The sequence below is a fragment of the Cucurbita pepo genome, chromosome 12 (genome assembly GCF_057944985.1).
Source record: "Cucurbita pepo subsp. pepo isolate OVF chromosome 12, ASM5794498v1, whole genome shotgun sequence".
Lineage (NCBI taxonomy): Eukaryota > Viridiplantae > Streptophyta > Magnoliopsida > Cucurbitales > Cucurbitaceae > Cucurbita > Cucurbita pepo.
Genome location: NC_141809.1, coordinates 3,646,565 through 3,790,048, shown reverse-complemented (window position 1 = coordinate 3,790,048; position 143,484 = coordinate 3,646,565). Strand labels below are relative to the sequence as shown.

Below are 143,484 nucleotides of genomic sequence, written 5' to 3'. Positions count from 1 at the left end.
TTATTTGTTTTTTTTTTTTTTTTTGGAAAACATCTTATTGTACTTTTTTTTCTTTAAGAGTTGGTGTTCGAGTGCATGCTCATTTCTCAAAGAATAACAATTCTAGAAGATAATTGAAGACCACTTGAGCTAAGCCAACGAGAGGGACTTAAACTCAGCTTATCTCTACCACATTACGGAGACATCTTCAAATAATTTTAATCAAATCGGAAGAAATTAATAAAAAAAGTATTTTATGCTTTCAAATAATCTTAATATTATAATTCATTAAAACTAAAACATGATATCAAATTTTAAAGAAAAAAAAAAATATGCATATCGATTTATTATAATATCATAATCAACCTTTCAATTCATGGATATATCAGTTCTTTATATTCATTTAGACGGCCATACGTAGCAAATATTATACAATTTGGCTTTATAGTTGAACAAACAGGTACCTTTTTCTCCCACAAGTCAAAAACACATTGTATTGTTGCATCTAGTTCTATCTCTATCATCCTTGTAGATATCAAAGTAATGCGACGAGTTAGGCCATTGGAAGCTACAATAAAACTGTGATGTGCCCCAGAAGTTTGGTCGAAAATTGAAAGCGTAGCTGACAAAAGGTGGTAGCTGGTGAACTCCCAAGTCATCATCGGCAGATTTGCAGTGAACGGTGAGCTAATTGTGACTTTTTAAAACATTTGTTAAGTTTACGGTAACTTTTGAATTTTGGAAGATTGATCCGTCGATGGTAGTAAATAGGGTAGCGAAGAATAATGAAATTAGGAGAGACAATGCAAGTGTTGAAAATGAATCCATTTTGTAAATATGAGAATTTTGTGTTTGGTTCAATTGTCAACTACTCTCATGGATCAGATCGATTATATTGGGATGTCGATTGTTTTATTCATTGTTAATAGTATTTTAGTTATTTTAAAAAACAACTGTAAAGCATATTTTAGAGTACAATGTGATGGACCGGTAACGGATGAACAAGAGTGACATTTAGATATTTTGTATTCTTGTCATAAATTTCTATAGACCCGTTAGGTAACACGTTCTCATTTACAAAACAAATATATATATATATATATATATATATATATATATATATATATATAACAATGCAAAGACATATACATAACCAAAATACAAAATAAATAAAAGTAAGACTTGGATCTACGGGTCCACTATAGCGAAACACTCCTGAACGTTCTCACAATCAATCTCATGGATCATGTTCTATCTAAAAAAGAAAAGTAACATAAGTGAGTTGAAAAATACTCAGTAAGTAGTCAAAGTCGATCCCAACAAGGTTGGTGTTTCAATGGTATATTAAGACTTATTTGAAGTGCAGTTAAAATATCCCATTAGTTTGGAAATAATATATCAAACGCTATTTTTATTAGTTAAATTATGTTTGGTTGATTCAGCAGAAACAATACTTTCATATGCTTTCGTATTGAATTTTACTTATGTAACGACCCTAAATTTTCAAATTAACCTAAGGTCGCTACTATACACATATTATGAACATGTAATGTATAAATAAATGATTTGAAACTTTATACTAAAATTAATCTTAGTCTTACATGCTTTGTTTAATGCTTTTGAAATAAAACGAAAAAGAATACAAAATGAAATGTCTTATACTAACCCATATGCTATGAGAATGCAATTAACCTATACTAACTTGTAGTCTACTAAAAATTAAATACGAAACTATCCTAAGCATGTGCCACGTCTCATAGTTGCGATGCCACTATCAGCCAAACAGAGGAGCATTGCCTTTACCTCAAAAGTAAAGTAGCACATAACTAGCATTTAAAAAATACTCAGTAAGCAACCCTTGTTAGGGTTAAAATGTAAAAACACACCTTTACATGTATAGGACCTCAGGGTTAAAATGTAAAAACACACATTTACATGTATAGGACCTCATGGTTAAAATGTAAAAACACACCTTTACATGCATAGGACCTATCATAATAGTCTATTTTTCTACTGCGGTTATCCTAGTGGGCAACTTGGTTGTGTAAATAGTTTCCCTACACACGGTCCACACATGCGAGTATGGACCCACCAGTCGGTTCGCACACCTCTTGGGCCCCTTTCTGGTCGAGCTAGCATTTGCTGGTAGTTGTTGATGCCAGACATCCATTAGGAGTAGTGGCCGTTGTGACAACACTATGTAAAACATAATGAACGATTTCTTGCCTAGTAGTGTACGCATCTGTAGTATCGTGAAGGAATAGGAGTATTCCCCGATGCTTGAGCACAATAATGCATGAGGTCTCAATATTTTTTCATTTTAATTATCACTAATACAACCCCGCTAGCATCTTCATCATACTATACCATTTTCATATCAATTCTCATAACGTTTATCATAATTTTCATACATATGTTAGGGTTGTATTTCATGTCCGTTCGTCGTTTTACATGTCAATCATAGTATATAATTCATGTATCATATCAATCATATCATAATGTTTTCCATGCTTTTAAACATATTAATCCATAACATGCACCTATCATATCATGCATGTAATAGCCAAAAAAAAAAATAATAATAATATTAATAATAAATAAACAAATAAAAATAATTATAAAAAAAAATATACATCAAAATAATAAAAATAATAATAATTCATAATTAAATAACTTAAAAAGGATTACTTAAAAATAAAAAATAAATATAAAATTTACCCACCTCTCTCCACTAACCTAGTCCCAACAGCATCCTCTTTCCTCAACCCCACCATATCACAGTTCATCAAAAAAATAAACAGAAAAAAATGTTAGATTTGGGAAAAAGTAAAATGGTGTTTCAACAAGCATATGATGCATATCTGATTTTGGTCTGTTATTACGGTAAAATCCTAACTCATTTCCTTTTTCCTTTTGGTTATAAGAAATCAATTTTGGATCCAATCTTCCTTCATATTTTACTAGATCATGTAATAATAAGATCCCATATTCAATTAATTAGATTTTTTTTGTTAGCACGAAGTTATAGGAAATAAGGTTAGAATGAATAAAATTTTAGTTGGCAGATCCATAAATTGGTAACATAGTAGCCCAGATTAAAATTAACCAAATATATGTTTACGAAATAAATATAGAATTAGAGTAACATCTTATTTACAGAATTGAAAAGGTTTACAAAAATCTATTTACAGAAGTAAAATGATTACAAAGAGTGAGAAGGGAAGATGTGTTTATCATAATTTAAAAATAAAACACTAACAGGAAATATCAGAATTTTAACACGTAAATTAGAGAAATAATTGTATAGAGTTCAAACTTGAAACTGATGTCATAGGCTCACATAGGTTGACTTGAATTTCAAAGGACGGAATAGAACTTTTATTAAGGATATATACGTGACAACGACTTAAAAGCTAACCAGGTAAGTGGCTCACCCATCGTAGGTTACGCGTTAATTGCTGTTTGTTGGCACGTGCCCGTGAATTCGCACGTGTCATTAAATTGTATGCTAGTTGGTTGTGCTTAAGTACGTAATCATGTGAACGTGAATGTATGCTATGTATGCTGCTTAGTTTGATGCGATATGTTATGCATGTGACGATATATTATTCTTGAATGATTATGGCATGATTGTATGGAACATTTGAATGTAAACAGCATGAATTGTATGACATGAAATATGGTAAACTGCATGGAAACATAACCCCGTTAGGAATATGTATGATACGTAAAGAAATGAAAATGAGAATGACATGTAAGCATGAAACGTGACAAGGGGTTATGTTCATTAATGATAAATGTAGGACTAGTGGGGACCTCATGCATTTTGTGTGTTCATGCATTTGAGGGGATACCCCTATCCCATCATGAGGGTACGGACGCATACATCCAATGGCAGGACAACAATCGTTATGCTTTGCATAGCGCTGCCGTGACGGTTATTAGTTTTAACGGGTCCCGGCATAAGGGACTCCTAGAGTATGCCCACCGGATAAGGAAAGTGGCCCAGCGGTGTGCGAACTAGCTGGTGAGCCCATACTCGCACGTATGGGCTGTGTGTAGAGTATATGGGACACGTCCAAGATTACCCGTTAGGACAGCACCGTAGCAAAAACGAAACGAAACGATACGTCCCATCATTTCATTGCGTGTGATTGTTGCATAACCCCAATAGGGGATCACTTACTGAGTATTCTAGAAATACTCAAGCCTCATGCTACTTTACTTTTTCAGATAAGGGCAAGGCACCCATGTGACATCGACGGCGGCATCGTACACCCCGAGACCGTGGCACATGCATAGGATAGTTTTTTTTTTTTTTTTTTTCCATTTCATAGTCTAGGTTGAACTCGGTTTGTAACATTAGTATAGGTTAGTATAGGTTGAATTGTATTTGCATAATAAACCATAGGGTAGTATAAGACATTCATTTCGGTTTTATTCCTTTTCCTTTATTTCAATAATGTTCTTTTCCCTTCTTTCCCTTGTAATCATTTTCTCTTTCACGAGTTAATAAAAGGAGAGTGTAAGTCGCATTTATGAACAGGGCCCATTTAATGTATATTTCGCATTTCAAGGTATAGCAATGACCTTATTTTAAATAGGTAAAATTTAGGGTCGTTACAATGCACATATCATATCATGTATCATAACAGTCATAATAACAATCCCAAGCATGTCAGCAACATAACATATTATAACACAACATATCATAAAGCATATCAGTTCATCAAACAGAGCATAACAATCGCATCGCATAGCATTCACGTATTGTCTCATAAAAGTCTACATATATGGCCTATGACATGTGCGAAACAAAGGGCACAAACATAATCGTGACACTAGGCAGGGTGTTTCTAGCACTAAGGGCGCACTGTAGGAGATAGAAGGCGAAGACTCTGGTAACACCGTTCACACTAATATTAGGCCTGTTAAGCATTCTTAGTTGTTTGTGTCGTGGAGGTTTACTAGGTTCTTAGGGACGTCAAGTTTGTTTATTTCTTACCTCATATTTCCAGGATACTCAAGACTAGCACCTTGGGGTTAATTCAACTTGTTGGAGCACTCAAGTCCAAGCCTTTGATTGTCGCTTACGATCCTAGAGTCCTCGATCTATTGAAAATGTATTAACCTAGGTTAACGTAAAAATTGCTCTAGCTCTAGCACCTTAATCTTAACTTGGTTCTCTTGCAATCAAGGAGAAGAAAACATCCCTCAAATAATCCAAAGCGCATATCATAATATCTCATCCTCCTTTCTAGCATAGTAGAAAGGAATAAATTAGTATCCATCTCAAATTCTCATTGTAGAGGTATTTTTGTAATTTTTTATAACAGACACTATACACTTATCCAAATTTTTCCTTCTAAAGTTCATGCATAATCTATCTAACTAAGGCAAGATATGCTCGCATGCTAGCGCGTTCTAGTGATTCCTACAATTATTAAGTTTGAATGGCTACTTGCTTGGATGACCCGTGTCTTCATGAGCTAGCTTATCTGCTTGTTGGGAGCTTGAAATTACTCTATAAGTCTTATTTCAAGTTAAGTTATAGTTAGTATCGAAATCAGGATGGAAAATAGTCGATTGGAGGTCAAACAAACAAAAAAAGAGCTCACCATGCATCTGACCCACCGAGAAGAAACGTTGTCTACGGATATCGCGATTAAGAATTTCCAACCTCTTCTCTAAATTTACATTGATTTGGACACATAGTTTCCTAGAAATATTCATAAGAATTTTCTATATTGTTATGATTAGGTTTATATCCTTAGAGTAACTATGACATAATATTTACGATAACATGAATAAAATATTAAGAATATATGTTCACGCTTCATAGGAAATTTACGTCATGAAAGGTATGGAAGTACTATGTACATCATTATGTTAAACGATGATTTTTAAAGTAGGACCTCATACATGTTGTATCTCACACGAGCATCGATTACTTCTCCAGTATATTACATACAGATGCATACACTATGATATTATATGTGTTTCTTTCTTTTCATTGGTTTTTGGTAGCGTGAACGTGCGTTAGCCCCATAGTCTGCCCTAAATGGTACCCGTACAAGTCTCTTAATAGGTTCACACTTGTGCGCATAAACCCACTAAACAGACTTGTATATTTCATGTTTTCAGTATTTTTGAAATATAGTTCAATATGTGTTTGATGTTGTATTTATAAACCATAAAATAGTTGTAGTTACTATGTTAATATAAATCCCGATTATTAATCAATGAACAAACATATGTAATCTATAATTATATTTTACATATTTTAATTTAAAAAAAAAAAAGATTTTATAACATAAAGGCTTATAATATAATTCACGTGAATCTTGAATTTCAAATAAAAAATTTAAATTAAAAACCAACTCACTAAAATAAGTACAATGTTGTAAATTATTATGATTTTGTCTTGAATTATTTAATTTAAGAAAAATCATATATGATCTAACATCATCATATATTATAAAAATCAAATCAAGTGGATCTAATTTTAGATTTAAAATTGGAAAATTATTATTATTATTTTAAATAAAAGGCTCAAAAGAAGGTACTTTAGAAGCTCTAATAATGAAATGCTTTAATTTGTATTCTTTTAATACAATAAATTATAATGATTGACAATATGAAATTTCATTAAAAATTATTATTATTTTAGAACTTGTAATAATTGTTCATACTGTCACAGATTTTTGTCCTAAAAAATATATTATTAATTTTATATATTTGATTATTTAATTACATCAATTTGCTCTAAGTTCTTACTCACAAATCTTATTTTAGCTTATATTTTAAGATCAGTTGGATCAAATTATTTTATATTTTATATTTACATTGAAAATTAAATCATAATCACATGAATTAAAACCTAGTTGTTATTAATATAATATTGTTATTATTATTATTATAATTATTATTATCACACCTGTGTTTATTATTATTATTATTATTATTATTATTATTATTATTATTATTATTATTATTATTATTATTATTATTAAGTGCTCTGGAAAGGAAAGGAAAGGACGTACATTAACAAATTATATGAAAAAATATTTTTGTTTAATCATTATTTCGTTCCAATATTTTAATCCTAAATCTTTAAAATTATTTTATTTTGCTCTATGACCTCTTTTTGTTATCTTTATTTTAGTTGTTAAAATTTTTTTATTTTATTTTATTTTAATTTAAGAACTTTTAAAAAAAGTATTTTAGCCCCGAAACATTTTTTAAAAGAAAATTAATGTTTTCCGTAATACACTAATAGTTATTTTCTCAACCAACTAATCCATTCCTAGTATCACACGAAAGTCACTCATGTTGACTATCTAGAATCTGATCTGATACTTATACTTGATCCGTCTTTCACTCTATCACTAACTACCAAGTTATCCCGTGTTGGGATATTAACAGACAATGCATATATTAGTGATTCTAATTTAATCATTTTCTAACTAATAAATGATACATAAATGAATAAATGAGTATATCCTAAATGATAAATGTTAGGGCAAGGTGCCAAAAAAATGAACAAACTACCTGCCACTACAGCATTAGGATAATAGGCATCCCTAGAGACGTATGCTTTCACTTGAGAGCGGGTTTAAGGAGGTATACCAACACCACCGGAGCTTGACAAGTTGGCAACACACTTCTACAAATTCTCTTCTATAAGCACTAATAGGATGTCTATTTTGGAGAAAGTTAGTGAACTTTGGTTGTTTATGAAACTAGGCCACATTCGATTAATTTCGAATGTTGTTATGAACTCTAGCCATGTAATCATACCTAAGACGGGACAGAGGACCTCATGCATGCCATTGTATGTGTGCATCATTGTGTAGCATGAATGATGTGCATGACACCTTCTGATCATCAGGGAAGTTCATCAAATGGAAGGTCGTCGCCACAGAGTTTATCCATGTTTTATGTTTTATGATATGCTTATGAAATTTTTGTGATGCATGCACTTCTCGTATATTGATCCATGTATGCTTTGCAACTATGTTCACATTATACCCACGGAAGCATTCCACGATATCATAATTAGAATATCTCAAGAATTAAATTTCTTTACTCCTCTCATTAATCCAAAGTGGCTCAAAATATTTTAAATTACCTAAACAGCCATAAACAAATGAATAAAAAAAATGGCTCCAAAATGGTAAGACGAAGTCAAACCAAACAAAGGGTTTTAAGCTGAGCCGAGGAGAGTCGACTAAAAGTACCATGCTGAGTCGAGCCAAATTCATATCTAAAAGAAGTTGACAAGAAATGCCAATATGCTAATGTACGGTGCTAAGGATCTGATCCTTACAGGGTACACTGACTCAGATTTTCAGACCGATGTAGATTCGAGGAAATCGACATCAGGATCTGTCTTCACTCTGAACGGAGGAGCAATAATATGGAGAAGCATAAAGCAAGGTTGCATTGCTGATTCCACCATGGAGGCTGAGTATGTTGCTGCTTGTGAAGCAGCGAAAGAATCTGTATGGCTTAGGAAGTTCTTAACTGATTTAGAAGTTGTTCCAAATATGCATCTTCCCGTTACTCTTTATTGTGATAACAGTGGAGCAGTTGCAAATTCAAAAGAACCAAGAAGCCATAAGCGAGGAAAACATATTGAGTGCAAATATCATCTCATAAGGGAGATTGTGCAATGAGGAGATGTGATCGTCACACAGATAGCTTCAGAGCACAACATTGCTGATCCATTTACAAAGCTCCTCATGGCTAAAGTGTTTGAAGGGCACCTAGTGAGTCTAAGACTACGAGTTATGTAATCTAGGGCAAGTGGGAGAAATGACATGAGTATGTGACGCCCTAGTTTATTGTATTTCTCTCTACTCAACGTTATAAAACCTCACTAGAGTTTTAGTCCAAGTGGGAGTTTGTTGGGTTTTATGTCCTAAAACTCATAGTTTGTAAACAAAAACATATTCTATTTTCAATAAAGTTATTATTGTTGTTTATTCAGTAAAGATTGTTATTGAATAAAGTGAACTTTACGATCATTAATCTAAATCCAATAAACTAAGAACACTTTGGCTATAGTATGATTACTTGAACTATATGTAGAGACATAAGAGTGGATCAAGTTCAAGTATATAGTCAAAATGATCTATAGTATAAGGATAAGGCTGAGTACCTTATTCTGGGGACACTATGAATGCGGCCCACTTTTGTATATGATATAAACAATGTGATCACTAAATTGTACATGTGGAGACATGTGAGTGGGGGCGTCCTATGCAATGAGTATTGCATAAGATCGAACCATGAAGAAAACCACTCTCACTTTATAATGTCGTTTACTGTTGAGACTAATTTTCTTTTCATTCGATAACCTAGGTAACTCGGTTTTAATCCTGAGGTAACCATGAACTCCTGTTTATTCGGAATTATCCTTAGATTTGCATGGGTGAGAGTGGCTCTAGTTCGCCGACTCAATAGGCCTCCCATTTCAGGGGTAAGACTGGGTGAATGGCTTGGGACGTGGGGTGCAAGATGGAATTCACTCCTACCCACTTTTAGGGATAGAAGAAAGGTAGTTCCCTTAAGCACTTACTTCAGGTCTTGAACAAGGGGCCCCACCCTCTCATTTACCTGACAGGGATTCGGTTTACTGGTTGGACCACAAACCAATTGTTCATTAGAGGATCAGTGAGATATAAGGAACAAGAAGTAACTTTAGGGGTAAAACGGTAAATTGACCCAGCTCTAGTTACGAACAACCTGTGAAGGATCGACTTACTAATCATGGTTATATCAAATGGACAAAAATATATCTATAGTGAGGGGAGTGCAACTACTAGGCTATAGTGGAGTGTCCTAGTAGTTAACGAATGTTGGTTAACAAGGTTAATGAGTTTAGCCGGTTAATCTTGAATCGTTGGAGCCCATGATTTATAGGTCCATTAGGTCCCTCTGCTAGCTCATATCGGACTAAACCATAGAACAGTGTGACGAGTGAGTTCGAAGTGTTCGAATTCAAATTCGTAAAGGAGAGAATCTGAGATATTTAAATAAGATTTAAATATCTTAATCAATTATGTGTCGGAATTGATTGGGATTGGCATTTGAATTAATATTAAATATTAATTAAATAGTTTAATTAATCATTTAATGTTACTTTAATTTGAAATTAATTATTCAAATTAATTGTTGAATTAAAATGAAGAAAGTCAAAATGTTGACTTCATTTAATGGAAAAATTCATGTTAGTGGAATTTTGAGGTGTCAAAATTTGGTTTAACTAAACTTGCATGCTTGCCAAATAAACCCCACAAGTTTTAGTGGAATTTTGAGTGTCAAAATTTGGTTAACTCAAACATGCATGCTTGCCACATAATCCAAAACATTTGAGTGGAATTTTGAATGTCAAAATTTGGTGATCTCAAATTTGCATGAACATGCAAACTTGACTCTTTAAACAGAGTGATCATGGTACATGGAAGGTCTTCTTCTTGGTGAAAAACCTTGAGAAAAACCTCTCCTCTTCTTCTTGGTGAAAAACCTTGAGAAAAACCTCTCGCAAACACTCTCTTCACATATACAAAATCCCTCCCAAGTTTAGTCACTCACCGGATTCCACAATCCCGTTCCGAGTGGGACCGCATGTGTTATATTAACACCATCAAAACGTCTCATAAATGACCCTACTTTTGAAATTGAAAAATTCAAACATGAATGATGTAGTTCATTCTGAGTGGGACCTAAAACTATAGCCTTGGACTCGAGTTCTTTCTTATGTTTGGGATGTACATCAATTTAATGTACCTAGTTTCGTACACATACAACCCACTAGGCTCACATCACTTTCATCCTCCCTCGGCCTCATTGAATATGCACCACTTTCATACTTCAGTGGTCTCAATTTTATATACCGACCCTGAACTGAATGCTTTAATGCAAGTAGGGACATAAAAGAGTCATAATTTTGAATGAATGATTATCATCATAATCATTCCTTTTATATAATAATGTTCTCATCATTTGCATAGCTAGTATATATACATCATTAAAGTCATAGCTAACATTTATACTAGATTAATATCATGTTTCATATTAAGATCTTACCGGGCGTAACATATCTCAAATAATCCTTTAACCAAGTATATAACATTTCAACAATAAGATAAGACATCTTACCACGATTAACCAATTCCAAAAGTTTTAAAGGCTTACTCTCAACAGAGTTCAATATCACAAGCCATTATCACTATACACATGTACAACTCTCGTAACTCATGTATCCTACGAGAAAGGTTTGAAAAGCTTTTAAACCAACTCAACACAAGGAAAAGTCACTAAATTGACCCATACCTTAACCAGGCTGAACGAAATTGATTTGGACCTCAACCAAGCTGAACCAACACAAAATAATATAATCGATGTTGAATTGGTGAGAACTTAACCTGAACCGATACGAAATGCATTTGAACTAGGCAAAAAAAAGTTGTTGAACAAAGAAAAACTAGACAGAATTGAACCTTAACCAATCTCAAACTCTTTGGTCAAACTTGGATGGAATTGTTGTGAATCTAACTCCAATTGGTTGGGTTGGACCACTTCTTCAATCTCGAATGTGTTTGGAACAGGATGTCACGTTAGATCTCGATTGTTTCATAGCCAAAACTATTGAAACGTTGCACACTACCGCTCGTGAAGCTCACTAGAGAGGGAGCCAATTGCTTTCGAAATATCTGATGAAAAATGTTGGATATGGCCCACGAACGAAATATACCGAAACAAATAAAAGAAGCAAAAAGAACAACTTAAAAAATTTTCTTAGAACATAAGCACCTTAAGCACTTATGCTTTTCTTTTCTCTTTGTAGTGAGTAGAAGAGTAAGAACCATGAGTTAAGGACTCAAACTGAGAATTTTGCTCGGGTATCAAGTAACGTTAAAATAACCTACTACTGCCTATACAATTTTAAAGTTGAGAATACTCTAATACGATAAAGTTATTTATGAAATTTGGGGATGTATATGACCATAATACCCCTAAACTGTGACACTTACTGTTCATGACCTTAATGACCTCGTATGATTTGAACCATTACACTTGGCCTTAAATCATCCCTATCAAAGAACTAGTAAATTTTCAGTAGAAAAATTAATGTATTACTCCTATCGACTATTACTTAAAATTTTAAGCATTTGAGTACGTTTTCTAAGACCACCTTACCAAATAATTTATGGCATGAGATAGATCTAGGAATGTTTAAGGCTACCTTAGGGTATAACATGAATTTCAAGTAAATCTAGGGTTATTAATGAACAATGCACCAAGAGCATACCCTAGAGTCGTTCAAGACCATACCCACCCCAAAAATAAATAAATAAATAAAAGAAATTTTAAGTTGCTAGGTACTATGTCCTAAGGTGATCATTATCTCGAGGCCCTAATTCCTCTTTTAGGTGGGATGCCTTGCACCATGTTTCATGAACAAAACGTCATGATGTGTCTCCTATTTTCCCTCACCTAGATGAGATGCCCTGCAGTAGGTACTATTAGCAAGATGTCATGATCAAGTTGCACCATCCATGTGACCATGCTCATCTTTCATGGGGAGTGATTTAAAGGCTACTTTAGGAGAAGTTTTTCAAGTTGATCATGTGATATGAACCAAGATGAGTTTTATATACTAAGTCGATGGATACTCTATAAGTTATAGTATATTGGCTTGAGTATGCATTTAAGAGCCTACCAGTAGGTCACTTACTAAGTCTCTGTACTCACTCCATGTTTTCTACATCCTTTAAGTAACTAGAAGCTGGTCGAGGATGAAAAAGGTAAGACACTCATATACAAATGACTGAGTTATTATAAAGGTCATGGATATAAAGTTGAGCTAGTTGTATTTTGCATTTAAGTTGTAGCCCTTAGATTAGATAACATTTACAGTAAAATGTTTTAAAGGATTTTTCACACTTAGTAGTCAAGGCATGCACGCAGTGACAACCTTATATATAAATGGAGAAGGAGGGTCGTTATAGTTTGCATCCAGGTCACCGAATGATCAAACACCTTTCCCCTGTATTCAATGCTTTCAAGGCTATGTGTTTTAAAGGCTATGAGTTATATCTAGTCCAGTTAGCCAATTTTATTTCTTCGTCTAACCCTATCAAGCTCATACTAACAACGTCACTCCTAGTCACCCATCAAAGTTACTTGGAGTTCTAGGTGAACTTAGCTAGTTGAATTCTAATATCCTTGGTTTGTCTAAATCAATATGTGATTAGTGTATTCGTCATGGGTGCCCTCATCAAGCCTCCGACTCTTGGTGGGTATAACAGGCACGAATCAAGTCTCCTTATTAGTAAACTCTTTATGGTCTCCCTAATATCTGCATACGTGTCTACCAGTGAACATTAATTGAAAGCTTCCTCAGTCACACCTAACTGACTCCTTATTTTATGTCATTTCAAGCTCTAAATAGTACGTAGCAAGCTCCCCTTCAATCACAAATGGAGCTCTAACAATAGCACTCTCTAATGTGCCAGAGACCTTAAATGAATGAAGTCAATTCTTTTATACTAAGTAGACCGTCACTAATCAAGGGTTACACCCTAACTGTCTTTACATAGCACTAGGCAACTCAATAATTTTTCTTTAGGGTTACGCCCTAACTGTCACAAGTGAGGGCGTGAGGGCATTACAGTAAGTTCACATGCTCTCATCCATATTAAGCTTCTAAATTTCTAATCGGCATATTATAGCCACCTAAGGCAAGATATGTTTGAATGCTAGGTATTACTCAAAGAATGCTTAATGATTGCTTGGGTGTGCATGCTTTCAACTGCTTATTTTTCTACTTGTTAGGAGCTCTAAATTTTCTAAAAATTTTATGATAAGACCTAATTTAAGTTAAATTATGTTTAGCATTGAATAAGGTGAAAAAACAGACAAACACGAGACGGTTCAGGCAAAAGCTCACTCTACACATGCTCTGTGCTCCATGCGCCTCCACGCACAAGTAATTTCGACCACTACGAGTGTGAGTTTGAAGTAAAAATGAAGTAGCGGGTTCTTTTTTTCATGATTAATGTCCAATTACCATGTGCCCCTTGCTCGTGCAATGCACACATCCCTTCGAATCTTACCTAACAAGTCTGCATTCGTTTTCCACTCGATTTAGTAGCTTTTTCCATAATCAAATGTTTTTCGCAATTTTTTTAATTTCTTCGACTCCATATATTTTCTTTTTTCTAATTAACATGATTCAACTCAGTTCCTTCGCCTAGATTCCTAATAAAACTAACTTTATTCAATTTTGTTAACTATGAAAAGAAATAAACGACTTCAAAGTTGGCTAAGAACTCGTAACTTACCATTCTTGAGGTTCAATTGGAGCTCTGTCTTTTGATCAGTTTTTCCTCCGAATTACTTCTGTGAAACTTGTGTGAAATTATACATTTATCTCTATATTTCATTTTTCTTCTTTCTTTTTAAGGGTGTTGAAATGACCAAAATATCCCTTTAAAATTGACTTTGACTTCCTTTTATTTTTTCACTATTATTTTAAATATTTTTTTTTAGATTTTTACGTTCTCTTAACATTTCATTTGTGAAACTCTAAAAAAAAAAAAAAAAAATCCTAAAGTTTAAACTTTTTTTAAAAGAGGGTCGAGAAATTCATTCACTTTAGGGGTCGAATGATATAAAATTGAAATCTTTTAATTGAACTAGATTGGTTGAAATGAACCAAACGATAGCTTTTACCGGCTGTAGTAGCACATGAGCATCTTCGTAGTTTTGTCTCCAACAAAGCTTGTTCCCTAAAGTAAAGATCTACATAATACTCGAGCAAGTTCAACGATGTAAGCAGTTACCACGTAATAATCGACGATAAATGAAAAAGTAAGTGATCAATCAAAAAAAGGAGAAAAAAAACCCAAAACCGTACAACAACTTTGAGCGAGCAATAACAATGCAAACTGCAGAAATAAACCAAAATCAAAGGCCACGAGCTGATTGTACAACTTCAATTGTAGTAAAATCACAAAGAGGGAAGTGAAATTTGTTCGAATAAGTCGTAATTCGAAGGAAAAAATATTTGATCAATGTTGGTTTTCCTTTGAATGTTCGGGATTGTTTAGCGTCTGAAGTTTTAACACGTGGTTGAGGATAGAATTAATGAAGACAATTCTTATTCACCGAGCAAAAGCAGCTAATTAGCTATTATTATTTTTATTATCTATTAAAAAAAACAAATTATTTTGAAATAAAAAATTGGGATTTCAAAATAAAAAATCTTGAAATTTGTAATTAATCTAAAATCTAATATTTTAAAATTGACTCCCAACTTGAACCATTTTTATCTAAAAACAACCATTACGTCTCTTCTCAGTCTTCTCCCCATTGAAGGCAATTTCGCTGCTCGATCATAGTCAAGATTCTGCTGGGGCTTCCAAATTTCTGGTTCAATTTCCGGAATCTTTCATCTTAATTCATCAATTTCAGAGAGCTTGCGATCATGGCTTTGTCGCAGAAGCTCCACGAGGCCTTCAAAGGAACTGTTGAGAGGATCACAGGGCCTCGAACCGTCTCCGCCTTCAAAGAGAAAGGCGTTCTCAGTGTCTCTGAGTTCATCATCGCCGGTGATAATCTCGTCTCCAAGTGTCCCACCTGGTCTTGGTATTTTCATGTGATTTCTCTCAATTTCGATGATCGAATTTGTTGATTCGTTATTCTGCGATGTTCCAAATTGTTGGAAGATTTTATATGCTCACCAATTTATATCGATTCTCTTTTCTGAATCCTGTCAATTTTGTTGATTCTGTTTTCGAAAACAGTGGATGGAGGTCGTTCATGGTTGTTCAAAGGACATTAAGGTCAATTGGTCTGTGTTGGACTGTAAGCCTTTCATTGTAGACTTTGATGAAGAAGTATAGTTATCTCTGTTTTAGTGGATGGTAGAGCTTTGGAATAGTTCGGAAAAAACCTTAATGTCCTTTGAATCAGGAGTTTTTCAGAGAGCTTAAGAGGAGAGGGGTAAATAGGGGTACGTATAAGGGACATTAAATCATTGGTTTTTCTTATGTTTCTGAAATTATTTCTACGACCTTCTTTGAGAAGCAAGTTGGTGATTTGTTTTGAAGTATAATATCTATTGGGACAAAATTAGAGTAGAAACAATAGCTTCTGGTCGACTTACTTTCAGGTTCTTCATAGCTTTGAAGGACAGTTAGGATTGTTGGTTGGGAGTCCCACATTGGCTAATTTAAGAAATGATCATGGGTTTATAAGTAAGGAATACATCTCCATTGGTATGAAGCCTTTTGGGAAAGCCCAAAGCAAAACCATGAGAACTTATGCTCAAAGTAGGCAATATCATACCATTGTGGAGAGGCGTTATTCCTAACAGTCTTTCTCCCAAAATTTGATTATCCAATGTATACTACGTTCCGTCCTATCCCTTTTTTTCAGCAAAGGACAATGTGGGTCTGTCCACAATCCCATGAAAACTGATATTAGTGGCTCACTTGTAAAATTGTACCTTTTATTTTCTTGCCTCCTCTACTCATTTTATTCCTTAAGTTTTGGGAGTGTTTTCAATTCGTCTATTATGTGTTAAAATGCATTTTCCTTCATGATTTTAGGGAGTCAGGTGATATAAACAAGAGGAAATCTTACTTGCCTCCTGATAAGCAGTTCTTGATTACCAGAAACGGTATAACAGCACCATCATTAACGTCATTGTTTTATTGTAATTCTTGGCGTAATAGACATCAACTTTGTTGAGCCATTATCGAAACTAAGGATGATTGTTCACTTTGTTTCCAGTTCCTTGCCTGCGTCGGGCTGCCTCTGTAGAAGAGGAGTATGAAGCTGCAGGTGGTGAAGTTCTTCTTGATAATGAAGATGGTGATGGCTGGCTGGCGACGCACGGGAAACCAAAGGGTACCTTTATCTTTCAGTTTGAAACTAGGAATTTACATTTGGTAAATAACATGTGCTCTTTCATGCAGAGGAAAAAAGTGATGAAGAGGAAAATTTGCCTTCCCTGGAAACTCTTGAAATCAGCAGGCCCAAGGTTGTTAAGTCAATTCCAAACTATTTTGGTGGTGAAGATGAAGAGGATATTCCTGACCTGGCTGATATTGAAGATACTGACAACGTTATTGGAACTGATGCAGTACGTAAATTTTATGATTTGCAAGTTTATGAGCATATGTGGCTTGAAAGTAGAGATGTCCACGGGGTGGGGACGGGGAACTATCCCCACCACCAGTTTCAATTCTCATTTCTGTGAAACTCTCCATTTATTTTTGCAGGGATCGGGTTTTCCGGGGGAAAATTTTCTCCATTTTTTAATTTATTCATTTGAAAAGATCTTTTTAATGGATAATTTCCATTTTTCAATATAATTTCTATTAAAAAAATGTAAAACATTCTAATAAATTCAATAATATTTCATATGCAAAAATATGATATATTGTTCTAACACTAAAAAAAAAAATCTTCCCGTTTAGCTTAGAGTAAGAAATCTCTCCTCCTTTTTCCATTCTCCGTGGTTAAATAGACATCTCTACTTGAAAGTATTGAGCTTTATAAAAGACACACCCTCCACACAAAAACAAAAGTTTCAGCTTTACTCAACTGTTGCAAGTTTGAGTTAAAAATCCATGCTCTCTTATTTTGCAAGGCATGGAATGGGGGCAATAATCTGGATCCTTTCTGTGGTATCTCATTTTGAAAAATATCTCTTGGTTTTCATAAAGAAAGTTCTTGGTTCATTTTTATCATACACATAATAACCATTTGGGATTAAAAAAATCCTTATGCTCACATCCATCACAGTTGTATTTTGATGAGGTATTCATGTTTACATTTACTTCTTCATTGTAGGCCACTCTGCCATTGACCTACCAAATTGCCCATGAACCTGACAACGATAATATCCTACGAACACGAACTTATGATGTCAGCATCACGTAAGGCGACTTCTTCTGTTGTTCTTCTTGCTTTATATATATATATATATTTTGTATTTTTAATTTTATATACATATATATATAATTCTTAAAAACAATAATGTATAATGTATTGAATAAAAATATATCAAAGTTCATGGGTTGGTAGGAAAGAATCCTTGTGTCCAGCCAAACAAGCAAGTTATGAAAAAAAAAAAAATGCAATTGGAGTAAGCAACACTAGAGGGTGGTTAAAAATTTCTTAGGAATGGACACCCCAATATGAAACTTGAATTGTAGTACAATTCGAGATCTCCCGAAAAAATTCCTGTCTATGAATTGCTCCACATTTTTCTACTCCCAAATCTCCGAAGTACTGCAAGGACTATAGTAATCCAAAGAATCTTTTCTTGGGAGGAGGAGGAGGAGGAGGAGGGGGGCGGGGGGATGAGTTCAGACAGCCTAAATGCAGGTTACTTTCTGTTTGCTTTTTGTAGAAAAGGTAGTTATTATTAAGATTTTTGGTATAATTATTAGGTTCATTATTTGGAGCATTTGGGGCATTACTTAGGGAATCAAGTCCTTGCCATTTTTCTCGAGTAGAAAATTATCATAGATGCACCTGACTCTTACGGATTAGGAAGTGCGCAGATTTATGGCCTAGGATCGTAAGGGCAACCAATTCCATCGTTTAGTGTTCTTCTAGAGTCCCAATCTTCTCGATTTTCTGGTTATAACAGCTTGTCATATTTGTGATAACTCTTAAGGGTTAGGTATATAAGTAAATGTTTGTGGCTTAACCTTTGTGGTCCTCTTAAAATCTTCAAAATTAGGCATACTGGTAGTGATCTTGGCTTCAACCTGAGTGGTCTTGGCTATAAAGTCCTTTGGGGTTATGGTAAATCTCAGATTAAATTTAAAACCTACCGAGTATCAAGGACTCGAGAATTCTTGTTGTCGAAAGAAGTTTTAGCTTTCCATCAGACTTTTCCTGATGATTACTGTAGTTCATTAGGTTTTACCAATATCATATGAAAGAACTTTATTAATACAAGTAGGGAATAGCCATAGAAAAAGAATATACTAAAATTATATTTGTTATAGCTAATTGTATGGTACCATGTATTTTTGGGAGGAAAACTTGTGTTGTGTCGTGTGATCTAAAATAAGGAGGTTCGTTTATGTTCTATAAGTACGCTTTTTAGACTGTCAGAAGAAGTTAACTAAAAGTTTGACAATTATGCTATTTTTCTCTCATATCAGGTATGATAAATATTATCAGACACCACGCGTTTGGCTTACAGGATATGACGAGGTTTGTGTTTGTATTCTTCTTCAATTCTTAGTTTCTGGGGGAACTTTGGATCTTATACATCAAATCACTATGCATTCATTTACTAAGACGTTTGAATTAAGGACAGTATCTTAAGTTTGGGTGTCTATTTTTCTAGTAATGAATGGCATATCAACCAACAATCCATGTTGTAAGATACCTTCTGTATAAACAGACTTCCTTTATCTCTTCAGATTTATTCTTTTATCTTGTTCCTTAATTATTTATGTGTCTGTCTCCTGGTATTGAAGTATTGATATACTGTACTGCTCCTATGATCAACTCTACATTGCTGACACTGCTTCGATTTCTTAGAGTTTTCTTGCTATGTAAACAATAGAATATAACTTTTTTACAATGGGCAGCAATTTTTTTTTTTTTTTTTTTTTCTCTATTACTATGCAACTTCTTTTAATGCTTGTTTACTCAACTTCTATTAGCACACGCATATTTAAATCATTGTGTACTATTTCAGTCAAGGATGCTCTTACAGCCAGAACTTGTACTTGAAGATGTTAGTCAAGATCATGCACGAAAAACGGTATGTTGTGAATATGTAATAATGTAGTTGTGCCATCTGCAATAGATTGATCCTGTTATGAGGTCCATCATTTATTCTATATTATTTTCAGTTGAACCGTATGCTTAGGATTGATTTGTTGTACCTTTTGTTATGCCACGCTGTTCAAAGAAAAGAGGTAAAAGAACATTAAAAATCGAGAATTAGCTCTTACGTCCAAATTCGAGACTATGAAATCTGAGAACTTGAACATAACAAACACACACAAAAGGAAGAAGGAAAGCAAGAGGTAAAAACTTCTTTGTTAGCACTAAGCTTTGCCTTTGCCCTCTTTATACAAATTCCTCAACTTCATCTTCGTTATCCTATGAAACCTATCTCAAGTTCTGCAGCTAAAAAATCAAAATGATGACGACTGTAAACAACAGTAACTCACATCATATCCAGAAAGGAAGGCTCGGCAATTAAAACATAATATTTTCACGATACTTTTTAGGTGAAGTGAGAGTTCGAAAGAATAACTAACACCCAACGCCCAATCTATAACCCAATTGTATGGTTGGATTAGGTTCATCAACCAAATCGTCATTTTAAGTTCAAGTTCTCATAATTTATGAATTGTCAAATTTGGATCCTTGTGGTTACGATAATACATAATTTTCATGCTTAAGATGACGAACAAGAATCTCTTTTAGATGTCGTATGCTGAACTCATATCGGGGAGTCTGGAGGACCCATGCATTTGTTTTGTTGTCTACAAATTTGTTCATCCAAAAGTGTCATGTGGAACTTGATTTTCCAATTATGTTTTAAATTCAATCTCTGGGATACAGGTGACCATTGAGGACCATCCCCACCTACCTGGAAAGCATGCGTCTGTACATCCCTGCAGACATGGGGCTGTGATGAAAAAGATCATTGATGTGTTAATGTCCCGAGGCGTAGAACCTGAAGTTCACAAGTAAGTACGTTAAACTTTATTTAAAACAGCAGATCTAGTTTTGGAGACCAGCTATACCAAGCATCTCAAGCTCTTCTACTTATTAATTTATTTCTTCCATTTTTTTTGTAGGTATCTTTTCTTGTTCTTAAAATTTGTTGCATCTGTTATTCCAACTATCGAATATGATTACACTATGGACTTCGATCTTGGCGGCCCTAGCAGTCGATAACTGGGATTGATAAGCATTGTGAGCACATCCGGGTCACAGCTTCCAGCATCCATCTTAAATTCATGCTTGTGTACATCAAAATTGCTGCGGATTCTTCATTTTAGCATTATTTATTGGAGCTTTATTTTGGGTCAAGGAAATTGCATGTACAGATTATGTAGTCTCTTTTCTTAGTACTATTTTCCATCTTGCCTACATTGGTTTTAGACTGTAAATTTGTTCATTTTTTAGCTATTTCCTCTCGTAGAGACTCTGAATTGTTTGCACTCCTTGACTATGTTCTTGCTAATGATAAAGATAATTCGTGTATTAGTAGCACTACTATGAGTAGGAACATTTTGATACATGACTCATTGATATAGCATGCTCTTATAAGTTTCCATTCTATGAACGTCGATAATAGACTGCCATTTCCGTACTGCTCTGATTTTCGTTACTCGAATCCAGCCTGACGTTTTGAACATGTTTGAGCGATGCAGATCGGATTGTACGTACGTGTGGAAGTGTACATACACAACCTGGGGTCTAAACGGTACCTCTCTGGATATATATTGTCTTTTGGAAGTGCAAGTCTTGCCATTGCTTTCTGTCAGTCATAGTTTGGGCACAAGGATTCTTTGTGGTTCGCTTTTAACTTAACATGAAGCTGTCAGTCGATGGTAATTTGTTTGCTACTGAACTATATAGCAGCAGAAATTCATTCCTCTTATTGGGAAAGAGTAACTAAAGAGTTGGTCGAGGTCACGAGCGGACTTTAGAGCAAGTGTCATAGGTAAGCTACATCCACCATCTCCAACACTTGATTGTTTTAATAATTTTGTATTCATTTTTTATTTTTATATTTAAAGCTACTTATTTATTAATTATATTTTCAAATTTATTTGTTTTTATTCGTGAAAATTTTGACCAAATTTTTACACCATCGAGTGAACCCCAATCACGATATGTATTTCGGGCAAGCTTAGAAATTGGGTCGTGTCAAAAAACAACCTTCAAATGCTCGTCACGTGCCCCCTCACACCCATCCCGCATTCGAGACTCAATGAGTGTAAAGATTTTTGTTGATTTCTGTGATTTTTTTTTTCGTGGGCAACTCGGAAGCGACATAGCCCCACCGAAGGCATCTCTGTTATTATTTTTCTAATGATTTTCATATTTTTTATAAACGATTTGTGAAATCGTCCTTTTTTTCAATTTTCATATCGTTTTCTACCTAACTCTAGTTGGCACTTAAATTGGACCAAAACTTAAAAACTTCAAATTCATATGAAAAACAGAGATTTTCTTTTTACTTAGTATAGTAAAAGATTACACATCAATTAAAATTGGTTGCAACAAGTTGGAACCATTGACTTTGAGTGTCTTGAAGGCAGTTTGGCTCGCCATTCGTGCAAATACAAGGATTGGTCACAATTTTTGAAGAACTAGAGCTTTCAACCTGCAAACAAAGGTTCTTCCCATCTTGAGTGACCGTGGCCAAATGAAGATTAGTATTAGAAATAGTTCTCCAAACACTCTGTTGACTCAGACAATCACTTGAAAGGGATACTCCAAGGCCTTCTCCATTAGCCTTCAAACACAAACCCGTGGTTGCCATCTTGATTGAATTGCTACCATCACCGTGACTCCAACGACTAGAGGTGGAGCAATTGCTCAAAAAGATTTCAGTATCGTTATTCGAAGTTTGGGCACATTGGCCACTTTGCAGATGATACAAAATATAAGAAAACGATGCATTGGAGTTCGGATCTGCATGCCATGAAAGTGTTAAGCTAAGTATATATTAAGCGGCTTTAGAAAATGGTAATGATCATCGAATATAAGTACCTTGTAACATGCTCTGCAAGAGATGGAACTTCTTGCTAAAATTAGGGTTTTGAATTTGAGTCCAATTGGAGTTCAGAACTCCAAATACTTCAGGTGGCTCGGCTTGACCTTCTCTATAATAATAGCTACCTTGCCAAGTCCATAGTGCCCAATCCAAATCCTTTTGAGCAAGATGAGATGTGAAACAACTCATGAATCGGTTTTCAGCGTCATTGCTCTCCCTTTGATCGTACCCATATTCGCTAACAAACAAAGGAAATAGATTTGGTCCGTCCATTACAAACCCTGCATGGTCTACAAATCCATTTATGATATTTGCGCAAATATTGTTCAGTGGTTGTTGCACAAATTTGCTCTCGGGATCTCCACTAAAAGAATACAAATGTACCTCGAAAACTAACTTATTGTCTAAATTTGTTACGTTCAATGGCTTCTCCTTTAAGCATCGAAGATCGTTGTCAAAATTTAATCCGGAAACGATCACTAAAATATCTGGATTTGTATTGTGAACTATCGTTACTCCTTGAGTTACGTAGTTGTTCCAATCATTTGCATTTTCCCTCGTTCCTCGTATCTCATTTCGTAGGCTCATTGCTATCATCTATAAACCATGAGATATTATTATAGCTTATAGTATTCATATGCTAGGGTTTAGTTTAAAAAATATGAAGAAAAAAAAATCTTTTAAAGTTACATACCGCTGGTTTGTTGATAAAACGTCGAGCGACTAATTGAAGACCTTGTAACCATTCTTGAGGGTCAAAATAACGGTCTCCAAAGAATCCATTACCATCGTCAAGAGAACAACACCATCTAGGTTGGCTAATATGGTTGTCAGCAATAACCATTAAACCACTCTCTCCAAGTACATCAACAACAGCTTCAAAGGCTTCAACGATGGTCTTGTTCAATACAAACGGGTTATACTGAACCAATCCAGCTTTGGCCGGTTTCAAATCTAGAAGGTCAAAATTCTCTTCAATTGTCCTATTAGCATAACGAGTGAACATATGAGTTGCATACGTTAGACGCACACAATTGAACTTCAACTTGATCGCCTCATCGGCAAGTTCCTTTAGTGGCCTATGATTTAGGCCTTCTATTAACATGCTTTGGGTATGAGCAGGCCAATTGACACATACAAGCTTCACTCGAAGTCCTGTTTTAGAATCAATTATCCATCTTCCTCGAGTTGACAAAGGTAAAGAATAAGTTGAAAGAGACGAAAATATAAAGACCAAAGCTAAACAAACAATGGCTTGCAATGTTCTTCTCATTGTAGGCCCTTGGGAATTGGTAGCTTTTGTTTCTTCTTTCTAAGTGTCGGGATGAAAAAGATAGCCAAATTATTCTTTATATACACTCTCTTACGACATTCATTGTTCTTCTAAATCGAGAATGTTAATAATGGGATATTGTTTAACAATGGATAAACGCTATTAGTTAAGTAGATAAGTCGAACATATCTTAACCTTAGCTCAAATTAATTTATACTTCTTAGTTAAGAGTATATATCTTAACTATAGCTTAAATTGACGATTCAGGTTTATATATTACAAATCACTATATAAGAGTTTTACCTTGTAGATTACTTAATGTAAACAGTGTGTACTAAAAAAAGTTTATTCGAATGGATAAGAATGTCTATGATGGGAAGAAATTGGAGTAATATGCCTTTTGGAGATGCCTAAATTATTAAGCTTCCTCTTCATGGTCTTTAACAATTGGTAACTTGGGTTGGATGACTATAATTACACCCTCATTAGAAAATTAAAGAACTATCGTGTTAAGAGCTGCGCTCTACTAACTGAGCTAGACGGGCAGCTATTTTTGTAATATTTCACATCTGTTGGAGAGAGAAACAAACGAAACATTTTTTTATAAGAGTGTGGAAATCTCTTCTTAGTAGATGCGTTTTAAAACCGTGAGGCTGATGGGGATATGTAATGAGTCGAAGTGGATAATATCTACTAGCGAGGAATTGAGTTATTAAGCCACGGGGCGGTGTGCAAGCAAGGATGTTTGGGGGTGGATTATGAGATCTCATATTGGTTAGATAGAAGGAATGAATTATTCCTTGTAAGGGTGTGGAAACTTCACCCTCTCTAGTAGACACGTTTTAAAAACTTGAGGCTGACGATGATACGTAACAGGCTAAAACAGATAATATCTGCTAACAGTGGACTTGGTTTGTTACAAATGGTATCAAAGCCAGACATCGGACGGTGTGCCAGTGACATAAGGCCCTCAAGAAAGATGGATTGTGAGATCCCACATTGGTTGGAGAGGGAAACGAAACATTCCTAGTAAGGGTGTGGAAACTCTCCCTAATAGACGCATTGTAAAATTATGAGGCTAATACGATACATAACGGGCCAAAGCGGACAATATTTGCTAGTGGTTGGTTTTAGCTGTTATAAATGGTATTAGAGCCAGTCACTGTAACGACCCTAAAAGACGCTACTACGTCTCATGCTCATCTCTAATGTGGAAATATAACTCTTACATGAACATCATTTATAACTTAAACTTCGAAAAATGCTTAAAACAACTGCAAAAGAACCTATTCTAAATTAATATTAGGAATTTAAATATGAGTCTACCCTATGCACGTGACATAGTCTTTGCTCGTGATGTCGCCGTCCTCCGTACAAGTGTGTCTTGCCTTTACCTGAAAAATGATGTGGCACACGGCCTGAGTATTTCAAAGAATACTCAGTAAGTGACCCCGCTATAGGGGGTCATACAAATGCAAACACATGCAATCATGATTTAGGGATCTATCTCTAAACATCATAAGGGTGGCCTTCAATCTCGGACAAATTGGATGTGTAGTACTTCCCTGCACACAACTCACACGTGCGAGTGTGAATCCCCAGGGCGCTCGCACACCCCCTGGACCCTCTGGTCAAGCTAATCTGTAGCGACGTCCGGAGGTTTAGCAAAACCCCATAGAGTCATGCGCCTCATGAACACCCTCATCTGTGTGCATTCACGCTCAGTGCGCGTCCGTACTCATCATCTAGGGGAAGTAGTTGTATGCTTATGAACATACAATATGTATGAGGTCCCTCCAAATCCAATTATACGTCTCTTTCGACACAACTCTCTAATCTCATCTCTTTGTTACACTATATAACACGTGCTCATGGATATTTACATTAATATCATTTTCTTACTCTTAGGGTTGTGTCCTATGTCGATCTACGACATGATACTATATGGCACACATCATAAGGCATGTTTCACGTGGAAAACATCATCACGTTAATACATTGTCTTGCATACATCATACTCATCATAGAAGTCATTAAGTGCATCACATATAACATGTACGTCATGCATCGAAACATAAATAACATACATTTAACATACATCACAGCACGTCATACTCATACATCATCATAATTCAAACAATCTTTAAATCCTATGGTAAGCCCACTTACCTAATTAGCTTATATTGGTGTCACCAATTTATCCTCGATGAAAGTTCGATTTTATATTTTATTTATATTAAGATTTCATTTTCTATTTTTATTTGGAGTGACTACTTTCTTTGTGTTCTGATATTCTTTCCATACTCTCCTTCGTCTTTGAATTTTTGTTCAGAGATATTTTTGGCCAATTTTTAATGGATTCTTACCTAGTCATATTATTGGTCAATTCCAATCCATTCTTACCCCACTCTTCCTTTTATTTTTCTATTGTATTTTTTTCTTTTGATTTTGTATTTTGGGTTGTTCTCTGTATTTCCTTTTTTAGTTCTTTCCTATCTCTTTATTTTTTTTCTTCTTATCTGTATTCTTCTTTTCTTTCTTTTGATTTTGTTAACTATATTATGGTCTCTAATCTTCTTTGTATTTTCTCTTCTATGTTGTTAAGTATTCTAATTAATTCTCCTTCCAAATCTTTCCTCACTGTTATCTGTATTTTCCTTTTTCTTTATTTGAATCGGCTTTCCAAATCTTCTTCTCTTTCTTATCTATCTATACATTTAAATTTAGGTGAGAGTATTTGGCCAATTTTAATTGACTCTCTAGGTAGATTTACTCATTTCTATTTCAGATCTAAATAATTGCAACAGATTAATATTGTTAAAAGAGAGGAAAATGTAACTATGACTACTAACCTTTTTAAATGCAATCTCTCTTCTATTATCTGTCTAACTATCTCTCCATTAAATACCTTTCTTCTTCCCATAAAATATTTTCTTTTTGCTTCTGTTTTGTTTGCTTAGAAAATATTTTCTTTGTGCTTTTATTTTGTTTGCGGAACTATTGATACCTAATACCTAATGAGAGAGGTATTTTAAGGAAGGGGCAAATAGATTAAAGGAGAGGTCGTCAGTTTTTTTTTTTTTTTTTCCTTATTTTATTATATATATATATATATATATATATATATATATATATTAAACCTAATGGAGGCATTACAGGGCGGCGTGCGAACGAGGACGTTGGGCTCTGAAGAAGGGTAGATTGTGAGATTCCACATTGGTTGGAGAGGAAAATGAACGGAACATTCCTTGCAAGGGTGTCGAAATATCTCTCTAGCAGACATGTTTTAAAAACCATGAAGCGACGATGATACGTAATGGGTCAAAGCGAATAATATCAGCTAGCGGTGGGCTTGGACAGTTATACTTCTTCTGCTATCTTTAAACTTTTAAACGCTCCTATTAAACTTTTAACCTTTAGTGTGTAGATATGTTGAAATATGTATAGAAGTGTTCGAAACTTTTAATTTTGTAATATGTTCTCAAAATTTATGATCCAAATTTATAATTTAGCATTTGAAATTATGAAAAAAAAAACACATTATTATGCTTTTTTTTTTCTTTTCATTAAAGTAGTTATGATAGAAGTAATTGTGATGAACAATAATAGTTCTGGTAGAGGAAGCCCTAAAGACACCCCTACGTTATGTAATAATAACTAAGTTTCTTTTTCCCTATTTTCAACCATCAAAATTAATCCCTATCATTTTAATAAATCTTTAAATACTTTATTATTAGTTTAACGTTCTCAAGATCACCCCTAACAAATATTCTCCTCTTTGAGTTTTTCCTTTCGGGTTTCCCCTCAAGTTTTTAAAAATGTGTCTGATAGGAAAAGGTTCGTTCTACTCTCCAACCGACGTGGGATCTCACAATCCACCCCCCCCCCCCTTCGAGGCACAACGTCCTCACTAGCACTCATTCCTTTCTCCAATCGATGTGGGACCCTCAATCCACTCCCTTTGGAACCAAGCGTCCTTGTTGACACACCGCCTCGTGTTCACCCACTTTTGAGGCTCAGCCTCCTCACTGGCACATCACCTCGTGTACACTCCCTTCGAGGCTCAGCCTCCTCGCTGGTATATCGCCTCGTGTCCACTCCTTTCAAGGCTCAACCTACTCGCTAGTACATCTCCCGGTGTCTGGCTCTTATACCATTTGTATAGTTCAAGTCCACCACTAGCAGATATTGTCATCTTTAGGCTTTCTCTATCAAGCTTCCCCTCAACGTTTTTAAAACGCATCTCCTATGGAGAGGTTTCCACACCGTTTGTAAAAAACGTTTCGTTCTCCTCCCTAACCTATGTGCGATTTCACATTATCTCTATAAACTTTTAAAAAATACTTATATTGAAAACTTAGTCACCAAATGAATCTGTCTTTTTGAAAGTTGTACCTATCCTGTTATACAGAAAAAAGTAGCTATCATGCCCTTTTCTGACGAAGCATAGAGTCCTACGGTTTCATCGACTAATAAGGTTATCAAATGAATTGTAATGACAGTTGAAATGACCGAAAAAGATATATGAGTTAATATATGCTCTAAAGTTGAAAATATCATAAAAAAAATTTAAAAAGGTCCCTCAATTCAATTATTTGAATTAATATCGGGGACGTGAATTAATTATATTATAGAACTTGTTTTATAATATAAAATGGCATGCCGCTACTCGGACTCGAACCGAGATGCTCTAGCACTGCTTCCTAAGAGCAGCGTGTCTGCAGGTCTTAGCAAAAAAGGATTAAGTTATTTCGGTAAATACATTCAACCAACTCCAATCCTTTTACCCATTAACATCTTAGAAGATTTCACAAAACCCTTATCACTTAGTTTTCGACTTTTCGGAAATATATTAGCTGATGAATTAGTAGTTGTTGTTCTTGTTTCTTTAGTACCTTTAGTACAGGAGAGGAAAAGAAAGAAGGTTCATGAGTTTACAAGAGAGGAGAGGAAAAGAAGAAGCATCATTAATAGGAGAGTGAAGATTCAGGTTACGCAGGCAGGAAAAGGATGAAGACAGCAAGCAGGAAGAATGAACAGAAAGAACAGGCAAGGCAGAGAGAGAGAGAGCAGTTAAGCCAACAAAGCAAGCAGGAGAACAAACAAGCCAGCAAAGAAACCAACCAAGCAGGAGCAGGCGGAGAGAGCAGTTATAAGCAGGACAGGAGAACAGGCGGAGCAGTTTTAAGCCAGCAGGAGAAGAAAGAAAGGCAGTTAACCCAGCAAGCAGGAAGGAAGGAAGGAGCAGTTACGCCAGAACAGTTAAGCAGGAGAAGAAAGAGCAGTTCCGTTACGCCAGTTAAGTTTCATTGATTGATTCTAACTAAACAAACACATTGAAGCAGCCAGACAGAAAGGTTAGCTTGACTTACCTCCAACAATCAGGGAATATCGTCAACAAAGAAATGGGCAATCATAGATCGAACTGCCGAATCGGAAAAATGGAGTACTATCATATAGCTTTGTATCGGCTAAGTTCACGAGTTGGAGATAAGCGGACTCGAACCGCTGACATCCGCCACAGGGTAAACCACCGCCTCTCAGGCCCCCGACTGATTCTACCATAGAGGCCAACGATAGACAATAACTCCCCCCCGAACACAGCTTACAACTTTCATCGTACTGTGCTCTCCAAAGAGCAACTCTTCTCAAAATCTCAAAAGGTACTGAGTTGGAATCCCATTCTAACTAAGGATTCTTGTGGTTCCGGAGAATCCAGCTACAGGAGAACCAGGAACAGAGAGCTTTCCCCCCTTTTCCGCCCGCCTCTTTGGTCTTAAGAATGCTGGTTTTAAGAATGAGTGATTGCCCTTCTCCGACCCTTACTGCCCAACCGGTTGGTGAGCCCCGCCAGGTAGTAGACTTCTTGGCCTTCATCAGTTGAGCAACTTCTTGATTGATCACTTCGTTCCGTTCAGGGGTAAATCTTCTCTTCTTCTCTTTCCTCGGTTTCATCCGAATGAGTTCAATGAATCCCTAATTCGTTACACTCATTTCCCTATTGATTCCCTACGTCTTCTCTTTTCTTTTCGCTCTTCTTCGTCCATTGACATGCCTAGGTAATTCGTCAGAAGCAGAAGGACAATGACACTAGCTAACCAGAGAGTCAAATAGATAGATAGATTCATTAGTTGCTAAAGGAAAGAAGTGGAATCAGACTCCGTTTCAGTTCATCACAGGGATTCGGAAGTAGCAGTTTCAGTAGCCGTATTTGATGATGTTGATGTTTCAAAGTCACTTCAGGAATTTAGCATTGAAGATAAGGACAGAAGAAGATAGGTAGCTTTCCGCCCTAACTAAAAGATATAAATCTTAATAGGATACAGCTCGTCCCGATCTGTCTCCGGTCGTAACTAAGATAGATCGATTAATCTCCAAGAGAAAGCGGAAGTCATCTATTGAGGACAGGACTGGGCGGAGGTCTAGGAGCTTGAATAGCTTACTGAATTAGCTCAGTAAGGCCTACTCTCTTGAGTCTATAGGAGTTCAGTCGGGAAGATCAGGGCGGCCCCGGAAAGCAAGAAATCCCTCCAACTAACTACCATTCCGATCTTAAGAAAAGTCGTCCACAATGATCACTTCAACCAAATCCGATATATTTTACCAACGAAGTTCTTGTCTAGCCCAAGGATGAAGACCATTCGGAAAACCTTACAAATATAACTAGGCAGAATGCAATCAGAATAGTGGCTTTCTTATATAAGTGGTGTTAGGAATCACGACTCTCCACAATGGTATGATATTGTTCACTTTGAACATAAGCTCTCATGATTTTGTTTTGGACTTCCCCAAAAGGCCTCATACCAATGGAGATAGTATTCCTCACTTATAAACCAGTGATCTTCCACTAAATTAACCAATGTGGGATTCACTCCCAATAATCCTAGAGGTGAGGGGTGAGGGGAATGGGGAATGGGAAGCAAAGCAAGATGCTTTATATTTATTAATTTGGCTGAAAATGTGAATCTGATACAACAATCAAAGCAATTTCCTATACATACAAACCTTTTGTTTAACCCCAACAAACTACAGGAAATGGGAAAAGGATCAGAGTACGAAAATTCAAGATATTTACAGATTAATAAAATTACCCAAATTCTATTACTTACTTACGAATAATGATGATATCAGAGCCTCCTTCCAATCCCTCCACCCTTCTTCCAACTCCTCCGTTCTTTCTGCAACAAAAAAAAGAAAGACCACAAGGGGGAAAGTAGTGTGCCTATTTGATAGAGTAAGAGTGAGTACAAACAGACTCGAGCGCCTCCATGAACAACGCCGAGAAGCTGGTCAGGGCCTGGAACACCCCAGGCAATCCAGTTTGGAGATTGTTAAGTGTCACTGCTCTTGTCATTTCTACTGCTTTGGAATGCTTTATCTTCTCTTCTTCAACCCGTCTTTGGCAAGCGACGAGCTCGAGTTTTTTCTCCGCTAAAGGATCCCGAGCATCTAATATATGCCCATTGTCAGTCCCTGTGTCTGGAAGTCCTATGCCAACCATGGAGTAAGAGTTGTAAAACTTCTTCTCCAAGTTCATGATTGATGCTGATTTTTTCTCGAACTCCTTCGACGTTGATTCGGTCCGTTTCTTAATCTTCATCTCTTCGGTCTGTTTTTCGGATATCCCCTGAACAACAGTGATGAAACTTTTGATTGCCACGGAAGCAACCGTGTCAGGGACTCGATCTAGAGCAAGCTTCCACTGATCACAAAATATCTCAGAAGGTTCTTTGTTGTCAGGTAACTTGTCATTGTTGACTGGAAGAAAGGAGAGTTTAAGCCAGCCGTGGAGGGATTGGATAAATTCACGTTGGAACTTAATCAAACGACAGAAGCTTGAGTGCCAAGCTGTGACCATGGACTCGAGATCACGAGTCGCCTGGCGGTGCAATTCAGAAGTCGAGTCACCATGAGTTGTTTGGTTAACAAGGCCTTGAACCTGTTGCACAATGTTGTTCTGGATGTCATGGTATTGGTGCATTGATCTCCACATGTACATAAGCCTGTATCACATGATTATCAGAATTCTTATCGTGAAGATCGAGTAGGTCAATTCAAATTAAATGTATTGAAAACGATCAATTAAGTCCAATAACATCGCTCAAACGTCTACTTAACAGTATCCCATGGCAGGATTTCTGTTTCCACAAACAATGCAGATCTTGTCTTTCAAGCGAAAATCATAATAGTAAATAATAAAAAGAGGAAGATCCAACAGTCAAGTTTTATTACATATATCAAGAGAAAACTGTTCATACATCTCATGAAAGATACAAAGAAGGTTTTATCATTTTCTGCAACAAAATAGACGACGTCCAAAGTACTTCAATCCTTGATACCTCCTACACATCTCATTAGTGCAGATTCTAGGTTTCAAATGGCAACATATTCACTAATCATCAGACAGTTTGTGTGAGATCCCACCTCGGTTGGAGAGGAGAATGAAGCATTCTTTATAAGGGTGTGGAAACCTCTCCCTAGCAGAGGCGTTTTAGAACCTTGAAAGGAAGAAAGGGAAAGCCCAAAGAGGACAATATATGCTAGCGGTGGGCTTAAGCTGTTACAAATGGTATCAGAGCTAGACACCGGGCAATGTGCTAGTAAGGAGATTGAGCTCCGAAGGGAAGTGGACACGAGGCGGTGTGCCAGCAAAGACGCGGCCCCAAAGGGGAGTGGATTGGGGGGTTCCACATTGATTGGAGAAGGGAACGAGTGCCAACGAGGACGCTAGGCCCCGAAGGAGGGTGGATTGTGAGATCCCACCTCGGTTGGGGAGGAGAACGAAACAGTTTTTATAAGAGTGTGAAAACCTCTCCCTAGAAAATGCGTTTTAAAACCTTGAGGGGAAGGCCGAAAGGAAAAGCCTAAAGAGGACAATATCTGCTAGGCACAATTCCAAGTCTAAATTTGAGATGACTGCAAAATGTGACACTCTAGCAGGCACAATTCCAAGTCTAAATTTGAGATGACTGCAAAATGTGACACTCAGATTCCTTCAACTCTGTGCTATCGCTGTAGAAGACAAAACCACCGATCAGTCCTTCACTCCACGGACTTTATCTAACTACAAGCTGTAGTATGAAAATGTCGCTTGGACAACTATTTCTCGGTCTATATCCCAATGGTGCCGAAAGATCCAAGGTCTAAATGTCTAACCTCCAGCTAATGAATATGAATATCACCATCCAAAAGGTACTACATGAGACAGGTGTATGAATCTACGCCCCATAAAACCATCTTGAGAGAAGATAACAAAGAATTGACCCCATCCCAGGCGTATTACGATGTTGCAACTCGTCGAGTATCTCGAATGAGTCTCAAACATTATCCTTTTATAAAATTTGAATTATTTTCTATAATCTAGGTTTCCATATATGATTGTTTTTTGGGTTCTCAATTCAAGTAGATCCACGTTATCCTTTTATAAAAACCACTTTATGCTAATTGTTAACACTAAACCAATCCTACCAGTTCGAATCCTCTAACCATATCGGTACCCACTTTCTCTCTTGACTTTCCTTCAGGTAGACTAGACACCGGGATGCTATCTTGTGAAAGTCTAATCTCGCAAGAGGAAAGAGCATTTCTCGGACAATGAGATCTCTCGCTTTCCTGGATCAGTTGCTCAATCAGAGAGATGAGACCATATTAAGACTCAAGTCCAAAGAAAACTACTCACAATGCAAAAGCAAGACACAAAACATTCCAGGAGTACTTCAGCCGTTGCATCTCATACATGCTTAGGGTGGAGGCATTACAGTTAAATTGACTTTTTTTTTTTTCTTTTTTTTTTTTGCAGAAGATCCAGCTGACAAAATCCAGTCACTAGACAGGCATTACATTCCTTGACATTTTTAGACAGGGTCCACCACAAAATAGAAGCTATTGGATTCAAAGAACAGTTAATCCTATTGCACAGCTTGAAACATATTACACTGTCCCTAAAGTCAATAGCTCAAATGAAATATCAATAGAAGTCGTATTATGGGGATAGGGGCCACTGGCATTATGTTAAGATCCCAAACACAAACAGAACACAGTATAAATATGGTAGAATTAAAGTTTAATCTTCAACCTTTGAAGTTAATGTCTATTTGATCCCTGAACTTTCAAAAGTGTCTAATAGGTTCCTAGACTTTCGAAGTTTAATCTTCAACCTTTGAAGTTAATGTCTATTTGATCCCTGAACTTTTAAAAGTGTCTAATAGGTTCCTAGACTTTCGTTTGTGTCAAATAAATCTTTCAACTTCCAATTACTTGTCTAATAGCCCCTAAAATATTTAAAATTTTTAAAAATCAATTGATCTATGGGACATAAATTTGAACTTTATGTCTAATAGAATCCTAAACCTTGAATTGTGTTGAGTAGATGCATGAATTTTTAAAAATTTGTTAGCTCCATTGGGATCAAATAGATACAAATCTCAAAATTTTAATTTAACCTAGAATAAGTTGTAATATCAAAATATGACCTACCTAAAAACCCTCTCTCCCTATTCATAACAAAGTTCCACCAAGCTAATTACCAAAATGTCCTTACTAATATTCCCACTAGATCTCCCGTTAGTACTCACATGTTATCGGTAAACATCAAGTAAATCATTATGACACACTTAGCACAGGCAATAATAGTTCAGGGATAAACGTGTGGAAGTCATTGACTCATGCAAGGAAAAAGTCTCTTCTAAATGGTGCAATTCAAGCTAATAGGACTAGTTTCTAAACCAGTAAAACCTTGAAGCGTCAAAATCATAAGACCAGCCTGTTTTACTGAATCGCATAAACATTTTAAATTAAAAAGGCATGGTTATCTAGGAATATGACTGTTACCATCAAATTTGAAATTCAGAATTCAGAGAATGGAGGGATGTGTGAGCAGCATTCTCTGTTAATGATTGTTGGGAAGGCGTTCCACATCGACTAATTAAGGAGTTGATCATGGGTTTATAAGTAAAGTAAGGAATATCATCTCTATTGGCACAAGCCTTTTGGGGAAGTCCAAAGCAAAGTCATGAAAGCTTATGCTCAAAGTGGACAATATCATACCACTGTGGAGGTCCGTGATTCCTAACATGGTATCAAAATGTCCTTAACTTAGTCATGTCAATAGAATCCTCAAGTGTCAAACAAAAAAGTTGTGAGCCTCGAAGGTGTAGTCAAAAGTGACTCAAGTGACGAACAAATGTGTACTTTGTTCGAGGGCTCCAGAAAAAAGAGTCGAGCATCGATTAAGGGGCAATTGTTGGAGGGCTCCATAGGCCTCAGGAGAGGCTCTATGGTGTACTTTGTTCGAGGAGAGGATTGTTGAGAAGGCATCCCACATTGGCTAATTAAAGGGTTGATCATGGGTTTATAAGTAAGAAATACCATCTCCATTGGCATGAGGCCTTTTGGGGAAGCCCAAAGCAAAGCCACGAAAGCTTATGCTCAAAGTGGAGCATATAATAGTGGAGAATCATGATTCCTAATATTCCCTTGTCAATACTATTGCTGCACAGTGTTCATCTAATAATTTGCACCAAAACAATTGTCACAAAAAACATACTGAAGAGAGTGGAGTTACCCATGGCATAGTTCAACAAGCTGAGGAATAAGATCTGAATCTCTTAGACCAACGATGGCAGTAGAAGTTGTATTGACAGCCTGAGACGTGACAATAATCAACGACTGCAGTCTAGTTATAGCTGCCTTCGTCTTATCGAGCTTGCTTTCGTCCTCGCCCTTGTACTCCTGACTCTGCAATGAGGACAACTTCTTTTCGTGTTCAATTTTTACACCTTCTCTAGCCTGAAAATAATTTTTATACAAAACATCAGCCATCAGAAACATCAAATATATAGTTTCTTTACATAATTAAAAGGCTATACAAAGGATTACAAGCCTGTAATATTCGAGGGTGACTTTGAATGAATAACAAAAGGATAACACTACCCTTTTCTATCACATATTAATATATATATACAAACATAGAGATCACAAAAACAAATAAACTACACCTATTCTGGAATTCTTTGTGTTTCAAAGTTCTAGAAACCCACTATACCATACATTCCACAGGGTACCAAATAGTTAGACACTATCACAGCCTTAACCGGTTCAACTCTGTCCCGGCTTTCCCCTTATTCGTGACACTATACTACAAAAGGGAAAAAAAAAAATACGCTCCAATCTGATGAGTGCTTAATGTTGAGGATCATTGGGAGGGAGTCCCACATTCGTTAATTTAGGGAATGATCATGGGTTTATAAATAAGGAAAGCATCTCCCTTGGTATGAGACCTTTTGGGGAAGCCTATGGAGGCATAAGAGTATTCAATATCATACTATTGTAGAGGTTCGTGGTTCTTTAACACTTAAATTAGATGCCGCTTACCATACATGAAGCAAAATAAAACGAGAAGAAAGTTTGGCATGTAACAATAAAATGTAGTTTTTAAGATCATTGCATCACAAACAAAATCTCTTTAATTAAAGAAATCCAGTTAGTGCAGCCTACAAATACTTTCAAATATAATAACATATTGACGGATTAAACTTGAGCATAGTTTAATGGCTACCCACACAGTCTTAAAAGTAAAGTAATATATTGAGGTAGAACCATAAATATAAATATATATAGATATAGATATAATCAAGCAATCCCCAGGGTATGTAAAATTCAAGGATTGCTTAGGAACAGTGAATTAGGCAGACCCATTTGTCAATAAGACAAATATCAAGGGGTAATACGGTCATTAACATAATTGCACCGAAAAATGTTTGTCATTCAGACAAGATGATATCGAAAATCACGAAAATGCCACACCTCCATAGTCAAAAGGCGTTGCCATGGAGGGCAGTATCGTCATAAAAGCAAAGACCCAGTGGCATTTACGTCATTTTGGTATCTCTGCTGTGGACTCACGCTAACATGTAGCAGAGACATTGCTGAGTCATATTTCTAAAAACACCTTTTTGAAAAATAAAATACTTTTTCACAATAAAAAATAAAAAAAAAAAAAAAAAAGGAAATTTAGAAATTTGTGATGAAAAAGTCTCTACCCAATATTTCTTTTTCTTACCTTTACTTCCTGGTAAAGCTTCTTCTCCCAAGCCAAAAGCCGGTCCAATGTCGTGCAGAGGCTCTTTGAACCGCCCGATTGATCGAGCGAACCGGTGTCGAGCCGGTACTTGACCGACAATGGCGGTTTCGAGGTCCAGGTCGAGCTCAAGGTGCTCAACACGCTGCTCGAATGGTACACCGTCTCTGCCAATTGTGAAAATCAAATTTCAATTCTTATGATGGAAGAGAGAATCAAATTTCAAATTAAGGATTTCAGAGAAATGAAGAAATTAGGTTTCGCGTTTGGTTCATGAGGAATTGCGAGAAAAATTGGGAGCGATGAGCTTCCGATTCACATGAAAATCTTCGTCAATATGATCGGAAATCGATAAATTGATCTATGAGAAGTCGTTCGATTCAACATTTGAACCAGAATTGCAGCAATGTGATCCTCGAATTCGAAATTCCTAAGTAATTAAAGAGATGGAAAATGAAGATAACTTTGTTCTTACTTACTTTTTAGCTGTCGAAAGCTCTTATCCAACTCTGCTTTCCCAATTTCTAGCATCTTCGATACTGGATCTCCTGCAGCAGCCGCCTTCTCGAAGTTTTCTTTGAGAGAATCCACAATCTCCTTCAAATCTTTGTGCCTCACAACAATTCTCAGGTCCGAGAGCTCACCGGTCCGGTAGCTTCCAGCGAAGGAACCTGCGTCATCGGATTTCTCCATCCGCGTCGCGTAGTTGCCTGGTGGAGGAGGAGTAACAGGTTCGGGCGCTACTGACTCCGTTCGGATCGAGGATTCGAAATTCGACTGAGTGTCAGTCTCTGATCTCAAATCGGCGTCTGTACAGTCTATCTCATCGATGTCTGATGAGCTCGTTGTGCTGTAGTGATCTCCCCAATCGCTGCATTGAACTTCTTCTCTTTCTGTTTCTGTGTCGTCGAGATGGTGCTTCTGTTGCTGGAATTGATGACCGTCGTCCTTTTTGCTCTCCGATTTCCTGTTAAAGAAGGTGTAATCCGATTGTTCAGTTTCGTCATCGTAATCATGGTAGTGGTTGTTTGGATGAGGCTTCGGTGGTATCTGATCTTGAGATCGACTCTGGAAGAATTCGGAGGAAGGAGGAGATGGAGGACAGAAATTATCCCAGTTCCAGACAGAGGAAGCTTGAGAAGGAGTACTGGAGTAAGTGGAATTAGGATAAGCAGTGGAAAACGAAGCAGAAAAGCTAGATTTCTCACTCCTTGGAGAGGACGAAGGATCCGATTCCGAGAGAATATGAGGGAGCTTCGGCGTCTGTTTACGGCGGCGATGTTGCCGGTGCGGAACGGAAGACGAAATACTCGACGCTGAGAGAATACGCGGAAGCTTGGAACTCGCTATGGTGTGCGACGGAGATGTAGAAAACGACGGCGGCGCCGGAGGAGGATGGAGAGAAGGCGACGGCGACGGAACTCTCGGCGGGACGGAATTCGTACCAAAAACTCCTCGCCTAGGCGGCAACGGTGGCGGCGTATGTGGCTGGGGAGGGTTTTGGGCGTTGTGAATAAAGACAGAGGGGGTTTGGTCGGAGACGGAGAGAGGTTCGCCAGCGGCAAAGGCACAGAGGGCGGAACCGGTGAGGCGAAGAGAGCGGCAGTAGTCAGCATGTGCGGCGGCCAAATGGTGGCGAGAACGGACGGCGTGTTTCATGAGACGGCGGCGGTCCTTGCACCGTCGGACAGTGTCTTCCTGGTCGAGCTTTGAAGCTGTACAGCCCATTGTGGGCGTGGGCGTGGGCGTGGGCGTGGGTGGTGGGAGGAGAGTTGAGTGTAGCGTTGGTGGAGAGTGGAGAGTGGAGAGTGGAGAGTGGAGAGTGGGGGAAGCGAATGAATCTACGGGACTAATTTCGGGCCTCTCTCTGTGTCCCCTCCCTTCCTTTTATCTCTTAAAACAGATCAAATTTGGACCATTTTGTTTTGCATTTCTGGGGACAACATCTTATAATATAAATAATATCTCTATTTTTAAATTTCATTATAATATTATCTAATCTCAATACTCCTTTAAATAATCATATTTAAAATTCTATCACCGACGGGCGCTACACTCTTGAAACAACTCTTCTAGTCGATTACAACTACACCTCCAACGTTCATAATTTTTATGTTCAAAACGCTTAAGAATTCTATTAATATGAGTATGTTAAAGTAAATGAATGTCTCTGGGGACTGTAACTCAACTAAAATAATAAATAAAATTATTAACTCTTATTTTAAATCAGCCCTCCTCCAAACTTCTCCTACCTTCTTTCAATTATCTCTCTTCCACCACCCTATCACAATTCCTTCAAAACAAAAAAAAAACAAAAAAAAAAATGTCTTTACTGGTTTATGCAGATTGAAAAACAAAAATGACATGTTACCAGTTACTTAGATTTAATTGGAGAATCAGATCTACCTGAACAGAATTGTTGTCCGTTTGTTGCCTTTTATCCTAATTTCATTTTTAGTAAATAACAGACTCCCATATGTGAGATTATTCTTATTATTGTTGCAATTACTTGGAATTAAAAATTATATGCAATAATTTTATATGAGTTCTGTAAATCATAAAAAAAAAAATAGAGTTAAGGAGGTAAAAATAGATTAAAAAATTTGGCCAATAACATAATTAAAAATAATAATAAAACAGAGTAAATATCATAGGAAAAGAAAATCCATCAAATTTTAGTAAATACATAGTAGATACGGAATTAAAAGAATTAAAATATAAAATAGAGTAATTATGAAACTCCAAAAACTACGTCAAATTCTTTCCTATAATAATAACAATATATTCCATAAAATAGTAATTATAGAAAATAAGATTTTTAATAAAAAAAAAAATTATATATATATATAACATTCAAAGAATCTATTCATCTATTATGCTCGTGTGAAGTTTAATACATGGATATCACGAGTTCATATACATTGACTTTATTAAAAAAAAAAAAAAAAAAAAAAAACTTTTATTGGGAATAAATTAGTGACACCGGCCTATGCGAATAAGGTACGGAAATAACAATGTTACTGACCACAGTGAATCAAATCAAATAACAATGGATACTATTATTCCAACTGTTAGACCTTTCTTGAATATAAAATTTCTATTTTGAATTTTTATGGTACAGAAACGAAAAGACGGGAAAGAATGGACAAGAGATGAAAATCCCTCTACCGATCAATGATACATGAATGATAGAAAAATTTTCGAATCAAAACCTTACTTTCCATCAGTCTCTTTACTTGACTTCGGTGAAGGGGAGGACGAAATTGTCCGAACCTTTATTTTTCAGTTAGGTTTAAGTCTGACGAGAATAATATCTACTATCCTTTTCTACTTTTCTTTCCTCTCATTCTTTCTCCTTCTCTATCGATTTTTTCCGACCTCTCCCTCATTGAACCTCATTTTTGTTGATGTCGATCACCCAAACTAATGATTCAAGGATAGAACGATCTCATCATTTCCTTACCATGGGTACCTCGGTTTTTTCTTTTCTTTTCTTTTTTAGACAACGTCTATTTTATTGTTAATTGTTGTGGGCGGGCGAGTTTTTTTTTTTTTTTTTCAAAAAATTAATAAATTATGTAGCAAATGAAAATAAAAAATGTGAATGAATTTTTAAATTAAATCATCTAAATGAAAATTAATAGAACAAAATCATCATTTTATTGTAAAAAGAAAGAAAGAACATCATCATTTTCCACATTATCCTTCTTTAATTAACCTTTTGAATTGGAATCAAGTTGTTCACTAACAAAATGATGTCGTTTTCGGATATTCTTTAAAAAAAAAAAAAAAAAAAGTTGAAAAAGCTAAAGATATTGGGAGGGAAAAATTAAAGCAACCTTTCAAAATCCAAAAATTCAAACCTCTTTTGTTTTTTTTTTTTTTTTTTTTTTTTCTCTTTTTGTTCTATTTCTTTCAACTAAATTTTTAAAAGTGTTCGAAAGTTGGATTGGGTGTGTCGGGTTATTGCTAAAAACATTTAACCCCAACAACTTTTATTATGTAATGAACCCACCCGAACTCAACTCAATCCAACCATAATTCTTTTGTGTTAGGTTGGTCCAGTTGTTCCGATCATTTATTTAAAATTTTATTTTTAATATAAAAAATGTTAATTGGCAACATTTATTTATTTATTTTCAACCTTTGATGAAAATTTGAAACTCAATTTAAATATATATTTGGTAAAATTATCTTCAAAAAAATTAAAAAATAATAAATAAAAAAAATAGTATGAAATTAAATAAAATTAAAATAAAGGTATGTATATGTAATTGTATGGTAAGGAGAGGTCCATAACTTCTATTCATGAAATTTATGTATCTGCGAACTATTTAACGGATTGCTTCTGTTACTATATGTACATGTTTAAATGTTACTATCGTTCTATTAAAATGATTAACGGCCAAAAGTATCTATTCAACATTAGATCCCGACAACATATCTTTTTTTCCTTTTTAATTTATATATCATTTTTATATTCGGTTGTGCTTTTTTACCAGTCATGTTCACTCATTTTGTTGAAAAACAATCTCGATACCCTAAAAATAATATGAAAGAGGTAACTTTTTGATAGATAAGAACAAGAGGCCACAAAGTGAAATGGTTTTGCTTCATGAAAAATTGACGCTAACACGTAGTCGCTTCATCACAATGCTACTTTATTGTTCGCCTTTATCTTGACACGTTTGATTACAAGTGGTTGTGAATGTTTTATCTTCTCAGCTCAATCTCACTATTTTTCGTGCCCCTTTGTTCGTTGTTTTCACTATGTCGATCGTGATTCTGCATCTGGCCACTTCTCTATAGTTGATCTTATCTCCTTCACCTTCAGTCACAATATCATCGCACAAATCAGTCATAACTTTTCTTTTCGATTGATTTGGCTATTCATGTCCAATTTGATTCGGTTTTTCACCCGTTTGGGTTGGTTCGAGTCTAAATCAGTAGGTCTTTCTCTGATTTTCAGTTTGGCTTGAGGGTTCTTCAACCTATGTTTTTTCTTTGATATTGATTTTTCTTCTGTTCTGTTTTTGAATAAGATTCCCGTATGCACGTATTGAATGACATGTATAATTTATGAAAATATTTTTGTGGCAATTACACATCAATTTCATGACATCTTACATCAAAGTGGCTAAAGCTCTATTGACTAATTGTCAGTCTCCATTGAGCAAAGCTCGTCAAGATTCCAAGATATGTACCATTAGAGAGTAGACATTGTCGGTTAGTAGGTTAATTGACACTTGGTCACCAATATTTTGACATATCATATTTGGGGCCCCCACATGTACTTGCATGTTCTCGTTTCAGTATGCATATCCAAACTCCCAACAAGGAGGTTAGTCATTTGTATTTTTAGTACTCGATCTTTCAAGTAAGGGTAAGGACAATGACGTATAAGGCATCTGATAAGTTCATTGTTCATTGTTGCATTGAATTCATGCCGTTATGCTTTACTTTCATAGTATTTTTTATTTATGTGATCACGAATTTATAAATGTTAATTTTGAAAGTTAGATCGAGAATTTGTTTGATGTTGGTTTATTTTATGATATGTTATCTTCGAATAATGTTTTGATATTATGTCGGGAATGTTTATGTTTTAAAAATTTTGTGTTTAAAGGTTTTCTTACATTTTCGTCGATGAATAAATATATATTTTAACTAAAACATTTATTTATATATTTATTTTTGCAATAAATAAATAATAATAATAAATAAAATATTGAAGTGTACCCTACCAAACATGCCTCAAACAAATAGTGAACACATGAATGATTCCACATTGGATTTAGAGCACCAACCAGATAATAGAGATTATAGGAGTGCCCCAAACTTTTGGATATGTTCTTACAAATTGTAAATGTAACATTTTCTTCAAACAACACAATAATTATATGTTCATATTTTTAGTGTAAAAATATGTTGTGTTCAAAAAAATATTACATAATGATAACAAATATGTTTGATTCTGAGTGTACAATGATGATTCATATAACCAAACATAACAATAATAGTTACAAACTTTCCTTCCATGGGGCATTAAGAAAAATAATAATAATTCATTTTGTTCCATCCAGCCATTTAGGGTCGTTTTAGAACCGTATTTTTTTATGAAAATAAGGCTAAAAAAGGTCCATATGACTACTGTTTTGGACAATTAACAATAACGAGTACTCATTATGAACAATTTGAAGAGGTTTAAGCTAAATTGGCCCACGAGTAGGCTCTAAACTCAATTTTTTGAACAGATGGAATACATAGATACTATTAGGTCAAGTGAAATTGGATCTAGGAATGTTCGGCCAAAGCTAGCTTAGGAGCACTAAATAGAGTTTGAAATGTAAGTGAACTTACACACTTCTTCGAGTACCAAGGACTCATAAGAAATCCTTAAAAAGATTTAATTGATTGAAAATTTTCAATATCATTATTTGAATAAAGTTTTGTGGTAAAAAAAAAAAGATTTATTACATTTTATTATGAAACAAATAGATCCAAAATAAAAATCTTTTTCACAAAAAAAAAAGTAAATAAAACGATAAAAATACATGATAACAAGACATACATATCCGCATTTTCTGCCTAGTTTATTCAAGTTAAGAGACTCAATTCAATAATGTTCGGTTGGAATGCCTACGGACTAGTTGGATAAAATTTTATGTTGCATGAACAACACGTCTTGTGGTGTTATCATATTGATATAACTATAATGACCGTCCTGAATTGAAATATGTTATAGGTGCATCCTAAATGTTATGGTTATATATGTTAGCCCCGAAGAGAATATACGTTGTGTTAACATGGAAGTAATGTATGCATCATCCGAGGGAGCCACGTGTGTTGTGTATATATTGAACATACATTACTTTTCCTCATATATTTGTATGGACATGTAATATCTTTCATAGTTTAACGACACGAGAGTATGTAAGCCTTTATACAAACCTAGAGTTTACAAAAACAGGGTATTTTTTTAGTAGGTCCACGTACATGTACATGGATTATGTGTAGAAAAATACAATACATCCAAACCCATCACAGCATGAAATTTGAACATAAAGCTATAGACATAATTTTTAGATCTCATCAATCACATTTTCTAACCCTATCAATGGAATCGCTTATTGAAATACTCTTATTATTAACTATTCTTCAAGTAAAGGCAAGAGTCCCACGTACCGATAAGCCATAGTATAAAACTAACCAAATTCACCTAATAAAACAATCCATTTGGGTAATTCAATACAAACTTTTCTTTGCCATTTACCAAATTTTACCAAAATCTTGCTTGTATCAAATCACACACTATTTATGAATCTAACAATAAGCATCCAAAGTAGACTTTTATACAAAGCTTTATAGACTTAAAAAAGTAGAACATATAAAAATATAGGCATAATTGAGCACATAAAGTGTGAGTTTGTAGCATAATTTCTTTGATCCAATCCCAACAAACTAAAAAGAGACGAGAAAAAGAGAAGTGGAGCAATAAAGCGCAGAGGGCAACAATGGCGCATTATGTTTGGCACATGCCACAGTCCCCACAAGTCAAAATAGCCATTAATTACTACATGCTTCAACTCAAGGGACCCACTATGTTCCACTTTCCAAACATCTGGAACAACTCAATCAAGAACAACAAGAGGGAAAAAGAAAAGATTTATTCAATCAATATTAAACTCCCAGCAGCTCAAACAAATGAATATCAACATACTTATACAGAGATATAAGTCCTCCAGAAGATACCTTAAATTCTTCAACAAATCTTGGTAGAGTCAATCAGAGCATTGCCGGCAGCTGCAGTAGCCAGAAGGAAGCTCTTTATATCTCATGCTGGTGAGGGAGGGTCAAGCGCGTTCGGGTCTCGGGGAAAGCCAAAATTCCCAAAAAGCCCCTGGGGTCATAAAGGAAAGCAACATAGAGTTATAAGACAGTGTCCTTCAAACGGGAAAAGAAAGAGAAGTAAATGAAATGGAGACAAGAAGACACAAATATCTAGCTAAGTCCCACATCGACTAATTTAGAGAATGATCGTGGGTTTATAATTAAAGAATGCTATCTCCATTGGTATGAGGCCTTTTGGGGAAGCCCAAAGCAAGACCATGAGAGCTTATGCTCAAAGTGAACAATATCATACCATTGTGGAGAGTCGTGTTGATCTACAATTCAAATTGTCCATTACGTGCCAGTTCATTACACATATGTCAAGTTTCATCATTCAATAATCAAAGTGATCGTGTTAACAGTTGCATGAAAAATGAAATAATAAAGCCATTTTGAACATTTTCTTCATTTTGACATGGAGTGCTCATGACAAACAGATTCATGATAAAGCCAGTTCATAACATATGTAAAGGAAAAAGTGACCACACAAGAGAATCAAAGTCTAAAAAGCTAGTGAAAATGGGTCACAAAAGGAAGCAACTTATGAGCCAGTATGAATGATGATATAAAGAACAAACTTTCCACCCTGTAATGCCGTTATCCATCAAGGAATTTTCAATATCTTTTGTAAAATATTTGCATTGAAATGATTAAATATGTCTAATACCAGAGCATTATGAGACAAAATCAAATTTTTGTGGCAAGATCATTACAGTACACAAAGTATTGCCATAAATTAGTCTAGAACATGGAGTCGCTTAATAAGGAATCATAAAAGAAAATGTAAAGCAAATATGGTCACGAAATAGACTCACCAGGGGATCATTGATTGCATAGGCCACGCAGTAATGCTCCTGGAAACCATCCAATGAAACTCACAATAAGTTAAGGAAAAATCTCCAATCTCAACAGTTTGAGCAGGGAACATACAAGAAAAGAAGGGGAATTCAAACGCTCATGCCTTTTCTCATTAAAACAATAGGTTATAAACTTGCCTGCATCATGTACCACTCCTCAAATTCATCAAATAACTCCAGCCGTTCAATTCTGAAGAACAAAAGTGTCAAACATGAAAATCTTCCCTGTTATACATCTCGAAAAAATTGGAAAAATCAAAGAGGAAAAAAGGAAAATCATATGAAAGAAAAGAAGACATCAATAAACCTTCAAAAAGGCACATGCTGAATGCACGATGGTTGTTAACTAATTAGATTATTGATGAAGCTATATCAGAACGGAGTCCATGTCTTTATATGAAGCCCAAATATCAAAGGCATTAGAACCAATTATAAGGTAAAATAATTTCAACCTAAGGTAACTAGAAAGCTTACAGAAACAAATAAAATAAACAAAGAAAATAATTACAAGTGAAAAGCTACATTAGTTTGAGACTAAGAAGCACGTACACTTTACTCTGGCTAGCATGTCCATGTCCAACACGTGTCCAATACTTAGTTGAACACGTATTGAACACTTGTTAGTGTATAGATGTGTTAGATTCATCGAACAGTTGTTAAGTATACTAAATAAACATATATATGACAAAAATAATAAATTTTGAGAGTGAAATACATCAAACTAACTTTTTAAGCATATAAATGTATAAAACCATGTGTCGCCATGTCGGTGTCGTATCTAGTGTCTTGTATCCATATTCATTATCTTAGATTTGAGACACAACTTTATCAATATATTAAGCAAAATCCCCTTCTATCTCACTAGATATAATTACAAATGTATCTAAAATGAAGTTTGGTGTTGAACTTTTTTTCTTTTCTTTTCTTTTCTTTTTTTATCACTCATATTTCAACTATTTGATTCTTTTTCTTCCACAAGAAAGTTTACCAATGCATCAAACATCATAGGAATGAACCACTAAACAAACCATGGCATCAGATTGACAACAATAGATAAACAAAGGAGGGAGGATGGCTAAAACCACTCTAAAACAAACCTTCGCCTTTCTTGAGCTTCGATCAAGTTATTATACACTTTCAGCATGTCCCATGCTGCAGCTGTCTATCAACCAAAAGAGACAATATTCAAATAGACTTCAATAAATAATTAAACCAAAAACAGATTAAATAAATATATAGGAATGTAGAACGTACTGTCACTAAAGAGAACATCACAGGGTACTCACACATCACAATCTTGAACTACAACAATATGAAAAGCTAACAACCACAGGAGAAAAAACACAGCTTCACAACCACTTGTAGACCATTGTAGCTCTGGAATATGTATTAGATAATACGGTTCTATTTGGTTTTAGTTAAAAGGAAAAAAAGTGGGGGAATTTGATCCAATGATGGGTTTGTTAGGTATCCAAACACAAGAAAACAAAAGATAGTAATATATTGCAGTATCAAAGAAAAATTACAACATAACAATAGCCCTTCGAGTAGGGGTCTACATTGAACCCGGCAACTCGAACCGACTCAACCCGAATTATACAGGTTGGGTTGGATTACCATTTCGAGTTGGGTTAATTTTCTTAACCCGAATAGATTCGGTTTGAGTTTTGGGTTCATTGTACAAAATTTCGAGTTGACCCGAACCGAACAAAAATCTTATAAAATATATCAATATGTTTTGCATATTTATAGGTGTGCCGGAGTGGTAAAACGGCGGAACTATTGTTCCTCCCCGTGCGGGTTTGATTCCAGCCATAGACACGTCTTTTTATTATTTTGTTTAGAATATGGTTGATGATAGATTCGTTGATTATAATTTTAAATACTAAACTTGATCAAAAGTCGCCCAAAATGTTTTTGACCATTCTAGTGTCAACGGTAGCAGTATAAAATAAGTTTATTAGATTTTTTTATTTTGATCTAAAACTGAGATAGATAATAATAAGCTCTAACCTATTTATTATCTATTTGTCGCAATAGTGTACATTGTTGATAATTTAGGGCATCGGGCATCCAACTTCATCAATTTCATCAACGTCATGAGTAAGTCTCTGTAAAATTGGATTTTTTTTTTTTTTTTTTTTTTTGTTATGCATAGATTTTTAAAAAAACATTTTAACCATATTTTGAATGATTATAGATTAATCTATCGAATAATTATGAATTGCGGATAGATAAAAAATTTTAAAATTAATTTTTTTTAAACAATCCAACAACCCAAATCCGAACTTTCGGGTCGGGTCGGGTTGTAAAAAATTTTGGGTTGGATTGGATTACTAATCCAACAAACCCAAACTTTTTGGTTGATCCAAAAACTTCCCTCAACCCAACCCAACCTAGGTATACCCCTATCTTCCATAAGGTTATTTATCTCCTCAAATCCCACACATGGACAACCCACCGAAATGACCCCTCCCTCAATCCTAATTACCTACATTTATAATTAAAACACCCTTATCTAATTACTCTTACGCCTCTACTACTTTCCAAGTAATGTTACCAATACTATCTCCTACTGATTTTGTCACGACCCTAGTTTTCTACCGACCTAAAGTCGGTACCGTATGCATGAAGCTACTGATTTTGTCACGACCCTAGTTTTCTACCGACCTAAAGTCGCTACCGTATGCATGACGTAGCTTCTTATACGGAAACATTTATTTAAAAACGTCTTCATCAAACAATGTCATGAACTTACATGTTTAAGAAAAATATCTCAAGACAATACAAAAGGATAATAAAATAAACTAAAGTCTAACAATGTCATATGCTAACCTAAGACATAATATCATAACATAATATCATCATATCATATCAAAATGCATCATCATGTAAACATACATGACACGTGCAAGGGCCACTAGGCACATGTCATCATATATATATATGACAAGTCTTCTGACCAAGCTGATAATAAGGTCACTTACCTGATTAGCTTAATTTGTTGTCACTAATTTATCCTTAATGAAAGTTTGATTTTGTCCTTTAAAATCTAAGTCAACATGGTGAACTGAACCCATGACATCAATTTCAAGTTCAAATTTCTATATAGCAATTTGCTAAATTTTACGATGGTCATGTGTTGGACTTCATGTGAACATTAGACACTTTGCATGATTAGAGTCTTTGGATTGTTTATATATAATATTATTTTCATACAAACAATTTAACAATTTTCAGATCTTTCCTTTTCTTTCTCTCTCTTTGTTCTTTGTTTTTCTCTCCGTGTTTCTTTTCTCTATGTTTCTTTTTTTTTAATTCTGTTCACTAGTACTTTTGGCCAATTTTAATTGATTATCTAGAATTAACTACCGATCATGACATGATTTCCTCGTAAATTGTTCTTGGTATTTAATTTCTAACTAAAATCTAAATAATTGTAACGAAGTAAGGATAAAAGAAAAAGAAAATTTAAGATATAACTTACTTTGATTTCCTAAAACATATGTATTATTTTGATATTTCTTCTCTAGCACAATTCAAGAGATTTGTAACGAAATTGATGAAATTCTGACGAAAATGAATTTAAAAATTGACTTATTGAAATGTCCTCAACATTGCTTCTTATGAGCTTGAATCTCTGCAATACTGAAGGATGAATAGTGTACCTTTCGTAGGAGGTTTTGGAAAAACTCTCCTTTTTGTAAAAAAAAAGAACTACAGTAGAAAAATCGGAGAAGGAATTCTTTTTTTTATTATTATTTTATTATCATCATCTTTTTTAGTTGTTACATTACATACCTGTAGACAAATCGGAGGAGGAATTCTTTTTATTATTATTATTATTATTATTATCTTTTTTAGTTGTTACATTATATACCTCTAAAAAGAACTTTTGTCTTCGAAAGTGTTTAAATCGTGAATCGATATTTCTCTCTCATCCCATCCTTTTGTCCTCATGTGGCTTCTTCTCCTTGGTGGTTTTTGCCACTGTACCTTAATGAAGGCTATTGCCCGATTACATAGGGCATTCATTACAAGGGCTAAGATTCTCACTAACCTTTCCTTTATATGTCCTAGAATGTCGAAAGGCTCGTTGAAGCGTGAACTTAATTTGTCATTTCATCCAAACTTTAGAACATCTTTAATCAAGGTCAACTTCAAGCATGCAATGTTGCCTACCTCAAACTCCAAGTTTCTATGCTTCACGTTGTTGTGAATCTTTTTACTCTAAGTCATATGCATTCTTGCCTTAATCTTTTCTAGACCTCATTGGTGGCTTGGACAACTACAAAATGTTCCTATTTAAAATGGTTCAGTAGACCACATTCTATAACATTCAGTGTCTAGAAACATTTTGTACATCCAAAACTCATACTCTAATAGCTTTATGTAAGGCTCAGTAACAACCAAAAAAGATTTTTAAAAACTAATAATAATAAAAAGAAAAGAAAAAAAAGGCCTGCAACCTACCTCAATCCTACAAAACGTACACTGTTCATCTCTTGGTAATGCACAGATTCAACCCCACAAGGAGTAATGTTATCGTTTCGAGGCCATTTCGATAAATCAATTATTAAATTCACTTTTCGTCAGAATTTATCAATTTTATTATAAATCTCTTGAAATGTGCTAGAAAAGAAATAACCAAAATGATACATATATTCTAAGAAATCACACTAAATTATATCTTAAATTTTCATTTTCTTTAATACTAATTTTGCTCCAATTATTTAGATTTTAGTTAGAAATTAAATACTAAGAACAATTTATGTATTTCAGGAAGTCATATCATGATCAATAACCATTTTTAAAAAATCGATTAAAACTGGCAAGAGTACGGGTGAGCATAATTAAAATAAATAATAAATAATAATAATAATAATAATAATAAAATAGGGAGAAAGAGAAAAAATTGTTAAACTGTTTTAAATTGTTTGTATGAAAATAATATTATAATAAACATATATAAACATACCAAGACTAATCGTGCAAAGTGTCTAATGTACTTCAAGTCTAATGTACTTCAATGTCTGATCATGTAAAATTTAATGAAATAATTTTGCAAAAATTTGAACATGAAATTGATGTCATGGGCTCATATAGGTTGACTTAGATTTCAAAAGGCAAAATCGAACTTTCCTTAAAGATAAATTGGTGACAACAGCTTAAGTCAGTCAAGCAAGTGACATTATTATCGGTTCTGTCGGAAGGCTTGTCTTATGTATGATGACATGTGCCCAGTGGCCCTTGCATGTCATGTATGTTTATGTAATATTATGATGTGTTATGATGAAGCGATTCGATATGATATGATGATGTATTATTATGATGCCATTTATGGATACCGTTTGTTTTTGGCACGCTCCTATTTTAAGGGGTTCTTGGTGGTTCATTAGTTCAACCATAGCTCTTATTGTTGATCGTATTCAAATACGGATTGGAAATGGTTTTCTTACGGGTTGCTGACGTGACTCTTGGCTTAATGGGGAAATTATTATCAATACCTTTCCAAACTTGTAGCATTTAACTATTCAATTGCTTCTATGTGGAATTCTTCTCAACAAGCTATTGATTTATACGACTGGAGGACTTAAATGAGTTTGAAAATACGGAATGGGCTATCTTCTCCAATCTTTTATCTTCAATTGCATAGGAGACTACAAATGACTCTTGGCATAGGCCTCTTAATCTTTCTTTTAAACTTTCACGGTTTGCTCTTTGATGGAGGATTTGATTCACTCAAATGGACGAACTACTAATAAACTTTATTTCGTGATTTGGAAGAATGTTTACCCAAAAAATATCGAAGTTTTCTAATGGGAACTTAGTCATATGGGGGAATAATAAAGTTGATCGTCTTCAACGTTGAATGCCTTACTTCTCTCGCCCTCCTGGTTAGGCATGTGTGGTTCAAGTGTTGAATGTGCGGGCCATTTATTTGCATTATGCCCATTTGCATATCGCTATTGGATATACATGTTGGATGCTTTTGGTGGTCATTTGTCATGCCTTGTACACCTTATGAGATTCTTGCTTCTGTTTTTGTGGGCCATCCGCTTCATGGTCCTAAGAAGATTTTTGGCTTGTGTTTAACGGGTGTTCTTCTAGACTCTTTGGAGGGTGCGGAATGGAAGAATTTTCAAGGACATTTCTTCTACTTTTGATGATTTCCTAAATTTGGTTATTTTTAATGTTCCTCTTTAATTTCCAATGGGTGAGTTACACTTGGTATTTGGTAGCTATTAACTCACGTTACTTCATTTATCGATGAAATTGTTACCCCTCAGAAAAAAACCCAAATGGTCAAATATCCACTGTACAGTTCAGTTCAATTACACGTCATCAATAGCAGCACTAGTTGCTCCCTATGTAATATCAATAAATGGCCAAGAAAATAATTTCAAACAATATTATCCAAGGGGAAGCATTTGTTCAAGGCTTTAACGAAGTGTAAGCCCTTGTGAACATCTATTTTTACTTCAGAAAAAATGGTTCAAGACATCAAATTTGTCTACGGTAAAAGCTTTGCAAATTCACCATTACCATGAGAATGGCGTGTAATGATCTAAGTGTAAGGAATACCATAAGGAAATTAAATATTATTAGGGGTACTGAGGGTATATCAGTCGGAATTAGTTATAAAGAGAGGGAAGGGAAGGAGATGACGCCAAGGAATAGTCTGGTTGGTTTAGGCATTGAGTGGGAATACTCAAGTGAGGAGGTTACAAGAACCTTGAATACTTGGGGAATCAGTTCTATCTTTTTAACTTTCAATATTAATTCAGTTGTTTGGTTTGCCAAGGAGAAGGGAATTTTCCAAGGAGAACGGAAACATGCAGTATTTCAGCCTCATTTTATTGCAAAGAAAATTTCAAAAAGAAAAATTACCTGCCATCCTTGGTCAAGAAAAAGCTTTTTCTTTGCAACTAATGTTGGTGTAGCATTGATACCCAACAAAGCACAGCCTCGACTCTGAAACAATCAATAATGTTCACAGATATATTAAATTCTTTCATATAAATGAGTAGATCGCACAATCTTGGAACCATAACCGAAAAACACATACCTATAGACTACAGTGAAAATATCTATATAACCTTTTTTTTAGAAAGCAGGAGTTTACATACACATGTAGCTATCTGTTGCTCTTTAAAATTCTATACAATCAGAAAGCTTGATATGGAATCCAAAAGTTAATAATCTGGATGCAACTTTATAGAACCCAAACAACTAAAATAGTATTTAACTATAAAAGATAACATAGTACAATATAACCTCAAGTATGAAAGTACTTGGTATCACAACCAACCATACTAAAAAAACGAGTAGAATGTGACCCTCACATAGAGACAGACAAGACGGCGACCCTCAAGTAGCGCCCATCCGACCACGTGATGACCAAGACAAACAAGTGTCATGATGCAACTAAGGAGGACGTTGCATCATCTAACACACCATATAAAGTTTGCATTGAAGCCAAGATGAGGCATAGGCACAATGGAAGCAACAAGTAGACAAGAAGGACAAAGATAGGCATGATAAAAGGTTGGGTAGGGTCTCAGGCCTTAACCTCAAAAATAGGGGTTTAGAAAAGAATTTGGGCATGTGGCTCCAGAGTTAAGTCCGTCCATATGAAATATGAATGCTCGCTAAATTTGGTATCGACCGAACATCGGATGGACTCTCCACGAGACCATACAATTGTCACCAAAATCATGTTTCCTCCTACCATACCAAAAATGCCTCAAAATGTACCTTAGGAGGAGGCATGGTGTTAGCTCTCCACCACCCCTGGGTCCTATGACCTAAGCGAGCTACCTTGTTGCACATACGTGTGACACGGTGTGATACCCTATACTTTTTGAAACTTTTTGAAAAGAAATATAAAGGGAGGGAAACCTTGGTGATGGAGGACAGGTGTTAAAAAAATAATAAAATATAAAGGGGGAAGAATAAGCGTATTGCAGACACCCGCTGACGGCCACATTGGTACGATGTCTCTGTCGTGCCCAGAGGAGAAGTCGAAGTCGGATTACAAGGGATTTGGGGGTCGTAAAGGTGGCCAAAACAAGTGGGAGGCGATTGGAGAAGGAATGTTTGGGATGTCTCGATATGAACGACACATGGGTCCATTCTCGATGAACATGACCGAGTAAGTTTCAATGGCCGATGACACCACTGGACTTGGAATGGTATCAAGACATGTGGACCATGTTAACTGAGAGCCAAGATGAGAATACGAGATGCAGACGTTGCATGTGAAAAATTTTAGCCTCGAGTAGAGGCAAGGTCGAGCCGAACAACTTGACCTAGTGTGTAAAGGCAAGTCAGATAGAGTCACAGACGATTGAACATGCACGCAAGGGGGCATGTGTGGCCGAACAAGCTGAGATTCCACATGAGTTGTGTTCAGTTGGCGAAGGCAAACCCCGTCCAAGTTCTGACGAAGCCACAAAGTTTGGCAAAAAATGTGAATGAGGCTTGAGTTCCTCTTAAGGCTTGTCATGAGCATGCTAGGATCAGATAGAGTCACAGACGATTGAACATGCACGCAAGGGGGCATGTGTGGCCGAACAAGCTGAGATTCCACATGAGTTGTGTTCAGTTGGCGAAGGCAAACCCCGTCCAAGTTCTGACGAAGCCACAAAGTTTGGCAAAAAATGTGAATGAGGCTTGAGTTCCTCTTAAGGCTTGTCATGAGCATGCTAGGATCTTGACACCGCACGATTAAAAAATGTACGACCTAACACTTGGCACCTCCCATCGTTGAGTATTCACACTCAAGGGTTTTGAACCATCAACTTCTTTGCTATAATTGGACATTGTTGGCTATATCTTATCTACTATACCGAAACGGTTTTGAACCCTCAACTTCTTTGTATCTTATCCAAGGATAGTAACATCAAAATTTTCCTATCATCTATACCATTCACCATGCATAAAAACCTTTATTTTGGTTAGCTCAGACAGCCTAATGCTTACAATATCTGAGCTAGGGTTTTAAACCCTCGATTTCTTTGTTATCCAAGATTAGAGACACCAAAATTTTCCTGTCATCCATACCATTCGCTGTGCATAAAAAGCTTTACTTTCCATGATTGCTGACAAAAAAATAGCATCCAATTCTCTTACGTTTCTCCAAATCTAATTTACAAATTCATCCTTCCATTTTACCGTCTTTCTATCATTCACTAAAAGATTGGTTCAATTATCTGTTTCCCACCTAAAAACCATACTAACTAGAAGAGATAGTAGAGGAGAGCACTTATGATGGACACTTGGGATAAAATAAGACACTTGTTACGAAACTAGTAAGTTGAAACTACCCGACACTAATTCTCTTGGTTTTTTTCTCTTTTTAAGGAATGTTGAACTCTCACAGAGAAGAATGAAAGAATATAAAAGACAGCCCAACAATAGAAGCCAAAATAGAACAAAACTAAAGGTGCATTTGGGATTGCTTTTGGTGGGGTCAAAAGCAATTCTGGATGTTTTAAACTGTTCAGTGTGTTTAGTAAAACTGATTATTTATTAATTCATACACAATCACTTTCTGGTTTTGTTAAATGTATCGAACTTAAAATTTAGTGTATCGTGTATTGTAACATATAGTGTATAGTAAGTTTCGATTTTTAATTAAAATTATTTGTACATATATATAACCAAGAACTTAACCTCAAGTTGTAAATGATGAAGGATTCTTTAAAATGTTGTTTATAATTTTTGGATATTCTCTCACCAGTATATTGGCTCTAACGAAGATATTCCAAGTGGATTTTCACTAATATTTTCAAGGTTAACGTTCCACTTATTGGCCCTCCCTTGAATCCTAAGGCCAATCTTTTATGGGTAAATGCAGTTAAAGCTATTTTTTCAGAAATTTGGATGGAAAGGAATGAATGAATTTTCCACAGCACGCAGCTAGACCTCCTCTTGGTATTCTATCTCAGAGGCTTTGATGGATTCTCTTTGATATATTTGCCTCAATTGGAATACTTCAAACTTAAATACATCCTTTGTCATTCTAAGTGGCTCAGTGGTCCCATTCTTTTCTTTTCTTGTTTTTTTTTTTCATTTCTTCAATGAAAAGTTTCGTTTCTTTTTTTTGTTTGGTTTGAAAAGATTGGACCCCCTTTGGTATAGTTGTTAGGGTGGGGGTGGTTCAGTTAGTTGTGCTGGTTTTTTTAATGCCGTTTTGTTTTCTATTGTTTTCGATCATTATTCTCAATAAAAGCTTGTTTTAACTTTAAAAAAATAACAATAATAATAAGAAGAAGAAGAAGAAGAAAGAAAGAAAAGAATAGACTACATAATTCATGGACTATCAAAGACAGTTGTACCTCTAAATTTCTGATCATTTGTTGGCCGAAGGCATCATCTGGATGAATCTGTTAAAGAATGCAGTCGCAAGTTACCAAACCATCATTTAAAACAAAGTCATGTTCCAGTGGAGATCAAGAATACAAACGAATTCAAAAGGAAAGAAGTTATAAGTAAAACCTGCTCATATAAAAAGAATATTGCTGTTGAAAATGCTTTTGATGCCCAACCAACTATAGCCTGACTCGAATCTGGATCCACGTATATCAAAACGCATTCTGCAATTATAAATGTCGGCAAACTGATAACAATATCAGGATAAAAGATATTAATAGTTTCCATGTGAAGCCAAAAAGTAGGGAAATTGTTGGATTTATCAGATGTGCAAACCCACTCTTATATTTCACTAAAACAGCCCACTCATCCATCCAAATATCCCTCCCCCTTAACCCCCACAAGGACCCACAGGCTCCAAGACACCATGACTAAAAAGATCACAAGACCGACGAATTCAGAGACGAGTAAGCATATCACAAAAGACATTAACAGAACAACTCTCGTGAATGAAATATGAAATATGACCTTAAAAGACCAAAATGATCCACCAAATAGTTAAGGATGTATAAAGCACTTAAACACTGGACCACGAGGTGAAAAATCTTATGTGCTTCCATACCTGGGATCCATACCAGCAATAGCCAATACATCATCTAACTTATCAATATCACGCAGGTCAACAGGGAGTAGCTTGTAATGATCGCTATGGACTTCTCCTTTTTCTGCAAAGCAATGATACGTATGGCAGTTGAAAATACATGAATATATTTTGAGAAGCAGGAAAATGGCTAAAAAAACCATGTAGAATGTGTTCGCTGCTGTTTTCCATCAAATTAAAATGTAATACTGCAGAGCCAACAACCATTTGTTACAATTACAAGGACAACAACAAGAAGTAAACCAAAATTGCAGGAAACGTTAGATCCCGTTATCTTCCAGATTTCCATTCAAGTTCAATAGCTCATTAAATCAGTCTTATATATTTCTCATTCTAGCATCCAAATGATACATACAATTATATTTCCCATCAGTAGTATAAAAAGAACCTTAAAAGATAAGTGCATTCGTTCAAAGGGGAATTATTACAGGAAACGGCCAATAAAATGTCTCACTAGAAAGTACAAGATTGATGTTAAGTATAAGCATTTTTTAAATAATATTATTATTAGCATGTGACACCAATCAGAAAGAATACTGTTGCACTTTTCCTATTAAGCAAGTGGAGAATAAATGAAAAATATATTTCATCACAAATTAAAATCTGAGAAAATTATGGTAATGTTGGACACGAATTTATAGAAAATTAAGAAATGCAAATAATAAGAGGGAAATTATAAATACACCATTGTATTTGAGACGATTGTGAAAGGTTGCGTTGCCTTTTTTTTTTTTTTTTTTTTTTGACAAGAAATGAAACTTAAAAAAGAGACTAAAACTCAAAGATTCAAACACTGCAAGAGTGATAGAAAAGAACAGAACGAAACACACACAAGAAAAAAAAAACATTATAGTAACCCAAAAAAGAGCAAAAAGGTATAAGAGAGACAAAAACAACGAAAAACAGTGTGAACAAAACAAAAGAAAATAACAAGAGACAAAACCATCAAAACCAAGCCAAAGACAAGGAGAAAAGCAAAAAAAGAGTCCCAATACACCAAGAAAGAACCAATGAACCCAAACCTCAAGAGAACAAACAAGCATCAAAAACAAATTCTTTGTGAATTGGTGAGAGAAATTGTACACATCGAAAATTGCAAGACCACAAGCTTCAATAAGAGAAGCAAATCTGTCACTAATGAAGGAGGAGAATGAGGGATCGCAATGACATTTTCCTGGAATGATGACACTAAATCATCGTCAATATCATCAATACTATTCTCCATAGGTTGAATGACAAATTCCATACTACTTAAACTAACTTCAAATGCAGCACCAGAATCATTAAAAAAACGTGAAAGAGTATGAGAAAGAGCATGATACTTTGACGAAAGAATAACACCTTAAGTGAAAATACAATTAGGATCTGCTACAGTAAATTCTTGTCGACTACCATTTTGAATGATGGGTTTATTAACAAATGGGGTCAAAAGACTTGAAACATTTGATTCAACTCAATACTATCCGGATTCAAAGGATTAACTTTGGTGAATGGAGGAACTGAAGAATGATACACTTTTCTTCGAATATAGGACAGAGGATAAGCTTCCTTGACTTAGAAGACTCAACCATTCTAAGGGAATCACTAAAAGGCATCTTAATGGTCTCAAAAGGTATTTCTTTAACCATAAAAGGAGTATTATAAAAGACAGCCGAATCCTCATGCGAGCAATGGTCATGACATGCAATAACGATATCTAAGTTTTCCCCTTAAGCATGCAAAATCTAAGGTGGTTGGACGAATAAATCATCAATAAGCGATAAAAGGCAATGAACAATTAAGGTTACATTGGCACCTAATCCAAATAATTCTAGAAAACTAATGTATGCAAATAGTATGCAGGGAATGAATTTCTGTATCCTACAATTATGAAACAATTTTTTGGACTGGATGTTAAAACTATTCTGGATTTTGGATGCAGTCAGAAGAAGCTTCAGGTGCTTTCTCCAATTTAACTACCTGCCGTAAGTACAGTGAAAAAGAACATGATTTATAGCTTCTTCTGCTTTCAAGCATTATACACATACATTTGGGCTCAAAGACCAGAAGGAAAGTTTCTTTTGAAGTTTGTCGGTCGCATTAAAGGTTTCTTGGAAAGCCAGACAGATAAACATATTCATCTTTTCGGAACTCTGTCTTCTCCAAAGATAAGAATTACTCAGCTCTTATACAGAAGCATTAACTGAAAAGGTTACATGTTGGAAACCATTTCAAGGCTTAAGATTAATAGATACAAGAGTTCCCTTTTCGACAACAATTGAGATCTTCGAGTTTGAGAGATGGGAAATTTGGTCACATGAATGAAAACAACACACAATTACATTACTCGATCTACCACGCCCTCTTTAAATAGACATAGTTATTATACTCCAATTCTAAACTGAAAAAAAAAAAAAAAAAAAAGAATACCATGTAACAACAAGTTTCAAACATCCAAATGTTCCTTGTATTCACGGAAAAAAAAATTTAGGAATTTAAAGCAATCAAGTTAACTCATCAATCAATCTAGCAGAAGGGGAAAGATCGATATTATTAAGATGGAATTTTAATGTAGCCTAGGGCAGCAGAAAAGCTCTGTACATATGAAATCAGAAAGAGAATTATATCTTAACATTGTGGTCCAGGAAAAACCTTGAAACCAACCATAAATGTCAAATGACATGGAAAAAAGAACAATAATGGATTTATAACAAGGTTGAGATTTGTGCCTGCCACCTCTAATATAAAAATGAAACATGTTGAAATGATAGCACAGACAACTTACCTTGTGATATAGATACTGTTCCACTGAGTTTTTCTCTCAACTGACTACAGGCTTCAATTATTGCAGCTTTCTTAGTAGTCACCTGGACAAAAATAGATAAATTAAGAACTGCATAACCCTGAATTCCAGTGACACGTGTTGGATATATATAAAGAATGTGAAGATTCTTGCTAGAAAGAAAACCACAAAGGTAATATATTGGCAGTTGACATAATTGTCTTCTCATTGAGTTAAAATTTAAGCCCATGTACATATTCCTACAAAAGTAAGTGACTATCGAAAAAGCAGGGGAATAAGGTTTCCAAATCGAACCTCCTTGAAGTCCAACTCCACATATAAATGCGGTGCATTACCCTCATTCTGTAAAAAAAACATAAAGAAATAATTAAATAAAAGCATAATCAAATGCATCAACTTCAAGTGGGAGGTTAATTGGAGCAAACGGAGAACGTAAGCAAAGAAAGTCACAAAGATACAACTAAACGTGATTGCAATAAACACAGAGAAGATAGAAAATGACCAAACTTTCAAATCCAAACCTAAGAATTAGTTAACATGTGGTAAGAAAAATATGAATATAAATATATACAACAATATAGAAGATACGATGTACATATAAAAGGAGAACAAATGAATGTGCTAAAGATGTTATAGCCCGTGACCTAAATAAGCAGCTTGCCTGCAATTGGAAGTACGTTGTATCAAAGCCAGCCCCGAGCGACAATATCTGCTTCTTTGTATGTTCCTCTGTGTTACTATCAACATTGAGGAATTGAAAGAGGAGCTTCCTCAGTGCAGCCCAACGGGCAAAATAACCTTATTAGCAACAATGTAAAGAAAATTACTACAAAGTGATTAAAGAAAGTTCTAAAAACACTGACATACTTAAGAGATGCAACACGATTGTACCTCGATTAATAATTGGAGATCTCTTAACAGGCCTTCTTACAAAAAGGTGTATGAAATCGTCTTTCATGTAGCCCTTTCTAACACATGATCTGTTAACCAAACAGGGGCAGCTAATATTACATCCCAATGCATAAATATAAAAAAAAATTAAAAAAAATCCAGCTGATTTTTAAACTCTGCCAAATAATGGACCAGATTCAATGTTCAAATAAAAATGATAGATCAAAGTTGTCATTGAGAGAACGGAATTCGTTAGCGAGCGTAGAACTAAAACTAATTCTTGCATGATTGCATCCCATATGACAGAGTGAGGATTTATCATATCAAAGGGTTAAACGTTGCCGAATGCCAACAAAATAACAAAATCTTAGCGAGTAAACCAACTGGAAAGCTCCTTGCGGGTGAAGAGTGCCTTCATGCAATCAACATCGAATCGTAAAAACAAAAGACCGCCTCAACGACGTTGAGAAGGCAGTAAAAATGGTTATCCAAAGCAAAATCCGAAGCGCCGAATTTGAAAATTGCAAAAGGCGAAGAATGGATCACGAAAGCGTAAAGATAGTGAAGGAATAAAATGCGTTAAAAGGGGTTTGCTCACAATTTACTGGCAGAGGCATCGTCGTTGGTGGCTTGCACTGCTGCACTGTTACTCTGTGAATCGGGAGCAGCCTTCGCCATTTTCGAATTGCCAAAGAGCTTCGAGGTTAACGCAGTGGTGACACGGTAAGTTGGAGAATGGGGGATCTAACAATAGCGTTCACTTCAGAAATCAATCGTGTCCATGAAAGAGCGATGAACCGCGTTGAATTGAATTGAGCAAAACCCTCCCGACAAATAAAGAAAAATCACCGATGAGACGTTGGTTGAGACCAGTTTTGATAAGTGAAGCAGAAATTGAGGAGAACGCGTCAGAATTGAGTGAAATTTATTGCTAATTATTTGTTAGGAATCACGACTCTCACCATCACCATATATGATATTGATTGTCCACTTTAAGTATAATAAGCTCATGGCTTTGCTTTGGGCTTCTCTGCTTCTCCAAAACTTATAAGTTATATGATATTGTCCACTTTGAGCATAAGCTCGGATGGCTTTGTTTTGGGCTTCTCCAAAAGGCCTCATGTCAATGGAGTTAATATTTCTCATTTATAAACTCATGATTTTCAACTAAATTAACCAACGTGAACTCACTTACAATAATTCTCAACAATATTAGTTATGCAAATCTCAATTCTATTCTATCATTCTTATCTCTGTATTATTTAATATTGTTTAGCTGAGTAATAATATTTTCAAATCATTCTTAGCAAGATCAAGAGATGCACTCGATTTAAAGTTTTTATTATAAGCGCATTGTTTGAAGGATTTGATGACAAATTCTCTTCAATGAATGGATGATATGAATGGACTGTGTACTCAATATGTTAGACCACGTTTACAACAAAATAAAGTTGCATTTGGTTAACCTATGTGTTAAAAGCCTCGTAATTAATTGTTTAATTTAAAATAACAAATTTTATATTTTTTTATTTGAAATGTAATATTGTTTATTGTATGAGAAGTTTGAGGTTATTAGTCAGTGTTGAACGGCATGTCATTGACACGTGAAATAATGATATTATAATAATAACTTAAAGAGTCTATAGTATATGGATAGGGTTAGATATTTTATTTCGTTAACACTATTAATACGATTTATTTCATAATTACAAGTGATTTGATTTAAATCGTTCATGTGAAAATATGTGAATAGGAGTATCATATACAATGAATTTTGTATAAGATTGGACCACGTAATATTCAATTTCTCTTTATAAATTCGTTAATTATAATATTAATATTTTATAAAATGATTATATATGGCTCGATCTTAATCAATAATGAATTATGAATACTTGCACGTGAGATCTTGTACCTTGATTTGCATAGGTGAGAATCATTTTTGTAAGCGATTTAATATGTCTACCAGTTTATGAAATAACCAAACATGGAGTGCAAACACATGCAACATGAATGAGACCTATTATTTAAAATCGTATTCTCTTAGGTGGTCTTCAATCCGGACGAGTTAGATGTGTAGTACTCCTCTACACACACGACCCACACGAGCGAGCAGGGGCACACCAGACGGGCTCGCACACCCCCTGGCCTACATGGTCGGATTAGTTGGCTGTAGCCGAACGTCTGTAGGTACAACGACCGTCGTGTATTATGCCAAGCATGATAGTCGTCGTCATCATCATCACAGTGTACGCATTTGTACCCATCATAAAAAGGGAAGTATCCCAATGTAAATGAACATACAATAAGCGTGAGGTCCCCATAGTTTTCATTTTAATCATTCATGCGACACAACCCCACCTCCCCCTATTACCCTACGTAACATGCATGCATAAATTTTCATACGTTTATCATTCATAACATAATTTAAGAGTTGTGCATTAGAAAACTTTTCGTTGTCATACATGTCGTAGCACGTCATATCACAGTACAACATGACATTTATACATACATATTATCGTAATATGAGATATCATCATAATGTATTGTATTATCATACATCTCATGTCACCATAACATGCTACATCATCATAACATATCATAAAATTCTAATATATTACATAATCGTAACACATCATATCAAAATACATAACACGTGTAGGGACCATTGAGCACGTGTCGTCATGTATAAGACAAAATTTTTGACTGAGTTAAATGTATTTTTAATTTTTATTTTATAAAGTTGAAGAGTATTAATGAAATTTTTGAAAATTTAGATGTATTATACACTAATATTAAGATTATTTAAAAAAAAAAAAAAAAAAAAATCGAACCCTGTAATCTACATAGTCGAACGACACTTCAATACGTGAAGGCCAACAACTAACCGACACAAAACTCACGGTAAATACAAACAAAGGGTTTAGGGTTTAGCCCTCAAAGCCCCTTTCCGTCGCCATGGCCGGCTTCCGGAGATCCTCCACACCGCGCCTTCTCTATTCCTTCTATGCCTCTTCCCTCTCTCGTTCGACGTTCTCTTCATCTCCCTCACCCGCCACCGCTCTCCTTCTTGGAAATTTCCACCTCCGCTACTCTTCGAGTGCGGCCCGTGTGAAGGAGGACAAGGAGCCATGGTGGAAGGAATCCATGGAGAAGCTCCGCAACATCGGGATCTCCGCGCATATTGATTCGGGAAAGACGACGCTGACTGAGAGAGTTCTGTATTACACGGGTAGAATCCATGAAATCCACGAGGTTAGAGGAAAAGATGGGGTTGGTGCCAAGATGGATTCTATGGATTTAGAGAGAGAGAAGGGAATCACAATTCAGTCCGCTGCCACTTACTGTACTTGGAATGGTTACCAGGTATGATTATAGATTTCTAAAAAGCTACGTCTTTATTTTTTTTTTCTGAATTTAGTTTGCCTTAGAAGCTGAAGCTAATTAGGATGCGTTTTTCTATTGTTACTTTATTCTACTAGATGTAAACGTACGAGAGAGCAATGATAATATGCCATCGTTTCATAAGGGTAAACCTTGGTACTAGTTGCACTAAAAAAAACATTGATACTAGTTCTAGCGTCCAAGGAACTTTCAAGTGAAACATTTTGTAAATTTATTTGATGCATCTCAACAAGATAAGTTCGACTGAAGATTTGCATTTCAAATTAGTCATTTGTGTAATTTTATAATTTTGAGTCAAAATGAATGTAAATGAGGACATTTATATGGGATTATCAAACTTTTATGGTGTGGTGATCTGTTTCGTGAAGAAACTTGCAGTCCCCATGAAGAATTTTTTGATTGTTTTTTTTATTCATATTCTATTTCAGGTTAACATTATTGACACCCCTGGTCATGTTGATTTCACTATCGAAGTAGAAAGAGCTTTGCGTGTTCTTGATGGTGCCATTCTCGTCCTCTGTAGTGTTGGTGGTGTGCAGAGTCAGTCTATTACTGTTGATCGGCAGATGAGAAGATACGAAGTTCCTAGGCTTGCATTTATTAATAAACTAGACAGGATGGGTGCTGATCCGTGGAAGGTTTTGAACCAGGTAACTTTTATCTTTTAATTTTTCTTTATGGATTTGAAATTATTGCATGTTACTTTTGCTTTCTCGATTTTTTGTTGATACACACACAGACATATTACTGCAGATTATACATTATATGGAAGTAACAACATGCTAGTACTAACCAAATGTTTTTGCGTTTTTTTTTTTAAATTATAGTTTTCCTAATTTTTTGCTAGGTTTTCCGCTGATTATTTTGAAAAGGAAAGAGAACTTGTAAATAATCCTCGAATGTAATTAAATTCTTATGTAGTTTTGGTCTATATTAGAAAGGGCTGTGCACTGGTTAATTATGTTAGAAAGAAACGATCCTGACCTAAGAAAATTACATAATTTTTCACTTGAAGACTTATAAAAAATTCATCATAAACAAGTTCTCCTAAGGAGGTCATAGCATTTTAATTAAGAAATGTTAGATAATTTTTCACACTGGTCAACAATGAAGGTAAATTAATTCTTTTATTTTTCTTTCAGTTGATTTCATGGTTTATTTGTTGCTACTAGTCATAAAAAGTTCGCCACAGATTGGGTGGGTTCTTTCGAGTTGATGAATTGCAGCTAATCAGCAATGTAGTTGTCGGTGATAATGAGTAGAGTACTAATCTTTGAACTGAATTGGATTGGTTTGTCTTGAAGGCAAGGTCTAAACTCCGGCATCATAGTGCCGCTGTGCAAGTTCCAATTGGCTTAGAAGAGGAGTTTAAGGGACTTATTGACCTCGTACAACTTAAAGCTCTCTATTTTCACGGATCCAATGGGTACATTTCCAAACCCGCTTCATCTAATTTTTATTTCCAATCCTTCTTAATACAAAAAAATAATTCCTATCCTCTTCTCATGGTTTGGTTATTGCAATGCAGTGAGAAAGTTACCACTGAAGAGGTTCCTGCAGACATGGAAGCTCTAGTCACAGAAAAGAGGCGTGAACTAATAGAGATGGTTTCGGAAGTTGATGATAAACTTGCTGAAGCATTTCTTAGTGATGAACCTATATCACCTGCAGATCTTGAGGTGCCTATTCAAGGAATATAGTAGTAATGATTTATTTATTTTCCATACTGATGGGTAGGGATACAAAAGAATATGGTTCCACAATATTCTAATTTTAACATATTGATTGGTGAACGACATTTGTACACTCATGTTTTCCAGTTACACACACAAACACATTTTATTTCATAGGACCAGTAGCAGGAGGTTTGTTTTTGTGGTCTTCCTTTGTGTTGAATGAAATTTACGAGGCTGTTATATTCTATTTTCAGTAGGTACTTGTAACTTTCTTTAATCAATCTCTCTCTACTTATAAATAGGCTGCAGTTCGGAGGGCTACTGTTGCACGGAAGTTTATACCTGTATTCATGGGTAGTGCATTTAAAAACAAGGTACTCATAATCTACTTAATGTTAGTAGCTGATTTTCTTCATTTTTTATTTACATTAAAACTAGTAGGACATATAGGAATTCTGTGGCTTTGATAACTCAAATAAGAGTTGTACTTTATAATTTTATTAGTCAATTACAAATACAGTCTGCTTAGTTCAATCACTCTCTCTCTTCTTTTTTCTTTTTTCTTTCTTTTTCTTTTTGTGATAACTCAAATCATTGCTCTATCAATTTGCTGTTTTATGCTCCGCTACCAAACAACTATGCATCTTACAGCTGTGTGATAATTATTATTTTTTTTTTTTTCTTTTTGATGTTTCTTATGTATGGATTACAGGGAGTTCAACCACTTCTAAATGGAGTACTTAGTTACTTGCCTTGTCCAATTGAAGTTAGTAATTATGCTTTGGACCAAACAAAGAATGAAGAAAAGGTTACTGGTCTAAATAAACAGTTCGTGTTCTAGATACTTTCCTATGCTGATGTGAGGATTGAAATATGTTATTCTGCTGTATTTTAGATTATGTTGAATGGTACTCCAGATGGACGGCTTGTGGCATTAGCATTTAAGTTGGAAGAAGGTCGTTTTGGTCAGTTGACATATTTGAGGTATTCTATGTGCTATGTTCAAATTTTTTTCTTTGGTAAGAGAAAATTTAATTGATATTTGAAATTTGCTAAAGGGATGGATTATCCATGATATTTACGAAAGACCTCCCCGATTTACAAAAAGGGAGGTATAACTATTGGAAGCAAAGATATTAGATAATTTACACCAAGATATCGCATGGTAATAATATTGTTGAAGAGCTTTGTATAAGTCTGCGAATTTTCCGTGAATACTCTTTGATTTCTAGTTTTCCATAGATTCCAAAAAATCGGCTGGTGGAAGAAAAATTACAATGAAAAGAAAAGGGGAGATGGGATAACTTATTGTTGAGTATATTACGCTTATAGCTTAAGTTGATAGATTGTTTTGATGAAATGGACTTCATGTAATAGGATCTAATATTCATGTCTTTCCTTTCATTTGTTTCATCGCTAGTTTGGACTTCATTTAAAAAAGGTTCTTTTTCTTGTTGTTCCACTAGTATATCTGTTTTGCAATTAAATTAATTGGTTTGAATTTAATTGGCTATATTGGTAAACAATCTCAAATTTCAATCAATCTTTTAAAAGAACTTTTGAAGCAAGACTCTAACTTTTAACCTCAAGACTTCTCTTTTTGGACCATAAGAGGCTTACGCTTCTATGAGAACGCACAAAGACTTAAAACTTTCTACACCTTGTATAACGGTTAGAAGAGTAGTTTTAATTTGCCACATCCGTCAAAAGTGTAGACGTTTGAGTTGTAATATTTTGAGTTGAGTTGAGTTATTACTACCTTTACTACTTAGGCTCTAAAAACACTGAAGACATAAATTTATAGAATTAGTCAAATTTTATTGGTGAAAATAGCAGTGATGTTAAAGATATTCTTATAGATTTTTTGTTCAAGTGGTTATTGACTTTATTAAAAATAATTTTATGTAACTGTTATGTTCAACACAAAAACTTGGATTAGTTTAACATTTATAATTAAAATTTAGGCTTACATGTAGCATCTTCCAGAGAAAAGTTTTGGGGACGTCTCTAGCCTTTTAAAACATTGGCTTCAACTTGCCCAGTGGCATGAAGTTATCTACTTGTTTTAGTTAATATGAATATGAACGAATGTGTTTAAATACTCTGTATATAATTGCATTATACACTGTACGCTTGATTACTGGTGCTAACGTATTTTTCCCTCAATGAAGAATCTATGAAGGTGTCATCAAGAGGGGAGAGTTTATTGTCAATGTAAACACAGGCAAGAAGATTAAGGTCAGTTTTATTGGCTTGCAATATTAGTTGAATGTTTACTTAATGTTGAAATTTTTCTTTTCAGCTTGATTATGTGGAGAATTTATTAGGGATGCTATTAATTTATTGTCATGTCCTTTTGCTTCCAAAATGGAAATCTGATGACTATTTCATATCTGATGAAGTTTATCTTCATGTTCTGCAGGTTCCTCGCTTGGTCAGGATGCATTCTGATGAAATGGAGGTTGACTTCTTTAACTTTCATTCTAGCAATTTGTAAATGTACTTTGACATTTGAAATTTTTGTTTAAGCCTTTTCCTTTAACAATTGACCTCTAGGCTTGATTCTGTTGGTATGAAGGTGGGGGTATTTCTCGATAGTGTATGAGGTCTTTTAATAATAAATAATAATAAGATGCATGTCCTATCCACCAGTTCCTCTCTCTCTCTGTCCCCCTCAAGGATATTCTTTGCTTGCAGGATATTCAAGAGGCACATGCTGGGCAAATAGTTGCAGTTTTTGGTGTCGACTGTGCATCAGGTGTGTCTCTTACCAATGCTTACTTCCACCAGCTGGTATATTTTACCCGGGAAATCCAGTTTATATGATGATCAGAGTAATCTCTTTTTGAGAATGGAATTATCCTAGAAAAACCTCAAAATTATGATAACTAGAGAAGAATTGATCCTGGAATTGATTGATATTTTACCCAGGACGTTCTTGTATTAAATTTAGTTTTATGGGATGGGGGACATGTTGAATTCTTTGCTATTTGAACCTTTCATGATATTCTACCCTGTTGGTTATCAGGAGATACATTTACGGATGGGTCAGTTAAGTACACTATGACCTCTATGAACGTTCCTGAGCCAGTGATGTCATTGGCGGTACAACCAGTTTCCAAAGATTCTGGAGGCCAGGTGAGTTGATTTCACTGTGAGGGTGACTGAGATCATAGTAGTGATATTACTGTAAATTGAACCTTTATTTTGGACACTTTGCATAGTTCTCAAAGGCTTTGAATCGGTTTCAAAAAGAGGACCCAACTTTCCGTGTTGGGTTAGACCCAGAGAGTGGGCAGGTACCATACATTCCCATTTCTAGAATTCCAGGAACTCTTTATGCATATGTTAATGCATTTCTTAAACTATTTCTGTGGGCAGACAATAATTTCAGGGATGGGAGAGTTGCATTTGGATATTTATGTCGAACGCATTAAGAGAGAGTACAAGGTTTTTTACATTCTCCAATTTATTTTTTAAGGTTTCTTTGTTTTAGTCATCTGGAAAGAAAAAAGATTTCTTGTTTGTATTTGGAACTAAAACTCTAAATGGAATTTTTTTGGGTGGACATGCTCCATAGGTTGATGCAACTGTTGGAAAGCCTCGTGTGAACTTCAGAGAGACTGTCACTCAACGTGCTGAATTTGATTATTTACATAAAAAACAGACAGGAGGCCAAGGGCAGTATGGGCGAGTATGTGGGTAAGTTCCACTTGTGTCCTTTTTTTGGCAAAACTTTAATGATCTTACACTTGGTGCCTTCTTGAATATTACAGTTTTGGATATAATTAAAAAGAATAATGTTTAAGGGATATAAATCCTCAAAAGGAGTGGAAATAGAGAGAAAAAACAAAATCAAGAACTTGAGACAATTACAACCCAAATAGGGATCAGCCATGAGAATAATAAAACTTTTACAGAACAAATCTTGTAATCAACAAAGGATCTTTCCTTTAACTTTTCCATCTTTCAACCAAAATACTTTGAGAGCTGGTAAATATAGGCTGAAACTATTAAGGAGGACTCCACAAACCACTCAAAGCTGTTTGGGAAGCCATATTAAAGAACTGATCTATATTTTTACAGATGGAGCCCCTTTTTCTTTCTGGGCTTTCTTTTGTGGGCTTGGTTTTTTATATGTTCTTCGTATTTTTTCATTTTTTCTCAATGAAAGTTATAAAAAGAACCCAAGTGTTTTAATATTGACAAGGAGCTACTAGTATAAGAATAGATTGGAAAATAATTTTTTAGATAATTTTTGGAAGCACATTGAAACTAGCGGTGTAAGTCAAAATCAAAACTTTGTTTAGTATCCCTTAACTTCCTAACCAACATATATTACTTAACTTGATCCCTTCTTGTAGTTTGCTCCCCTTTTTGTGGGACTTTCCTTTTGTATGCTTGTGTATTCTTTCATCTCTTCTCATTGAAGTCTGCTTTTTCATTAAATAAACATATTTGGTTAGTTGACCAATTTTCTCTCCAATTTAATCAATTAATTCTGAAACTTTGTTGAGAAGTGTGAGTGAGATCCACACCTATTTGTTCCATCAATAAATTTTGATGAATTGGACATGACCGAGAATTAGGAAAAATCAGGTTAATCTTGGGTAAATCTTAGGTTGTACTTTTTTTATCCCTTTTGTGTATTACTTCCCTCGAAATATTGAGTCCCCCTATTTATTTTACATCTTGATCTTAAGAAAGTTTCTAGAGTTTGATTCTTGGAGAATTCTCTCCTTGAGGCTACTTAGGCTACACCAATTTGGTTTAGACCTAGCGCTTGGGCCAATGATCCTTGCCGCTAGTGAAAGACCGATAAAATTTTGTCAATGTAGACTGCAAGAGGGAGGCTTGTGAGCTATACTTGCTATTAAATAATGCACACGTAATTACAAGGGGAAGCCTTTAGTGAAGAGTTTTTGAGAAAATTGTCGAATGATTTTTATGACAAAGATGAACCTTCAAACATGGTTCATGACCAAAGAAGTAGAAGCCTCTTTCAACTTTGGATCAAACTAACATACCAAACGGTAGGTTGTCGTTTGTAGTAAATTGGAAATTCGAGGGAAGAAATCAATGAGGAGTTGAAAGACATGAGGCTTGCTTTGGAAAAGTTAGTTTTCCAAATGGAAATTTCTATGAAGAGAAGTCTAAGGAAATAAAGAACTCACTCGAAAAAGTGAGTATGTGCTAGAAATACCCAAAGAATCATCGTTGAAATCTGAGTGTAAAGAACAAGCACATGAAATCGAAGAAGTCTATTTGTCGAAGTTGATGCCTACGAATGTTATACGAAACCTGAAAAAAACAACCTAGAAGAAGGCAAAACGTGAGGAAAAGTCCATGAGTTCGACTGGGAGATGTCATGTCTTGATTGGAAGGAGTTGGAAACTCAAAGTGCAGTCATGTGTGAAGTAGGCAACAAGGAGGATGGCAACAAGAAGGAGATGAGATTGTGAAACCCACAACGACAAGGAAGATGCAGAAGAACAATTGACAAGGAAGGGAAGAGCTTATGTGCATTTTGTCAAACCCCGTTCCCGTGTGCTCTGTGATGTTTTGACTTAATTTTATCGTGACTGATATCGGGTTCTCTATGTTGCCACAAGCGTGAAGGAGGAAGAGGATATGACCCGACCATACCCACAACACAGCCCATTCATTTTCCAATTTTGACCTAACATTTTCTTGAAGGAACTTTCTTACCCTCGGTCCAGCCCCCGTGGCATGTTTTCAAGATTTGGCATGTTTTCAAGATTTGTGAAGGGAGTTCCTTTTTTTATGTGGAATTGTGGATTATTTTATTCTTGGTTGTGTTCCAAAAATGACCAAGAAGCAAATATTATTTTGTGGGAATTTTTTCAATCATAGAAAGAAGCCTTTCTAAAAGGCGTGGGTGGATTTTTTTTGGGAGAGAGAGAATTGGAGGGAGAGTTGGGAAAAAAATAGGTTGATCCGGTAAATCCTAGGTTAGTCCTTTTTACTATTCCATTTTTATATTTCCCTATAAATAGTGAGTCCTCATGTATTTTACATCTTGATCTCAATGGAGTTTCTAGGGTTTGATGCTTGGAGAATACTGTCCTTGAGGCTACTTTGGCTACACCCCCTTGCCCATTTTGTTAAAATCTCCATTAGATTCTGATACTTTCTGCGTGTTCTATTCTAACACTTCCAGTGTTCTTTGTTCCATATGATTTCAAAATGTTTGTATTATGTATGTGTTGGTCCTCTTTGTTTTTAATCCAAATCTTAAAGAACCTTCTACTCTTCTGTTTGGCCATACTTACTTCTTCCAACAACTATTATGGTCACTGGTATTTTGGAGCTTTCATTGTATTTTTAATAAATGTATTCTTTGCTGCATCTGTATGTGGCCTCATAAAAAAAGAAATGTGTCCTTGATCTACCTGTATTCATGTCTTAGTTTTTTTTAGAAATAATATGTTAATGTTGCTCTATCACATCTTGTCCAAGGATGTGCATAACTTCTAGACAATTCTTTTATCTTCTTTCTTGAAATCATTCCCAAGAACTGCAACCATCTCTATTACCACTTTGATATAACTCAAAGTAGAATAGAATCAAAATGCTGAATGACAAGCCAACAAAGAATTTGAGATCTTCATATCTCTCCTAGTTCCTTAGTTTACTTAGTTCTGTCCATGCTCTTCCTGAACACTGTAATTACTGTACTCCTTTTTAATAATCTTGGTTTTTACTGTTTTTAATGAGAATTATATTATCTTTCCTTGTATATTATTTTGGTGTAGTGACTTGGTAGTTTAACATCACTTTTGTTTATCTATAATGGCAGATATATTGAACCACTTCCTCAAGGATCACCAACTAAATTTGAGTTTGAGAACATAATTGTCGGACAAGCTATACCATCAAATTTTATCCCTGCAATCGAGAAGGGTTTTCGGGAAGCTGCCAACTCGTACGCATATTTCTATTCTAAAGTTATTGGAAGAATATGACATTATATTTTGCATCTGATTCAATAGATCTTGGTACTTGTTTACAACGGCTTCTTATATTTGATCTTTTGAATACTTGACTCAGTGGCTCATTAATTGGGCATCCTGTCGAGAACCTTCGTGTTGTCTTGACTGATGGTGCTGCTCATGCTGTTGATTCCAGCGAACTTGCATTTAAATTAGCTTCAATATATGCATTTAGACAGGTAGATCCCTTTATCCCATGTTTTTATTCAGGGGAAGTTTCTTAATTTTGGACTTTTTGTCCTTAAGAAAATAGTTATTTATACCTCAGATATTTTAATTACCTCAGCCTGCCACTTTGGGAGGAAAAATATACCTCAAATTGTTTGTAATTGGTCCTTTTTATGCCAGTGTTATGCAGCTGCAAGACCGGTGATATTGGAGCCTGTTATGCTGGTAGAAGTGAAAGTACCTACCGAATTTCAGGGCACCGTTGGAGGTGATATCAACAAGTGAGTGGTTTATTGGTTCTACCTGAGAAGTCCATGTTCTTTACCATTTTTTTCTACTTTTCTGAAAGCATTTGTCCCACTTTACTATGGCAGGCGAAAGGGTGTTATTGTTGGAAATGACCAGGATGGAGATGACTCGATAATTACTGCAAATGTACGCAATTTTTCTTTTATTTTTGTGTGCATGTTTTTATGACAATCTTATCATTGATTGGAATTATCCGACTTGTGTACTTCATGGTTTTCTTTGGTAATTTTCCTGTCTTGCATGTCTAACTAATCTGTATATAGGAATATAAGAATATTTATGGCTATCTAAGTAGGGAGGAGGGACAGAAACTCATGTAAATTTCTAAAATTATACAGTCAGTACACACGCTAGTGACACAAATATTGTACTAAAATATATCTATATATTTTGATGCATTTAACACTTTTATAATAACTAAGCATGTAGATTTGAAAATAAATTTGTTTCTTTAGGAGCATAAGAGATTAAAGCTAGTTCAGTTTCTTTTATTTCTTTTGTGACCTTACACCATTCATGGTTCCAATTGGGGTTCGCAACACATTCTTGTATATTTACTCAACTCATACCATCAACTTAGATTGGAGAGCAGTCGTAACCCCCTCTTTTTTGCAATGGGACGTTTTGTCCCTTTTATCATTTATACTGTTTTGGTTGATGCCTTCTGAATCGGAGCATTGGCTTGTTTTTTTTTTTTTTTTTTTGGAAAAAAAAGGAATAAAAATGAGAAATATAGTTAGTAAACATATCCACTATCCAACTCTAGAATCTAGATTATAAAGTTTGAGACATAAAAAATCAATTATAACCATGATGAAGTCAGCAAGTCTTGTACAAAAAGTTCTGTTGCAATAGTTTTTTTTTTTTTTTTTCGTTTTTAAAGTACAGCTTGTGAAGAACCCTAACAATTACAGGTGTTGTAAATTCATTTAACTTCGTATCTGCTTAGAACCCTTTACCTGGCCATTGATCTCTTATCAAATGTGCTGAGACGGGATGTTTGATTTTGAACCCCTGATAATCCTTTAGAAGGCTGCTCTTCTTGTTTTTTCTTCCATCTTTTGTCCAGCCTTGGACTCTTTATCCTTTATTATCCTTGTTATGGAAGTTCAAAATTCCTAGAAGGTCAAATTGTATTTTATTTTTGCAAGTCTTGCCTAGGAGGTTGACACTATGGATTTGGTTCGAGGGTATTTTTCTTTCTTGTTGGGATTGAGGCTGTGCATTATTTGTAGGAATGTGTCTAAGGACTTAGACCATATTCTTTTGAGATGTCAGTTTTGATAGGACATAGGCCATAACTGGAATTAGCTCGTCAGTTTTCAACATCATACATCTCCCGTAAGCCCCCAAGTAGTTACCACCTCTGAGTGCTCGATTTCTCTAGACAGTTCTTTGAGCTGGAAGGAAACGAAAATATTTACTAGTTCCTTCTCATGTTATTGTTATATTCAAAATTGATGCACTAAAAATCATTTCTGCGTTGCAGGTTCCATTAAATAATATGTTTGGGTACTCAACATCTCTCCGTTCGATGACTCAGGTTTGTTATATATATACATTCACACACACATATATTTGGTGTAAAGAATTGAACTCGTTCATTTTCGTAGTCATGTTATTGCTAATATCGTTGATACAAACAAATTTCAGGGTAAAGGAGAGTTCACAATGGAGTACAAAGAGCATTTACCAGTTTCTAACGATGTTCAAATGAAATTAGTAAGCAACTACAAAGGCAGCAAGCCAGCTGAGTAGAGTAGTTGGATGCATTTTGGTATGTTGTCTCTGGGCATAGCCAAAATATATAAGGTTTTCCTTTTCATTTATTATTATAGTTATTATTTGTCTGATGATAGACAATAAATTTTGAAACAACCTAATAGAATGACATTTCATTTTTTCATTAGAATACTTGGCATTGTCTTGTGAAATGGCAGGATGACTTGTAATAATAGGTTACTGAATCAAAATATATAAGGGGTCTTCCTTTGAGCTTTTGTATTTTAGTTTCCACGGTGACAATTATGACATTTGGATATCTTGTTTCCTTAAAAGTATTTCATTCTTTATTCAGCATCATCTCAGTTTTATTATTTAAAACTCTAATTTTTATCGAACTGACAAGTATTTGTGAACAAGTATTGACATTACTCCTTAATACACTCCGTTTTAGGGAGAGTGTCCATGTTGGACGGGACATGGGTCCTTTCAACACGTGTCTAACACAAAATCGGTGTTTATTATAGCTTTGACGACACCTGCAAACCCTCTTATCTATCTTTGAACTTCAATATTTTTTTGTGGGTTTTAGGAACTATTTCTTTTCTTGAATTCGTTAATTTTGGTTGCGCCTCCGTGTGACTGATAGGAGGATTGTGTTCGTCGTTGTACACCGGTAATTTTGGTGGTAATTCGTCTCTGTGAAATGCCATAAATCACTGTGAAGAAGTCGCCGGAGAAGTGTATTGGCTAAATTAAGGAGGATGGGAGTGGTGTTAGTTTGTTGATGAGTTCAAATTTCAAGTATGACACTTCTGGATTGGATAATCATATTTTAAATGATTTTTCAACCGAAGTTCAAGCTCATGGAATTGTTGATTATGTGTTAAATATGCATTGATCGATTAATCTGTGTGATCTATATATTGGTTCCGACTTGTGATACATGTGGGCATGAGAATTATAGTAATTACTTATATGTGTACATAAGAATTACTTTGGATATTGTGATATTGTGTTAGGGTCTTGGTGTAAATTGCTTATCCATGTGCATCAAATTATATCACCTATCTGTGATGCAACCTTGTGAGAGTAGCCTATCTATGTGCATGGAGATTGTTCTAGTATATTGTGATTTTACTTTAGACAACTAATTTGTGTGTGGGAGTAGCCTATCACCTATTAGATTTCATAATTTTTCACTATTATTGTCATTGAACGCATATCTAACTTCAACAAAGAGGGGAAGATTACTTACCGGGTATTTTGATTACTCAACTTTTTTTAAAACTATTTTCAACTAAGGGGCAAGGGCAAGGTCAAAGGCATATAAAGGTCGTGATATGGGGTGTGTTTGTGTCCATGTCGTGAACATGTCTTATTTTATACTCTTTAAAATGTGTTATTTGGTTGCTTCTTATTAAAATGCACTGAGTATACAATGCATGTTTTCACTTTTTTTTGCTTATGATGTAAACATATATATATAATAATTAGTTCGAACAATTTAGGGTTTTAGACTATAAATTTATTATAGTTGGCGGTAGAAATGAAAATATAGGTTATATGGACTACGATAATGTTAATGGCATGAGTAAAAAGAGGATGAGGCAGGCAGAGACATATAAGGAGTCAAGTGGATCCACCTCTAGGAGCTCTACCTTGAACTTTTATTGGACCAAACCACGAGGTCCTAGACATGGACGCATTTATGGGGGCCTTCCACACTATGGTACATGCGCTGATTGCCCAAATTACTCAAGTTTGCGAGAGAACGTATGAATACAAATATTTGCACAATTTTAGGAGGTGAGATTCTTGACCCAGCCCAAATTACTCACGTTTGCGAGATAGAATACAAATATTTGCGCAATGTTAGGAGGTGAGATTCTTGACCATCTGATGGAATGTCCAAAGAATCGATCTCCTATGTCCAGCCCAAATTACTCAAGTTTGCGAGATAACGTATGAATACAAATTAGGAGGTGAGATTCTTGACCATCTGATGGAATGTCCAAAGAATCGATCTCCTATGTCCAGCCCAAATTACTCAAGTTTGCGAGATAACGTATGAATACAAATATTTGCGCAATTTTAGGAGGTGAGATTCTTTACCATCTGATGGAATGTCCAAAGAATCGATCTCCTATGTCAAGCTATCATGCAAGCTATAAAGTTAGAATATTGTGGTCATGTTTCAAGAGAATGGACATCTTTAGTGACAAACACTATAAAATTAGAATATTGTGGTCATGTTTTAAGAGAATGGACATTTAGTGACAAACAATATAAAGTTAGAATATTGTGGTCATGTGGACATCTTTAGTGACAAATGGTCATGTTTCAAGAGAATGGACATCTTTATGGTCATGTTTCAAGAGAATGGACATCTTTAGTGACAAACACTCTGGGCCATTGACGTTAACAATGAGACTCCTCTATCGTATGTTGTAGAACTACTATGGCACTGCGTTACGTATAACTGAATTAATTGATGATAAAGTTGAAGAAGATGCAAAAGCATCTATTGGGTTAGGTTAGGTTAGGTTAGAGACCAGGTTAGCAATAGATTTCAGAGCACTACCCAATTCATGCTATGTGAGGCTCCTAAAAAAGAAATTCAAAGTTCAAAACAATCAAAATATATAAAGGACGGTCGACAACTTTAGCAATAGATTTAGGTCCTTGTCTTTACCTAAAAAATGTTAAATATAAAATATATATTTTAAAAAATACTCAATTTCACTATTAGGATCATGAAATGCATTCACTTACAATATCGACGGATGAGACCTTGTCATGATTGTTCTCTAGAGATCAGAGTACTTTTCTTTCTCAGGTAGATTTAGATAAGAGTACTTCTCTACATACGTGCATATGAATCTACCAGGTGACTCATTAATGTATCTCTTATACTTGACTATGGGTTGGGAGACATGTATGATGCCGAAAATCAACCGAATGGAAATAAAGACGAATTAATATCTTAGGTGCTTCCGTACATAACTTGCTAGATAAGTAATCCATGATCATGTTATACATACATGAGATATTGCATTAAAAAATTATGGTTCAATGAGATGATGCACACATCCACACAAGACATGAATTCCTTACGAGATATACATGTGTTTATGACATTTCATTCATACTTATCCTACATGATACATCATAGCTCCTTGTAAGACATAAACACGATTATATTAACATAGTAATGCTTATTTGAATATTATAACATAAATAATAACATAGAAATATGGTCATAGGGTATATGTTATCCATGCTTCAAACACTCCCATTCAACTTAGCTCGTAGGTATCTTTCATTCAACTTAGCACGTAGGTATCTTTCATTCAACTTAGCACGTAGGTATTCCAACAATTACTATTTCAAGCTAAACTTGGTATTTCTATCCTTCTTTTGGCTCGATGTTCCTAGGTTCAACTTCATTATCTTCTCCCATCTAGAAAATCGAGCATAGGGCCAACATCACTTAATTATCTTAAGATTTATTTTAAAAAATGCTAAATATTATTAATTGCACAAAACACTAGCCATACCGACCTTGCATACAAAGAAAATAAAATTTCTCCTTTAAAATTGAATAAAAGGTTAAAGATTCAATCTCTAGACAAGCTTAAATGCCGTGAGACAAATTCATAGGGAGAATAAATAAAAAATAAATAGATATTATATAACCAAATATACAAGTTCATTTTACACAATTCAATTGCTTTTAAATGTGACCTAAGATTGCAAATGGTAAGATAATAAAAAAAACACTGAGCATGTATGTTTGGTAACAGATTTAAAGCCAAATATCTATTTAAAATGCTTTTTTGATAACACTATCTAAAGTCTGGTGCCCGATTATGAATTCAATTTCAATTATTATTAACTAATTTATGAACATCTTTTAAGTTTATTTAAGTTTATAATGAATAAACACCAGTTATTGTTACCATCTTAAAGTTCTCATCTTTTTCAGTATAATTCTACGTTCAAATATTTCAATTTTAAAACCTACTTACATTAAAATAAAATAAATAAATAATAAATAATAAATAAATATATATATAAAACAATTTGCCAAGCTGATATTTTTATTGAATCCCATTAAAAAAAAAAAACATGATTGGAGGTGGATAAAGCCACTAAAAGAAGCCACAATTATAAAATAAAGAAAGTCCAGACTGTCATACCCCAATTGTATAAGAAAAAGATTTAGCGATCATTCTATCTCCTACCAAAAATAGAGCAGCAAAATCAAATACCCTTAAAAAAACCCTAAACCCAATCCAACTAATGCATTGAAAGCAAAGTACAGAATCAGAAAGCAGAACACAAAGAACAATTCCATGAGGTCCATACACGAATAAGAACATGAAGTGCATGAAAATCGTGTAACATTTCTAATAATTGTTCGGTTCTCCAATTTACTCAGATCGAATCAAATTGAGTTTAAAGAGACAAGCTATCGTGTATCGGATAGGAACCTAAAGCAACATGTTCATCGTTCTAAAGAAATGAGGCTTAGGGAGACCATCTTTCTCCAAAATCCGAAAATCAACATCTGTTCTTTTTTTGTTTTTTGTTTTGTTTTGTTTTGTTTTTTTTTTTTGCCAGGAACAAAAATCAGGCAGTTGTTTAGACATCCATCTTACAAGAGGTTGTTCTTCAACTCCCACATGCACATCTCTATGAAATTGGATGTCGCCTCCTGTACGGTACAATTTAGGCAAATATTAGAGCCACCCAACAATTCTTACTCTCATCTCCAAACTTTTTGGAGCATGTACATTAGTTTCCTACTTCAGAAAGCTTTTTATTAATGTTATTTTTTAAAATTATATTTATTTAGTCCCCACATTCAAAGAAGTTTTTAATAGGTCATTGAATTTTCAGTTTCATGTTTAGCGGACTCCTGTGTTAATGGGGTAAGTTTTTTAGTGAGCTGATCTCGAACAAAATGTTTTAAACTAAAGAAATTAATGGCCGATCTCCAGACATGAAATAGAAACAACCCTCCCATTCAATAGTATGACACTAATTGTGTTAAACATTCTAACATTTCTTGAATGCAGCATAAGAAGGTTAAATATTACCTCTTTGGTCGACTTCGATCTTCTTCATAGTCCATTACTCCACCAGGTTCAGAGTAGATCTCCTCATGCTCTCGGATGTCAATGTTGGCCTGCTCACAGTTTGTAACTTCTGCCACAATGTAAGTAAGACACATCGACTAATATATCCCAGTATTCGAGTGAAGAGTTAGCGCGTTTTATTTCAATATTTTAGCCACTGAAGATTCAGAGGAAATAGGACATGGACTAGATGTTAAGATTAATAAAATCTGACTTGTCTGTACACCAGCAACGGCAATTTTGTCCCACTTTCATTTTTCCATTAAAAAAAACACGCAAAAACGAATTTCATTTTCCTATCAAGAAAGGCTCACATCTTTGTAGGTGCAACGAGAACTACCACTTGACATTTCAATGTATAAAGAATAAAATCTCAGAAACAACATAAGAACATTCTTTTGGATAACCTTGATTAAGAATTTCTGCATTGATTAGCCTTCGTTTCAAACCATAGTCCCAAATAATGGAGGCTTGTTTAGCTTTCGTTTCAAACCACCATAGGAAAGAAGCGAAGGCTAAACAGAGAAAAAACAAGCACATTTTAAAAACAAATAAGATGAATGCAGAGTTTGATAGGGTCCGTTTTCTACACTTTTTGATGGACAGAGAACCAACAATTATCAAAATTTCAGATTAAATTAGATTACCTTCGCTTCCATCTATATCAGTTGGGTTTTATCAACGTTTTTTTTTTTTTTTTTTTTTTTTTGTTATGTTAGTTCTAAGAGAACTGCTCATGCATTATCCTCGTAACATAATTTTCTCAATAAATATTGGTAGGAGAAGTATTCAACCATCAAAACAATGAGACAAAACGTATTTCAACTGACCTTCAAGGAAAGTGACTCCTTTACTTCTTCCATCCTATCCTTGTTATATTATTTTCTCAATAAATATTGGTCTTCCATAAAACGAAAAGTAAACAACCATCAGCAGCAATTAAGACAATACTTATTTCAACTGACCTTCATGGAAAGTGACTTCTTTACTTCTTCCACCCTATCTTCAACATCCTTTCGGTGTTTCTTGTCCAATTCACTCATATTATCAGCCCATTTTATCTTATCTTGAATTGAGACCAACAAATTGTCTGATGTAGTCAACCTAGATACACATAGAAATTGTTAGGTTGCAAATAGATGTGGCACCCAGCAAAAAACAGCAACAAGACAAGGGTGAAAAAATTTGAAAAATCAACTAATAAAATAAATAAATAAATACAAACATGCACACATGGAACTATGAAAATACAAATAATTAAAAAAATGTGAAATGAAGTAGCAAACAATAGTAGAATAATTGATACTTGAGGTTGCAAAAGAACCAGTATCTCAGCAATTGAGGATAAAACTTGGTAATGCCAAAATTAATCGTTCCTTGCATACACAATAACTTCTTGCTCCACAAGTGCTTTCTTAAAAGAACCTGGCCCCCATGAAACTTAAAACAAGTAAATTTACCAATTTGATAGAGTTCGTATCATGCCCCCAAGTTGCCCAGGTCTCAAATCTCTACCGGCAGCAAATTGGACCTGCGTGTTCATATTAGGACATCAATGAACACAATTTCGAAAGCCCATATGCTGAGATCAGGGCTACAAAGCAAACACAGACCTCAAAGCACCTTCGCAACTGATCCAACTTTCCTCTGACTATTCCCTGAAAGCAAATATGAAAAATTTCAGAGAAAATACACTCCTTGTCCATGATGTATCAAGGGCATTGGACATTGCTCATCTTCCCTCCCAGATAATCAGTAAACAAATCAATAAATTAAAAATCTTAATGTTTAGCAAGTTATGCAAAACCCATTCAAGAGGCGAGACCCAATCCTAAGATAGCAGTAGGTGCAAACAGCCACTGAGCCTGAGGGTTTTGGACTTCCCAGAATTTATCTGGTATTAAACCCTTTAAATTTTCACGTAAATGACAAAATGGCAATGTTATGAGTGTTGTCCATATTTGTTGGACATGCATCAAATACTTATTTAAGTACAATAAATACGTGACAACATTTGTAAGCATAATGCATACAATTGTGTTTATATAACCTTTTTTCTATGTATTCACTTCCAAAAATCGGACCAAAACAGAAATATAAGGAAACAAAATTAGGGTAAATTATATCAAACTTGTTTTCATGTTAAGATATAAATGCCTCAACTTTAAATTAAAATAATATATATCTTATTTTAGATAAGTAATATATATTTAAAAATGTGTATTCTAGTACAAATGCAGACAAACAGCAAGATAAAAAGAAAGTTGATCGAGCATATGTATGGGTTATTAGGTTCAAGAATTTCTTTTCCAGGTACTGACATTCCTAATATTGGTAAGAAGAAGCAATGAAGTCCGGATTGGTACTAATATCATAATACTGGCAAGAAGAGTCAATAAGTCCGCATTGGTTCAAGTATCCTAATAGTACACTAGTAAGAAGAATCAATTACGTACAGACAGTAGAACATACCGCATACATGCATTCATTAATAAGAAAATCCTCCAGTTCTCGTACATTTGTAACATCTAATTCCTGCATTAGTTGGCCATAGGCTAACACCTGGGAATGAAATCAATAGTCAGAATAGAGAAATAATTTAACGGTGAACGCCAGGAATCTACATTTCATCATCAACTAAAAGCTTTTACATTAAAAGGTCTTCAGAGATTCTTCTCAATATAAGATGATGTTTTTTTAAGCTAATCCAACCATTATAGGAAAAATCAAAAGCAAGCCACGCAAGTCTCGAAAGACCCTTCCTTTTCATTTATGAATGAGGTTGTTTCTTTATTTTTTTTATTTTTTATTAAAAAACAAAGGCCACATTTTTCTTCTTTTGACCTCATAGTTCAAAATATTATTATTTATGAATCAAATTATTTACTGTTGCTTAAATATAATACACCTTAGTTCACTGATGCTCGTGATTAGGCTTCAAAGAGCCCAGAACCCCTCTAAAAATTATTTTTAATAATAATTAGTTCTCAGATTTTAAAATAATTTTCCCAATTAACGTTTTTCCAGAACCTTATAAACTACCAGAATTCAATATACCCACAGACTATTGCACCACTAAATCCAGCTTAATGGCTGGCTCTCAGGGAAACAACTATTGGCCATGAACCATATGTTGTAACATCAAGTCCAACAAGTTGTTAGATCCGGAAAGGTGAAGCAGAACAGAACGACAAACTATTTTAAATCAGCCAGATATATCTTCAACAGGGTTAAAGAAACGTGATTGAGTGGGGAGCAAGAACACCTTGTTTGTCTCAGCCAATGTAAGGACAGTAAGTTGCTTTAGTTTGAGGGCTTGATCAGAGCCTAATTCTGGAAGGCGGCTGGAATTACCTGCAAAATATACCATTGACAAAACTTGAATTAAATTTGGTGCAGTCATCAAGAGTACGCACTTAGACGTTGAAGTATAACAACGAAATTGTAGCTAAAGACAATTAATTGATGGAAGCAAGGTTATATAAGTTATGATTTTTTCAATGAAAAAAATCAGATTTTCCTCAAGAAAATAAGGGCATACAAAAAAGGAAAAAATAAAAAAGAAGAGTCATATAAAAGAAGGGGCTCAAATCAAGTAAAATGAGACCTAGCGGGTAATTACAAAATGACTATACACCAATGTCTAAAAAGAAAAAGAAAATAACAATAGACCAAAAAACTTTGAATGATCTCTCTCACCCATGGAGATTGTATTGATTTCTCTTGCCCAACAAACCACACAAAAAAGCACAAGTAGCTGGAAAAAAAAAACATTTTCTCACAAAAAGGTGATGAAGGAGAAGATCCTCAATTGTCTCCCTGCCCATGTGAGAGCTAATGAAGCTATAGCCAAACATCTCGAAGAAGCCACACCAATCAGCTCGAGCATAATCACGACTCAGAAGGATATGAGTAAGGTCTTCAACTGCCTCCTTAGAAAGAATAGAACAATGCAACCAATCCAAAAAGGACCCTCTACCCAAATCTAATTGAAGGTGTTAACTCTTCCGTGCAAAACCTACCGTACAAAAAAATTAACTTTGTTGGGAATTTCCACCCTTCACACTGAGGAGAAAATAGAATCACTATCTAGGGAGGTATAAATCAAGAAACAGGAGAAAGAGCAGCAGACAATGTCCTTCCAAAGCCAAAAATCTCTCTCTTGGACCAAATCCCCACAGAGATAAAAGAGCCAAGGCATCCTTTGTTTCGTGGTCAACGGATGACATAACCTCAAAGAAGAAGTTGAAGACTTCACCTAAGAAAGGATCAAGGCCACTTAATGATTCCTAGTAGAGGACAATAGGTATAAACGAGACAAGGAGCATAGGGATCTATTGCCCAACCATTCATCCTCTAAAAAAATAAATCTCTCTCCCATCCCCCACCACATTACGAATAAACAAGGAAAGAAAAGGAAACTTAGCCTAGATAACTTTTCAAGGGTTTTAGGAGGTGCCTTCAACCCCACAGCGAGACCTGAACTTACTAACATAACCTTGTGTTGAGGTGGCAGGTTGATGACAAAGTCACCAGGGCCATTTAATCAACAATACCGCAATTCTTTCCCTCACATTACAACCAGCCGATTTGACTTCAGTACCTACTATTAGACCATGTGAATCTCCCAATAACTAAAGGGGCTCAAACAAAGAGCAACTAACCCGCTTAGAATACCACCCCAGGCTCCCAAGGATTCAAAACACACCCACCCCACCTTTCTTTTTCCCTATATACTCTTCATTACTCTCGACAACAACTCCCTTGCTTAGAATCTACCAAAATAATGATACCTTACGAGAGATAACCTCCTTCACCAATCACCTTTTATTCCTACCTGAATCCTCACTTTTGAGTAAACTCTCCGGCTCGCATAATTGAGGGAGCATTTTATATTTTTAGCTCACCTCCCTCTATTCCCTCCCCACTTGGTTTACTAGAAGTTTTAGCTTTCCTAGACGTACTCTATTAGTCAACTTAAGAAATTCCACACGACTCTCCCCAAGGCTCCCTCAACGAGAGGAGAGACCTCGGCCCCCAAGGAATTATCCAAGGGCTTACCTTTGATCGTAGTCGCTTGCGTGCCAACTAGACTAAAAGAGAAAACATGGATGACCAATGGCCTACATAACCCCCATTAAACAACACATCAGAAAACCCTAGAGTTAGACATGACAAAAGGGTCTCATGCAATGACCAATGGTTGAACTCCCCCACTAATCCACATTTACTCTCAACACTGGGCCAAGTAGCATGCATCGAACTTTTCTCCCCCAAAAACAAAATCATTGGATGAGGTACAACACCATAAGAAATTGTGAAAGAATTGAGAAATAAACAACAAAACGTGTAAGGCAAACACCTAAACTGACCCACCCCAACGACAAAGAAAAGGGAAAGGCCAAGAACACCAAAATGCCCCCCTCGTTCACCTTAAAAATGGAAGCAAATACTTAAAAGAAGCATATCCTATATGAGTGGTCGGACCTTTCGTGTTGACTTGAGGATAAGTTGGAGAGGGACCTCAATGATTGAGGATACCCCATTCCAATCAATGCTTATTCTGTTTGAGCAGACCCATAGAGGAATTTCCATAACCGTGCTACTTACTACCCAATCACATGGGAATCCTAACTAACGTGGGTTGTTGGTCCCCTTGCTACCCTCTAGCTCAAACAAAGGACCAATGATAGAAAAGTCATAATCCCTTCTACATTGGGGAAGATAAAAAAAAAAAACAATTTGTCCTTTGGATAACTATCAAAGGATCAAAAAAGTGATATTCAGAACTGACCATACCAACTGGATATCCATTGCCCACATCGTGATCCAAAAAACCATCCAGACCTACCTGCCGATCAACACCCTTGCGAGGCTCGTAACGAGATAGACAGAACCTCCCATCTTCATTTGAACACCCCATACAGTTCACTCTAGGCCCGAAATTAGGAGACCCATCAACTCCCTCAAAACACCCATCAACACACACCCCAGTCGTGGGCTTCCCTATACAGAACCCAAACGGTTCAAATTGATGGTAGGGGAAGGATTAGTTCTCTTGAATGAAGGTAAACTATCAATCAAAAGCCCAACAACATAGGGCCCTCCCATACTCCATTTCGCCTTCAGCTTGCAACTTCTTGGACTACCAAGCTCCCCAACTGCACAATTCTGTTTTGCTTCCCCTTTCTGCCTTTTTTCTTACAATTAAGACATAGGCCCATTTGGGCCATCATCCACCTAAGTCGTTAACCTCATTTATTTAACAAACTCCCACTCGGATCGCAATCCCCCAAAATTGGTCAACGACCCATTTAACTCTCTTTAGGCTTAGCCCACCATTGATTCTAGCCTCCAAAGTCCTTGTATGTACACTCTGTCTTCCCACCTTCGACAATCTTTGATGTGCCTTTGATGGTTTTACCCCATAAAATCTGGTCAACCACTCATCTCAACAAAATGGAGACTCGATGATGGACAGAAACTCGTTGGAATGAACACATTCTTGTTCTCCTTTGCTCTAAATGCCTCATGATAGAACCAAGAATCTTCTCCAACCAATTCATCTTCCTCAGCAAAACCTCCACAATACCCAGCGAGAGAGGACATAAAACCCTTTGTTCTAAAGACGGAATATCAAGCATTGTTATCCATCTTGTTCTAATGAAGGAAGGAATATCGAGCATTATTATCCATCTTCCCAAGAATGACTATCTTCTCCCCTCACCAACCAGTTTAAAATCCCACCTATGAATCGGAAAAAGAAAACTTCTCTTACTTGAAACTTTGAGCATTACACAATCGCCTCTACCTCCCTCTAATCTCCACAAATGCCCACAGGTAGATGGTCACAAAAGGGCTTGATGATTCTCCAACAAGTCTTTAAAAGTAAACCAAGCCACCTCCCCACCCAATTTTTCTATAATAATCATTGAATGAACATAAAAAATGAAGTCCAACATAGCTTCAACCTCCAAATCACCCAACCCTTTAAAGTTAGACTGCCTATCTACCACCAATGTATTAATATTTAAAATCTTTGAACTTTGATTCTCCTAAAAGTAAACCAAGCCACCTCCCCATCCAATTTTTCTATAATAATCATTGAATGAACATAAAAAACGAAGTCCAACATAGCTTCAACCTCCAAATCACCCAACACTTTAAAGTTAGACTGCCTATCTACCACCAATGTATTAAGATTCAAAATCTTTGAACTTTGATTCTCCTATCTCTCTTCGTTGCACCCAAAGGGGGTTTTGGAAGGCATTCTAACAAGGCCAAAGAAAGACTATGTTAACCCCTTAGCTTGTTACCTTCTAAAATAAAAACAACGCTTCTTTGACCTTTGAATCTCTCAATTGAAACCGAACCAAATTTATTCTTCTTGTTTGAGGAAAATCCTAAAGACCATTATGGAAGGGTTCAATCTCCTTCTTCCTCAGAAACCCACTACCCTTTCTAATCTTGCTACATCCCTAAGACAATCTCCAAACTAACAGTATTCCTACCCATTCTCTTCAACAAACACCTTTCTTCCACAACCTAGTTTCGTTAATGAGACACTTTATGGTCTATGTTAACCTTCTTCTTCTGCTTATCAAACTAGTCTCAACTCAATTACTTTTTTAGAGATTTCAGTGAGTAGGTACTCAAATAGTTTCGTTAATGAGACAGTTTATGGTCTATGTTAACCTTCTTCTTCTGCTTTCATCAAACTAGTCTCAACTCATTTTACTTTTTTAGAGATTTCAATGAGTAGGTACTCAAATATTTCACCAAAGAGGAGGTAGAAGAGAGAAGGAGAGAGAGGAATATTATGAGTCACTATGCCCCAACCAAAGTCGCACATTTTGTAAGTTTTAATACATGATACACTTTTTTGAAATATAATAACAAATTTGTAGCTAAAGAAAAATTAATAGATAAAAGCAAAGTTATATAAGTTATGATGCATTATACACTTTTTTAGAAAGCATAACTTACCACACCCAGGCAATTTGAGGCAAAGGCCTAGGCTCTCCCAAAAATAACAATCTCCAAATTCTACCTATCTCCCATCATTTTTTCTTTTTTTCTTTTTTTTTTTTTGATGAGAAGACATGATACTTCCTCAAAAAGAAAAGAAAAACCCAAGAGGCATACCCAAAAAAAAAAAAAAAAAAAAACCCTCCAAAATTAACCAAACTAAAACACAAGATGGGCTACACTCTAGTAGTAAAGCAAGATAAGACATAAAGTTAAACTACAAAAATCATTACACATCAAGATCCAAAGAGAGACCTGGAACTTTCACAACAAACCAAACCTCATCCCAGAACCTCTCAACCCTTTAAAAATTCTATTGTTCCTCTCCCCTCAAAGACATCGAAGGGAGTTAACTAAGGACCTGATCATTTATTGTAATTGTGGTTCATCCTCCAGACTCACTTCATTTATAACCACTCTACTCCAAACTTCTTGAGTAATTATGATTATGCCACTACTAATATGCTACTAATATTACCAATAGTTTCCTACTGAAACTCTAACATCGCAAGTAATTATGATTATGCCACTACTAATATCCTAATAATATTACCAATAGTTTCCTACTGAAACTCTAACACTGCTCTGTCCCTAAAATGTAATCAACTCATTTTGCAGTCAAGGCCACAATAAGACTACCATAGAAATGCTTGCCCCCTCCTCTCACACTTCAAAAACTTTTATAGCAAAACTCATAAGATGTGATGAACTCTTATTATACCACTTCTTCCCTCTTTAATAATTCCTCCATGTTCCTCACAACCTACTCAAGCTAGGCAAGTAGCACAAGACTTGCTAAAAGTAAAAGAACCTCATAGAATCCCTTTGCACAAAATAAGCCCAAAAGCCAACGAAAGAAAAATAAAGGTTGAACATACACATTTTTGAGAAACTGTCAACCATAATTTTTCACTAGTTGTGGATCTCTCTTCCTTCACCCCATTTTAGAAATATCTTGTCCACGTTCAATCGTAGGCAAATTCTTGTCCATGTTCCATGATTCTGGGTTCAATTTTGCAACAATGAAACCCGTTGCCATCACTTGTGGAAGCGGTTGAAGAGTTCAGGGTTGCTAGATCAAAGTGTCTTGCAGTCACCAACCTGTTTCCACTAGAAAATTTCTACACCCAACCCAAAGTGGAAATTGAAATTTCCAACTCGCTATAGACTAAACATTGCATTTCCCGCCATTCTAACCCCTCTTGTCCACATATCCCAATCCAAAATTTTCACAACTTTATCATCGAATTCTTCACTCCTTTGATAGAGAAGGGAAATCAGAATGGGGTAGGCTGTTAAAATTTAATGAGAGAACCAAAATCATTGAGTGGACAAGTGAGAGATTTTCCTCCTAAGGAGCACAAGGCATCATAGGGAGCTATTGTAGGTGGAAAGAAACACAAAAGAACAATTAAAACAAAGAGAAAAGTCATCATCGGTGGTAATGGTGGGGGACACTTGAAAGCATTGGGAAGAGGTGCCTTGTGATTTCAGGTGAGAAGACGGGAAGAAGATCGGATTTCAAGACCCAGGAAAGTTATAACCATTTTGTGTGAAGGATGGGTTCAATTTTCACAAGTGCAGAAATTGCCTACCTTCACCATTCTCTCCCAGTTTGTTCATTCACAACTACTCTTTATTAACCAATCCCCTAAACTAATGTCTAACACAATGATGTTTGTTCTTCAATAATATTTGATTTAACTGAGAGTTGTTTGCATTTTTATGCTCCTTAGAAGGTTTTCAATTTTGTTAATTATCTCACTCCTAATGGGAGTTTTTATCTTCGAACATGCATTTACAGAATCACGGCAGGGGCATAATAAGACTGAGGCTTACACCTCTATGAAGAAAGCATGAGCTTGCCCTTAGTCTTGTGCATTCACAAACATTGTTTGCTCTTGTTGCTTGGGCTTAATGAGGCATTAAGCACCTACACTATCAATAACAACTTCCTTTTGAAAATGAAATGACCAACCACATACAACAACAATCCATATTCGAGTAGTAACAAGCAGACCGAGCATTTATAAGAACACAACTTTCATGAAGAAATATTTAAGTATGCTAGCACAAATTAACTGAAAATTAGGGTGTCCAAGTTCTTAACAAAACAAAACAAAATATGATAGTTTTCTTGACCAACTTATATTTAAAATAAAGGTCTTTTTGCAACATCAGACACACACACAAAACTAATGATAAATTCAAATTATCTTATAAAATTTTAACTCTTACTCTTGTAATCACTCCATGTTCCATATGCAAATAAGCGAAGCAAGTCAAGATATACAGAATGCTCAGTTCCTTCTAGCTGCAAAGGAAGAACATCAAATAAAATAATTTCACTTTCAATTCGAAGAAGTCAAATCAATCCACTAAAAACTTTTGATTAACATCATCACTCTAGTAAGCTAAAAAACATATTAACAATGGGTTATTTCATTTTAAAAATAAATAAATAATGAATAAAAATAATAATACTTAGTTATTTAAAACCTTTTTTTTTTTTTTCTTTTTTTTTTCTTTTTTTTTTGAAAAAAAAGGCACCACCACCACCACTCTAGTAGCCAAAGCATTAAGGAAAAAGGAACCAAGAAAATTGTGGAGCAATTGGCTTTGGTCCATATAGACCATATTTTCTTAATAGGAATGAGAATGGCAAAGTAAAAAGAAAATCAAATGAAATAAGTACAATTGTATGCAACAAAAAGCCAAAGAAAAACAACTCAAGCACTTTGAATGGCTTGGAACTCACCACAAGCTAGGAGTTAGAGTTACCATCTATCATCTTGGGTCCACAACTGACTGAATGTCTAACACATTACCCACCCTTAACATAGATCCCCTTAGGCCCACAACCTCTAACCATTTTACAAAATCATCTCCGAACCTTATCCACACACCCTACACTGCATCAAACAACCCACTCATCTTACGCATATTCCTCCTAACATGATATGTATGCATGGCCTAAGGTTCCTATCCAAACCCACCGTTCCAAACTTTACCTTGCCTTCTAGGTGAAAAGCGTAGAACAACTATTGACGAAATTGAGGTCTTCCCTATAGCTTCATTAGGTTATTGTTCTACCTACTAAAGCAACACCTATAAGCCTTGTGTTAGAGCTACAGTGACAGGTGATTCCCATAATAAGAGGGCAAAAGTTCAAAACTTAGGACACATTTTAGTTGGTAATCGTTTCTGCTATAATTGAAAACCTTTGTCCACCTTGAGATGGGAGACATGGAATCTTGAGAGTATTTCTGAAGTAGGTGGTAGTTGCAGCTTGTATGCCACCTTTTGAGGACCATAAATGAACAATGATACTACCGGACTAGTTTTTTTTTTCTTCCCCTTAGCAGTTGAGGAATGTTGTTGATAAATTGTATGAGCATAGATAATAGAGTCACCAACTTCAAATTGAACATCTCTGTAGTGTTTATCAGTTGATTTTTCTTAAATTGTTGAGTTTGTGTCAGCTGAACATGTAGGACATCTAAGACTGCATCTCTATCTTGCAGTAATAGATCAAAAACGCAAAAAGATAAAGGTGAGGAAGATTGACTACAACAAACCAAGAGTGGTGGTGGGCACCATAGAGGAACTGAAATGAGATTTCTTTTTTCTTTCAGAAAACAAAGTAGAATTGATAAATAATAAGTAAATAATTAGAATAAGAAGGATTATACAATAAACAAAAAATAACATTGATTTATTACAGTTTGATTCAATACATAAGATGTTGAAAAACTAACCAAACAAAACCTATGTCATATGGGTTGGTTAAATTAAGAAGTTCATCAATTTAATTCAATTTCTAACACCCCTATTGTTGACAATGAAAAGTCCCACTTATAAGTTCGTAGGAGCCTTCCTGTTGTTTTGTATAGCTTGGTTTCTGTTACTGTTTTCATTCTTCTTGACAGAAGTGGTATATTTACCGAAAATAATATCATTGCAACTTTAAAATGTACTATAAATCCAACATTACATCATAGCTTAGGCAACATACGTTGGGAGTACGCAGACATACATTTCGGAACAAAAATACATTTCGTAGTAAATGATCGGTAATGATAATAATAATGAATGATGATACACTTCATTGGCTTAGTTTCTCAAGCATTCAACAGAAATCATTCATATCCCTATCGATGTAAATGATCAGATAGAATAAAAGGCCAACTATAAATAAATAAATAATCAGATCGATCGAACATTTTCTCACTTAGTTCAAAATTTTTAGCTTAATTTACCTTCAAATTGCTCCCCAATCAAACAGTCAAAAATTAAAGACAACAAAAGAATACCAATAATAAGTCGCACAAAATAAACCTAGAAGTCAAAAGGCAAAAGGCAAAAGGCAAATCCGTATATTCGAACCTCGACGACGTTGGGAACGGCAAGAATTTCAGAGAAGGCGAAGAGGGAAGGGTGCGAAGTGGCCTCAGTAACAACAGACGAAAGTGCCGAGCCTTTCAGGGAGGACGCTTGCTTTACAAAGTGATCGATGAACTCAGTTTGGTTCTGCTCAATATCCATTTCTTGAGCGAATTAAAAATGTAGGAAAAGAATGGCGAAACAGATGGAGCAGGAAGGGAGATTGAAATCAGGAGACAAGGCAAAGAAATAGGATCATCGAGATGAGTCGAAGCAGCAGCAGCAAGAAAGGTAGCGAAGAAGGCTCAGAATTTTGGTGTGTCGGGGGTTGGGTTGGGTTAGGGTTCTTGAGAGCAGGGAGTGAGTTGAGCGTCGAAGTCGATCACACAGCACCACTCCTAAAAAGTTGTTACGCTACTTCCCGTCCTTGACCCTCACCGCCCCCCCTCCCTTTCTCGCGGATGTCTTTACTCGCAAGTCATTACCCAAACTCATCATCCAAAATAAATTTTCAAAATTAAAATGGAAATTCGAATTTCTAAGCTCGTTCCACAAATAATTTATAAATATAATATTTATTTTTTTTCGAGTATATTATTGATGCACCATCTTATGTTATCGCTAACGTCGTTAATCTACTCAATATAAAATTAAGAGACGTTGGGAAACTGGTGTAGGATCGAGATTTTAAGCTCATCCCGCTTCCCGTTTGGCTCATATGTTTAATAATTCTATTGGGTTAATTGGGTCACACGATAGATTTTTATTTTATACTTTTCTACAAAATAATAATAATTTAGATAATTAATCCCGATACGCTCCTTAGATTTATTTATGGCCCTGAAAGAGCCGTATGAGGTGAAATTTCATGTACAGTTCTGTAATAGCGATGAGAACAGTGATGTTATTATCGACTATGATTCTCTAACAGTTCGAGTACAGTTGATATAGATGAGGCTCTATCAAAATATGGTTTTTGTGGGTGGAATTTGTGGCGTCAACCGCCCCCTACCTTTCTCAAATCGTGGGTTTATTCTCTTTTTCCCTTCTATACCTTTCTTTCATCTTAGCTCTCAACAAAATTAAACTAGGAACTCTATTTTTTTCAATTTCAAAATGGTACGTGTACTGTAAAAGAATATAATCTGTTTTTTTATAAGCTTGCCATAATTTGAATATAAGTTACTAAAACTCGTTCTAACTTGTCGGTTCTCATCCCTGTAATTGGACCGACCATAACCAAATGGATGATCGTATACTCCTTTGAACGTACTTAACGATCATTTTATAGCATGTAACAAAATAAATGGATAATCACACTTTGGACAAACCCAGGTATGTACCGTGGCAGGATACTATTCTACGACTAGACCACATGTGCTTATTAATTTTTAATTGTCCTACTTATTAAAAAATAATAATTATTCTTTTAGTTGTTTTCAAATGTTTTATTGTATATAGTAAAGTAATTTGATGATGATCGCTTTTCAAATTTCCTCTTATTCGCTTGATTTTGGTTTTTGTGGAGTGCTAATATCTATCCAACGTGTAATATGTGGAGTTCGAGGTTCTTCTATAGTCGTCTGTATCTTTTAAATTTTTTATTATTTTATAAAAGTAAAGGATATTAATGCTACTTTAAAATTTTTACGGATAATTTTTTAGCGTAGTATTTTTCACATTTTAAAAAAATTTAAAGGGTATTAATGAAACTTTTAAAGTTTGAGAGTATTTTTTAAACACCAATAAAAGTTTGTATTTTTTAAATACAGTTCCATCCAAAATTAATGATAAAGATATTTAATCTTTTTTTTTTTTTTTAATTTTAAGGATATTATTAAAACTTTTTAAAAATTTAAAAAAGTATTTTTATAAAATTTAATTCTAATTTTGAGCTTCAATATGTTAATATAACCCCTAAAATAATTTAAATAACAAAAGAAAATAAAAAATAAACTATGATATAAGTTTGATAGGTAACCTTATTTGACACGTAACACCGTTTGTTTTTATTGTAGTTTTTAAGTTTCGTTGTTAACTTAAATTGACTACTTAAGATAGCACGTTTGTGTAAAGATTCAATACTGAAAAAAATTAGTTAGGTTGAACACGTGTTCTAATAAGTGCAATATATAAAAAGAACTTATGTGCGAAATTTGTTTTTGGTTTGCTGGTTTAGTGATAAGGATGTCAATATTTTAAGCTACCGTTGAATTGTTGTTTTTAAGTGCATGTTATTCTCAAACTCATGGGTAAGATAGATAATAGCAAAAAAAACAAAATAAATGCACCAGCCGGGAATCGAACCCGGGTCTGTACCGTGGCAGGGTACTATTCTACCACTAGACCACTGGTGCTTGTCGATTAATAAAGCATCATTATAATTTATATATAATTGTTTTCGAAATATTGTTTTTTTCAATAAAAATTCTTAAATTAGTTTTCGCCTTGTTAAACTCTAACCTCCTGTTTGTTTATTTAATCCATTTCTTTTTTTTTTTTCCTTTAATATTATTACTTTTATATAATTATAATTATTTTGTTTTTTTTATACGTGAAATGTTTTGTGTATGATTTAATTTGAATTTGACAATACAATGTCTTTTAGGTTTAATTTTTAAAGAAATTTAGCATGTTTATATATATTACACACATCGTCATGGATCATAATTCAAGTATCATAACTTATACATCATCATATACTAGTATATGACATCATACGATACATCATAAATTGTAATTCAACTCATTTCTAGTTTATCTTATAATAAGGTCACTTACTTGATTAGCTTAAGCTGATGTCACCAATTTGTCCTTATAAAAATTCGAAGTAGCTTAAGCTGATGTCACCAATTTGTCCTTATAAAAATTCGATTTTATCATTTGCATCAAAATTAACTTATCTGAACTCATGACATCAATTTCAAGTTTAAGTCTCAATATTTTATAATGCTTAATGTTAGACTTCATGTGAGAATTAGAGACTTTATATTAGAATAATTATATATTTATTTATTTTTACTTAGGATGATGTTTTCTTATTTCTACAGTTATTATTATTATTATTATTATTATTATTATTATTATTATTTAGTTTTTTTATTGATGAAGCTCTCACGTTTATTATTATTTTAATCTTATTTATTTTTACTTAGGATGATGTTTTCTTATTTCTACAGTTATTATTATTATTATTATTATTATTATTATTATTATTATTATTTAGTTTTTTTATTGATGAAGCTCTCACGTTTATTATTATTTTAATTTTTTTTTTATTTTCTTTTTAAAAAAAGAAGCTTATATTAGAAGTGAAAATGAATAGTAATTTTTCTTTTTCTTTTTGATGTGGATAATTTAAAAAGAAATAAAGCAGAAAACGCAATAAATGCACCAGCCGGGAATCGAACCCGGGTCTGTACCGTGGCAGGGTACTATTCTACCACTAGACCACTGGTGCTTATTGATTTTCCGGTGTCCTTTATATAATAATCTCATATTAATCATATTATTATTCGTATATAATCATAATTATTTCGTTTATATTTTTGTTACATGAAACGTTTTGTGCATGTTTAAATCTGAATTTGACAGCTCATTGTTTTGTCGTTTAGTTTTTCAAGAAATTTAGCATGTTTATTGAATTGTTTTCTTATATATACATACTAATAATTCAAATGTAATATCATAATTAATTAATATTTATTTAGCTTGGAAATTATTTAATTAATCAGAAGAAAAATATGCATGTGTACAGCGTATCTGCCACGTAATGACAAATTATGGGGACCACATCATAATATTATTTTATTCTATAAACACAACTATATTCAATTATTCGAAGTATTCAATTTTTGTACTTTAGTGACTCAACTCTAATTTTTATATTATACATCTTGTCCTTGTATTTACATTTTTTTAGCGTTACTCTCACAACTTGAGGAGTTACTATCGTGTATAGAAATGGGTTGACAATTGAGGTTTCGACTTCGTAAGCCCGTCCGGAGAAGGTATGAGAGAATACATGGGTATTTGAGGTCATGATGAGTGCATTTATCGTGTGTGGTAATGGCTACGACCCCACTAAATTAGGTCATTGTACTTTAAACTCGTTCGAGAGGGGTGAGAGACCACATAGGTAAACTTAGTAGCTGACCAACATACAAGGTTGCTCCTTCAGACCTTTCGACTCTAAAGTAATTCTTGTGGAAAAGTCAAGCTAGTTAACATTGAGATGGTTAGAGACAAACAATATAATTAAAATATCTTCCCAACATAATAAAAATATCTTTAAAAATAAATTAAAAATTTAGAGAGATTAAATGATTTTATAAATTTTGGAAAATTTAAAATCGTAAAAATTGTTAAAAATATGGACAAGAGGATGAGTTTAAATAAAATAAAAAACTTACACAAAAAAGATTTTCAATTTGATCATTCAATTAATTAAAAGATAAATAAAAGTGGGATAAAAAAATTTAATTATAATATTAGAAATAATAATATTTTGATATATTTTTAAAAAAATATGCCGCCAACGGGAACGTGCCATGTTAGAGTTTTTTTCCTTCAAAATAATAATAATAATAATAATAATAATAAATGTGTATATATACATATAATTAATTAATTTTCTTATTTTAATTTAAACATCCAAAAGCAATTAAATGTCATTTTTCTAAAATTTCACGTGTCACGATTTAATTTGTTCATGATGTTAATTTTTGATAAGGTAGCTTTTATTTGAGTGATTTAAAAGACATTAAAATTATTCTTTAAAATTCTAAACTTCGAGGTAATTATTATCATTTTCACCAAAAACATCGTACGAAAAAAAAAAAAACTTGATTGCTACACACGATACGAGTAGTCTCTATTTCCATGTTTTGAATGTTTGGAAGTAATTATCTGTTTCATGTTTGAGATGTTTCAAAGTAATTAGCTCTTTTCATGTTTGGAATGTTTCAAAGTAATTAGTGGGGTTGAAATAAGCGTCAAATTTCCTGTTTTAGTTATTCAAAAACATGTCTTCAAATTTCCCGCCCTTTTTAACAAATGTCACAACTAGACTATGATACTATGAAGAGAGTAGATTGTGTGACCTTCACGTGCATCATCCAACACACCGCTCAGAATGTACATTGAAGCAAAGACGAGACATGAGCAAGATAAAGGTAACAAGTAAAACAAAAGGGTCACAAATAGGCTGGTTGAAGGAGAAGGGTAGGTTAAAGATATTTAGCATTGAATTATAATTTAAATCTGTATCATATTTGACATTTTATTATAGGCAAATATATCGTATGATTGAGAATATTTAATATTCCATCAAGGTTTACCTCATAATTGACTATTTATTATAAACAAATATCTAGCATTCCATTATTTCTATTATTTCTATAATGTTCATAGACGAAATGCTTCGTTTAGGATTTCGATCGCCATGGATGAAATGATGCAGAAGAAAAAAAAAAAAAAAAAAAAACATTTTACAAATAAGAGATTCCTCACCTCCAACGGTCGTGTTCCATGTTGGTTTATTTATAACCATATGTGGTATTTTCATTTTTTTTTTATTCTTTCGAGGTCCCAATCGAATATAATAATGTAATTAATATAAAATTAATTAATTTTGGTTTAAAATAGCATAAAAAGGAATCTAAATTAACAAAAACAACATTTAAATTTAGTGTTTAATTTTTTTTAATCTTTCAAAATTTTTATTAATATTCTTAATTAATTTTGTTTAAATACATTTAAAAATTTCAAAAACAATCTTTTAACATTTAAAAAATATTAAAATATATATTTATGATTGCATTAGTACCATGTTTAAAAAATACTCATAAAGTTTAAAAAAATAACATTAATATTATAGAAAAAAAAGTTAACTAATTTACTTAAAAAAAAAAAAACTTAAAGGTTAATATTACTTTTAAAATGTTTGAATATTTTTTAAATATGTATTAACATAGAGTATTTTTGAAATAATATTAAAAATTTAAAGATATTTTTAATAAACGTTAAAGAGTATTATTATTATTAATATTTTAAAAGATAAATGTAGATGTAAATAATTATAGATTATATATACTCTACGTAACAAATATCACGCTTCCGAAGCGTGTCCTTTGATCTTCCTGATTCATCACGTGGCATTGGCTAATCATGGGAGGCCGAAATGTACCGACTGTTTCTTCTTCTTCTTCTGCTTCGTTTTTCTCCCACTTTTGTTCCTCTGCATTGAGAATCAAGCCAAGTAATTCTCCTTCTGATGTCTTCTCCAACCGTATCAACTCCGGCGAAGGCCTCGTACGTCGTCTTGGCGTCATCGACCTCATTCTTATCGGTGTCGGCGCTTCCATTGGAGCCGGAATCTTCGTCATCACCGGTACCGTCGCTCGGGACACTGGTCCTGGTGAGTTATTGTCGTTCTTGTATGCGTTATGTTATTCATGGTTATATTATGTTATTCATGGTTATATGAATGGTTAGTCTTGTGTGTGCGAATGATTTCCGAGCGTAATGATTGTTCTATCTGTTGGAGTATGTGTTCATTTTCAATTCGGACTTTCAGTTTTTGGTTTTTTAATAAAACATTTCTCAATCTCTTATACCGAGTCCTTGGTGCTTGTTTCAGGCCGTATAAAGCTTTATCTAATACACAATCGGAAAATATTCTACATCTACACCTGTTAACGCATAAGACGTTAAATAGCTTAGTGTAACTGGTTCACCTGTGCAGCAGCCAGGTGTTTAGTGAGTTGTCTTTACATGTATATTTGGCTTTACAATTTTTGGATTTGTTGTTTTCTGAGCGTTAGATCATGTTACGCAATTTCGAATTCTCAGAGTTTCTGAATTGTTTTGTCGAATTTTAAATGGATGTTGCAGTTTATTCAACTAACATTTCATTTATCATAACTGGATGTGTGGATGTGGACCTCGTATCATGTTTTGTCGTTTAATCGTGATATTGATAGGGTATAGATGTGGTTGTAATTTCTTACACTCTGAAGGAACGTTTCTGGAATGTTCGTCTTGTAAACTTCTTTATGTTGTATGAGAAAATTTTACAAGCATTTTATTTTGATGCAGGAGTCACCATTAGTTTCATACTAGCTGGAGTATCATGTATCTTAAATGCACTCTGCTATGCTGAGCTAGCCACACGCTTTCCCCCTGTTGTGGGCGGTGCATATCTGTATGTATATACAGCATTCAATGAACTCACTGCTTTTCTTGTTTTTGCACAATTGACGCTTGACTACCATATTGGAATTGCTAGTATAGCGCGGAGCTTAGCAGGTTATACAGTTTCGTTTCTTGAGATATTTCCCATTTTTAAAGATAATATTTCAAATTGGTTTGGAAATGGGAACGAGCTCTTTGGAGGAGTTGTTTCTGTTAATCTACTGGCTCCAGCTTTTGTAGCTCTATTGACCTTTATTCTGTGTTGGGGTGTTGGAGAGTTTTGTGCTATAAACTCCATCATGTCGTCATTAAAGGTATTCTTCTATTCAACCTATTTATTTAGTGGAATTTGATAGTATCTCATTCTTTCACAACGTATGCAGTACTTGTTATAGGAGAACAGAGAAGAAAACATTAAGGAAAAGAGAAATGCAGTACTTGTTATAGGAGAACAGAGAAGAAAAAAATTGTACACACCCTTCAAGAGGTGATGGGGACTGATGGGGACTGATGTGATGTCCCACATTGATTGGGGAGGAGAACAAATCACCATTTATAAGGGTGTGGAAACCTTCCCCTAGCAGACGCGTTTTAAAGCCTTGAGGGCAAGCCTGAAAGGGAAAGCCCAAAGAGGACAATATCTGCTAGCGGTGGAACTGGGCCGTTACAACTGATTTATCCAAAGAAAGTCAAACTCTTCCTGTGGGAGCTCAGACACAATGCCGTCAATAGATATGATTGAATGCAACGCCATCCCCTATACATGACCTTATCCCCCTCCACCCCCCGCGGATGCATTAATTGTTTGGTTGGTACTTAGCTAGGGAAGTAAGAATGAAAGAATGAAAGCATACTTCCTAGCTCCATTTCCTTGAATCAAGGGGCCTTTGTTAGCGGAAGTCAAGTTCTATTCTATAACACGGCTCTAGTAGATTAGCAGATTAAGAAGGCATTATTTTTCAAGGTAGAATTCTAGGAATCTTATGATCTTCTGAGTAGGCAGATTTTGGACAAATTGAATAGAGTTGAAATACAGAACCGTTTATCCAAGATATTAGATAGGCAATAAGGTGCCTTAAGTGCTTACCTGTTTGAGCATTAGAAATACGAGACTTGGATTTCAGAATGTTCAAAAAGTGATCATATGCTTTGATAAATGATCTTGTTTCAACTTCAATAGCAGAAACAGTATAGAGTGGTTGTGCTTCCAATTTACCTTTTTTTTTCCCCATTAATATTTCAGCATGTTTCTCAAGTTTATTGGGAATATTAGTATGATATTCGTAAGGGTAGAATGATAATTAGTTAGAGGTGATTGGTTATGAATAGATGTAATTAGTTATCTTTGGGGGAGGTCATATTAGCTACAATACAGCCATTTGTACAGAGTGGGATTCAATATTGGAAAAAAAAAAAAAAAAAAAAAGCAAGTGGTCTTGCAAATTAGTTTGGCTGATAGGTTAAGAAGGAGGTGGAAAAGGCCTAGATTTGGGTACACTCGTTTGATGAAGATTGTAAGAGTACAAGGCTGGAAGAATCACGACGCTCATTCTTTCACAATTTCTATACTCAATGCTTCTTATAAAAGAAAATCCACGCAAACATTAAGGGAGAAAGGAAAGACAACTAATTATAGATGGAAATCTCCCTTATTACTTATTTTCACAATCGATTGACATCTAATGAAAATATTTATGCAAAAACCTTTCCTACCCAAGTCTGCTTTTAATTTTTCGTTTGAATTGTGCTAATATCAGATATGAAGGATATGTAATGAACATTGGAAGTTTGGAACTTGTCTGCAGGTCATCATTGTTGTGTGTGTCATCTTCGTTGGTGCTTTTGAGGTTGATGTTTCAAATTGGTCTCCTTTTACTCCAAATGGTTTTCATGCAGTGTTAACTGGAGCTACTGTAGTATTCTTCGCATATGTAGGCTTTGATGCAGTTGCAAATTCAGCCGAAGAATCTAAAAGTCCGAGGGTACACTAAACTAAACACTTCCCTTTATGGTTTGACTACCACGATTCAATGAATTTTGCAAGTTCAAATAGCAGTATACCCTTTGGATGTCTTAAATCAATTAACTTTCCCTTTTTCATATTGTTTTGTTCAGAGGGATTTACCAATTGGCATAATCGGAAGTCTTCTCATTTGCATTGCTCTATATGTTGGTGTCTGTTTGGTGATAACTGGAATGGTTCCTTATTATCTTCTTGGGGAAGATGCTCCCTTGGCCGAGGCTTTTACATCCAAAGGCTTGAATTTTGTTTCTTTAATGATAAGTATTGGTGCTATTGCTGGACTTACAACGACTCTTCTTGTTGGTCTTTATGTTCAGGTAATTTATTTCAGATTCCGATAACTATTGAATGTGTTAATAATACTTCATATTTTTTTTTATGTTATGTCATTGTCATTGTCATTGATGAGACGTGTGAAACAGTCACGTATGTATCTTGGGCTTGGGAGAGATGGTTTGCTGCCTTCTATTTTTTCCAAAGTGCACACCAAATACCACACTCCTATCACTTCGCAACTCTGGGTTAGTTTTGTAGCTGGCTTATTGGCTGGACTATTTAACGTGCACTCACTCTCTCGTATTCTTTCAGTTGGCACCTTGGTATGTTAGCTAATCTTTGATCCTAGATTTGCTTTATTAATTAACCTATTATGCAACTTAACCTCTACTTGTTGTTGCTTGGTTCAGACCGGCTACTCTGTTGTCGCGGCTGGTGTTGTCACCCTTCGGTGGAAGGATAAGACAGCCAGTCCGGCATCTTCATCAACTTGGCGTGAAGGTCTCATCTGTATTATGGTAGTTGCTTGCAGTGGTTTTGGTGCTGGATTGTTTTACCGCTTCGGTTCACTATGGGTTTCTATGGTAGCTGCTGTTTTTGCATTACTTGCATCGATTGCTCTTCATCTTCGCCATGTGAGTTTAGTTTCCCTTCAGCTATTTTATTTATTTATTTATTTATTTATTTTTCACATTTGCTCTCAAGAGTATTCAGTTTTCTTGTAGGCATGGAGGATTATAAAAATTCTTAAGAGACTTGTGATAAGATTGAAAAATTATCGAGATTTTATTGAGATATAATATCTAGAGTATATATTATTTATAGAATATATCTCAGATTTTATTGAGATATAATATCTAGAGTATATATTATTTATAGAATATATCTAAGATATTATATCATAATATTATTTATTTATGATTTGATTTATAGTATATTTTATTTTATTCTGGTATTTAATTATTTTATATTTTCCTCCTTTGTACTAGTTTGTATCCTATTTAAAGGATATCAATATCAATGATAATACACACCTTCCCAATTATATTTTTTATCTCATTCTTAACATGGTATCAGAGCACCGATCTTGGTATTCTTAAATATCAAAATTTTCTCTATGGCGGAATCAGCCAAATACAACTTCAAAAATTCGGATGTTGATTCAACACATCCTTATTATATTCACCATTCTGATCAGCCAGGATATTCACTTGTTCCAATCAAATTAAATGGAACAAATTATCAATCTTGGAGTAAATCAGTTATGCATGCTCTCATTATCAAAAAGAATATTGGCTTCATTGATGGCACAATTGAAGAACCGTCTCAAGATGTAAATTCAATCGAATTTGAACTATGGAATCAGTGCAACAGTATGATAATATCTTGGTTAACTCATTCAGTTGAAGCAGATATCGCTAAGGGTATTATTTACGCCAAGACAGCTCGTCAAGTGTGGGTTGATCTTCACGATCAATTCTCACGAAAGAATGGTCCAGCAATTTTTCAGATACAAAGGTCTATAGGAATGATGTCGCAGGGAACCATGGCACTGTCAGTATATTTCACCAAGCTCAAAGCACTCTGGGATGAATTGGAAGCATATCGCACACCATTTACCTGTAATCAACGTCAAATACATATTGATCAACGCGAAGAAGACAAGTTGATGCAACTACTCATGGGACTCAATGAATCTTATAAAACGGTGAGATCCAACATATTGATGATGACTCCATTACCTAATGTGAGGCAAGCCTATTCATTACTTGTACAAGAAGAGATGCAGCGTCAGGTGACTTCTGAACCTACTGAGAATTTCTCGATTGCATCAGCAGTGCAGAAGAAAACAACATATTCAAAACTCGCGAAGGATAAATCATGTGAACACTGCAATAAAAGTGGTCATACAATTGATGAGTGTCGATTCCTTAAGTTTCACTATAAATTTTGTGATAGAAGGGGACATACAGAATATCAATGTCAACAGAAAAATAATTCTAGAAGGGCAGTACGATTCAATCAACGCAACAATCGAGGATATCGATCATCTGCAAATATGGCCGATGTTTCTCAGTTGAATACAGAAGAATAGTCACCTAATTCCATCCCAAATTTTTCTTCTGGGCAATTACAACAGATTGTACAAGCCTTATCTGCACTCAATCATCGTCCTTTTGGTAATTCTGATAATAACATCAATGTTGCAGGTTTGTTTCCAGTATCTGCATTATCTATTAACTCTACGAGTTCTAATCCATGGATTCTCGATAGTGGAGCTACAGATCATATAATATCCAAAGCTTCTGTTATGACTGAACCAAAGGCTACCACCATATCTACAATAAATTTGCCTAATGGAGGGACAACACATGTGTCACATACCGGCAATGTTTCTTTTAATCCTGACCTTAAATTAAACAATGTTTTATGTGTGCCTTCATTCAACTTAAACCTAATGTCCGTCAGCAAACTTACCAATGACTTGAAATATTATGTGACCTTTTATCCTGATTCTTGTGTTATGCAGGACTTGGCTACGGGGAAGATGATTGGCTCGGGTAAACAATCCGGAGGTCTCTATCATATTTCTTCATCTTCAATCAAGTCTTCAGCAAATCAAGTATCTCAGTCATCTGATTTGTGGCATTTACGCCTAGGTCATCCTTCTCCTCCTCGTTTTAAATTTCTAGCTGATCAATTGCACCTTAATAATACTACTCTTTCTCATAATTGTAGTATTTGCCCATTAGCAAAACAAACTAGGTTGTCTTTCCCAAAAAGTTCAATAACAACCCATTCTGCCTTTGATCTGTTACATTGTGATGTTTGGGGATCACATAAAATTCCAACCCATTCTGGTTTGCGTTTTTTTCTCACTGTTGTTGATGATTTTACCCGATGTACTTGGGTCTTTCTTATGCAATACAAATAAGAAGTACACCATTTGTTAGTAAACTTTGTTAAATTCGTTCAAACTCAATTTCATACTACTATGAAGATAGTTAGATCAGACAATGGGACTGAGTTCCTATCTTTGCAACCATTTTTTACTTCTTGTGGTATTGAATTTCAGCGCACCTGTGTCTATACTCCACAACAAAATGGAGTCGTAGAACGTAAGCATCGTCATATCCTAAATGTAGCTAGGTCTCTTCTTTTTCAATCACAGGTTCCACTTAATTTTTGGGGAGAATACATTTTAACGGCTGTTTATCTTATAAAATAGAACACCATCACCATTGTTATCTAACAAGACACCCTTTGAAGCACTCTACAAACGACCACCTACATTTCACCATCTTAAAGTTTTTGGTTGTAAGTGTTATGCAACTGTAGTACATCCTAAGCAAAAATTTGAACCTCGGGCAATTCCTTGTGTTTTCATAGGATATCCTTGTGGTCACAAAGGTTACAAGTTGTATGACATGCAATCTAAAAAATTCTTTATTAGTCGTGATGTTAAATTTTGTGAAGATGATTTTCCTTTTCATCAGCTTCACAGACTTTAACAGTAGCTCCATCAACTCCCATTTTACCATTTCATGATCCACCCTACTCAAACATCCATTCTGATCCTTCGCCGTCTCCTCCGCCTCCTATTCCTTCTCCAAATTCATCAGTTCCAGATTCACCAGATTCACCCACTAAATCTGATCTTATCCCACCTGATACATTAGTTCCACTCCGACGTTCTACTCGTACCAAACAACTTCCAGCTTATTATAATGATTACGAGATGTCTTCGGGAGCCAATCATTTAACCTCTAGCTCAAGTCCCAACACTGGCACCAGGTATCCCCTTCATCATTACCTTTCACTCTCTCGTTTTTCTCCTACTCAACGTGCTTTTCTAGCTTTTATTACAGCCCAGACAGAACCTAAAACCTATGATGAGGCAGTTGGCAATCCACTATGGCAGCAGGCTATGAATGATGAAATTGCAGCTTTGGAACGTAATCATACTTGGTCTCTCGTTCCTCTACCACCTGGCCACTACCACCTGGCCATAAACCTATTGGCTGTCGTTGGGTGTACAAGATTAAATACAACTCTGATGGTTCTGTTGAACGTTATAAAGCTCGACTGGTAGCAAAGGGATACACTCAGGTTGAAGGTGTTGATTACAAAGAGACATTTTCTCCTACAGCGAAACTTACTACACTTCGTTGCTTACTCACTATTGTCGCTGCTCGAAACTGGTTCACTCATCAGTTAGATGTTCAAAATGCCTTTCTCCATGGTAATCTAGACGAGGAAGTCTATATGTCTTTACCACCAGGTATTCGCCGACAGGGGGAGAATACAGTATGTCGGCTCCATAAATCTCTTTATGGTTTAAAACAGGCTTCTCGCAATTGGTTCTCCATATTCTCTACCACTATACAAAATGCAGGCTACACTCAGTCCAAAGCAGATTACTCTTTATTTACTAAGAGTAAAGGTACTTCTTTCACTGCAGCTCTTATCTATGTTAATGATATTCTGTTGACAGGCAATGATCTCAAGGAAATTCAACATCTCAAGACCAGTTTACTCGAGAAATTTCTTATCAAAGATTTAGGGAATTTGAAATATTTCCTAGGTATTGAATTTTCTAGGTCTAGAAAAGAAATCTTTATGTCTCAAAGGAAGTATGCTCTAGACATTCTTCAAGACACAGGTCTTACGGGAGCACGTCCAGAAAAATTTCCTATGGAACAAAATCTGAAACTTTCTTCAACAGAAGGAGAAAAGTTGAATGATCCAAGTAAATACAGACGGTTGGTTGGCAGATTAATATATTTAACCGTTACTAGGCCTGACATAGTGTATTCAGTTCGTATGCTTAGTCAATTTATGCATGAACCAAGAAAACCACATTGGGAGGCAGCTCTTCGATGTCTGAGATACATCAAAGGTACTCCTGGTCAAAGACTTCTACTACCATCTGAAAATAACTTGAGATTACAAGCATATTGCGATTCAGACTGGGGTGGTTGTCGAACTTCCAGACGGTCTATTTCTGGGTTCTGCATTTTCCTTGGAAACTCAATTATTTCGTGGAAGTCAAAAAAACAAACCAATGTGTCCAGATAATCAGCAGAAGCCGAGTATCGAGCTATGGCCAATACTTGTTTAGAGTTAACTTGGTTAAGATACATTCTCCAAGACTTGAAAGTTTCACTGTCCGAACCAGCATTATTGTACTGTGATAATCAAGCAGCATTACACATAGCAGCCAATCCAGTTTTTCACGAACGTACGAAACACATTGAAATAGATTGTTATATAGTTCGAGAAAAATTACAAGCTGGAATCATCAAACCGTGTTATGTTTCGACTAAAATGCAATTGGCAGATATTTTCACTAAAGCTTTGGGAAGACATCAATTTTATTTTTTGAAAGATAAGTTGGGTGTGATTGACATACACTCTCCAACTTGAGGGGGAGTATTGAGATATAATATCTAGAGTATATATTATTTATATAATATATCTCAGTATTATATCATAATATTATTTATTTATGATTTGATTTATAGTATATTTTATTTTATTCTGGTATTTAATTATTTTATATTTTCCTAATTTGTATTAGTTTGTATCCTATTTAAAGGATATCAATATCAAGGATAATACACACCTTCCCAATTATATTTTCTATCTCATTCTTAACAGATTTGTTGGGAGAGGAGTCCCACATCCCCTTATTAAGAGGTTGATCATGGGTATATAAGTAAATGATACATCTCGATTGGTACGAGGCATTTCGGGAAAGCCATAAGTAAAGCCTCAAAATGGACAAATATCATACCATGGTAGGACGTCGTGGTTCCTAAAAAAAAATTGATGTTAAAAAAAAAAAAAAAAAAAAAATTGAAGCTTCGATCAATTGAATCCTATTTGAATATAGCAAGGTGGGAAATTGTGTATACTTGATTGAAATTGAAGGAACCATTCTTCCAGTTGCCAGGATCGAAGTGTGCCAGGATCTATGGTTTCGTTTGAGAATTTGTAGAAACAATCTGGTTTGGTTTTCTCTGTTCTTAACTCTTGTTCAACATCCTTCTTCTCAGATCTATGGAGATGTGCTAGGATTTCCTTGCCCGGGAGTTCCCTTTGTGCCGGCCCTTTGCATATTCTTCAACATGTTCCTATCTGCTCAGGTACAATACAAGCCCATCCCCCCGACCATGCTTTATCGTTTAAATCATCCTTTAGTTTCTTAAGTTATTGATTGTAGTTCAGTTCATCAGCTTTTCAACCCTTCTGTTCTTTCAGTTACACCAAGAAGCCTGGGTTAGATTTGTGGTGCTCAGTGTCATTACAGTCATCTTTTATGCATTTTATGGGCAGTATCATGCCACCCCGAGTTTGGAAGGTTCTGAGATTTATTTTCCGGTTCCAGGTTAGGAAGCTCGATTTTTTTTTTTTTTAATGTTGTGGTCCTATGTCTTATCTTATCGTACATTGATATTTGTCTTGTTGTCTAACCCCCTTGTACCATAGTGTAATACTTGAAGTAGGGTAGCGTTGCAGTTAAATGAATCATTTGAGAGCTCCTATTAGGACGGTTTGGCATAAAGTAATATAGATGACCATGAATACAGAGTGGTACGAGAATAAGATGTCTAGAAATGATAAATGTATTAGAACAAAAGGTTTGTTGTATTAGATTCTTATCTTCTTATTTCTTTAATAAAATTATTATATAGATTTTATGATAATAAATAGAATTCAGTTGATGTAGTGCAATTTTAGTTGAATAGTTAATTGTAATTATTAAAATTTCTGTAAATAAATTGGTTTAACAAATTAACAAATTTAATTGAACAGTTATTTATAATTATTAAAAAAATTATAAATAAATTAATTTTAATTAATAGATTATTAACTAATAATTTCATGAGGTTGGGTTCTCTCAAATGAGCACGCAACTCCAAATTATCTTTTTCTCACGTGCTGCAATCCTCTTTGTTGTTGCCCCTGATTTTGTTTCTTCATTTTTTTGTTTATCATTTGTTCACTTTCGTTAGTTATTCTTGAATGCACTGTTATAGATTGTTGACGGTAAATAATCCTTTCCGTTTTTCGTTCGTTTTGGTACACGAATAGAGTTAGGACTTGACCTCTTTTATTTTTCTCAACTCTTCGATCCTCATTGCAACACCAATTTTACGAGGAGCCTCTCGATGTGATTGTCATTATAGGTCGTTGGTCTCAACTATTAATGTTATTGTCGTTTGGGAGTCGTATGAGGGAGGATCTGTCTGCAACACTGGAGAACTTGGGAACATATTTGGGTTGCAATATGGTGGAGTTTTCCGTTAAGTAGAATTGACTCGGTGTTCTAGTTTAGTTAGATCGGACGATTCGATTCAGTTAGATCTGTTTCGATCTAGTTTAGTTGAATTGGTTTGTTTTGTCATTTTTTCTTGTTTCAATTCAATTTTCAAGGTCAATACACCTCAATACCTTTTATCTCGACTTTCATAGATTAAACTGATTTAAGATGTTTTGGTTAGAGTTTGACAAGTAACTTCTAGTTAAGCGGAGATTTGGAATGGAGTAAGAATTTGCTTGCGATCAATCTAAGGGATATGTGGATTGGTTAGGGTTAGATAGGTAAGCCTTTGATTGATATGTATTGATATGTAGATTGAGACCTATCTTTGTGCATAAATTGAATAGTAAGGTGTAAAATGATTTTCTGATGGGCTTAAATTAGCAACCAATGTTACTAGAATCTAGGTTTTGATTTTGGCTATATGTTGATTTGCTATGGTTTTTTAGAACTTATTGTTGAATGGCCAGAGTCTATGTATCAGTTAGGGCCGAGCTAGACGATCTTAATCCAAAGTAGGTCATTAGTGAGTCACCCTCTTTGAAAAGAAAAATTGGTCCCTTGATTTATAATATTTAACTCTTTGTGTATGCACATCTAACCTTGACGGAAAGGTTTTTTTACCGAAAGGCAATTAATTGCTTGTGTCAAGTTAATTGAACGGCTATGGGCATAACTACCCTACACGTTGTTAGAAGATCATCACTAGTAATGTGTGGTCTATATTGTTTAGCCTCTACTATAAATACTAGTCCAGTTTTTTTTTTATCTCAAGTGAAGCTAAGTGTAGTAGTTTCTACATAATGTCTCGTAATATGTTCTTGATTGGTTTTGATAAAAAGTGAGAGTGTTTCCCACAAAAGAGTTGTGTTCAACAATTTGATATCAGAGCACAGTTGTAGTAGGTTGTCTGATCTCTTGAAACTCTTATTTTACTTTATGGTTGTAGTTCTGGCTAATCTTTCCTGAGATTATTAGTGAGCGAGTTTCTTCATGTCATGGGTAGTCTGACTCTACAAGTTTTGTGTCAAAAACTAGCTTGTTTTGTATTATGGAGGTACTACCAACATGATGGGTGATCTCCAGTCAACGAAGAAATCAAGAAACTCAATAGTAACAATTATAACATGTAGGCAACATACATGATGTCCTATCTATAAGGACAAGACCTTTAGGAGGTTGTTGGCTGAAGCAAATTTACTTCTCCAAAGGAGGATGCTAATAGTGTCTTACGCAAATGGAGAATCAAAGCAGATAAGACTATAGTTGAAGAAGAGATGTTGGAGCACATTCAGGATGATATGATGCCGAAAGAAGCATGAGACATGTTTGTGGCGCTTTTCTCAAAGAAGAACGATATGAGACTACAATTTCTGGAGAATGAGTTGTTATCAATCTCACAACACGACATGACAATTGCTCAATACTTCGCAAATTCAAATCGATCTAAAGAGAGATTACTAAACCAGATCCATTATCCTTTATCGGGAAGCTCGAATGAAGAGGATTATCATTCACAGATTGCAACCATAATATAAACCATCACTTGTAAGTTTGAGGATTTGCTAGCCAACCAAGAAGTCATCACTAAGCAAATGAGAGACATCACGTTGAAGAAGGAAGAAGAAGCGCTTTACAAAAGAAAAAATACTGACAAAAGTTGAAAATACTGACAAAAGAAGAAGTCGACAACAAGAATTGTCAAGGAAATAGATTTGAAGGTATTTGCTATTATTGTAGAAAGAAGCACCACAAGTATAAGAAAAAGTCCATCGAAAGCAATGTAGCAGTCTCCAAAGAATGAGATAGAGGATGAGTGGGATGCAAAAGTACTATGTGCCTTTGAAGAAGACGAGCTAGTATTCTTGGCAATGATGAGAGAGCACACCGATCATGAGAATAACTGGATCACTGATTCATGATGCTCAATGAGAAAACGTTATTTAGGCTCCTCCCTCTCATACGCCCTCAATTAAGTAAAAAACAGGAAAAGGAAAAAATCAAAACCCGCTTCTCATTGAGGTTACCACCATTTGTTGTATGTGATTACTGACGTCACTATAAAAGTTGATTTTTTAATGATCTAACTTATGCTCAAAGTTATTTTAACCCTCTTAAGATCACTACCAAACACGACCATTTTAAAGGCTTAATATTATTTTACGGGTTACTATAGGTTAAATATGGTAATATATAACACTCTATCCTAGAAGTTTTCAAATACGAGCTTAGTTTCATGGTTAGGACATCTACTTTATTCCTTTGTAGTCAAAAGTTCAAATGTCTTCTCACATTATATTATACCACAAAAATATCTTAAGATTCAACGCATACTGATATAAACCAAGACATCAGTCATGTGATATAAATTTCAAGAAAGATGTAAAAAAAATGTTGTTCAAATTATCACAAAATGTTACCATTCAAGATGCGTTAAAGAAGAATCAAGTTTCATTTATTCTTGGATACTAAAAAGAGCATTTGTGCTTTCCTTTAACCAATGACTAAGTTTCCATGTACTTCTATATAGCTTTTAGATTGGATGTTTAGAATTATTCAAGCTTGACATGATCAATTTTGCTTGTCGAGTGATCTCAATCAAATATTTTTGCCATGAGATATTTGATCAACACGGTAATCTGAATTTTATTTCTACTTGGAGTGATTTCTTATCATTAGGACTAAGTGTTTTTACCTTTTTCTTTAGTCAATGACTAAGTTTCTTTGCAATTCTACGTAGTAGTTTAGATTGTATGTTTAGAATCATTCAAACTAAACATGATCGATCTTACTTATGGAGTGATTCAAATATCAAATAAGTGTTTTTGACTTGAGATATTCAATCAACAAGGTATGTAATGATTCCTTGCTATTTGGTATTAGATTTTTCTCTTGGATGGAATTCCTTATCACATACTTATTCAATTCTATTATATTTTTTAAAATACACATAGGTTAATACAAAAACCTACGACCAATTTAGGTCTAGCCTAATAGCTTGACATATAAGGCATCGGTTATTATATATATATATATATATATATATATATATATTTTTTTTTTTTTTTGATGTTGGAAGGTTTCATTGATAAGAATCACGGTGTTCCAAATGTTCCAACTGGACCTATTACACGATCCAAGGTGAAGAAGATTCAACAAACATTCATTCTTTATCTACAAAATTGGATTGGTTCGGTTCAACCATCATTTCTAGAATTAGAAACTGATACGATTGACGAAGGATAATTGAATATTTGCACGGTTGAAGTTGGAAAACTTTAAAATGTCTTTGAACCTACCCGAGTAAAGCCCAATAGATTTCAATTTTGTCTCTTTAGCCACTCAACCTATCAAACGTATGTCAGAAGATTTTATTGTTTTTTTTCGTTTTCATTTTGCAATGGTCAAATGACCAAAATTGACTTCGTCTTTCGTAGAGATTAAAGGGATGTTAGGTAAAAATCATATTGGTGAAGGAATGAAATTGAGATCTCGAATTGAGACATTTTCTTTATAAATTCGAGCATCAATTTTGCCATTTCTAAGTACCAAGCCATTCTTGGGGTAGAATTGCATCTGAGCCCTTTAGTTACCCCTTGATCAAGTTAAACGGTGGAGTGACTCAATTTATTATAAGATTCCTAGTTCTAGGCTTATCTCTTGATCCAAATTTCGTAAGAGGAGGTGTTTATTAGTTTAATTCAAGAGTTCTTGTTAAAACAAAAACTTATCGTTGGACCGAGGATTAGTGTTATTTTTATCATTCATCCCTCGTTCTAAAATTGAAAATTGTTGATTTAAAGAGAGATTGAAACTTTCAAGATATTAAAAAATGAAATTAAAAAATGATTATATCTTAGACACCAAATTACAAATATAAATGGCTTATTAGAAGAATGAAACCTTTTTAAGGTTGAAGGCTCAGCCAATCAACTGAAATAGCTGCTGCTTGTGCTGCTGAATGACCCCCAACCTCCTCCTCCTCTCAATCTTTTTTCAACTGAAGCCATCCTCTGAAGCTGTATTTGCTCCCTGAACTTGGCTATGAACTCGCCCGCCTTCTTGTCGACCTCGAAAGCCCCCGACTCCGAATCTCCGGCCATACTTGAACCAGCTTCTTCATCTGAACTTGCAAACAAACTTTCATCCTCCCCCTCAGAGTCATCTTTACTATCATCTGCCACCACACTCTCTGTCTCTTCCTTCTGCTCCTTAATCCCCAAGAACGTCGTCTTCGGAAAACGATTCATATTACCAGCATTCGGGTTGACAACATCAGGCCATCCGTGTCCCGTTCCATCTTCTCTCATATATGGTGGTGACATTCCACCTTCTTCAAACTTATTCCCTATAATGTCATCTTGTTTAACTTGCTTTCTGTGCATCTCTTGAGCTTTCATATCCTCTATGGCAGCTGCATTTGCTCGAATTCTTCGAACCGATTTTCCTTGGGATAAAGCTTTTGGAATACTTGCGAAATTCCTGTCCGAACGTGGCGAACTCACCACGGATTCATTGCACTCGGATGAGTTTTCTTGTTCAATCAGAGGGTCTTCAGAGCTCCCTCTACTGTTTTCGGACACAGAACTCATACTGTATTGTCGAGAATGCAACGACTTATAGGAAATGTTACTGAGTGACGACATTTTACGGTGCTGTCTCGTCGTCGATGACAACGAAGAAGAGAGGGAACTAGTTTGTGATGACTGAGATAGATTAGAATGAAGAGATCCTGATTTTTTCAGTGATTCAAATTGAGTTTCATCAATGGAGGGAGGTCTAAAATGGGAAGGGCGAAGAACAGCATTCCCAAATCCTCTCTCTCTAATCACCTTCTTTCCAAATTTCTCACGCAATTGAAATGAGGACATTGATGCAATTGCAGTCTCATCAAACTTCTCCTCCAAATTAACACAACAATTATCACCAAATTCACTATTTCCTTCACAATTATTCTCAGAGCTTCTGGGTGAACTTTTAGAACTCAAACAAGATTCATCACCACAATCGAATTCGACATCGTCGGATTCAGTAAGACTCGATCTCAGACTCCTAACAGGCAAACCTAGAGGTTTATAATTTACAATGCCTCCTGATGAACTACGATTTGTTTCAGGCACAACCACCACAGATCCACCACGAGTATATCTCGATTTACAAGCATGAGCGACATTATCAGTATCAGCAAATTCATAAGAATTTTCGTACCTTTTTTTCGGTATTGAGTAACGGAGTTTTTCCTGGTGGCGAGATTGCGCATTCAAATCACTCGCAGATCCAAGTTTCGGCTGAATGTACAGAACTTCACTCACTTTCCTTTCATCAGAAACACCAAAATCGTCAACATCATCAAAAATTGAAGCGACGTAAAGCATCTTAGACAAATAAGACTGCGGATTCTCAAAACTGGAGTAACGAGGTTCGTCTACATTCATCTGGTTGTTCCTTGTGCTGAAGAGACCATAGGAAACAGCAATGCCGACGAACATGAGGTGAAAAAGCTCCCAGAATTTGGTGAACAAAGTCTGATCGACGAAATGTGGAGCTTCGGAAGGGAAGAGAGGGAGGAGGAGGAGAAAAAAGCAGAAGAAGATGGATTTACAGAGAAACTGTGCGCAGGAGTTGGCTGGTGGTTGTGGAAGTGGAGAATGGGGGAAATGGAGCTTCGTGAAGGGGCTAGAAGCTGAAGACGCCATTGATGAGGATTGCTGGAGAGGTGTGGAATTGGGATTTTGAGGTTTGAGAGAAAATGTTGATGAAGAAGAAAGGAAGACTTGAAGAGAAGGTAAAGTTATTGCTTCCCATAAACACAACAATTCTATTATTCAAACACTCTCTGCAACGCTTCCGTTCATCAAATTTTTAAATATTCATATATTTTATTTTATACAAAACTATAAATTTTAATAATATTTTTAATTTTTAATTTTAATTTTTTTTTTTTTAAAAATATCTAAGTAAAAATTATTAATATTTTGTATTTATAATATTTAAACTTGATCTCTAATGAAATTCGAAAATTTAAAAGTTTAGAGACTAAATTTGTAATTTAACGATTTTTTAAAAATCGTGCAGAGATTCCAATATCAAAAGTATTTTAATTAGTTGAATAATGCTCAAACACATGATCATTACTGTTGAGGATTGTTAGTAGAGAAGTCCTACATTGGTTAACTAAGGAGAAGTCGTGGATTATAAGTAAGGAATAGTATCTTCATTGAAGTGAAGCCTTTTGGAGAAACAAAAAGCAAGGTTACGAGAGTTTTATGCTCGAAGTGGACAATATCGTACTATTTTAGAGGTTTGTAATTCCTAACATGGTATTGTCAATAGAATCCTCAGGTGTCGAACAAATAAAATGTGAGTATGTTTGTACAAAAGCTCATAAGAACTCTAATCAAACAGCGTTGTTAGGGTCATTAAGTGTGTAACAATCTAGATCTCAGGTCATTAGGGTTCCTATGAACTTAACCGAGCTCAACCCAACTATAAAAGATTTGAACATAAGAATCAAAGTTGCTTGATTACCAGACATGAGAGTCAGATAATTCGAATATGAGAATCACATTGGGTTAGTGACTTAAGCAACCTTTATAAATAATGAATTGAACCCCAACTCAATTCAACCATAAAATATTTGGATGAGGTGGTTTCGAGTAATTAGAATCATTTAACCAAAATTTTATTTTTAATAAAGTAGACTATTAATATAAATATTTATTTATTTATTTTCAAATATTGCATTCTAACCTAATATATACTTTCAAAAATTACATTACATTAGAAATAACTAAAAAAAGATTATAGAATTAAAAAATAAAATACAAATTAATCCATTCGACCTAAACTAATTTTTAAAAAATTAATAAATCAACTTAAACTAATTAAACTTTTTAATAGGTTAAGTTTAATTTTAAAGACAACTTGCTTTTTGAACACTCCTAGAATCTTGTGTTTGCTTGAACATCATAAATTTCGTAAAGTATAATAAATGGTAAAACTAGTGAACATGTGTGCTTTCCTAGCTCAGTTGGTTAGTTGGTTAGAGGACCCGTTATCCATTTAATAAGCGGGAGGTCTTGAGTTCAACTTTCAATTAAAAAAAAAAGTACTAATTAAAATAAAAAAAAAAAACTAAATTAAAAATTTAATTGAAGTTTGTTTATTTGGCTCTTAAATTTTTCAATGTTTTTAAATGGACAGATACTAATAAAATAATTAGAAGTCTAGAGTTAATTTTTTCAAGCAATTTAAATTCCTATTTATAGGATTATTAGACACAAAATTTTGATAATCAAATAGACACAAACCTTCCAAATTTAAGAGAACACCCACATCTATTAACAAATGTGTCAACACAAATGAGTTTCCAGACACTTTGGCCCTCAACAAACAATTTTGTTGATAAAAATGTTAATTTCACTGATTAAAATTTAAAATTCCCTTCAATAAAGTTAGAATTAACCGACTCCTGAAACCAAATACAAAAAGGAATTTTTTTTTTTTTTTGCTAAATCTTTAAACCAATTAAATTGGGTTTTACCAACTTGTTTAGGGTATAGAGAAATGAGTTAACCAAAAAGTTACATTTGTAGGCTAAAAGAAATAAGATACCAGCCAGAAATCATAACTTTTGTTGAAGACCCAGAGCTCAAACCCAAACTTCTCCCTAGCAGCCTTTTTTTTTTCTTTTTTTTTTGTTATAGCTATGGAAACCCTCAAGTCATTGTTAATATAGAAAATATTCAGTAAACTATTTGGCACAATTACAATATGTCACATTCAAAAAAAGGAAGAAAAAAGAAAGGAAGCCATTATTCCAAAATCTTGCACCACTTCATTCATTAATGGATTGAAGTTTGTAGGAGCTGTTCTTGTGAGCTTCCCAGCTGCTGTTGCCATTACAACTAACAACTCTTTCTGTTTCAAATTCACCACATCTGCAGACTGAACAACATTGCATCAAATGAGCTAACTAACAACAAGCACCAGTTCTCTTTTTGTTACCCAATAAATAGTTTTTCTTATATCATATCATTTTTAGTCCTTGTTGTTTCGTTTGTCATTTAATTTAATCCCCTATGATTTTGCTCAATCCCACAAAATCGTCCTACTTGTCGTGCTTTCTTTGGAACACCGACAATATCGATGGCTGAAGAGATTGAACCAAATCATAGGTATTGAATTGAAACATTTAAAACCATACGGATAAAAGTGAAACCAAGCACAATAATCATGGGGTAGAAAATCGCAATTCAACCTAAATATTTACAAGATAACTTCTCATCCAACCTAAATATATGACTTTCATTGTTGAATGGGTGGAACTCACTAATCCCAAACGTGAAGAGAACACAAATCTGATCCACAGAATGTGTTAAAAGAGTTTCATAAAACAGAGCAGATGAAACCATACACGATCTAAGGATAGCCACAACTATGAACAAGCAGAGTTTTCATGTTCGTATAGTTCAATAGTCTAAACTCTGGAATAGAGTATCTAACATCGACTCGAGATGTGAAATCATGCTTCCACATTATATTTTGCTACATCATTCAGACCAGAGATTGGGATGGTTTAGAAGAAAAAGGGCTTCCAGTTTGCACTTATAAAAATATGCTATTACAGTTTATTAAGTGTTTTCTTTCTTTTTTATTTTTATTTTTTCGAATGGTTTTAGAATTTTCAAAACAATTTTTTTTTTAAAAAAAAAAAAAAAGCATAATAGCTCAGTCACTAAGTTGTTTCTATTCCCTCAAAGAGTGAATCCGAACGGATAAAAGCACCTTTCACGTTGTCAAAAATCATCCTAAATTCCCTGCATGTCCTGATTGAAGCCAAAAATATTAAATGTTGTATGACTTAACAAAGCTTACCATTCAGTTCAGCATTTTTCTTTCCAAAGTACAAGTGGAAATTTAAGTATTGGTCATTCTTGTCTCGAAGTTGTTTTGAATTTTCTGTTACCATGGTAGTTTGATTATGAAATTTCTAATTCAAAATTTGTTTCCTTTCTGGGGATAAGAACCTAGACCATGGAGTATTGGCTTCACCACAGGAGAGTTTTTTTTTTCATACGAAGGGGGGGGGGGGGGGGGGGGGGGGGGGAGAGAGAGAGAGAGAGAGAGAATGAAGAGTTATGAAGGAAAACCTACGCTGTCTGTTGAACACCAGCTTGTCGTATCAACTGAGAATAAATATATTCATCAACCCTTTGCTTTGCCAGTGCTACCTAATAACCATCCACATAAAAATTCAAAATGAAGACCCTTAACCAGAAAATGAAAGAAATACACACACACACACACACACACATATATATATAGATAACTTGTTTCCATTGTTTAACGCTCAACTGAAAAAGATGTTAAATTATTCTGCTCTTATATCGGTTCGTATCTTTCATCAGTCACTTCAAGGTCAACGTATTCAAAACGAACAATAAGCAAACACAACATAAGGAAACATAAAGGAGCACAAAAACCGATACACTATCAGTGTTAACTGTTAGTCATTCAATTATTTATTTATTATTATAACAACTATTTATTCCGTATGAACATTCAACTAAGAATACATCCACACACCCATTAGAAAAAGTATGTTTAGGTAATCATTATCAAATATACAGCATTATCGAAACTCAAGTTTTAGATCTTAAATTTTTAATCAATACGCTTTTGCTAACAATGATTTTGCCATTACAACTTATCGGTAGAATCTTTTTATTTTTTATGATTATCAAATGTCTTCTTTTTACTTGCAATTTATTGCGTGTAAAGAAGAAATATAGGCGTGCTTGACAATATCTTTTTCAGTTTCAAATATTTCAACAGCCCCAGCTTACTTCTAAAAATCAGAGAAATAAAACCCAAGCAGTTATGCCTGTAATATATGACTATCGAAACTCAAGTTTAATTGCATATTTACGAATTAGTAAGTTCATGAAACTTAAAATAAGAGATAAAGTCATGCCTGTTCAGCACTTCCACCAAATTGTATTTGCCTGTAATTTTGTTCACCTCTCCCACCACAAACCTGTAAAGAATAATGCAAGGATATAGATAGGAATTGAATTTCAGGATCTTTCATAGTGAAATAAAACTGCTTGGTTTTCTGACCTTGATAGTAGCCCCAGATTCATTTCTGATTCTTGATATGTTGAAGCCACCAATCCCGATCAACCCACCCACCAATGTCTCCGATATCAACATCTCGAAGGTTACATAATTAACTGCAAGATTGGTTTTCCTAAAGATGATGTGGTTAGAAGAAAAAATATTAAAACTTCACAGACACAAAAGACAGAACCAGAAATGATTTATTTGATACAGAAAACCACTGAATAACCTGAGGTTGGATCAATATATGACTGTGGCGGGTGCATTGCATTGTAATTATATGTTGGGCTAACAGAAATGACTTGCCGAGGTGGATTTACCCTGAAATTGAATTCAGCCCCAAATGAATACAACATTAGAAAGAAAAAAAGGATGCCAAGATTTGACTGATTTCAAGAGTCTTCTTCGGCAATTATATCTTGTACTCCACAAAATGAGTAGTTTATGTACAAGTTTCAGAACTGCATGTGAATCAAATAAACTCTCAAACATTGTTCAATATAGGACCTTAGCTGATTGCCTATCTCCTCAAGAGCCTTCAAAACTGCAGGAACATCCCCTGATATCTGAGTTCCAATCAAAACAAAATCAATCCTTAGTGCCATCTTAGATATCTCAAAAAAAGAGATTAGATGGGACGTGATGTGATAACAAGACACCACAAAAAGTAGCCTAGCAATGTGAGAATGAGCATGAAATTTTGCATAAAGTTCAATAGATGATTTGATAAACATTATGCACATTTAGGAACAATTGAACAACTTGAAATTAAAAATGTATTGGCAAGTAAATTTTAGAAGTTAAATTTCTTAACAAGAACTGTATCTTGAAGAATAAGATTGGCAGAAAATTTGAGCAACCTTCTCATTGCTAAGACCAATTTCCATTCCCTTACTACTTCACAGGGTCTTCATTAACAAAGCAAAATCTGAGAAAAGCAGCAATGCAGTACCCCAATCTTAAAAGAAACAATGTAACTTAACCAAGCCCCTCTTGGAACTCCTGTTCTCACAAAGAAAGGGCGCTAAAACCTATAAATAGTAGTAGTCTGGTATAGATTTCAGAGTGAAATCACAATATTCCATAAGAAACAAGATTTTCTAGAATGAAGTGTTCAAGAAATATGATCCAGATGTACGACAACAAAATCTATTACTTCCATCTCATTATAAGACAACATAGATACAAATCAAACTGGGAAGGAGCAATAGAGACTGCAAAGAAGAATCAGAAATGGGTAAAAACAATGGTGCATACACTTCAGTAAGCTGACTTGCACTGAACTATAAATTTGAGCATTACAAAATTCACCAAGTGTGTGAATATTGTAGGAAAAAAACTGCAGATGAGAAGAGAACTTGCAAAATTTCTAAATCATGGCACAGAGTCCACTGGTTACAGAAGGTTCTGCACAGTTGATTTGTAATAATAAGTTTGAATTTCGAAGTAGGAAGTCGATTCTGTTAGCAATCCACAATTCACTCTCACTCTCTAGCCAGCAGCCGCCCCATCTCCCACTGGCAGCCATACCTCACCCTTTGTGAAAGGGCCAAATACTTTGTTTTATAAGAAACCGAGTTTTAATTGAGAAAAATGAAAGAATGAATAAGGTCATAAAAATAACAACCCATAAAATAAAATAAAAAAGTACAATAAATGATAAGACCTAGGTGATAATTACAAAAAACCTTACTCATGGCCCAAAGCAAGGTATTAAACGAGGTATTGGACCTAACAACCTCCGATAACTCCCCCAAAGGTCTATCAGAACCTCTAAAAAGCCTTACAATCCTCTCAATCCAAAACCCCTAAAGAATGAAGCAGGCATGCCAAAGAAAAGTATGCTTCGGGGAGAAAACAAAACCTCTGCCATCCAAACCATACAATCCCTACTTCTCCAAACTAATGAGACTCCAAACGCATTCTGAAACTTGGAACATATCAATTGAGCATAATTGCAACCCAAAAGGATATGGTCAAGACTCTCTAATGCACCTTTGTGATGGGAGCACTACTATAATCCCAAAAAGAAGGGAAAATGTCTTTGCACATGGTCTAAAGTGTTCGCTCTTCCATGCAAGACTTGTCAGGCAAAGAACTTAACCTTCTTGGAGAACTTAATCTTCCAGAGAAAAGAAAATGAAGGGATGATCGAAGGAGAGAGAATGAATAAGAAAGAAGAGAACTAGAAGAGAAGCCCGAGGAAGGAGAAGGGGGCAAAAGATGAGAAACACTCCTACCCTGAAGAACAAGGATATCCCTCATAAGTAGGAACAAATGGTTAGCTTCCAACAACAAACTCAAAGGTGACGGCTGAAGAAGAAAAAATCCCTTCTGAAGGCAGCAAACCAAAATAGCTCTAAAATAAGAGTCTGAGCCCTCCCCAGTCAACATTTAAGAAATTGAGAAACGAAAGGGAAAACCAAGGCAATATCTTTCCAAAGGTTGAGCGCATCCGCCTACTACCAGATACCCACTCAAAAGAACGAGGGTTGTACTTGCTCACAGTAAGTTTGTGCCACAAAGCCCTAGGCTCCCTTACGAAACACGGCATCCATTTGGCCAACAAGGTCACATTAATTAGTCGAAGGCTATCTATACCCAAACCCCCAAACAACAAATGTCTAGAGACCACCACAAAATTGACTTGATGAGATCCTCCGCCCTCCTCAACTTCCTGCTCATGAAATCTATAATAATCTTTTCCAAGCTTTTGTTGATTGGCACAGGGTATCTAAAGAGAAAAAAAAAAAAAAAAAAAATGTCCGAAAGAGACTCCTCAAGTTATGAACATAAGTAAGTCCAAGGTCTGATGAAGGCAAAGTACTCACCTCACAGCTCACAAAAGATGCTCACGCATTCAATTTTGACTGGTCGCAACAATTAATGCCAATATTGTTGCTCTTTTCTTTGTTAATATTTAGACTAGACCTTGCTTCAAAGCATGCTAGAAACATGGGAAGAAACTTCCCAGAATAAAAGAAAAGAGTATCATCTACAAACTTGAGGTGCATAAGGTGAGGCCTCTTCCTTCCCACAAGGAAACCCTTTTCCACCCCAGTAGAGACCAACCAACATAGGACATTGACAACTAGTATAAAGAGAAAAGGGGAGAGAGGGTCTCACATTGCATAAGTCCCTAGAAGAAAAATTTCTCCCTCTGGGCATGTAGGTCATTCCTCACAACTCATCATCCTAGCCCTCCACTTATACTGAAACCCCTTTTTCAAAAAAAACCTTGTCCAGAAACACCCAATCCACAAGATCATGGACTTTCTCATAATCGATGGTAAAAGTAAAGTCTTCTTGCAATAAAGGCACCCTAATATTTTAAAATCGTGATAGGAAGGACCTTTCACAAGTGATCAACCAAGGTCCTGGCAATTATCTTATAAAGACATAAGATCATAACGAGGTTGATCGGTTTAAAACCCTTGATCTTGTCTTATTTTTTCTTTTCAAGAATGAAACCGACATAAGTTTCATTCATCGATTTGCCAATCACCCCACTCACAGTATTCTCATTGCTAACAGACAATTCAACAATGCTTCTAGTTTTACTAGTCCCAAGCCCCCAATCTTCATACAACAACTATAGATCTTTTATATTAAATTAAAATTAATAAATGATGGAAGGTACACATGCACGTTTCGTATGTCGTTCGAAAAAAAAAAAAAAATTACATGCACATGACCATGTTTATAAAAATTGATTATACTTGAATATATTCAAGCTGTTTTATGTATTATAAGATTAATGATTCCTTAAGAAGCATGATACAATATAAAAGAAAGGCAACACAATCCTATTCCTAACCTGACAACCTTGATTACACAGCACATATTATTAGCCAAAACCAAACATCACAAAACCACAAAAGTAGGAATATGTATTGTGTGATTAATATTCACTATCATCCAATACGAGTTAGCTCCACTTTATGGATGAAAGTCAATCTTTTCCATTGGTAAACATTTAACAAAAGTAAGAAACGTAGAACCAAAAGATCGTTTTCACCTCATTAGTTGCGAAATACATTACTCGCAGAAACAAAAAGTGATGAACACGATCGAAAGGCAGAAAGAATGATGCACTAGGTTTCAAATTCTGACAATGTGGAAAAACTCACTTGCACCACTCTGTCAGATTCATGAGCAGATGCACAAAGAGGTAATTGATTTGGGGCGAGAATCGTAATTGTTGCACCAGAAGAATTCCTCAATTTCTCAATATTTTGACCCGAGGCACCAATCAAAGACCCTGCTTGAGATCCTGCTATTAGGAGCCTAATAGTATTAGCAGCCACATGCCCTGTTCCAACTTTTAGTTCCTCAATACTGGTGCCATCCTCCTGTAAAAATATGACTTGAAAGTATAATTAAAAAAATAAATAATTATAAAAGATGTAGCAGATATAAAATTCTCAAAAATGATCTAAAATAAATAAGAGGAGCTATCATTCTATCACATGAACATCAGTACTTCAAGAAGGAGACTAATGTAATTGATCAAGTATGGATAGGTCATTCAGGAAAAGAGCGCAATCCACACTTGCAGGCTAAAATAGTGATGCGATGGCTGCCTATCTAAGTTATCGAATATCTACAATTCCTAACATCAGATGTTAGAGGGGTAGTTTGATTTGTCAAAGTGCACATTCAAGCTAGTTCAATTGCACACAGTTACTTACAAAAGGGGGAAAAAACACATTATGAACGTGTTGTTATTTACCCTACCTTTAAAATCAATAATTTCTAGTGTTGTCTTTTTATATTCATCTATATATTTAACTTCCTGATATGGAAAAAGAACAGAATTTCTAAGGCAGACAAATGTGTACCAGAGATGCCAGCCTTTGATTGAACATTTTTTTTGTTAAATAAGAAACGGGTATGTAACCTTTGATTGAAAACTTCAAATTGCCAATGCTGTCTATAACAGAATATTTTCTGAAGAACAAAACACCAGTAGCCTCCATCATTACTACCCCATTATACACGTCAATACAGCAAAGAAAAATTCATGAAGTTTCACTTCCAAAGATTGCAGATAAGGAAAATGTTCTCTTTTTATAGATATAAAATTGTAGCTTGTATAAAGAAAAACAAAAGTACAAAAGGAATAGCCTACAGAAATGAACTTCTGAACAGAAGAGCGAACAAAAACGAAACATGAAGCAAAAATTACAGGAGATGGCGTTAATTGTTGAGAACAAAAAATAAAGCATATTGCAGCACTCATTAAAACAAAAATTCCCAGAGAGAGGCATTTAAACTTGTCACACACCAAACCTCCTCTAAGACTTTTATGTATCCCAACAAGATTCTTGTCTCTATTGAGGCCAATATTCCATAAAATAGAAAAATAAATAAATAAACAAAATAAAGCCATTGCCAAAGAACCTGACTCCCTAGGGAGAGTCATTGACAAGCACTTCTTCCAGCATATCCTCACCCATGCAACCTCTGTGAAGTAGTCTAACGCTCTCAAACAGAAATGTCACTCAATAAATGAAATTTGATCATGAGGACGTGTGAACACAAAGCTGAAAGTCTCAATTTATAGAGAACTAATAACAGTGTACTTAAAAAACTAAAAACTTAAAGGGAAAAAAACATCTAAAACTAACCACGCACACTCTAACTGTAGCTAAATCAAATCCCAAACGTACCCCAGAACCTATTTCGATGTTTCATGGTAGACTGACCTCAGAATCAATTCTTTGTTACTTTCTTTTTTAGTTCCTTTTTTCTTTTTTTAGTTCAAATTTTCTGTCGCTTTCCTGCACAATATGCATGACTATAGTAGGAATCGAAAACCATGGATGAAGATGCTTGGACAATGTCCAGTATTTAACCTCCCTAAGGAAACCAGTCATACAAAAAACTTAATTTTCTTCGAAATTGGCCTTTCCACAACAAAAACAGAAGAATATTATTGAGACTCAACATCACACAAGAAAATAAATAGATCATCACTACGGCACAGTTAACAGTTGGCAATGTATGACCTTCAGTATCAGTGCTGCAATATGCTGAAGTGCTTTCTCCGCATCAGTAACCGAATTCTCACAGTCCTTGGAACTTATAATGATAACACGTTCTTCATACCGCTGAAATATCATCCAAAGCACAAATTGTCACCACCAATACAACGATCGTTTGACATGCAACACAACCAGCAAAGGAGTTAAGAAAAAATTAAAATCGCCGCTGAAATTAAACATAGTGAAAAACAAGAAGTTTGTTCTTAGTACTTCCTCAGTAGCCAAACAAAGGAAAAGAGTGACAAAAAGGAAAAGCGAAACGAAAACCCTAACCCAAAGCGCTCAAAATCAAATACAAAAACAATACCGCGACAGCATCGGCAATCTTGATTGTAGCTTTGGTTTCCTCACGAACCTTCTGGATTCGGCAACCAACTTTACCGATAACCTTCCCGATCTGCTTCGAGGGCACAATGATTCTGAAAAGCACGTCATGAGCCTTCGCCTGTCTCTTGGGAGCCGATACATCTACGGCCTCCGAATTGGATACAATCAGGTCGTCCTCACGGCGGCGTTTCCCAGTGACGGTATGTCCGGAGTCGGAAACCAAGAGAGTCCCGGGTAAGGGCATAGAAACAGGCAGGGGAGCCATGGCGGGCATAGAAGGGTATAGAGGAATATCACCTGGTTGCATATTTGGAGAAATCTTCACGTCAGTGGGCTATGAAAGATGGGCGTATCAGGCTGGGAAGGCGTGAATGCAGAAGAGAAATGATGATAATAGCCGATGATACCATAGAGAACCAACAAAGGGCGTCGGAAGGCGAGTGCGCTAGTTCTCTAGCATATAGCCATGGATGGATGCACTATGCCTTTCTTCTAGGTTAAAATTTCTTCATAAATTTCCCAACAAAATATGATAACATCTTATGTTATCTCCACTAAACCTAGTACAATTGGGGTTGCCCCGATGCGTTCTCGAACGATCGATTTGCAACTATTATTCTACCTATCGAGTTTGAAGCAACCAATAGATTGTTTTTATTCGATATTGTACCTGCACGGGGAAAATACATTTTTTTTTTCCAAAGAACAGATACATATAGTCTCCCCTTTAGGATACCGAGTGCCCTTTCAACATCATTGTTCATGGAAGAATGTCTCGTGTTAAATAGCTCTTAGGGAGTAACTGATTCATTTCTTTTGTGTCATTCGACGTTAAATAGTATTGTTGTCCTTATAGTACAACGCTAGAAACCCTTCAGTGTTCGGGTACCCATCATCAAATAAACTTTGACAAGATGCTATTTTTTCAATTTTCACTGTAACGTGCAATATGTACACAATGTGTAACAACAAACAGATTCATTGGAATGTCACACTTTCTTGTCTTATATTATAGGCAATCAACGTACTTACTTTCACTTTAATGTGTGTGTCATCTTATGTGCATCGATAGTTTCGTTTTAAGGTAAAACATTGTTACGAAATCGTTTTATATGATAGCTGGTTGTAATAATAAGGCAATTTGTTTTATAATAAGACAAGTTGTAATAAAATTCCTTTTTCGCATGTACGAACGTCAGTTAAGAACTTTTTAATAAAACATCATGGGAATGCATTGTCATTGTCTCAACAAACCTTACAAAGTGTCTTCTACGTCCACATATCTGATGGTGTTAATATAACACATGCGGAAGCAATTTGGATCTTAGGCACTTTTAGAACATCAATTATTGTAAATAACTAGCATGTTCATAAGTATTAAAACTTAATGAGTTTAAATACTAACCTTTTGTAGTTCAAACTCCTTTTGCTTCACGAACCGATTTCGAACCACCACTAGTGTCTTCTCCACTATCCTCCGGCCTTAGAACGGGATTGTGGAATCCGGTGAGTGACTAAACTTGAGAGGGATTTTGTATATGTGAAAGAGAGTGTTTGTCTCAAGGTTTTTCATCAAGATGAAGAATCCCTTCCAAGTATCATGATCACTCTATTTAAAGAGTCAAGTTTGCATGTTCATGCAAACTTGAGATCACCAAATTTTGACACTTAAAATTCCACTCAAATGTTTGGGATTATGTGGCAAGCATGCATGTTTGAGTTAACCAAATTTTGACACTCAAAATTCCACTCAAACTTGTGGGGTTTATTTGGCAAACATGCAAGTTTGGTTAAACCAAATTTTGACACCTCAAAATTCCACTAACATGGATTTTTCCATTAGATGAAAGTCAACATTTTGACTTTCTTCATTTTAATTCAACAATTAATTTGAATAATGAATTTCAAATTAAAGTAACATTAAATGATTAATTAAACTATTTAATTAATATTTAATATTAATTCAAATGTCAATCCCAATCAATTCCGACACATAATTGATTAAGATATTTAAATCTTATTTAAATATCTCAGATTCTCTCTTTTCGTTTAATTCGTAAATAAAACAAAATTGCGGTTAAATATATCGTATATATGTAACGCATATTCCCTAATTTGAATTCGAACACTTCGAACTCACTCGTCACACTGTTCTATGGTTTAGTCCGATATGAGCTAGCAGAGGGACCTAATGGACCTATAGATCATGGGCTCCAACGATCCAAGATTAACCGATTAAACTCATTAACCTGGTTAACCAACATTCGTTAACTACTAGGACACTCCACTATAGCCTAGTAGTCGCACTCCCCTCACTATAGATATATTTCTGTCTATCTGATATAACCATGATTAGTAAGTCGATCCTTCACAGGTTGTTCGTAACTAGAGCTGGGTCAATTTACCGTTTTACCCCTGAAGTTACTTCTTGTTCCTTATGTATCACTGATCCTCTAATGAACAATTGGTTTGTGGTCCAACCAGTAAACCGAATCCCTCTCAGGCCAATGAGAGGGTGGGACCCCTTGTTCAAGACCTGGAGTCAGTGCTTAAAGGAACTACCTTTCTTCTATCCCTAAAAGTGGGTAGGAGTGAATTCCGTCTTGCACCCCACGTCCCCAGCCATTCACCCAGTCTTACCCCTGAAATGGGAGGCCTGTTGAGTCGGCGAACTAGAGCCACTCTCACCCATGCAAATCTAAGGATAATTCCGAATAAACAGGAGTTCATGGTTAGCTCAGGATTAAAACCGAGTTACCTAGGTTATCGAATGAAAAGAAAATCAGTCTCAACAGTAAACGACTTTATAAAGTGAGAGTGGTTTTCTTCATGGTCCGATCTTATGCAATACTCATTGCATAGGACGCCCCCACTCACATGTCTCCACATGCACAATTTAGTGATCACATTGTTTATATCATATACAAAAGTGGGCCGCATCCATAGTGTCCCCAGAATAAGGTACTAAGCCTTATCCTTATACTATAGATCATTTTGACTATATACTTGAACTTGATCCACTCTTATGTCTCTACATATAGTTCAAGTAATCATACTATAGCTAGAGTGTTCTTAGTTTATTGGATTTAGATTAATGATCGTAAAGTTCACTTTATTCAATAACAATTTATTACTGAATAAACATCAATAATAACTTTATTGAAAATAGAATATATATTTGTTTACAAACTATGAGTTTTTAGGACATAAAACCCAACAATATCGAGTGATTTACAAGCCTATCCACTTATCAAATCACTCATAAGCCTTCAAATGAAATTCAATATGTTTTACTATATAAGTAAAGAAATTAGAAAGAACTTGAAAACTAATCGGATTTTAGAAATAAAACGGCAGGCAAGGAAGACGGAGGACCTGCATTGGGCATTTGGGCGATGAATGTGTTAGGCTATACGATGGACGCGTGTAGCGAAAAGAGTGGAGCTACACGTCTGTCAACCAACGGAAACAAACGTTTTGAGAGATCCAACCCATCCAACCCAAAAGACTTGTCCTCTTTATGTTTGACCAAAAACTACGACTTGAATCCACTAAATTGACCCAACCCGCTCTATGACCTGCGACTATCCCTTCCTTGCGGTGCGCGTGGAACCGCGCGTAGAAGACCTTGTAGCACATGTAGCCTTGTGTGAAGTGCATGAGTCACTTTTTTTTGCTCGTTCCATATCAATTTGTCAACTTTTCATCCAACTTTCATACTAATCCTATTTTTATGTGAATTAGGTTCCACCAAAGGAATTTCAAAAATTTTGAGCACCTTTCTAGTACGAAATCGAGTTCGAGAAGACACTTGACAACTAGGTAAGTAACCATTCAGATTTCCCCCGAGACACTTGGACAAGCATGTATGCTTACAAACCCAGCCTTAGGTGGATAGAATCTGCATGTTTAGAGCATAAAATTAACATATAGAACTGCCCCTAGGTTGAGATTACGTATTGCATGCTATTTCCACGTTTTATGCTCGGCTAGAAAGAAGGATTTTGTGATTTGTGTTCCAGGTGATAGATGGACATTATCTCCCTATTGAGCATGTTATTCATTTGCTTGATTTACTGTATGTTAGCTTTAGGTGATTGATTGTGTGTTCTCCCTACCGAGCGTAGGTAGCAACAATGAGACAAAACTAGGGTGTTAGAGGCAGGTTGGCTAGATGAAGACCTAGGTCAGGACAGCTGACTGAGCACTTTAAGATCATGAGCGACAATCAGTTGTTCAAGACCCTAGAGCTCCCAGACTAAGCTAGATTCAAGGAGTTAGTACAAAATATCTTGGAGACGAGAGTCCGTGTCAAAGTCGCCTAGCGACCCTAAGAATCTAGTAGACCACCACGACACTCAAGAATGATTAAGGTAGCTCTCTAGGTCACAACAGTGTGATGGTGTCACCAGAGTCTCCGCCTCCTATCTTCTCCAGTGTACCTTTAATGCTAGTGGCCTACTTAGCGGTAGGTGGTAGGTGTACTAGTACCATCAAGTCAGTTATTAAGATAGTGTAGTGCATTGAGACAACCAAATACTCCTCCCTGTGCAGCAAAATTCATCTTGAGAGGGGGATGTGAATCACAAAGGTAAACACAGTAGCAAACAAGCACTCGGGGGTTATGTTTAAGCTAGCAAACACTATACTTCTCACTAGAGTATTATGAGGTAGCGCCTTAATTTAGGACACTGAACGTTCACTACATATGCAAAGCAAGCTACCTAAGTCTTAGAACAAAAAGGCATAACACCCTGAACATACCCTTAAGGGTAAGCTACACAGTAGAAAACCGCTCGATACTTCGAAGCTTCCCCAATTATTCAGGTAGCATAAGAGCCTAGTAGGTTGCTTACTCAATATTTTCATATTCACCCCTTTCTACATTTTTTTTCCATGTGAATGATGTCACTAGTCGAGGTGAGGGAGTGCTCAAGAGCTCTGCAGCTATAGTGGGGTGTCGACCCGGGACATCTATTTGTTTGTCATAACATTTATTTTGTATCTCAATCTCATTCTCTCTTTGGTAAACAACTTAAAAATCTCATGCTTTGTAAACGTTTTTATGTTTGGTTTAGTAATAGTGTTGAATGACTTAAAATCGCGCAAAATTTTACCGTATTTTTATTATCTTCGTTTTCATATATTTACTTATTATCTCTTTTGCTATCTCAATTAAGTTATTTTTCTATGACTCAATTATAGGTTAATCTTAAAGTACCTCAACCAGTCTCAAGTTTCATGTTCATACTTATAAAAGTAGTTAAAGGTTTCATGAAGAAAGCTCGGTGAGAATCTAACGGTGGCTGGATCACTGTTGGTATGGTTATAGGAACCGGAAGAAATGACACAATACCCCTGTAAGGTTGAGAATGAACTATTATGAGTTAGATTCGCACTAATTACCAAATCTCACAATCCCCCTTCCTTCGAGGTTCAACGTCTTCACTGGCACACCACTCGGTGTCCACCCGCTTTCAAGGCTTAGCGTCCTCACTGACACACTGCCCCGTGTCTTATTCAAATACCATTTGTAACGGGTCAAGCCTACTGCTATCAAATATTGTCCTCTTTGAGTTTTCTCTTTTGAGCTTCCCTTCCAGATTCTTAAAACGCTTATGTTAAGGAGAGGTTTCCATGCCCTTATAAAGAATGTTTTGTTTTTCTCTCCAACCGATATGAGATCTCACAATCCACTCCATTTAGGGCCAAACGTCATCGCTGACACTCGTTCCTCTCTTTCAAGATTTTATTTTTATCTCAATTTAATTTTTTTTTATTAATATCTTAGAATGTTAAAATTGCTTGACGATAAATTTAGGGAATTGACCGACATTTAAAGGAGTAAAAAGGTTTACAAAATATATTTTAATAATATTTATTATCAATAGGGGTTTTCAAAATTCTAATAATTTAAAGCATTTTGTAAGAGAGTGAAAAAAAGATCAACCTAGTCGAGTTTGACCCATTCTTCGACATGTTGGTGACTCACTAGAAATTATGCAAACTTACTCATTCCACACTCGACTAAAGTTGCCCTCTTTACCAAATGCTCATAATCCTGCCTTGAATCAAAGCTATCTCTTCTCAATTTGGGTAAATGTTGGCTCACTACAACTGATTTTTAGTAGATTTTCAACGACGTTCCTTTCTTCATTTCATATCACCCCATGCGTAGATTCACCCGACAATGTTTAAAGGCCTCCCATCTTGCGTTCTTGAGTGTCAAGAAGCCCCACAACACATCGAGGAACAAAACTGTTGGTAAGGATTGATTCCTTTCTTGAATCAATCTCCCAATTTTGATTTTACTTTTTGTCTCCTCAATTTCTTACTGACTATTTCTCTAATTGTATGAGGTTTCGACTTCCATGTTCTTGTTCTTTTGCTTTAAAATGATTTCAACATGCTCCAAACAACGAACTTAGATCAATCTAGAATTTTAGAAAGTTGATTCATTATACTTTTATCCCATAAAGAATTACTCATAAATATAGTTATTAAGTGAGAGAAAATGATGAGTAATTATATTGATTATCTCGTGGATGGGTACCAAAAAGTAGCCATATCAATCCAAAAAAAGCCATCGAGTAACTTAGAGATGCAAATTCAAATATTTGCTCATAGAGATGGGTAGCTTGTGATTTTGGAGCTACCAGTGCAATGGGTAGCCGTGCACGTTCTAAACTAATAATTTTTCGGTCTTTCGAATTGTGTTAGCATATCTAACCATAGGCATGATATGCGACAGAAAAGGTTGCTAGTTAAGCCACGGATCAACCTTGAATTCATGTCTGATGTTTGCTTCACTATCTTATTTTCACCTATCATCCCATTTGCATATCATAATGATTCTTAATGCAACTTAAACATTCAACTTTCATAAATGAACTCGAAAAACTATGTGAATAAAATAATTAATTCAAACAAAAACAACCAAAATGAAAGAACTTTAGAAACAAGGATTAAGTGATTCGTGTTTTAGTTCTTCATCATGTATACAATGAGGTACGCTCAATTTGACTTTTGCCAATTATCAACTTATCATCCCAAAAGTCAACGGTTTGATCTCACATTTGAAACAAACAAGAAAAGAAAATCAAACTGAGTTTTTAGAACTCAATTTATGGTGAAACCAAGTTTTGATAGGGCTGCTAAAAGCTGAAATATCTTGAAAATCAGTCTTATGAATTGGGCATAAAACAAGTGAATGTGTAGCAATAACTATTGCTATCCACCATGACGTTTAAAAAGATTGTACAGACTTATTTTATGGCAGAAGAGAATGATAATTGATCCATTAAGAACAACCTCCTTATGTCACCGATACCAATCATCCTCATTTCTTTCCAGTCATACTCGCAACCACCTACAAATTTGACAATACAGAAATTTACAATGAACATTGTAAGAAAAGGAATTATTAGTGACACCAAAATTGAGATTCATCACTAAAACGAATGAAGAAAAAATTTTCTCCTATCAAAGAAAGGGAAAAACAAGAAATTGTTGGTTTGTTTTGGGTAGATTTATTGATTGTTCCCCACTTAGATACTGGCTGGCATATGTGTTAGGAAAGTGGCAAGGAATCTCAATTACCAGAGGCTGAAAATGATAATAAGTACCAAAGAAACATAAACTTCAAGACATAAGCAAAGAAACTCACGTTTACATTTGGCCCAAATGATCCAACCAAACCAGGCAATCAGAAAAAAATGAATGTCTAAAACTTGTCAAGATTCCGTACTTACATCACTTAATACAGGCTGAGGAGCTTGCTTAGATGCTTCGTATGAATCCAGAATTGGCCTTACAACGGCAGGAAGGAAAAGACCTACAAGGTTTAATATGTAAGAAACCAAAATGTACACATATGTTTCATGTGGTAGCCAATCAAACCAAAAAAGCGCGTAAAAATTGGACTTGATCTCGCTTATCAGTTTATCATGAAAAATGAAGAAGGTAAGGCGGAAATTCCACCTCTCGTTCTCTCTTGCTTCATCAAGATGTTGAAAATGGATATTAATCAATGGAGTTTATTGGTTGTAGGGAAGAAATAAGTCATTTTTCTTTTAGTTCAGTTTTTGGTTATTGTGGTAAGAAACACAAAAAGTCCAAATGTAGTACCTTTTTAAGGAGGATAAACAGAGATAAGGATACTTATTTGTTGAAGAAAGAAACCTTTGAAACTTTAGTTCAAGGTTGCAGAGATTCATCCAATGCAGGTCCACGATTATCAATTTGATTGATTGTTTCCATGCTTGCATACAAGTTAGAGAAAACCCATGCAGCTTTAACCATGCTATATAAAAATTAAAATTCCAAATACTGGAAGTTTTGGAGTTCGAGTGGTGATGTCATACCTAGCGTTTGAAAGTTGAGATTCCCCTTTCAAGTACAAAAATTTGATTATGTTTTACACTTAGGGAGTGAAAATGCTAGATGAATCAGCAATGTCTTCCAGAATAAATAGAATGGGACCAAGGAGGGTGAAAAGCCAAAAGAAAGGTTTCCACCCCTTATACGGAATGTTTCATTCTCTTCTCCAATCAATGTGGGATCTCACAATCCACCCTCCTTAGGGGCCAGCGTGACGCTGGCACACTGCTCAGCATCTGGCTCTGATACCATTTGTAACCGCCCAAGCCCACCGCTAGCAGATATTGTCCTCTTTGGGCTTTCCCTTTCGAGCTTCTCTCAAGGTTTTTAAAACGCGTCTGCTAGAGAGAAGTTTTCACACCCTTATAAGGAATGTTTCGTTCTTCTATCCAATCGACATGGGATCTCACCGTAAGTGTTCTTTCATATTGCTTTATAGTTCTATTTGTTATTTTCTTGCCATTGGGGTCCTATCAATTTGCTATTGTGTTTCATTTAACAACTTGTAACTAGTTGGTATACATATGCAGGTAAGTGGCTCCAAACTCAGGTAGGTTGCTAATCCTAGGAGTGTTGGGGAGCACAGGGCTAATTGGCTGAAGATGCCCAGTTCTCAGTGATGCTAAATTATCGGTGGAACTTAAATCCAATTCTGGGAACAGATTTCCCCCAATCTATCTTGCAAAACATCTCCAAATGGAACGGGACATAGTTTCTCTGTGAAGGATGAACTTATAAAACCTTCTTTCTCAAATAACATTTGATAAGCTGAGCAAGAAGCCTCAGAATTATTATGAAATTGAATACCCAACATACAAGCAGTTTTAACTGAAGAAAGACCTCAAGAGTCTAAACTGCATAAAATCTTATCCCTTGGATTGCCACCTATATTAGCAATTATTTCAAACCCTCATTTCAGTGTTGTTAAGAAGTTCCAGATAGTCCACACTTGATGCTAAAGCTAGGTGGAGCATCTAATACTTTTGAGTGATGGGCAACATTTTCTTTTATAACTATAGCTAAATTAGGCAGAGGAAGCACATATGACTAGTTATGGCCAACATAGATATGAGAACCTATTTAGTGAAGACATGTCCCAATTCTTAGGATATTTGTAACGTAATTTTGAATTTTATCGGTAAGATTTTATAGATTCTTAGTATATGAACCATAGTTCGTCTTTAATGGTAAATCCTTAATTACTCTTTTTCATACTTATACTCTATCGGTTGTACATTTTCAACCGTGCAGTGTTATGATCTTGACACTCTCATGACAAGTTTTAAGGGGAGCTCAAGCCTCATTCACATTTTTCACCTATTTTCGTGGCTTTATCGGACCTTAGGTGAGGTTCTCCTTCACCAACCGAACACAACTCGTGCGGAATCTAAGCTTGTTCAACCACACATACTCCTAGTCAACTTGTCTCTACACTAGGCCTAGTCATATGGCTTGACCTTGCCTCTATTCTACGCCAAGGTCTCTCAAGTGCAACATCGCATCTCAGTCATCATCTTGGTTCCCAACAACGCAACCCATGCGTCATGATGTCATCCCATATCTCGAGATAGCTCGGTCATCTTGGCTTGCTTGTACAATTCTATTGAAAAGGTGTGTATGTCTTGGGCTAGCAGCTCACTTTGGTAGCTGGCTCAAAGGTCCAAAACTCCCATCTCGAACATTAATAAGCATTTAAACCAATAAATCCCAACATCTTAACCAATTTATGGTCACTAGAAACCCCGAAACAAAATATTCATAGGCAAAGCTGAATCCTACCAACAAGGTTGAAATACGAAAATCTATTTAGTCAGATAAAGGAGCTTTCAATCGACATTGTTTCTTCGCATCCGAAACTATATAAAATACCCGAAAAGAAAACATTTAAATATGATCTTCCCAATAGATAGATATGAGCGACAATTGAAAGAAAGCATATGATTTCATGGCATCGATCAAAAGAAATGAAAAATTGATCAATAATTAGGGCTCTAAACAGGAAAGAGCAAGTACCAATTCCTCCGATTAGACAAGATGCAACCACCACGGGCTCTTGAACTACGAACATCTTCAGCTTCTCCATGACCGGCATTTTCTTGAAGGTTTCGTCTGATTCGCTTCCTGAACTGAACGTTCGTGGCTTGATTCTTAGTAGTCCAAAGTTTACGAGTGAAAAGATTTGCGGTTTTCGGATTTATCATATTTTATTATATTTAATAAGTAAAGTGAATAAATAATTATTTTTTAAATAATAATAAAAAATAAACTCAACAATTGACTGGGTCGAACAACTAACCTAACCAATTTAAAATTTAGAATTAATCCATCAAGCCCAACTCAACCCAACCCGTACACCTTTAACCCATTCTATAGATTTGTATTATATATATATATTTTTTAAATTATATGATATAAAAACTATTAAAATGACTGAAAAAAATCTTTATTTTCCCTTTATAAACCATATGAAATATGATACCTTAATCATGCCACAAAAACTATGGAATAGATGACATTACAAAGATTTTGAATATTAAAGTGAAAATGAGATATCATGCTAAGTCATGAGATTGTTCCTTTGCATTGTTTTGTATTTAGATTTGCATGTTAAAATCATTCAAGTGAGATTGATCAAAACTGTTGTGAGGTGATTTGAATCACGAATTTAGAAACATGTTTTATTTTCTTTTGATCTTGATTATTAAGATAATCCATTCCAAAACTTTTCTTATGTGGATTCTTATAATTTTTTGGGTTCATGAATTGTTTAAATCTAAAAAACTTGATGCCAATTCAATTATCACTTAACTATGCGTTCGTTCATCGAAAGTAGAGGTTGTCAGGCTCTAAAACTGAACCCACCAGACCATATCTTAGTTGCTACCTGTTTCTTCATCCTCAAGGATTGGGAGGCAAGCAAATTTTGTAATGACTTAGCCTTCTTATTTCGAGCCCTTCCAGCCTCTTTTAACAGTTCCTGCAGCCTTCTTCTTTCCTCATCTACCTCTGGATTTGCAGTTCCAAGCATCTCTTCCCTCACTTTAAGGATGTCTTCTAATATCTCAATTGCTTCTTCCACCCTGCATATATTACCAACCAAATCATTTCCAAATTCAATACAAAATCGAAAGTTTAGAACCGAAACAACGTTCATCGATCAAACCGGTCATAACGCGATCACTATACGTATAACGTTGCATACCTCCCCATGGCATCATAAGCAGCAGCAAGATTGCTAGAAACAGCAAGAGTATGAGAATGATACACACCATAGTGCTCCACCAGCACCACCCTGGCCTCTTGAAACACCCTAACAGCCTCCTCAATTTTATAGAGCTGAACACAAGCCAACCCCATCTGGTTCAACACAACTCCAAACAACGCCCCCTTCTTACCCCCTCGCACCCTCCCAATTGCCCTCTCAAACACCCTCCTCGCCTCCCCATACTTCCCCATCATATAAAACATCACCCCCATTTGCGCCTCTATCCCCGCTGCCACCCGCCCCCCGCCGCCTCTCTCCACCACCTTCACCGCCCTCTGCAGTACCCCGAACGCCTCCTCCGCCTCATTCCCCGCTTCATACACCGCAGCGATCTCCACCAGCCCACTTGACACCTCCTCGTCCGTCGACCCTTCTGGTGGCTTTAGGTAAATCCTCAACGCGTTGTCTGCGTATGATTTCGCTTCCCGGGTCTTGCCGGTGCGATTATAGAGCTCGGCGAGACGGATGAAGAGCGAGGCGACGGAGAGATGGGAATCTCCTTTTGTGGAGTTGAAGATTGTGAGGGCTTTTTGGTATGCGAATATGGCTTCGTCGAAACGGCAGAGTGTGGCGTAGATGTCGCCGATGCTTACGTCGATTGCGGCGACCTCTGCGTCGTGACCGTGGGCGATCATGGCCATGCTGGCTAGAACTAGATGCTCTAAAGCAGACTCGGAGTCGCCTAATGCTTCACAAATTAAAGCCATTAGACGGCGGTCGGTTGCTTCTTGTGGGGATGCTGGTGGACTATGTTGTTTGTGGATGTCTAGTGTTTTCTTGCAGTATTTCTTTGCTTCTTCGAATTGCATTGCTTGTACGTGTGCCTCTGCTAAGTACCTATGATAAGTTCCATTGCTGTCTTTTTAAGGACGGAATTACTCAAAATTAAGCACGTATGTTTCGATTAATTCAACCCGACTTACAATTTTCGGTAAGGAACTTTGTGTTGTAGCTACTCATCTATTGCTATCGTTTCTATAACATTCCAAGTCCACCACTAACAAATATTGTCCGCTTTGGCTCGTTATGTATCACCGTCAGCTTTACGATTTTAAAGCGCGTTTGCTAGGGAGAGGTTTCCACATCCTTATAAGGAATGCTTTGTTCCCCTCTCCAACCGATGTGGGATCTCACAATCCACCGTCCTTGGGGGCCAGCATCCTCACTGGTACACCGCTTGGTGTCTGGCTCTGATACTATTTGTAACAGCCCAAGTCCACTACTAACAAATATTGTTTGCTTTGGCTCGTTACGTATCACCATCAACCTCATGGTTTTAAAACACGTCTGCTAGGGAGAGATTTCCACACCCTTATAATGAATGTTTTGTTTCCCTCTCTAACTAATGTGGGATCTCACAATCTAGTGTTCTCGCTGGTACACCGATCGGTGTCTGGCTCTGATACCATTTGTAATAGCCCAAGTTCACTACTAGCAAATATTGTTCGCTTTGACTTGTTACGTATCACCGTCAGTTTAAAGAGTTTAAAACACGTCTGATGGGGAGAGGTTTTCACACCCTTATAAGGAATGCTTCGTTCCCCTCTCTAACTGATATGAGATCTCACAACCAGCGTCCTCGCTGGTACACTGCTTGGTGTCTGACTCTGATACCATTTGTAACCGTCCAAGTCCACTACTAGCAAATATTGTTCGCTTTGGCTCGTTACGTATCACCATCAACCTCATGGTATTAAAACACGTCTGCTAGGGAGAGATTTCCACACCCTTATAAGGAATGCTTCATTCCCCTCTCTAACTAATGTGGGATCTCACAATCCAGTGTTCTCGCTGGTACACCGCTCGGTGTCTGGCTCTGATATCATTTGTAATAACTCAAGTCCACTACTAGCAAATATTGTTCGCTTTGGCTCGTTACATATCACCGTCAACCTAATAGTTTTAAAACACGTCTGTTGGTGAGAGATTTCCACTCCCTTATAAGGAATGCTTCGTTCCCCTCTTGAACCGACGTGGGGTCATGTTTCCATTAGTGTGTGTATATATATATATAGTAAGCAAGTAAGCAAGGTGGTACCTGCAAGTCTCAGCAACTTTAGGGTCAGAGTCAGGTAACGCATGAGTCTGGATCATCAACCCAGCTTCATAACAAGAAATGGACCGATCCAACTGCCCCAACATAGAATAAGTATCCCCAAGCTGCATGTACCCGGAATATTTTGCCAAAGCATGGTCCGGTTCGTTTCTACGTTCCACAACCTCGATCGACCGCTCGAGAACCGGAATGGCCTCGTCGAACTGCCCGAGCCGGCAGTAAATGGCAGCGACCATGTGCAAGCTCATGGGCAGCTCCACGCCGGGACTCGGAAATCTCTCGAACGACTTGGCAGCTCGGACTGCGTAGTCCAAAGCCTTGGTTGGACTCTCGCCCGAAATTATAGTGTCCCGAGCTAGCTTTAGTAGATATGGACCGTGGTCCGCGTTGTCGAGCCATGGCAATGTGGTGGTCTTGTGATCGTCGTCTATGGGTGGGACTTGAATGCGAAGATGGGGTGTTGCCATTTTGATGATACAAATTGGGGAAGTTGGCAATGTAACCATAATAATACCCTATTTATGTGTTCTTTTGGTTTTTTATTTTTTCAAATTAAAAATTGGCTACTTATTATTATTTTTTATTTTTTATTTTTGGGTTTAATTTGTATTAATAAATCAAGCCGTTGACTTTTGAGATGATAATAGATACACAATCGTAGCCGCGTGCTCAAACATAAATGGCATTGATTTTGAGCTTCCATGACATGTTATAGCGACTGAATTAAAAGAAATTTAGAAAAATAAACAAATCAAGAACATATAAAAACGCCAATTTTAGTATTTACGAACTAAAAACACATGAGGGAGAACTTAAAGACGTCATAAATAAAATTAGAGTGTTCGTAGGTTGGGTTGGATCGGTTTGAGACATTTTCTAAACCCAAATCAATTATTCGAGTTGTAGTTTTTTCAAATCAAACATTCTTTTTATTAAATATTGAACTTAACCCAATTCAACCTAACCATAATTTTTCAGGTTGAGTTGGTTTGAGCCGTAGTCGTCCATTTAAGATTTTGTTTTTAATAAGAGTAAAATATTAATGTGTAAAACATTTAATTAAGATTTATTTTTGAAATTTACCCTTCCAAAATAATTAAAAATTATTTTAAAATTTTTTTTGGAGAATAAATAATTATAAAAATATTTTAAAAATTAAATAAATATATGTTTATATTATTATATCGTAAGCAAAAATATATGTCTAAAGTTAACAACAAATTTGGACGGGTTCAAGTCAATCAAATCTAGTTTTAGGGGAACCCGTAAAATTTTCAATTATTTGAACTCAATCCAAATCATAGGGATTGGGTTTGATTGATCGGGTTTTTTGAACACCTTTGAATAAAATCGTATAAACATTCCAACAAATGAGATAAATGTTAACTAATTATATAGATAAACGAATTGTCGATCTAAATATAACTCAGTAGATAACTTCAAAGGTTGATATTTTGATCGGGCGGTGTGTCGAGAAACATGAAGAAGAAGCTAAGGTTGTTGGTGGTAGGCGAAGGTATTAATTGAAGAAGGTTGCGTAGAAGAAACTCTTTCATGATAAGGAAGGAGGAGAAGGTAGGTTTTGTATGAAAAGAAGAGCAAAAATCATAATGAGTTTTTATGATACAAACATTCTTTGCTTCTTCACCAATTCTTGCTTTTTCGGAATCTCTTTGATTGTTTAGTTTGTTTATATGAGTGATATGATTTTATTTTTGGGTGGAAAATGTTAAACCTAAAATAGATCATAACTGTATATACTAAAATAGTCTAAGATTTACTAGTTTATGATTTGAAGGGTTTGTTACCAAATCTATGATTTTATGGTTTGTTACCAAATCATAGATTTGGAATGTAATCTTCATTATACGCATCTATAAATACATGAGGTCGTGACCCATATAGGTTATCGTGCCATTCAATCTAACATGGTATCAGAGCCAAGGTTTATTTTTTAAACTCCTCGCCATGTCTTCTTCCTCCTCTCCATCCACCATCTCCAACACCGTCTCAACTACCATGGCGACTTTTGGCCTTAAACAATATCCAATCCCTCTACACCATGTTGTCACAATTCGTCTAACCAAAAACAACTTCATCATATGGCGTGCCCAGCTCCTCCCCTACCTACGGAGTACGAAGCTTATGGGCTACCTCGATGGCACCAATGTTGCACCTGCCAAGCTGATCCCTTCCTCAACTGCTGCTGGTGCTGAGCTGGTCTCTAATCCGGCCTATAATCAGTGGTATGATCAGGATCAACAAGTCCTTAGCGGCCTTCTCTCCTCCATGTCTGAGGAGATTCTTCATGATGTGGTTGCCGCTACTACGTCCAAGGAGGCGTGGGATACCCTGCAGCGGATGTTTTCATCGTCAACTCGTGCTCGCACTACTCAGATTCGTGTTGAGCTTGCCACGTCCAAGAAACGAGATCAATCTGCTGCAAATTATTTTTGCAAGATCAAAGGGCTAGCCACCGAGCTGGCCGCCGCCGGCTCTGCCTTGCAGGATGATGATGTGATCGCGTATCTTCTCGCTGGTCTTGGCCCTGACTATGATCCCTTCGTCACCTCAATGACTACCAAGAGTGAAGCCCTCACCCTTGATGATGTGTTTGCACATCTAATGACGTATGAAGCTCGCCAACTACAACACCAGGCTGAACTTCAGTTAAATCTTGGATCTTCTGCCAATTATGCTAGTCGTGGTGGTCAGCAGAAGAATCGTGGGCGTAGGGATCGCGGTCGTGGTCGTTCTCAAGGTTATGCACCCTCTCGTCCTGCTGGTGATCGTCGTGGCCCTTCTGCTCGTCCTTCCTGCCAGATCTGCGGCAAAGTGGGGCATACTGCTATCCGCTGCTGGCATAGGATGGATGAGTCCTATCAAGATGAACCTTCTTCTGCTCCTCCTACGGCACTGGCGGCTACTTCCTCTTACAAGATTGACCCAAATTGGTACAGCGACACAGGCGCTACGGACCATATCACCAGTGACCTGGATCGTCTCGCTGTGCGTGAACGTTATCATGGAGGTGAACAAGTTCAAGTCGGCAATGGAGCAGGTTTGCGTGTTTTGCATACTGGTCATTCTCTAATTAATACTGCTACTCGTCCTCTTGCGTTGCGTAATATTTTGCATGTGCCTGAAATTTCCAAACATCTTCTTTCTGTTCATAAATTTTCTCGTGATAATGACGTATTTTTTGAATTCCATCCTTGGCATTTTTCTATAAAGGATCGACAGTCGAGGAAAAGTCTCCTAAATGGGAGGTGTGAATCTGGTCTTTATCCTATTAAGCCATCCGATGTCGATAATCTCAAGCACGCCTTGGTGAGCAGATCTACTACTCACGCCCAATGGCATGCTCGTCTTGGACATCCTTCATCTCAAGTAATAAAATCCATTTTGCGTCTAAATAATATTTCGTGTGCTAGTGAGTCATCTTTGTCAGTTTGTAATGCGTGTCAGTTAGCAAAGAGTCATCGATTACCATATACTAGTTTTTCCCATAGGTCTTCGTCACCTTTGGAACTTATTTTTTCGGATGTTTGGGGCCCTGCACCTCCATCTGTTGGGGGTTTTAAATATTATATTAGTTTCATTGATGATTTCAGTAAATTTTCGTGGATCTATTTGATGCATGATCGTACAGAAGCTCCTCGTATATTTTTGCAATTCCAAGCTCATGTTGAGCGCCTCCTAGATACTAAAATCAAGTGGGTTCAATCTGATTGGGGTGGGGAATATCAGAAAATTCATAACACATTTTTTCGTTCCCTTGGAATTGGTCATCGTGTTTCGTGCCCTCACACACATCAACAAAATGGGTCTGCTGAACGCAAGCATCGTCATATTGTTGAAACTGGCCTAGCCCTTCTAGCTCATGCTCATGTACCTATTAAATTTTGGGACGACGCGTTTCTTACAGCCACATATCTCATCAATCGTCTTCCTACTCGTGTCATCGATAAAAAATGCCCCTTAGAGCTTCTTTTTCATACCCCACCAAATTACTCCTTATTAAAAATTTTTGGGTG

At 35.5% G+C, this 143,484-nt stretch overlaps 10 protein-coding genes, 3 non-coding genes and 1 pseudogene across 20 annotated transcripts; 4 read left to right on the top strand and 10 right to left on the bottom strand.

Annotated features, from left to right (window-relative positions):
* Window positions 1-15,326: 15,326 nt before the first annotated feature.
* On the top strand, window positions 15,327-21,261 carry LOC111784605 (autophagy-related protein 3). Of its 2 annotated transcripts, XM_023665256.2 has the most exons (9): window positions 15,328-15,639; window positions 16,605-16,675; window positions 16,789-16,905; window positions 16,974-17,140; window positions 17,854-17,939; window positions 19,182-19,233; window positions 19,727-19,792; window positions 20,605-20,732; window positions 20,844-21,261. In XM_023665256.2, exons 1-9 carry the CDS (start codon window positions 15,479-15,481, stop codon window positions 20,941-20,943), a joined length of 948 nt encoding a protein of 315 aa, XP_023521024.2. In that variant the 5' UTR covers window positions 15,328-15,478; the 3' UTR covers window positions 20,944-21,261. The 2 variants fall into 2 exon arrangements, with proteins under 2 accessions (XP_023521025.2, XP_023521024.2); XM_023665257.2 differs by lacking the exon at window positions 19,727-19,792 and having other exon boundaries at window positions 15,327-15,639.
* A 997-nt stretch (window positions 21,262-22,258) lies between these two features.
* LOC147789845 (glycosyl hydrolase 5 family protein pseudogene) lies at window positions 22,259-24,047 on the bottom strand (annotated as a pseudogene).
* Window positions 24,048-30,953: 6,906 nt separating this feature from the next.
* On the bottom strand, window positions 30,954-39,085 carry LOC111806336 (nitrate regulatory gene2 protein-like). The gene is made up of 4 exons (XM_087129287.1): window positions 37,605-39,085; window positions 37,108-37,292; window positions 35,611-35,834; window positions 30,954-32,050 (listed from the first exon to the last, which is right to left on the bottom strand). The coding sequence occupies exons 1-4, from the start codon at window positions 38,851-38,853 to the stop codon at window positions 31,270-31,272; spliced, it is 2,439 nt and encodes an 812-aa protein (XP_086985413.1). The 5' UTR covers window positions 38,854-39,085; the 3' UTR covers window positions 30,954-31,269.
* Window positions 39,086-44,511: 5,426 nt separating this feature from the next.
* LOC111807455 (leucine carboxyl methyltransferase 1 homolog) lies at window positions 44,512-61,503 on the bottom strand. 2 transcript variants are annotated; one of them, XR_002816946.2, is made up of 14 exons: window positions 61,182-61,503; window positions 60,584-60,672; window positions 60,354-60,490; window positions 59,987-60,034; window positions 59,675-59,756; window positions 56,872-56,974; window positions 56,376-56,496; window positions 56,216-56,263; window positions 52,764-52,847; window positions 46,970-47,034; window positions 46,011-46,062; window positions 45,831-45,869; window positions 44,878-45,025; window positions 44,512-44,746 (listed from the first exon to the last, which is right to left on the bottom strand). XR_002816946.2 is itself a non-coding variant. In XM_023693188.2 (13 exons), the coding sequence occupies exons 1-13, from the start codon at window positions 61,259-61,261 to the stop codon at window positions 44,960-44,962; spliced, it is 1,014 nt and encodes a 337-aa protein (XP_023548956.1). In that variant the 5' UTR covers window positions 61,262-61,503; the 3' UTR covers window positions 44,512-44,959. The 2 variants fall into 2 exon arrangements, 1 of the variants encoding a protein (XP_023548956.1); XM_023693188.2 differs by having other exon boundaries at window positions 44,512-45,025.
* Window positions 61,504-63,450: 1,947 nt separating this feature from the next.
* On the top strand, window positions 63,451-76,003 carry LOC111807221 (elongation factor G-2, mitochondrial). Of its 2 annotated transcripts, XM_087128865.1 has the most exons (21): window positions 63,451-63,949; window positions 64,417-64,638; window positions 65,293-65,414; window positions 65,517-65,667; window positions 65,967-66,038; window positions 66,377-66,472; window positions 66,560-66,648; window positions 67,836-67,902; window positions 68,087-68,125; window positions 68,362-68,422; window positions 68,693-68,802; window positions 68,889-68,963; window positions 69,046-69,114; window positions 69,245-69,366; window positions 72,485-72,610; window positions 72,736-72,856; window positions 73,026-73,126; window positions 73,220-73,280; window positions 74,644-74,697; window positions 74,808-74,931; window positions 75,526-76,003. In XM_087128865.1, exons 1-20 carry the CDS (start codon window positions 63,542-63,544, stop codon window positions 74,910-74,912), a joined length of 2,271 nt encoding a protein of 756 aa, XP_086984991.1. In that variant the 5' UTR covers window positions 63,451-63,541; the 3' UTR covers window positions 74,913-74,931; window positions 75,526-76,003. The 2 variants fall into 2 exon arrangements, with proteins under 2 accessions (XP_086984991.1, XP_023548607.1); XM_023692839.2 differs by lacking the exon at window positions 75,526-76,003 and having other exon boundaries at window positions 74,808-75,158.
* A 3,449-nt stretch (window positions 76,004-79,452) lies between these two features.
* On the bottom strand, window positions 79,453-92,881 carry LOC111807323 (COP9 signalosome complex subunit 7). Of its 5 annotated transcripts, none has more exons than XM_023692997.2 (10): window positions 92,435-92,881; window positions 90,287-90,362; window positions 83,286-83,374; window positions 82,493-82,582; window positions 81,634-81,678; window positions 81,481-81,551; window positions 80,986-81,124; window positions 80,851-80,884; window positions 79,982-80,090; window positions 79,453-79,596 (listed from the first exon to the last, which is right to left on the bottom strand). In XM_023692997.2, exons 1-10 carry the CDS (start codon window positions 92,591-92,593, stop codon window positions 79,575-79,577), a joined length of 834 nt encoding a protein of 277 aa, XP_023548765.1. In that variant the 5' UTR covers window positions 92,594-92,881; the 3' UTR covers window positions 79,453-79,574. The 5 variants fall into 5 exon arrangements, with proteins under 5 accessions (XP_023548765.1, XP_086984992.1, XP_023548764.1 ...); XM_087128866.1 differs by having other exon boundaries at window positions 79,982-80,087; XM_023692996.2 differs by lacking the exon at window positions 80,851-80,884 and having other exon boundaries at window positions 79,982-80,087; window positions 92,435-92,880.
* Window positions 92,882-94,717: 1,836 nt separating this feature from the next.
* TRNAG-GCC (transfer RNA glycine (anticodon GCC)) lies at window positions 94,718-94,788 on the bottom strand. Its single transcript has one exon. It is a non-coding gene; the product is annotated as a tRNA-Gly (tRNA).
* A 1,032-nt stretch (window positions 94,789-95,820) lies between these two features.
* TRNAG-GCC (transfer RNA glycine (anticodon GCC)) lies at window positions 95,821-95,891 on the bottom strand. Its single transcript has one exon. It is a non-coding gene; the product is annotated as a tRNA-Gly (tRNA).
* A 2,673-nt stretch (window positions 95,892-98,564) lies between these two features.
* LOC111806575 (cationic amino acid transporter 9, chloroplastic) lies at window positions 98,565-108,580 on the top strand. The gene is made up of 8 exons (XM_023691945.2): window positions 98,565-98,849; window positions 99,530-99,939; window positions 101,431-101,607; window positions 101,741-101,965; window positions 102,071-102,247; window positions 102,335-102,559; window positions 107,984-108,073; window positions 108,189-108,580. Exons 1-8 carry the CDS (start codon window positions 98,600-98,602, stop codon window positions 108,318-108,320), a joined length of 1,686 nt encoding a protein of 561 aa, XP_023547713.2. The 5' UTR covers window positions 98,565-98,599; the 3' UTR covers window positions 108,321-108,580.
* A 4,479-nt stretch (window positions 108,581-113,059) lies between these two features.
* Window positions 113,060-115,082, bottom strand: LOC111807030 (uncharacterized). The gene has a single exon (XM_023692598.2). The coding sequence runs from the start codon at window positions 114,945-114,947 to the stop codon at window positions 113,181-113,183; it is 1,767 nt and encodes a 588-aa protein (XP_023548366.2). The 5' UTR covers window positions 114,948-115,082; the 3' UTR covers window positions 113,060-113,180.
* Window positions 115,083-116,818: 1,736 nt separating this feature from the next.
* On the bottom strand, window positions 116,819-126,259 carry LOC111807563 (flowering locus K homology domain). Its single transcript, XM_023693334.2, has 9 exons — window positions 125,728-126,259; window positions 125,385-125,486; window positions 123,504-123,725; window positions 119,881-119,939; window positions 119,603-119,694; window positions 119,374-119,486; window positions 119,228-119,290; window positions 118,408-118,484; window positions 116,819-117,198 (listed from the first exon to the last, which is right to left on the bottom strand). The coding sequence occupies exons 1-9, from the start codon at window positions 126,052-126,054 to the stop codon at window positions 117,183-117,185; spliced, it is 1,071 nt and encodes a 356-aa protein (XP_023549102.2). The 5' UTR covers window positions 126,055-126,259; the 3' UTR covers window positions 116,819-117,182.
* Window positions 126,260-132,914: 6,655 nt separating this feature from the next.
* On the bottom strand, window positions 132,915-136,318 carry LOC111806568 (uncharacterized). Its single transcript, XM_023691937.2, has 3 exons — window positions 136,140-136,318; window positions 133,499-133,581; window positions 132,915-133,116 (listed from the first exon to the last, which is right to left on the bottom strand). The coding sequence occupies exons 1-3, from the start codon at window positions 136,216-136,218 to the stop codon at window positions 133,087-133,089; spliced, it is 192 nt and encodes a 63-aa protein (XP_023547705.1). The 5' UTR covers window positions 136,219-136,318; the 3' UTR covers window positions 132,915-133,086.
* A 608-nt stretch (window positions 136,319-136,926) lies between these two features.
* Window positions 136,927-139,975, bottom strand: LOC111807504 (protein KINESIN LIGHT CHAIN-RELATED 1). The gene is made up of 3 exons (XM_023693250.2): window positions 139,430-139,975; window positions 137,329-138,228; window positions 136,927-137,206 (listed from the first exon to the last, which is right to left on the bottom strand). The coding sequence occupies exons 1-3, from the start codon at window positions 139,951-139,953 to the stop codon at window positions 136,966-136,968; spliced, it is 1,665 nt and encodes a 554-aa protein (XP_023549018.2). The 5' UTR covers window positions 139,954-139,975; the 3' UTR covers window positions 136,927-136,965.
* A 1,971-nt stretch (window positions 139,976-141,946) lies between these two features.
* LOC111810957 (small nucleolar RNA Z247) lies at window positions 141,947-142,086 on the top strand. Its single transcript, XR_002817472.1, has one exon. It is a non-coding gene; the product is annotated as a small nucleolar RNA Z247 (small nucleolar RNA).
* Window positions 142,087-143,484: the final 1,398 nt, after the last annotated feature.

Coding starts and splice junctions, on each gene's coding strand:
- LOC111807221 (XM_087128865.1), top strand. CDS start 63,542: ATGGCCGGCTTCCGGAGATCCTCCACACCGCGCCTTCTCTATTCCTTC. Junction 65,668..65,966: donor TATCACCTGCAGATCTTGAG/GTGCCTATTCAA, acceptor ACTTATAAATAG/GCTGCAGTTCGGAGGGCTAC. Junction 74,698..74,807: donor CTCTCCGTTCGATGACTCAG/GTTTGTTATATA, acceptor AACAAATTTCAG/GGTAAAGGAGAGTTCACAAT.
- LOC111784605 (XM_023665256.2), top strand. CDS start 15,479: ATGGCTTTGTCGCAGAAGCTCCACGAGGCCTTCAAAGGAACTGTTGAG. Junction 17,940..19,181: donor ACTTATGATGTCAGCATCAC/GTAAGGCGACTT, acceptor CTCTCATATCAG/GTATGATAAATATTATCAGA. Junction 19,234..19,726: donor GGCTTACAGGATATGACGAG/GTTTGTGTTTGT, acceptor GTACTATTTCAG/TCAAGGATGCTCTTACAGCC.
- LOC111807323 (XM_023692997.2), bottom strand. CDS start 92,593: ATGGATATTGAGCAGAACCAAACTGAGTTCATCGATCACTTTGTAAAG. Junction 81,552..81,633: donor AGTTGCGAAGGTGCTTTGAG/GTCTGTGTTTGC, acceptor ATGAACACGCAG/GTCCAATTTGCTGCCGGTAG. Junction 80,885..80,985: donor AGAAGTCACTTTCCATGAAG/GTCAGTTGAAAT, acceptor TAACAAGGATAG/GATGGAAGAAGTAAAGGAGT.
- LOC111807563 (XM_023693334.2), bottom strand. CDS start 126,054: ATGCAACCAGGTGATATTCCTCTATACCCTTCTATGCCCGCCATGGCT. Junction 119,695..119,880: donor GAGATAGGCAATCAGCTAAG/GTCCTATATTGA, acceptor ATTCAATTTCAG/GGTAAATCCACCTCGGCAAG. Junction 118,485..119,227: donor TTGGTGGAAGTGCTGAACAG/GCATGACTTTAT, acceptor GATGGTTATTAG/GTAGCACTGGCAAAGCAAAG.
- LOC111806575 (XM_023691945.2), top strand. CDS start 98,600: ATGGGAGGCCGAAATGTACCGACTGTTTCTTCTTCTTCTTCTGCTTCG. Junction 98,850..99,529: donor CGCTCGGGACACTGGTCCTG/GTGAGTTATTGT, acceptor ATTTTGATGCAG/GAGTCACCATTAGTTTCATA. Junction 102,560..107,983: donor TTGCTCTTCATCTTCGCCAT/GTGAGTTTAGTT, acceptor CCTTCTTCTCAG/ATCTATGGAGATGTGCTAGG.
- LOC111807504 (XM_023693250.2), bottom strand. CDS start 139,953: ATGGTTACATTGCCAACTTCCCCAATTTGTATCATCAAAATGGCAACA. Junction 138,229..139,429: donor AAAGTTGCTGAGACTTGCAG/GTACCACCTTGC, acceptor AACTTATCATAG/GTACTTAGCAGAGGCACACG. Junction 137,207..137,328: donor GCTTATGATGCCATGGGGAG/GTATGCAACGTT, acceptor TAATATATGCAG/GGTGGAAGAAGCAATTGAGA.
- LOC111806336 (XM_087129287.1), bottom strand. CDS start 38,853: ATGGGCTGTACAGCTTCAAAGCTCGACCAGGAAGACACTGTCCGACGG. Junction 37,293..37,604: donor GAGCTTTCGACAGCTAAAAA/GTAAGTAAGAAC, acceptor CACAATTGGCAG/AGACGGTGTACCATTCGAGC. Junction 32,051..35,610: donor CTTGTTGAACTATGCCATGG/GTAACTCCACTC, acceptor CATGTGATACAG/GCTTATGTACATGTGGAGAT.
- LOC111807455 (XM_023693188.2), bottom strand. CDS start 61,261: ATGGCGAAGGCTGCTCCCGATTCACAGAGTAACAGTGCAGCAGTGCAA. Junction 56,264..56,375: donor TATTCTTTTTATATGAGCAG/GTTTTACTTATA, acceptor ATTCTTTAACAG/ATTCATCCAGATGATGCCTT. Junction 45,026..45,830: donor ATGCAATCAATGATCCCCTG/GTGAGTCTATTT, acceptor TTATGACCCCAG/GGGCTTTTTGGGAATTTTGG.
- LOC111807030 (XM_023692598.2), bottom strand. CDS start 114,947: ATGGCGTCTTCAGCTTCTAGCCCCTTCACGAAGCTCCATTTCCCCCAT.
- LOC111806568 (XM_023691937.2), bottom strand. CDS start 136,218: ATGCCGGTCATGGAGAAGCTGAAGATGTTCGTAGTTCAAGAGCCCGTG. Junction 133,582..136,139: donor TTGTCTAATCGGAGGAATTG/GTACTTGCTCTT, acceptor TAAACCTTGTAG/GTCTTTTCCTTCCTGCCGTT. Junction 133,117..133,498: donor CTCAGCCTGTATTAAGTGAT/GTAAGTACGGAA, acceptor TCAAATTTGTAG/GTGGTTGCGAGTATGACTGG.